The sequence below is a fragment of the Pseudophryne corroboree genome, chromosome 12 (assembly GCF_028390025.1).
Source record: "Pseudophryne corroboree isolate aPseCor3 chromosome 12, aPseCor3.hap2, whole genome shotgun sequence".
Lineage (NCBI taxonomy): Eukaryota > Metazoa > Chordata > Amphibia > Anura > Myobatrachidae > Pseudophryne > Pseudophryne corroboree.
In genome coordinates this window covers 62,043,853-62,188,031 of record NC_086455.1, presented here as the reverse complement: position 1 = coordinate 62,188,031, position 144,179 = coordinate 62,043,853, and the positions used below count along the sequence as shown (strand labels likewise).

General features: G+C 48.0%; 1 protein-coding gene across 3 annotated transcripts; it reads right to left on the bottom strand.

The window, feature by feature from the left end:
• Positions 1-74,536: 74,536 nt before the first annotated feature.
• GOLGA5 (golgin A5) lies at positions 74,537-135,632 on the bottom strand. 3 transcript variants are annotated; one of them, XM_063947567.1, is made up of 13 exons: positions 135,353-135,632; positions 133,918-134,481; positions 121,797-122,018; positions 109,029-109,248; positions 108,725-108,848; positions 107,261-107,464; positions 106,215-106,385; positions 102,678-102,806; positions 99,458-99,556; positions 98,478-98,703; positions 95,367-95,472; positions 78,403-78,466; positions 74,537-75,460 (listed from the first exon to the last, which is right to left on the bottom strand). In XM_063947567.1, exons 2-13 carry the CDS (start codon positions 134,429-134,431, stop codon positions 75,380-75,382), a joined length of 2,160 nt encoding a protein of 719 aa, XP_063803637.1. In that variant the 5' UTR covers positions 134,432-134,481; positions 135,353-135,632; the 3' UTR covers positions 74,537-75,379. The 3 variants fall into 3 exon arrangements, with proteins under 3 accessions (XP_063803637.1, XP_063803635.1, XP_063803636.1); XM_063947565.1 differs by having other exon boundaries at positions 135,365-135,632; XM_063947566.1 differs by having other exon boundaries at positions 133,918-134,478; positions 135,365-135,632.
• Between the last annotated feature and the right edge of the window lie 8,547 nt (positions 135,633-144,179).

Sequence of the window (144,179 nt, the reverse complement as noted above, 5' to 3'; positions counted from 1 at the left end):
AGAGGGGAAGCCAGCATTTATTTCACAGTGCTGACCGGAAACGCTTCTTGCTCCACCCCTCCTTTACTGTACGCTGCACTGGGTCCTGTCACTCAAAGCGGCTCCTGACTCACACCTACCACTGGTCTACAGTTGCGCTGCCGTCTCTGGTAAAAAAAAACCCAGCCAGCACAGCTCTGCTATCCTGCAATCACCTCAGGACACTCACTAAGCCCGGCTGTCTGGTCCTCCTAAAGCTTACATCGCTCAGAAAGTATCCAGGATTGCGCGCTCCAGCCAGTGCCGGCCTTAACCAATGTGATGCCTTAGGCAAGATTTTGGCTGGTGCCCCCTTGTACAGACACTAGTTCCGCCTCTCACCCTGTACCCCTTTCCCAGCACCATCACCCCTCACCCATAGCACTCCTCATTTTGGTGCTTCTACCCCCTATAAATAGGAACAGTGTACAAATTCAGTGCTCATACCAAAATGGTGCATGTTCTTGCTGGGAAGGGGCATGGCCACACAATAATACCCCCAGTTGAAATTACGTCACACAGTACTGCAACTTTATTCACATTATATCATGCAATAGTGTCTTTTATTCACGTTACATCACACAGTAGTACCACATTACTCCTCACAGTAGTGCCTCTTATTCACATTACACCACACCATATTGCTCTTTATTCACATTAGACCACATAGTAGTGCTCTTTCTATACGTTTCACCCATCAAGTACTGTAGTACACCTTATACACATAATGCCGCACATTAGTAATGCATTTCGTATGCAGTTAGAACCGCAGTCACACACAGAATATAGGCATGCTGCATATAATTTTAATCAGAAGAAGCTGCTTGTGCCCCATGTAATTCCAAATTCCCTAGGCATTTGCCTAGTTTGCCTATGCCTAAGGCCGGCTCTGGCTTCAGCAGTCGCTAGCCACAGATGCTAGGTTTGATGTGCTGCACATCAAACAGCGTCCATCGCTAGCATCCTTGTTTATGCTAATAAAGGACAGAACATGGTAGTTCCGTTCTTCATTAACATCATGCCTGTGTGTACTGGCAATCCCCTCTGATGGGCATTCGTTCTGATGTTGGAACGAATGCCTGTCGCTTCAGTGTGTATCCAGCTTAAGTCACGCCCCTTTACTCTGCCTCACACAGTGCAACCGGGAACTGGGAGAGATGGCGCTTGTACCCCAGCCTCTGACTGGGTGCGTGACAGCTGCTGCTGGGTCAGCCTCATCCACACACACACACACACACTAGAGATGAGCGGGTTCGGTTCCTCGGAATCCGAACCCGCCCGAACTTCAGCTTTTTTTACACGGATCCGAGCGACTCGGATCTTCCCGCCTTGCTAGGTTAACCCGAGCGCGCCCGAACGTCATCATGACGCTGTCGGATTCTCGCGAGGCTCGGATTCTATCGCGAGACTCGGATTCTATATAAGGAGCCGCGCGTCGCCGCCATTTTACACGTGCATTGAGATTGATAGTGAGAGGACGTGGCTGGCGTCCTCTCCGTTTAGAGAAGAAATAGATAGGAGAGTGAGAGTGAGACAGTGACACTTCATTTACTGGAGCTTAGGAGGAGTACTCAGACAGAGAGTGCAGAATTTTGCTGATAGTATGAGTTAGTTATACTAGTGACAGAGTGAGACAGTGACACTTCATTTACTGGAGCTTAGGAGGAGTACTCAGACGGAGAGTGCAGAATTTTGCTGATAGTATTAGTTAGTTATACTAGTGACTGACCAGTGACCACCAGTGCAGTTTTATATTATTTAATATAATCCGTTCTCTGCCTGAAAAAACGATACACAGTGACTCAGTCACATACCATATCTGTGCTCAGCCCAGTGTGCTGCTGCATCATCTATGTATAATATCTGACTGTGCTCACACAGCTTAATTGTGGGGGAGACTGGGGAGCAGTTAGGTTATAGCAGGAGCCAGGAGTACATATTAAAATTAAACAGTGCACACTTTTTTTCTGCAGGAGTGCCACTGCCAGTGTGACTGACCAGTGACCTGACCACCAGTATATAGTATACTATATTGTATTGTGAATGTCTGCCTGTAAAAGTTAAACACACGTCGTGTGACTTGTGTGGTGTTTTTTTATTCTATAAAATAAAAAACTAATTCTGCTGACAGACAGTGTCCAGCAGGTCCGTCATTATATAATATATACCTGTCCGGCTGCAGTAGTGATATATATATATATTTTTTATATCATTATTTATCATCCAGTCGCAGCAGACACAGTACGGTAGTTCACGGCTGTAGCTACCTCTGTGTCGGCACTCGGCAGTCCATCCATAATTGTATACCACCTACCCGTGGTTTTTTTTTTCTTTCTTCTTTATACATACTACATCTCATTATCATCCAGTCTATATTAGCAGCAGACACAGTACAGTACGGTAGTCCACGGCTGTAGCTACCTCTGTGTCGGCACTCGGCAGTCCATCCATAATTGTATACCACCTACCCGTGTTTTTTTTTTTATTTCTTCTTTATACATACTACATCTCATTATCAACCAGTCTATATTAGCAGCAGACACAGTACGGTAGTCCATGGCTGTAGCTACCTCTGTGTCGGCACTCGGCAGTCCGTCCATAATTGTATACCACCTACCCGTGGTTTTTTTTTTCTTTCTTCTTTATACATACTACATCTCATTATCATCCAGTCTATATTAGCAGCAGACACAGTACAGTACGGTAGTCCACGGCTGTAGCTACCTCTGTGTCGGCACTCGGCAGTCCGTCCATAATTGTATACCACCTACCCGTGGTTTTTTTTTTCTTTCTTCTTTATACATACTACATCTCATTATCAACCAGTCTATATTAGCAGCAGACACAGTACGGTAGTCCACGGCTGTAGCTACCTCTGTGTCGGCACTCGGCAGTCCGTCCATAATTGTATACCACCTACCCGTGGTTTTTTTTTTCTTTCTTCTTTATACATACTACATCTCATTATCATCCAGTCTATATTAGCAGCAGACACAGTACAGTACGGTAGTCCATGGCTGTAGCTACCTCTGTGTCGGCACTCGGCAGTCCGTCCATAATTGTATACCACCTACCCGTGGTTTTTTTTTTCTTTCTTCTTTATACATACTACATCTCATTATCAACCAGTCTATATTAGCAGCAGACACAGTACGGTAGTCCACGGCTGTAGCTACCTCTGTGTCGGCACTCGGCAGTCCATCCATAATTGTATACCACCTACCCGTGGTTTTTTTTTCTTTCTTCTTTATACATACTACATCTCATTATCATCCAGTCTATATTAGCAGCAGACACAGTACAGTACGGTAGTCCACGGCTGTAGCTACCTCTGTGTCGGCACTCGGCAGTCCGTCCATAATTGTATACCACCTACCCGTGGTTTTTTTTTTCTTTCTTCTTTATACATACTACATCTCATTATCATCCAGTCTATATTAGCAGCAGACACAGTACAGTACGGTAGTCCACGGCTGTAGCTACCTCTGTGTCGGCACTCGGCAGTCCATCCATAATTGTATACCACCTACCCGTGGTTTTTTTTTTCTTCTTTATACATACTACATCTCATTATCATCCAGTCTATATTAGCAGCAGACACAGTACAGTACAATAGTCCACGGCTGTAGCTACCTCTGTGTCGGCACTCGGCAGTCCGTCCATAATTGTATACCACCTACCCATGGTTTTTTTTTCTTTCTTCTTTATACATACTACATCTCATTATCATCCAGTCTATATTAGCAGCAGACACAGTACAGTACGGTAGTCCACGGCTGTAGCTACCTCTGTGTCGGCACTCGGCAGTCCATCCATAATTGTATACTAGTATCCATCCATCTCCATTGTTTACCTGAGGTGCCTTTTAGTTGTGCCTATTAAAATATGGAGAACAAAAATGTTGAGGTTCCAAAATTAGGGAAAGATCAAGATCCACTTCCACCTCGTGCTGAAGCTGCTGCCACTAGTCATGGCCGAGACGATGAAATGCCAGCAACGTCGTCTGCCAAGGCCGATGCCCAATGTCATAGTACAGAGCATGTCAAATCCAAAACACCAAATATCAGTAAAAAAAGGACTCCAAAACCTAAAATAAAATTGTCGGAGGAGAAGCGTAAACTTGCCAATATGCCATTTACCACACGGAGTGGCAAGGAACGGCTGAGGCCCTGGCCTATGTTCATGGCTAGTGGTTCAGCTTCACATGAGGATGGAAGCACTCAGCCTCTCGCTAGAAAACTGAAAAGACTCAAGCTGGCAAAAGCACCGCAAAGAACTGTGCGTTCTTCGAAATCCCAAATCCACAAGGAGAGTCCAATTGTGTCGGTTGCGATGCCTGACCTTCCCAACACTGGACGTGAAGAGCATGCGCCTTCCACCATTTGCACGCCCCCTGCAAGTGCTGGAAGGAGCACCCGCAGTCCAGTTCCTGATAGTCAGATTGAAGATGAAGATGTTGAAGTACACCAGGATGAGGAGGATATGGGTGTTGCTGGCGCTGGGGAGGAAATTGACCAGGAGGATTCTGATGGTGAGGTGGTTTGTTTAAGTCAGGCACCCGGGGAGACACCTGTTGTCCGTGGGAGGAATATGGCCGTTGACATGCCTGGTGAAAATACCAAAAAAATCAGCTCTTCAGTGTGGAGGTATTTCAACAGAAAAGCGGACAACAGGTGTCAAGCCGTGTGTTGCCTTTGTCAAGCTGTAATAAGTAGGGGTAAGGACGTTAACCACCTCGGAACATCCTCCCTTATACGTCACCTGCAGCGCATTCATAATAAGTCAGTGACAAGTTCAAAAACTTTGGGCGACAGCGGAAGCAGTCCACTGACCAGTAAATCCCTTCCTCTTGTAACCAAGCTCACGCAAACCACCCCACCAACTCCCTCAGTGTCAATTTCCTCCTTCCCCAGGAATGCCAATAGTCCTGCAGGCCATGTCACTGGCAATTCTGACGAGTCCTCTCCTGCCTGGGATTCCTCCGATGCATCCTTGCGTGTAACGCCTACTGCTGCTGGCGCTGCTGTTGTTGCTGCTGGGAGTCGATGGTCATCCCAGAGGGGAAGTCGTAAGCCCACTTGTACTACTTCCAGTAAGCAATTGACTGTCCAACAGTCCTTTGCGAGGAAGATGAAATATCACAGCAGTCATCCTGCTGCAAAGCGGATAACTGAGGCCTTGACAACTATGTTGGTGTTAGACGTGCGTCCGGTATCCGCCGTTAGTTCACAGGGAACTAGACAATTTATTGAGGCAGTGTGCCCCTGTTACCAAATACCATCTAGGTTCCACTTCTCTAGGCAGGCGATACCGAGAATGTACACGGACGTCAGAAAAAGACTCACCAGTGTCCTAAAAAATGCAGTTGTACCCAATGTCCACTTAACCACGGACATGTGGACAAGTGGAGCAGGGCAGGGTCAGGACTATATGACTGTGACAGCCCACTGGGTAGATGTATGGACTCCCGCCGCAAGAACAGCAGCGGCGGCACCAGTAGCAGCATCTCGCAAACGCCAACTCTTTCCTAGGCAGGCTACGCTTTGTATCACCGCTTTCCAGAATACGCACACAGCTGAAAACCTCTTACGGCAACTGAGGAAGATCATCGCGGAATGGCTTACCCCAATTGGACTCTCCTGTGGATTTGTGGCATCGGACAACGCCAGCAATATTGTGTGTGCATTAAATATGGGCAAATTCCAGCACGTCCCATGTTTTGCACATACCTTGAATTTGGTGGTGCAGAATTTTTTAAAAAACGACAGGGGCGTGCAAGAGATGCTGTCGGTGGCCAGAAGAATTGCGGGACACTTTCGGCGTACAGGCACCACGTACAGAAGACTGGAGCACCACCAAAAACTACTGAACCTGCCCTGCCATCATCTGAAGCAAGAAGTGGTAACGAGGTGGAATTCAACCCTCTATATGCTTCAGAGGTTGGAGGAGCAGCAAAAGGCCATTCAAGCCTATACAATTGAGCACGATATAGGAGGTGGAATGCACCTGTCTCAAGCGCAGTGGAGAATGATTTCAACGTTGTGCAAGGTTCTGATGCCCTTTGAACTTGCCACACGTGAAGTCAGTTCAGACACTGCCAGCCTGAGTCAGGTCATTCCCCTCATCAGGCTTTTGCAGAAGAAGCTGGAGACATTGAAGGAGGAGCTAACACGGAGCGATTCCGCTAGGCATGTGGGACTTGTGGATGGAGCCCTTAATTCGCTTAACAAGGATTCACGGGTGGTCAATCTGTTGAAATCAGAGCACTACATTTTGGCCACCGTGCTCGATCCTAGATTTAAAGCCTACCTTGGATCTCTCTTTCCGGCAGACACAAGTCTGCTGGGGTTGAAAGACCTGCTGGTGAGAAAATTGTCAAGTCAAGCGGAACGCGACCTGTCAACATCTCCTCCTTCACATTCTCCCGCAACTGGGGGTGCGAGGAAAAGGCTCAGAATTCCGAGCCCACCCGCTGGCGGTGATGCAGGGCAGTCTGGAGCGACTGCTGATGCTGACATCTGGTCCGGACTGAAGGACCTGACAACGATTACGGACATGTCGTCTACTGTCACTGCATATGATTCTCTCCCCATTGAAAGAATGGTGGAGGATTATATGAGTGACCGCATCCAAGTAGGCACGTCACACAGTCCGTACTTATACTGGCAGGAAAAAGAGGCAATTTGGAGGCCCTTGCACAAACTGGCTTTATTCTACCTAAGTTGCCCTCCCACAAGTGTGTACTCCGAAAGAGTGTTTAGTGCCGCCGCTCACCTTGTCAGCAATCGGCGTACGAGGTTACATCCAGAAAATGTGGAGAAGATGATGTTCATTAAAATGAATTATAATCAATTCCTCCGTGGAGACATTGACCAGCAGCAATTGCCTCCACAAAGTACACAGGGAGCTGAGATGGTGGATTCCAGTGGGGACGAATTGATAATCTGTGAGGAGGGGGATGTACACGGTGATATATCGGAGGATGATGATGAGGTGGACATCTTGCCTCTGTAGAGCCAGTTTGTGCAAGGAGAGATTAATTGCTTCTTTTTTGGTGGGGGTCCAAACCAACCCGTCATTTCAGTCACAGTCGTGTGGCAGACCCTGTCACTGAAATGATGGGTTGGTTAAAGTGTGCATGTCCTGTTTATACAACATAAGGGTGGGTGGGAGGGCCCAAGGACAATTCCATCTTGCACCTCTTTTTTCTTTAATTTTTCTTTGCGTCATGTGCTGTTTGGGGAGGGTTTTTTGGAAGGGCCATCCTGCGTGACACTGCAGTGCCACTCCTAGATGGGCCCGGTGTTTGTGTCGGCCACTAGGGTCGCTTATCTTACTCACACAGTCAGCTACCTCATTGCGCCTCTTTTTTTCTTTGCGTCATGTGCTGTTTGGGGAGGGTTTTTTGGAAGGGCCATCCTGCGTGACACTGCAGTGCCACTCCTAGATGGGCCCGGTGTTTGTGTCGGCCACTAGGGTCACTTATCTTACTCACACAGTCAGCTACCTCATTGCGCCTCTTTTTTTCTTTGCGTCATGTGCTGTTTGGGGAGGGTTTTTTGGAAGGGCCATCCTGCGTGACACTGCAGTGCCACTCCTAGATGGGCCCGGTGTTTGTGTCAGCCACTAGGGTCGCTTATCTTACTCACACAGTCAGCTACCTCATTGCGCCTCTTTTTTTATTTGCGTCATGTGCTGTTTGGGGAGTGTTTTTTGGAAGGGCCATCCTGCGTGACACTGCAGTGCCACTCCTAGATGGGCCCGGTGTTTGTGTCGGCCACTAGGGTCGCTTATCTTACTCACACAGTCAGCTACCTCATTGCGCCTCTTTTTTTCTTTGCGTCATGTGCTGTTTGGGGAGGGTTTTTTGGAAGGGCCATCCTGCGTGACACTGCAGTGCCACTCCTAGATGGGCCCGGTGTTTGTGTCGGCCACTAAGGTCGCTTATCTTACTCACACAGTCAGCTACCTCATTGCGCCTCTTTTTTTCTTTGCGTCATGTGCTGTTTGGGGAGTGTTTTTTGGAAGGGCCATCCTGCGTGACACTGCAGTGCCACTCCTAGATGGGCCCGGTGTTTGTGTCGGCCACTAGGGTCGCTTATCTTACTCACACAGTCAGCTACCTCATTGCGCCTCTTTTTTTCTTTGCGTCATGTGCTGTTTGGGGAGGGTTTTTTGGAAGGGCCATCCTGCGTGACACTGCAGTGCCACTCCTAGATGGGCCCGGTGTTTGTGTCGGCCACTAGGGTCGCTTATCTTACTCACACAGTCAGCTACCTCATTGCGCCTTTTTTTTTCTTTGCGTCATGTGCTGTTTGGGGAGGGTTTTTTGGAAGGGCCATCCTGCGTGACACTGCAGTGCCACTCCTAGATGGGCCCGGTGTTTGTGTCGGCCACTAGGGTCGCTTATCTTACTCACACAGTCAGCTACCTCATTGCGCCTCTTTTTTTCTTTGCGTCATGTGCTGTTTGGGGAGGGTTTTTTGGAAGGGCCATCCTGCGTGACACTGCAGTGCCACTCCTAGATGGGCCCGGTGTTTGTGTCGGCCACTAGGGTCGCTTATCTTACTCACACAGTCAGCTACCTCATTGCGCCTCTTTTTTTCTTTGCGTCATGTGCTGTTTGGGGAGGGTTTTTTGGAAGGGCCATCCTGCGTGACACTGCAGTGCCACTCCTAGATGGGCCCGGTGTTTGTGTCGGCCACTAGGGTCGCTTATCTTACTCACACAGCGACCTCGGTGCAAATTTTAGGACTAAAAATAATATTGTGAGGTGTGAGGTATTCAGAATAGACTGAAAATGAGTGTAAATTATGGTTTTTGAGGTTAATAATACTTTGGGATCAAAATGACCCCCAAATTCTATGATTTAAGCTGTTTTTTAGGGTTTTTTGAAAAAAACACCCGAATCCAAAACACACCCGAATACGACAAAAAAAATTCGGTGAGGTTTTGCCAAAACGCGGTCGAACCCAAAACACGGCCGCGGAACCGAACCCAAAACCAAAACCCGAAAAATTTCCGGCGCTCATCTCTAACACACACACACACACACACACACACACACACACGCACACACACACACACACACACACACACACAGTCACTAACAGTCAGTGAGTCCTTCTATTTATATCCTCTCTCTGGGTCTCCGGATGTCTCCCGCCAAAGTCGTGTGCCGACACCAGCATCCCGATAGTGATAGGTAAGACTGTTCCCCCATCTCCCTCCCCCCTAACCCTCCCTTTCCGCAGTTTAACCCTACCGCCTAAGGGATCTATTTACTAAGCCTTGGATGGAGATAAATCCGACGGTGATAAAGTACCAGCCAATCGGCTCCTAACTGCCATGCCACAGGCTGGGTTTGAAAAATGACAGTTAGGAGCCGATTGTCTGGTACTTTATCTCCCACGGCTTTATCTCCATCCAAGGCTTAGTAAATAGACCCCTTAGTACCTGATCCTAACCTCCCATATGGTGGTGCTTAAACCTAACTCCCCCTTCCCCCCATGGTGCCTAAACAAACTCCCTACCCCCTCGGTGGTACCTAACCCCCCTCCCCGCAGCCTACCCTAACTCCCCCTCCCCCACACACACCGCAGCCTAACCTTAACATCCCCCTGGGTAACACATAGACCTAAAGTCCCCCCTAGCCACCTGCTATACTTACGGCCAGGATGCCAGCTGTTGGGATTCCGTTGTCGTTCTCCTGGCCCTGTTGGGATTCTGGTGCTGGCATTCTGACAGCTGTTGGGATTCTGGCATCGTGATTCAGACTGCCATTATCTCGACAGCCAGCATCTTGACTGCATCCCTTATATAAAAGCATAGTATAAAATTATAACAGACAAAAATAAATAGATTTAGGGGGACATGTACTAAGCAGTGATAAAAGTGGAGAAGTGAGCCAGTGGAGAAGTTGCCCATGGCAACCAATCAGCTGCTCTGTATACTTTTATAGTATGTAAATTAAATGTTACGTCAATGCTGATTGGTTGCCATGGGCAACTTCTCCACTGGCTCACTTCTCCACTTTTATCACTGCTTAGTGCATTCTCCCCCTTAGTTTGGAGCCATTAAACAGTTATGCCTGTAAGAGAACTTTTCACAGTCCCAATGAAGTTTATACAACTTTGAGAACATATGGTTACATATGGATTACAAATGTGCAGAATATACTGTAATCATCTTCATCGTAGCAAATCATTATTTTGGTAGGAGGATATTTAGAAATCAAAAACGCTGTGTTGCATATTTAGTGAAATAATTTGTCCAGTATTTTTCCTACGACAACAGTTTGTCCCGTGACCCAAGACCGAGAGTGTTTGCATGATATACTGTAATTCACTCTATCTTTAAGATGACATATGTTAATTTTTCCTTATTGTTTTGATTCAAGCTGCGGTTAATAACTTACAGTCTGCTAAGTGCCATACAATGAACATGGCAAGCAGAGCGACCTGGATAAGGCTTTCGACTGTGCATAGCATTAAAACCCTCTGCCCCCTTCTTCCTCTGCCATCACATGAGCACACAGGAGTATGGTAACTGATTGTCTCACAGTAAAGGTAATACACTCTCCAGATAACAAGCACAAAGAAAGAGATAATGTTTAGCAATGGCAGCTACATTACCCTCCCACAATGATCAATTTTTGGAAACTGAAAACAGAGTCACAGGAGAACTTTCTAGAAAAATGAGCCTTGGCGTCATGGTAAAGAGGTAAAAAAATTCATTTAAAAAAAGAAGTCTGTGGGGGATTGCACCTTTAACATGCAGTTCCTCTTTCCTGCCTGGGGTGTCGCTGTCTGCTCGGATTGCACCTTTAACACGCAGTTTCTCTTTCCTGCCTGGGGTGTTGCTGTCTGCTCTGGTGCTTCTAGCACCCTCTGGTTTGTGTCTCAGGCACTGATGATGAATGCAAGTCTAAAAGAGTAATTAACCCTTTCAATTATAAACACTTCAGTTCTTTCAGGTATATTTTTCAGCTCTGTAACACACAACCATTAAATTATTTTACCATCCCAGTGTCTTAACTGTTTTTCAGCAGAACATTTAATGTTTGTAACGGGATGGCAGCTTTCCTTGGATGTAGCCAAAAGCCGCTCCCTCAGTGCATCTGCTCAGCTTGTCAGCAACTCACTGTAACAGGATGGGATGATTCATTAAATACAATTCTATCCTCATTATGATGTCTTCTTTATGGCAATCATTATATTAGTTTACAGACCGTTAAATTAGGGTATTGGTTTATTGAAGACAATATACCCTGGGCAGGAACTCATAAGATATTGATTTTATGAGGTTTTTTTTACATGACCACAGCCAATAAGCCATAGTAAGTTGAGTCTTTTATTATATTTTAACTATTCATCTTCCTTTTCTAGAATACCTGTTTTCTACTATTAGACAGTTTTTATAGATAACTAGCCTGAAAGGTCAATCCTGCAGTCTGGCCAACAAGATGAGAGACAATGTCATCATTCTATTTAGCTCTGTACGTCGAACTAGTCTGACAATCTACATTAAGATCCTCTTTAGTGTTCAGTTACATCCCCCCTTGGCCTGAAAGTCCAACTCGCTTACAGTTTCCAGTGTGGCCAGAAGATGGCCTCATGCACATGGACAGTGGTCATCGGCTGTCCGCCTGTTCCATCATAGCAGATAAATAATCCTGATGATCTCCAAAGGGATTTTATTGGGCATCATGGTGGTTTTAGGTCTACACATGATGTATTGTCGGGTAAACTGTCCAATATTGGCATCCAATGGCATAGTTACTGTAGGCACAGTCAGCGCAGTTGCATGTGTTATATCTAGCTATGCCCCTGTACCTGCTCATTGTAATGCATAGTAGCATAACATTAACTAAGGCACTGATCTGGTTTATAAATGAACTAGGGAACCACTATGGAGCAAAACCTTAACTAGGGCACTACTATAGTTCAGAAAATGAACTAGGGCTCTATTATGGGGCATATAATTAACCTCTGCTGCAGATAGGTGTCTCTCTAGAAGCATTAGGATACGGACAGCAGCAATCGGGTCTGAATTAGGCCCATGGACGACTGCTGCACTGCTTTGAGTGTAGTACCCATCATGCACAGTTTCCCTTAAAACCCTTTTCTCTCTTCTTATGAGACACAACCACATTAATTGAATGATGACTGCATACATGGTCATGTTGTATATGTAAGACCAATCCACACTGATTTGTGGCCAATGTGGTCTAACACCATATGTTTGACAGTTGCAGTTGTAGAAAGTGTGGGCACCTTAAAGCTACACTATCACCTAGTAAATGATGGTAGAGCAGGACCACATTCTCATAGTTGGAGCACCAAAGGGGCCTCTCTCCCCATGGCTCCTCCATTACTGTACAGTCCTGACTGAAAGCCTGGGGGAAGGAATCACAAGCCACAATCAAGAGATTGCAGCTTGTGTCTATTGGGCCTCTGACTCACAAACCAACCCAACCAGTTTGTGAAAGTGCAGCTTTAATCTGGTAATTCTTTCATATGTGACCAACTTTCCAACCATTGTAACCATCAGATCATACAATTGCTTATCAGGAGCACTAAAAGTGAAGGGTAGTGCAGGGTAACTGAATGCCTATTGTATATCCCGTACATTTCTCTGGAGGGAATATGATAATTAGTAGAGCGCTGGCCTGGGTGTTCTTTCTCTGCCTCCAATGAATACGGAGTTTTGCACTATACACATTTCCTATTCGGTTCACTTATCCAATCCAATCTCAGACAGCAGTGGTGCCTTCTGGGCACTGGGCGATGGCACTGCTTACAGGATGAAACCAGGGCACTAACTAAGGGTGTAAGCACTGCTTACACCCTTAGTTACTATCCAGGTTTCATCCTGTCAGACTCCATGAAGTTGTGGCAAACTGATTTCTTAGAGGGTGTGGCATGACTTGTGAGAATGTCAACATAGTCATACTGTTGACATGTAGCATGTTGACTGTGACATGTCTACCCAGATGACATGATGAACTGTTGACAAACCATCCATGGTGGTCTAGTGGTCTCTTAGCTCTTCCCAGCAGCAGCGGCGGCTCAAGCATCTTCTTCTGGGTCCTGATGGTGCTGTGACAGTGACTTACAGCCCAAACCTGTGATGCTGCTGGTTCCAATGAGTATTTCCCCCCCCCCTATCTATAACCATAATCCCTATAATATTGCCTAACTCTAGCCGTCAGGGTATCTGGATGATAGGTTAACAATGTCTAGATCAACAGTCAATAGGACGACACCATATGGTCGACATGCATTAAATCAACAGATACTAAAGGTCGACATGGCAATGGCCGACACACAAATGGTCAACACAAGTTTTTTGAGGGTTTTTTACGTGTTTTCCCAACTCTTGTTTGATTTACCATCCACGTGGACTATAGGTGAGCACAGCAGTAGAGAAGTGAGCCCCTTTTCTTAAAGTGTGAAAGGGTACACGTATCTACTGACTGTGATCACATACTGTATGACTAAACAAAACCTTACCCACTGTCAACCTTTTACCTGTTGACTTAATGCATGTCGACCATATGGGGTCATCCTAATGCATGTCTACCTTGACACTTTAGATCTTCTATACCACACCTAACCGTCGGCATCCTCAGAATGTAGAGATTTCACATGGCGACATTTCAGATGTTGCCATGTGAACCTGTTGACAGCTTGAGGATGTTAACCTGGTGCCAGTTTCAACCAGGTCAGCATTCTGATGTCAACATTACGAATGCAGACATGGTCGTCCTTCTTACCGGATACCCTCTTATCAATATTAGCCAACTTTAGCTATAAAACATGAAACTTGCTTGAAACTGTTCCAGCGGTAGTTTCCATGAAAAAGTTACATATATGACCATATTAATTCACAAACTGATCTTTTCAATGGCACAGTGAAATCCTGCGCGTACGCTGAACACGGGAATATATTTTATAATAGTGAAATATCTAGTACAGTCTTATATACCTGGAATCATTATTTGTCCTCAGAGTCCCATTTTTAGCTACAAAGCTAAATGGAGGTGCCTTTAATAAAAGCTGACGGCTCTAAGGTTTAGCTTTGGGCCCTGACAGAGGAGAATAAACCATGATTGTTTAATGCAATAGAACCCACAGTGCAGGCTGGGTTCCTGCCAAATATCCTAGTGCAGGGAATTAATAGACGTAGCAGAATCACCTAAGTCTTTCCACAAAGGATAAATGCATTTTGCTTACAGACGTTGCATGTAGATACTCGTGACACATACATAATAATCTCTTAATACACTATTTAGATGAGCATAGAACCCAATGTAGGGACTAATTCAGAACTGATTGCTGCAACGGCAGCGATCGCACCCTGAAGGCCATTATGTTGTGAGCACATGCAGCGGCTGCACTGTCCGTGCGCACACATTGAGATGATTGACAGGCAGAGACGGTTGCGGGACGGGAGGGGGCGTGCCAGTGGCGTTTAGTAGTTCTAGCACAGGGCTGACATCTAGGATATATGCTTTAGACTTGTCCTGGCAGCAATCCTATGGAACCTGTAATCCAATTTTACATTTACACCTATGTATATCCGTTAATGTGAGCGCTCAGTAGCTCAGTAAAACAATCTGTATTAGCAGAATTTTTAGTTTTTATTCCCTACCTAATCCACTTTAGTATATAGTATAGTCCTTGATAACTTCTTAGCGGGGAAAGAGTGGGAACTCTGGTGTAGTGGGGAACACCCGGGACGCACAGTAGGGTGGGTTGAAAACGGGGGCAAAAAGGAATATTTTTACACATCCATTGTGAGGTGTGAAAATAAAATTGTGGGACCACTTGGGAAGATATATACCCCCTCCCAACACACACACACACACACACACACACACACACACACACACACACACACACACACACACACACACACACACACACACACACACACACACGTGTATACATACATATACACACACACACATAATATATACACACTGAAATACATAGCACTTCTGTTGTTGTACTGTGTACTGACAGTCTTTGCATTGGTTGATTAGCTGAATTTATCATTATAAGCCTTTAAGTTTAAACAGTCTTCAAGGATGGTTTTTAATTAAAAGGATGTTGTAAAACATTCAGCTTTGGACATCGTTAAGTGGCAACGTTGATAATCCAGACAGCAACAGTTGTAAACTTTGTAGTCAATTTCCTGCAAAATAATTTCTCCAGAAAGATAACCAGAGGCTGCAGCCTCCGGACTTATTAAGAACACAAACATGCACACTATATACTTTTAACACTCAATTAGTCATAAGTTCTGATGTACAGGATGAAAAAAATAATAATTCAGAGATAAACAGGGCTATGAAAGGACCTACGTGCCTCAGTCTGTTATCGCAGACAAAGCAGCTGGGCCATGAATAGGCTTCCTCATGTTCTAATCACCGACAAACATAGGGATCTAATAAAGGATGCACAACGGTGGCCTGTTTACAGCCAGCCACGTGAGAGAGCAGAACGAGGGACTAAATAGTTCATTATTTGCAGATACATGCATTATAAATGGGACCTCCATTATCCTGTTCCCCTAAGCATAACATTTACCTACAATATTTGAACTTAGAGATCTATTTTCCGGTAAACTCTGATACATTCATCTTTAAAGGACCACTAAACCTGAAATACAAGTTGGTTCATTCATATAACCTAAATGTTCTGATTCTCAGACCCTGTACAGGAGAATATGCTGTTGGGCAGGACGGTTTGTTTAAGATTATAAAAAAAGGGAACATTGATAAATGTAATATTATATACAGTATTTCAAGAGGTGACCTGTAATATTGCAGGTAAGAAGATTTTAGGGAGATTAATTTTTACTATGCACACCACCTGGGCCGGACTGGGACTAAAAACAGGCCCTGGCATTTAAAGCACACGGTCCCACCTCTGCAACGTGTCTGGCTCTTGAAGTCATCCTTTTGGCTGCTCAAGCGGCTCCCATCCTCCCAGTATGCCCATCTTGATGTCATGACCTCGTGTTGTCCCTAACATCTAGAGATGAGCGGGTTCGGTTCTCTGAGAACCGAAACCTACCGAACATCACGTCCCGAGCCCGGATCCAAGTCCGGCTAGGGTTTTCCCGCCAGACCCGGAAACCAGAACGAGGCAAACCGTCATCATCCCGCTGTCGGATTCTCGTGGGTTTTGGATTCCATTTAAGGAGCTGTGCGTCGCCGCCATTTTCACTCCAGTCCTGGAGAGTGTAGCGAGAGGACGTGTCTCCTCAGTGTCTGTGCGGGAAAGTGGTGTGGCACGTGGGGTGGCGACCTGCTCTTATGTGTAATTCCAGTGCTGTCTTGTGCTGCATCAGTCCAGTCACAGTGGTGGTGTCCTGTGCTGCCATAAGTCCAGTGCTGCTGCTGTATAAGTCCAGTGCAGTGGTGCTGTGTTGCGCTGCATCAGTCCAGTGGTGGTGTCCTGTGCTGCCATAAGTCCAGTGGTGGTCTCCTGTGCTGCCCTAAGTCCAGTGCTGCTGCCATATAAGTCATGGGGTACTGCCGTATAAGTCCAGTCCAGTGGTGCAGCCATATAAGTTCAGGGGTACTGCCGTATAAGTTCAGGGGTACTGCTGTATAAGTCCAGGGGTACTGCCACATAAGTCCAGTCCAGGGGTACTGCTGTATAAGTCCAGGGGTACTGCTGTATAAGTCCAGTCCAGTGGTGCAGCCGTATAAGTCCAAGGGCACTGCCGTATAAGTGCAGGGGTACTACCATATAAGTCCAGTCCAGTGGTGCAGCCGTATAAGTTCAGGGGTACTGCCGTATAAGTCCAGGGAAACTGCCGTATAAGTCCAGTCCAGTGGTGCAGCCATATAAGGTCAGGGGTACTGCTGTATAAGTCCAGTCCAGGGGTACTGCCGTATAAGTCCAGTCCAGGGGTGCAGCCGTATAAGTCCAGGGGTACTGCTGTATAAATCCAGGGGTACTGCCGTATAAGTCCAGTCCAGTCAGGTGGTGCAGCCGTATAAGTTCAGGGGTACTGCCGTATAAGGCCACCAATATTGTGCGTGCATTACATCTGGGCAAATTCCAGCACGTCCCATGTATTGCAAATACAATTAATTTGGTGGTGCAGAATTTTTTTTAAAAATTACAGGGGCATGCAGGAGATGCCGTCGATGGCCTGAAAGATTGCGGTCCACTTTCGACATTCAGCCACTGTGTGCCACTCCTAGATGGGCCAGGTGTTTGTGCCGCACACTTGTGTAGCTTAGCAAAGTCATCCAACTACCTCATCGCACCTCTTTTTCTTCTTTGCATGATGAGTTGTTTGGGGCCTAATTTTTAAAAGTGCCATCCTGTCTGCCACTGCAGTGCCACTCCTAGATAGGCCAAGTGTTTTTGCCACACACTTGTGTCGCTTAGCTTAGTCATCCAGCTACCTCATTGCACCTCTTTTTCTTCTTTGCATTATGTGCTGTTTGGGGCCTAGTTTTTAAAAGTGCCATCCTGTCTGCCACTGCAGTGCCGCTCCTAGATGAGCCAGGTGTTTGTGCCGCACACTTGTGTCGCTTAGCAAAGTCATCAAGCTACCTTGGTGCAACCTTTTGTCCTAAAAACAATATTGTGAGGCATGAGGTGTTCAGAATAGACTGGAAATGAGTGGAAATGAATGCTATTGAGGTAAATAATAGTAGGATCAAAATTACCCCCAAATTCTGTTATTTTAGCTGTTTTTGTGTTTTTTTCAAAAATCATCCAGATCCAAAACCAAAACCCGAAAGGGTGGTTTTGGCAAAACCAATCCAGATCCAAAACACGAGCGAGGATCCAGATCCAAAACCAAAACACGAAAAGTGCCCGCCGCACATCTCTGCTAACATCCACACCTTAAGCAGGAGAGCGCAAGAAGGTGGAGCTGCTCAGGCCAGGCCTCTGAACAGCACACCATCTGACTGATAATCTGGGGTGGATTTAAACTTTTTAATTAGTTGGGGTGTTTTTATGATTAATATGGACTCCTGCCCTTTGTATTCTTGACCTCCCCGTAAGTCTTAGTCTATACTGTTATAAAACCAATATTATTAAAAGAAAATCCAAGATTGTACATCATTACCTGTATTAAAATACAGATTCAAACTGAAGGGATTTAAACTCCAAACCACATATGTCATAGTCAGACATTTAATAGAACTACCTGTAATTGTGTAGTATTTACCTGCACCATGGTAATTACTAGGGATGTGCTCCGGCCAGTGGTGTAAGTAGAAAAAAATTCTTAGTGGTACTGTGTGCGCGCGCTAAAAAAAATGAGATGTGGCCATTGAAAATGGTGGCGTGATACACATATGCCTCCAGTAGTGCAGTGCCAGATACACATATGCCCCCACAGTGCCAGATTTGCCCTCACAGTGCCAAATACAATTTTGCCCCCACAGTGCCAGATACACATATACCCACACGGTGCCAGATATGCCCCCACAGTGCCAGATATGCCCCCACAGTGCCAGTACACATGGGATCCGGTCTGAAGATCAACAGTGTCTAGGTCGGCAATGTTTAGGTCGACCACTATGGGTCGACAGTCACTAGGTCGACAGGGTCAGAAGGTCGACATGTTCTAGGTCGACAGGTCAAAAGGTCAACATGAGTTTTTAAAAAATGTTTCTTTTTTTACTTTTTCATACTTAACGATCCACGTCGACTTCAATTGGAATGGTAATCTGTGCCAAGCGAAGCGGAGTGAGGAACCTTGCCCGAAGCATGGCGAGCGAAGCGAGCCATGCGTGGGGACACGGTGCACTAATTAGGGTTCCCGGTCACTCTACGAAGAAAACTACACAAAAAAAACCCAGAAAAATTCATGTCGACCTTTTGACCTGTCGACCTAGAACATGTCGACCTTCTGACCCTGTCGACCTTCTGACCCTGTCGACCTAGTGACTGTGGACCTATAGTGGTCGACCTAAACATTGTCGACCTAGACATTGTCGATCTAATGATCCACACCCGTACACATATGCCCCATGGTGCCAGATATGCCCCCACAGTGCCAGATATACATATGCACCAACAGTGACAGATACACATATACCCCCATGGTGCCAGATATGCCCCACAGTGCCAGATACACATATGCCCCCATAGTGCCAGATATGCCCCCACTGTGCCAGATACAGATATGCCCCCACAGTGCCAGATACAAATATGTCCCCATGGTGCCATATATGCCCCCCACTGTGCAAGATACACATATGCCCCCCACTGTGCCAGATACACATATGCCCCCCGCTGTGCCAGATACACATATGCCCCCCACAGTGCCAGATACAAATATGCTCTCACAGTGTCAGATACACATATGCCCCCACAATGCCAGATACAAACCTGCCCCCACAGTGCCAGATGCACATATGCCCCCACAGTGCCAGATACACATATGCCCCCAGTAGTGTAGTGCCAGATACACATATGCCCTCAGCAGTGCAACTCACCGCTGCTGCTGTCTGTGGACGGCTCTGCAGTGTCACTGTGTCTGGGGAGAGGAGAGCGCAGCGCTTGCCTCTCCTTCCCACAGTCCAGTCTCCTGCAGCAGCAGTGTGTATCTAAAATCAGGCAATGGTTCGTGAGCCAATCAGAGCTCGCAGTTTGGAAGCTACGGCTCCTGATTGGCTGCCGGTCCGCAAGCTCTGAATGGCTCACAAACCGGCGCCTGATTGTGACACACGTCGCCGCTGCTGCCACCGGAGGGAGACCAGACTGACTAGGCAAGAGAGGGGCAGGAGAGGCACATGCTGCGCACTCATCCCCTCGGACACAGTGGCTACTAGGTGGTCTGCCCGGTTGTACTGCGTACTGGCTGCCAATTTCTTACTGGTACGCAGGCCCAAATCTTGGGTTTTGGGTTCTTGTTTTGGATCTATATCTCCTTCGTGTTTTGGATTTGTATTTGTTTTCCCAAAACCTCACTTGCTAAGTTTGGATCTGTATTTCTTTTTTAAAAAAATCATAAAAACAGCTAAGATCACAGAATGTGGGCCTGCTTTTCTTCCTGATTGGCTGGTACTTTATCTCCACGCACTTTATCTCCATCCAAGGCTTAATAAATAGATCCCTAATTCTCTTACTTCCTGATATGTTAGGAAGATGAAATGTAACATAGGTATTCTGCAGGAAGGAAATAGGAAAACTACTTAATTCTAATTCTTATAAACCTCCCCTAAGGGGATGAAAAGGGGGTTGACATAATTACATCATTACCTTTTGCTAGGCTTGCCCACGTGACAACACCCAAACGGACAATCGGATCAAAATTTAGATTGCACCTCCAATGTGTAGAATTTAATAAACTACAAAAATGGTCCTGTCACTGTTCACAGTATCTAGTACGGGTGCTACTCGGGTAACGCCAACAGCCAAGCAGGGGTTAAAGTGAGCCGGAACGGGCCGGAACTGCGTTCCGTCAGTTCCACCAGGAGACGGAACGCAGTTCCGCCTCCCCCGGCTCACCTAACCCGATGTCCCGGGCGGCGCTGCAGGGAGATGCCGGGCGCCCGCTGAGATCGCGTTACCAGCGGGCGCCCGTCTCCCTCTCCGCAGCGGCAGCCGTAGGCAGGAGCTCAGTACTGAGCTCCGGCTTCCGGCTCTGTCAGTGCGCGCTATGGGAGAGACGTCATGACGTCTCTCTCATAGTGCAGAGGAGCGGGCGGCGAGAGAGGACTGCGGCGGGAGCGGGGCTAGGTAAGTATAGTTCTTCCCCCCTCCCTCTCTCCCTCTCCCTCCCTCCCTCCTATATGTGTACCACAGGCGTTTCTACTGGGGGCCTTTACTACTGGGGCAAACTACTGGGGGGCTCTAGTACTGGGGGCAAACTACTGGGGGGCTTTACTGCTGGGGCAAACTACAATGGGCAAACTACTGGGGGGCTCTAGTACTGGGGGCAAACTACAGAGGGGCAAACTACTGGGGGGCTCTAGTACTGGGGGCAAACTACTGGGGGCCTTTACTACTGGGGCAAACTACAGAGGGGCAAACTACTGGGGGGCTCTAGTACTGGGGGCAAACTACTGGGGGGCTTTACTGCTTGGGCAAACTACAAGGGGCAAACTACTGGGGGCATTACTACAAGGGGGCAAGCTACAAAGGGGCAAACTACTGGCAGCATTACTACTGGGGGCTAAACTACAAGGGGGCATAATTACAGGAGCTAAACTACTGGGGGTATAACTACAAGGGGGCAAACTACTGGGGACATTACTAACTTTGGCAAACTACATGGGGGCTAAACTACAGGGGCTAAACAACTGGGGGCACAACTGCAGGGGGCATTACCACTGGGGGCTAAACTACATGGGGCAAACTACATGAGGGCAAAACTACTGGGGGCATTACCACTCAGAGGCTAAACTAGAGGGGGGGGAGTAAATTGCTGGGGTCATAACTGCAGGGGCATTACCAGTATGGGCATGACTACTGGGGCTAAACTACAGGGGCTAAACGACTAGGGGCAATACTACACAGGGGCATTACCATTAAGGGCATTACTGATGGGGTGCACAGCTAATGAGGGCATTGTAAAGGGGGCACTTCATAAGGGGCACTACTGTTGGGGGCATTGCATAAGGGGCACTACTACTGTGGGCATTGTATAAGGGATGCTGCTGCTGGGGGCAGCTGCGTTCCCGGTCCGCCCTCCGTCGCTCCGCCCCTACCATCGCCGCCGCACTGGAAGCCCAGGTTCCAGACTCCCAGCTGCAGCGGATCTGGGACCAGGCCGGCTTTATTATCCCTGCCGCTGCATCGAGCTTCTGTGACCGCGGCACTACTAGTTCAAATCTGTCGCTGATTGGCTGCCGGTCCGCAGCAGTTTTGAAATATTAGCGCCGTGGTCACAGGAGCTCGATGCGGCGGCAGGGATAATAAAGCCAGCCTGGTTCCAGATCCACTGCAGCCGCCCTCAGCCTCTTCTGCCGCCCCGCCCTCGGACCTCTGCGCACCCACAGCCTCCTCCTCCGCACTATCTCCGAGGCCCACAGCCTCCACGTCACGCCTACCACAGCCTACTCATCCACAGCACCGCAGACCACCGCCGCTGCTAAACAGGTAATCTAACCTGCTGCCTTTCTCTCTCCCTAGTCCCTACTGTATTCCCCTGCTGTCACTTTCCATATCCCTGCTGTCACTTTCCATGTCCCTGCTGTCACTCTCCCTGTCACTCTGTCACTCTATAATGTGAATTTCGGCTCATTCTCTGTGCTATAATGTGAATTTTGGCTCATTCTGTGTGCTATAATGTGAATTTTGGCTCATACCGTGTGCTATAATGTGAATTTCGGCTCATACTGTGTGGTGTAATGTGAATTTCGGCTCATACTGTGTGGTGTAATGTGAATTTCGGCTCATACCGTGTGGTGTAATGTGAATTTGGCTCATACTGTGTGGTGTAATGTGAATTTGGCTCATACTGTGTGGTGTAATATGAATGTGGTTCATACTGTGTGGTATAAATGTGAATTTCGGCTCATACTGTGAGCTATAATGTGAAAGGGGTCCTACTATTGTGGTGCATAATGTGTATAAGGGGTATATGGTGTGGTAAACTACACTGAAGGGCACGCCCCCTTTTGCGTGGCCACGCCCCCTTGTCAGGAGTGTGCGCGCCTTCGGCGCGCACATAATTGCACCCTTCACTTTTCCATACCCCCACTTCAAAATTTCCACTTGGGTACTACTACTGTGGGCATTATTACTATTGTGTGACCACGCCCCTTTCTTTTTGAGACCACAACCCCTTTTTGCTGCGCGCGCCTTTATTTCATGGGCGCTGTGGGGAGGGGGGTGAGTTCCACCACCTCTCTAGGACCACTTTAAGCACTGCAGCCAAGGATTAATATTTACTTACATTACAACTCATCTCTTCAGACAAGCCTACCAAATTCCTCACCCACACACCACCTTCAATGCTTCCCTATCCAGTTACATCCCCTCTGTACAGTCCACAACCTCACATTTTGTCTTCTAACATTGCTCAGTGATCATATCATACAATCCACTAAGAAGCTAGCAATCTGGGGAACCATTATGTAACAGGTAGCATCTATCCTTGTGTATCAATGCCTATTTCCCTATAGATTGTAAGCTTGCGAGCAGGGCCCCCTTACCTCTATGTCTGTCTGTCTTTGCCCAGTTTTGTTCTATAACTGTTGTCCTAATTGTAAAGCGCAACGGAATATGCTGCGCTATATAAGAAACTGCTAATAATAATAATAATAATTACGACGCCTCAAATTTACAGCTCTGTAGCTAGCTTTACCATATATTTAACACTCATTTATATTTACAACCGTGAAAATTAGAAACTCCTGTGCGCAGAATGGGTAGAACAGCTAGTGTTGTATATATTAAACAGGACAAGCACAGTTTAACAAACCAATCATTTCAGCGGGTTCACTACGATATGCCGGCGGTCGGGCTCCCGGCGACCAGCATACCGGCGCAGGGAGCCCGACCGCCGGCTTACCGAGAGTGTGGCGAGCGCAAATGAGCCCCTTGCGGGCTCGCTGCATTCGCCACGCTACGGGCACGCTGGCGCGCTACGGGCACGGTGGCGCGCTACGCGTGCCACACTATTTTATTCTCCCTCCAGGGGGGTCGTGGACCCACACGAGGGAGAATAAGTGTCGGTATGCCGGCTGTCGGGATCCCGGCGCTGGTATACTGTGCGCCGGGATCCTGTCAGTCGGCATACAGAAGACCCATTTCAGCAATAGGGACCGTCACTTGTGACTTTAATGATTAGTTTGTTTTGGCCCCCACAAAACAATTTTTTCGAAGAACTACCTCCGATAATAATGACTCTGAGGATGTTGATGAAGAGGTGTTTCATACATTATAATCTTGTGCGATAAATTTCATGTCTTCGCCACAAATGATGTAACATGGAGGAGGTGCCTAGATGGCTAACGTTCCTATCTCTACTAACTTTGGCCTCACAAATGGAGTAGATGCTTTCACAAACATTGCCAGGATTGGGGTAAAAATAATCCCACACCCAAGAGTTGGCTTTTTTGATCTTATCAGACATCTCAATGGTTTTCTTTTTATCACGGTCAACAACTGCAACCACCGGTGGCTGACTTACACAAACAACATCATCAACATCCTCAGTGACAGATAGTAGTAATACACACATATCCCCCTCATCCTGTTTCACTTCCACACATGAATCCTCAATTTTTATTATATCCTCCTCATCATCACCATCTTTACTTGTACTGTTCCCCACATGTGCAGACGGTTCAGAAATGGTCGAAAGAGGTGAAAGAGGCTTCTCTATGAGGACAGTGGGCCTAATTCAGACCTGATCTCTAGCAGGCGATTTTTGCACTGCTGCTATCAGATACTCGCCACCTACAGGGGGAGTGTATTTTAGCTGTGCAAGGGTGCAAATGCATGTGTATTAGAGCTGTACAAGCAGATCTTGTGCAGTCTCGACACAGCCCAGGACTGACTTAGCTGCTGCGATCACTTCAGCATGTCCGGGACCGGAATTGACGTCAGGAACCCTCCCTGCAAACGCAGGGACATGCCTGCGTTTTTCCAACCACTCCTTGAAAATGGTCAGTTGCCACCCACAAACGCCCTCTTCCTGTCAATCACCTTGCGAAGGCCCATGCGAATGCATTCTTTGCACAAAGCCATCACTGAGCGGCGATCCGCTTTGTAACCGTGCAACGCGCCAGCGCATTGCGGTGCATACGCATGCGCAGTTTAGACCTAATCACAGGCTGTACAAAAATGCAGCCTAGTGATCAGGTCTGAATTAGCCCAAGTGTGAGAAATGTCAGACTCATACATAGCTGACGTGGACACCCCTAAACTTTCCATAAGAATGTCTGATGGTTCTGATTTGTCTTACTGACTCTACAGCTTTCTTTTTTATCTTTTTTTCTTTACCACTGTAAAATTAAATGATTTTACATGCCCTGACTTAATCCCTCTATGCTCCTGGGCATCTGCCTTAGTAGATGACGCTGACGAACTTGTATCGTCATGACTGGTGGCAGAACCTGCACTACTAGTATGTGCTTCCTGCTCTCCTCTCAGTTGTTCATCCTATATATCTATCCACAAACACGAATGAAGTGGGGTACAGAACACGCCACAATTTGAACAAAAAAATGTACCACCTTCAGTGTCGCACAATACAAGCATGTGTCATAAATAGTAATCAAACACTGCGGTTTCATTTCACCAACAGTGTTGCACAATACGTGTATGAGTAAGAAATGGTGATTGAACATGCAGTTGACCTTCACCAACGTGTATGAGTAAAAAAATAAAATATATTACTGTGGTACCACCTTCACCCACAGCATCATGCAATACGTGTGTGCGTCAGAAATAGTAATCGAACACTGCGGTTTACCTTCACCAACAGTGTCACACAATACATGTATGAGTAGGAAATAAAATATATTAATGTGGTACCACCTTCACCCACAGCGTCACATAATACGTGTGTGCGTCAGAAATCGTGATTGACCACTGCGGTTGATCTTCGCCAGCAGTGTCGCACAAAATGTGTATGAGTAGGAAATAAAATATATTACTGTGGTACCACCTTCACCCACAGTGTCACACAATATGTGTGTGCTTCAGAAATAGTAATCGAACACTGTGATTGACCTTCACCAACAGTGACGCACAATACATGTATGAGTAGGAGATAAAATATATTACTGTGGTACCACCTTCACCCACAGCGTCACACAATATGTGTGTGCGTTAGAAATATAGTAGTAATCGAACACTGCGGTTGACCTTTACCAACAGTGTTGCGCAATATGTATATGAGTACAAATAATATACTGCGGTCTGACCGGCACTGTCACAGTACTTGAAAATAAAATAACATTCCATAGTAAACTGGGGTACAGCACAAAAAAAAAAATCTATATAATTATTTTTGGGGGCTTTTTGTTTTTAGCTTTTATTATTTTCATTTTACACTGGGGCGGTGCCCCTGCAAGGACGCACAAATGGACTGATACAGCAAAGCATCCCTTTCAGATATAGCAGACAGAGCACCCTTTTCAGATGCAGCAGACAGAGCACCTACCCCACGCCAGGCAACACAGTACTGAGACAGACACGTACACCCAGTACACTCTCCACAGCCGGAGTGAAGATGGTGCCGATCACCGGGGGCCTTTATAGAATTCCAAACCCACAAGAATCCAACAGCGGGAAGATGGCATTTGGCCTTGATTTGGGATCCAAGTAAGGCAGGAAATCCCAAGCCTGACTCGGAGATGGACTTGGATTCCAAAGTTCAGGTGGGTCAGGTTCTCGGAGAACTGGACCAGCTCCTCTCTAGTAATTATAACCTTCACTTGCTTCATCCCTCTTTACTCCTTTACTCCAAGCAAGGGATTTGAACACCAAACCTCCTATAACATATTTAGACATAACTTGTGAGCTATTAATTACAGTGTAATGTATGTGCACATAGGGCCTAATTCAGAGATGGATGCAGCCGCACGGTCACGCGCCACGTCCATCTTGTCTGCATGACCTTACACATTCGCATCGAGGAAGTATGCGGCCGCAGTGTGATAATCAGCGCCCGTCTGAGGGGCGGCTTTGCGGCATTTGGGGGCAGGGCGTACTGAATGGGAGCATGTTGGGAGTGTTTTTTGGGGCAGCTGCGTGACGTCACACGCAGCTGCTCTGGAAAAAAATATGTCCGCCAACCACCTCACAGCACAGCTAGGCTGCCCTGTCAGGGGTCAACCTTAGATCCAGGGGGACACATCGGAGAGCGGCCTCACACATGCTGGGCGGTCTTACCCTGTGTTGGGCGGCCCCCAGCATCAGTGCCAGATTAAGGTCCACATGGGCCTGGAGCTGAAATTTATGAAGGGCCTATTTTTTTGTACGGGTGAGGGTATCAGGAAGCAGCGATAGGGGATAGGGGTGAGGGTATCGGGATATAGGTACAGGGTATAGGGGTGATGGTACCTGGATGCAAGGACAGGGTGAAGTGGTACAATAAATGTATGGACAAAACAAAGCTCCTACAGATCACCCTGATAAATTCCATATTTTACCTGTACAATGCTAGGGGGGCTGAAACACTTCTGATAATAGGGCTCTTACCCACAAAATGCAATTGCAGGGGCCCACTGAAGGAACATAACCAACCTTGGGTAGTTGTTGCCATCAATTGGAGGAGAGTGGTCATCCCATATCATAATATCAATAATCTGTGCCCCTTTTATTCGATTATCAATCCATGGTGGTCATTCCGAGTTGTTCGCTCGGTAAATTTTTTTCGCATTGCAGCGATTTTCTGCTTAGTGCGCATGCGCAATGTCCGCACTGCGACTGCGCCAAGTAAATTTGCTATGCAGTTAAGTATTTTACTCACGTTTTTTTCTTCGTTCTGGTGATCGGAATGTGATTGACAGGAAGTGGGTGTTTCTGGGCGGAAACAGGCCGTTTTATGGGTGTGTGGGAAAAAACGCTACCGTTTCTGGGGAAAACGCGGGAGTGGCTGGAGAAACGGGGGAGTGTCTGGGCGAACGCTGGGTGTGTTTGTGACGTCAAACCAGGAACGACAAGCACTGAACTGATCGCAGATGCCGAGTAAGTCTCGAGCTACTCAGAAACTGCACAGAGATGTCTTTTCGCAATATTGCGAATCTTTCGTTCGCAATTTTAAGAAGCTAAGATTCACTCCCAGTAGGCGGCGGCTTAGCGTGTGCAATGCTGCTAAAAGCAGCTAGCGAGCGAACAACTCGGAATGAGGGACCATGCCCTTTTCCTAAAATATCATTAATCTGCGCCCCTTTATAAAATATCAATAATCGTGACCTTTTGATTATAGTAGGTGCCCCACTTGATTATAGTAGGTGCCCCACTTGATAGCAGCAATAATACACATAGTTTACACAAAAATCCAATTGCAGGTGAATTTCTTGACCCCACAAATAGCCCACATTTAGACTGACGCCTAAGGTAGATATTTTATAAAGATAGTAAACATATACATTGCATACATAAACATACCTATGTCACAACTGAGGGTTTTAGCTGACAGGAGGAAGCCTCAGTTGTAGGGGCTGAGAGGAACTTAAACCGGGGAGGTTTAATCAGACTCCTGGACATGTAAGTGTTAAAAGGAAACCCGAAGGTGTGACCATGACAACCAGGTAAAAGTAAATTAAAAGTTTATTGACAAACTCCGTGTAACAACAGACAGCAAATGATGACAGTGGCAATAAATAATATTCCTGGAACACTTTGACCATGGAAGGTGTAACAGAGCACTGGTAGGTTAAGAACAGTTGTTAAAGTCCTTGATGGAAAAACCTTACCAGGCCTGGCTGTAGTAGTGCAGATAACCAAGGAACATGCCAGTAGATGGAATAGATGAAGCTGGTAACTTGAATCAGCTGTTGTGTTTGCTGGATAGAACCAGCCAGGTGGTTTCACGTTAAGGACAATACGTGTTTGGAATTCCCTGCCCGAGGGAGTTGTAATGGCGGAATCTGTCAACACCTTTAAGAATGGGTTAGATAAATTCCTATTGGATAAGGATATCCAGGGGTATGGTGCATAGTCATGCATTATAGTTACTATAAATAGGGATAAAATGCAATGGCTGACAGCAGCATCAGTCAGAAATTTTAGTCAAATCATCATGCATAGGACACCACAAATAGGTTGAACTCGATGGACAATTGTCTTTTTTCAACCTCAGATACTATGTTACTATGTATGTATGTATGTATGTAAGACACGGAGTGGATGCTGAGTGGGATCAGCCAGGTGATAAAGTCACTGAGTGAATGCTGGATGTAACCAGTCAGGTGATGATACACGGAGTGGAAACTGTAGGATGCTAGGGAGCGTGGAAACAGAGGAGTAGAAGGATGGTTACCGGTGGTAGTGGATACTGCTGGAAGCAGATGAAATAGCTGGAAGCTGGAAACTGGAACAGCCACGGAAGACTGCAGAGTCAGGCTGCACCGCAGGATGGTAGGCAGGTGCGGGTCTCTTGGTGGATGCTGGAGACAGGAACTGGAACCTGGAGAAACAACCACAGAGCAGAGAGACTGGAACAAGGTATGACAAACAAAGCACTGATCATTTGCTAGCCCAGGCACAGGATACTTATACCTGCAGCAATGCAGGTATTGGCTGGGCAATTATGCAGATTTCCAGGCAGTGGATTGGAGGAACTGAAGCATGTGATTGGATCCAACATGGCTGCGCCCATGTTAGAACTTGGAGGGAAAACTGGTTTGGGAATCCATGTGGAAACATAACTGTAATGGCGGCGCCGGCCGCAGAGGACAGGAGACGCCAGACTGACAATGCACGCTGAGACTCGTGGATGACAGCGGAGGCCACGGCAGGCATGGAACACCACACTGACAACCTGCACCTACAACACAGGACCGGCGACGGAGGCCGCGGAGGACGGGAGACGCCATGCAGGTTTCAAACATGGCGCCGCTGTGACAGCATCTCAGCGTGACAGGAGGGATATGCAGTATGTGGACACAGATGAGATCTGGCCTTGGAACGCTGAGCCAGCCTCAGGAGACATCTGAAAGGCAAGTAATGGCGTCCAGATACCCGGATCGTGACAACCTAGACATAGCGTACATATACAGTATATATAACATAGTATATGTGCATATATATATATATATATATATATATATACACATATACATATAGAATTGAGTGCGCAATTCAAACAATTCTATATACTTGGATCTAGTATCTTTATTGGAGCACCCCGCTGTTGGACCCCCTGTTGTATGGAGTGCGGACATTACATTATATATATATATATATATATATATATATATATATATATATACACATACACATATATACATACACACACACACAGCATCCTTCCACAGATATAGATTGCCTTAACAGCAAATTAATGGCAAGGCAAGCTGGGATGTCTAGTTCCACGGTAGCTGGAGTGCTGAACAATTGCCTACCCGATGTACAGTGTACACATACACCTATATAGTATGCATTTGTATGCAGTGTACATACACATACAGTAACTATACATAGAATGCATATACTGTACATACTTACATAGTATATACCAACAATACAAATACATATACTGATGTGTCCTAGTACGTCCTTGGTGTGGAAGGCAGCGAGTCACAGTGCTGCCGCAATGCGATAATGTAATCTCCAGCAGGTCTGCCATTGACTGCTAGCAGCAGCATCCATTGGATAATTTACAGCTACACCCGCTGAAGGACCTTCGCTGGCACCTCCCTCCTCCCCGATATACTGTAGGTAGTACCGCAACATTTAGCCTGTGAGCAACAATGTACGCGGATACATCTGTATATAGTACAGTATGCATACATACACATAGTATGCATGCATTAGCGTATAATATATATATATATATATATATATATATAGGCTTCCAAAAAGAGACAGCGGCACTCAGGGATTTTATAAATAACAAAAAGTGTATTCAAAATCGTTTACAAGAAGCCGACGTTTCGGGGCTCACATGCCCCTTTGTCAAGGTGTGTAACAGTGACTGAGTGTGCAAACTTACCTTATATCCCAGTGAAGCCCGCCAGTGCACGGTGTGCGGCCGGAGACGCGACGGAGCCGCTGTACTTCCGGTCGCGGCATAGTGACGTCAATGTAGGTGCGTCCGTTGCGATAGCAACTGGGACGCCAATATCCAATGTAAACAGCGGTGACGTGACGTTAGTAGCATCAGTGCCGAACGTGTCAGTGAATGAGAAAATGACAGAAACCTCAGCACCATGAAAGCCCTCCACCACTACAAGGCACGATGTGACATATGTAAAGGGGGACCATGGTGACACTTGGTGGGTGGATAAACTTGACATAAAAGGATGCTGGTCACTCTGTTGATGGTAGATATACGGGATCTGGGAGCCTGGTCTAGGGGCTACTGACATGTCAGTCAGTCAACATGCCTGGGCTGTAACTGCTGCTTGCACCAGACTGGCGCTTGCAGTTATGGTACCCACACGTGATCGAGCACTGAGGCGGTTGGAGTGGCAATAGTATGGAACTCTAGGTAGGAGATCCAATGCTATAAAATCAGCTCTAAAACTCAAAAATAGAAAATGAAAAAATAGAAAACGAAAACTAAAGAATAGAGTAAGTATGCCCAGCATCCATTATGCCAAGAAGAGGCCCGAAGGGCACACCCTCTGGTGAACATGAGAACGTGCTATATAGCATGTCATCCATAAGTGGCTGTGAAGAGGTACTGGGCTATCAGGGAGGGACCGGGCAAACAGACAGTTCGTCACTGGCTTATAGGAAAATGTTCCAGGAAAACTTCTCATTCAGTCCCCCTGGGCTGATGGTTCCCAATTCGTAGATCCATTTGGACTCAATGTGCAGCAATCTTCGGTCCCTGTCTCCTCCTCGGATGCTACGTGGCACGTGGTCTATGATCTGGTGCTTGAAGTCGTTCAAGGAATGGCCCATAAGTGCGAAGTGCCTAGCCACGGGTTGTTCAGAGGGTTTACCCATCAGTGCTTGTTTAATCGCGGACCTGTGGAGGGCCATCCTCTCTCTAAAAGTTCTGATGGACTTGCCTACGTATATGAGGTGACATGGGCAGGTGAGTGTGTACACGATATGTGTGGTCGTGCATGTCACCACGTGTCTGATCCGATAGATCCTCTCCTTGTGGGGATGTCTGAAGGTTGACCCTATGATCATGTTATTGCATGTGGTGCATTTAAGGCACCTATAGCAGCCTGGAGCCTTAGTGAGGAAGGTCGAGGGTCTTTGTGCCTCATTTTGGAATCCAGTGATGTCCGAGTGCACAATGATGTCCCTAATGCTTTTGCCTCTAGAGAAGCATAACATGGGGCGTTTTTCCTTGAACACTGGAAGTTTCTTATCCGAGGCCACTATGGGCCACAGGGCTCTGGCCGCTCTCTGGATCACCGGGCTAGCAGTGCTAAACGTGTTAACGAATGGTATGACCGCTTTGTTTTTGCGCGCTGTGGGTGTCAATAGGGTCTCCCTTGGTATGTCCATGATTTCTTTTTTCTGTAATTGTAATTTGTGGTAATCATACCCCCTTTGGGTAAATTTGTTGACCATGGTTTCTAGTTCTTGATCTAAACTGGATCGGTCGCTGATGATCCTGGAAGCCCTTATCATCTGCGATCTGGGGAGTCCATCTTTGAGGGGTCTCGGATGGTGGCTATTAGCCCTCAACAGGACATTCTTATCCGTTGGTTTGGAAAACAAGCTAGTAAGATGTGTGAGGCTCTCAAGCAAGATCATCCGCTTGTACCCCTTTTCTTTGTGGTACCTAAGATCCACAAGAATGCCACGTCCCCGCCGGGTAGACCGGTCATTGCTGCAAGGGACTCCATCTTTCAACCCATCTCGATATTTCTAGATGGGATCTTACAACCGTTGATTGTTAAACATCACAACTACATTAAAGATACCACCAGCTTCTTGGAGCGGATTAACAGCATCGGGCAGGTTCCCTTAGGGACATTAATGTGCGTGATCGACGTTAAGAGTCTATACACAAGCATCCCGCATCAGGAAGGTCTGCAAGTTATGCAAGATTATCTCACGAAGGAGAAGATGGACACCCTTGACATTGGGCTCTTTATGCAACTCCTCACGCTGACACTGAGAAGGAACTTCTTCATGTTCAATGGCAGATTCTTCCGGCAGAGGACGGGGTGCGCGATGGGGAGCAATGTCTCCCCATCGTTCGCCAACGTCTTCATGTTCCAAGAGGAACAAGCGGTGTTCTTTGACAACCAAGCCATAGCACAGCACATCTTAATGTTCGTCAGATACATAGACGACTTGTTCTTGCTCTGGACTGGGGACACGGTACTATTTGAACAACTAATGGAGGAAGCTAACAATAGACCCTCCACAATCAAGTACACCTACACCACCAGTAGAGAGTCCGTTAATTACTTAGACGTCAAGATAACTGTCAAGGATGGCACATTAATTACTAGCTTGTTTTCCAAACCAACGGATAAGAATGTCCTGTTGAGGGCTAATAGCCACCATCCGAGACCCCTCAAAGATGGACTCCCCAGATCGCAGATGATAAGGGCTTCCAGGATCATCAGCGACCGATCTAGTTTAGATCAAGAACTAGAAACCATGGTCAACAAATTTACCCAAAGGGGGTATGATTACCACAAATTACAATTACAGAAAAAAGAAATCATGGACATACCAAGGGAGACCCTATTGACACCCACAGCGCGCAAAAACAAAGCGGTCATACCATTCGTTAACACGTTTAGCACTGCTAGCCCGGTGATCCAGAGAGCGGCCAGAGCCCTGTGGCCCATAGTGGCCTCGGATAAGAAACTTCCAGTGTTCAAGGAAAAACGCCCCCATGTTATGCTTCTCTAGAGGCAAAAGCATTAGGGACATCATTGTGCACTCGGACATCACTGGATTCCAAAATGAGGCACAAAGACCCTCGACCTTCCTCACTAAGGCTCCAGGCTGCTATAGGTGCCTTAAATGCACCACATGCAATAACATGATCATAGGGTCAACCTTCAGACATCCCCACAAGGAGAGGATCTATCGGATCAGACACGTGGTGACATGCACGACCACACATATCGTGTACACACTCACCTGCCCATGTCACCTCATATACGTAGGCAAGTCCATCAGAACTTTTAGAGAGAGGATGGCCCTCCACAGGTCCGCGATTAAACAAGCACTGATGGGTAAACCCTCTGAACAACCCGTGGCTAGGCACTTCGCACTTATGGGCCATTCCTTGAACGACTTCAAGCACCAGATCATAGACCACGTGCCACGTAGCATCCGAGGAGGAGACAGGGACCGAAGATTGCTGCACATTGAGTCCAAATGGATCTACGAATTGGGAACCATCAGCCCAGGGGGACTGAATGAGAAGTTTTCCTGGAACATTTTCCTATAAGCCAGTGACGAACTGTCCGTTTGCCCGGTCCCTCCCTGATAGCCCAGTACCTCTTCACAGCCACTTATGGATGACATGCTATATAGCACGTTCTCATGTTCACCAGAGGGTGTGCCCTTCGGGCCTCTTCTTGGCATAATGGATGCTGGGCATACTTACTCTATTCTTTAGTTTTCGTTTTCTATTTTTTCATTTTCTATTTTTGAGTTTTAGAGCTGATTTTATAGCATTGGATCTCCTACCTAGAGTTCCATACTATTGCCACTCCAACCGCCTCAGTGCTCGATCACGTGTGGGTACCATAACTGCAAGCGCCAGTCTGGTGCAAGCAGCAGTTACAGCCCAGGCATGTTGACTGACTGACATGTCAGTAGCCCCTAGACCAGGCTCCCAGATCCCGTATATCTACCATCAACAGAGTGACCAGCATCCTTTTTTATGTCAAGTTTATCCACCCACCAAGTGTCACCATGGTCCCCCTTTACATATGTCACATCGTGCCTTGTAGTGGTGGAGGGCTTTCATGGTGCTGAGGTTTCTGTCATTTTCTCATTCACTGACACGTTCGGCACTGATGCTACTAACGTCACGTCACCGCTGTTTACATTGGATATTGGCGTCCCAGTTGCTATCGCAACGGACGCACCTACATTGATGTCACTATGCCGCGACCGGAAGTACAGCGGCTCCGTCGCGTCTCCGGCCGCACACCGTGCACTGGCGGGCTTCACTGGGATATAAGGTAAGTTTGCACACTCAGTCACTGTTACACACCTTGACAAAGGGGCATGTGAGCCCCGAAACGTCGGCTTCTTGTAAACGATTTTGAATACACTTTTTGTTATTTATAAAATCCCCGAGTGCCGCTGTCTCTTTTTGGAAGCTTGCATCATCACCACAGAAGGCACCGAGGTTGGAGATGTCTGACAGGAGAGTGCCAGTCCAATTTGGGAAGTATATATATATATATATATATATATATATATATAATTTATTTATTTATACGGGACGTAGTCGGCATCCCGATCCTTAAGGCCCATACACAATGGGTGATTTTGAGCTGAGAGCAGGTCACTTTTGGTGTTTTGAGCTGCTTTCAGCTCAAAACCGCCCAGTGAGTATGCCCCGGCGATGAGCGCTAATGCAAGCTCCCGCTTCATCGCCGCCGGTATCACCAGCAGATGAACAGCGGCATGCTATGGAAAGCCGTTCACCCCCGCTGACATCGCTGGGCAGGGGGGAAAATAGCTCAGTGTGTATGCACCTTTAGAATGCAGACGGTCAGAAGACCAGCGCTAGAATCCTGACAGTCAACATTTCGAATATAAGTATGCAGGGAGGGTTAGGGTTAGGTTTTGTGGTTTCGGACACGGTTTTGTTTAGGCACTATGGGGAGGGTTAGGCTGTGGGGTGGGAGCTTAGAGTTAGGCTGTGGGAAGTTAGGGTTAGGGTGGGGAGAGGGTTAGCAGACTTACCAACCTGGTGTCAGGACTCTTAGCGTAGAAATGCCAATTTCGGTCTTGTGACCTCTGGCATTCTAAGTGCCGGGATCCCTTACCCTACCCATGAGTACCCCTTTAACACCTGTGTAGGACGGGTCGCAGCCGTGTTGCCTGACACGGCTGCGACCCGTGCTACAGCCCCCTTCAGACAGCGCTCACCAACCCGGCAACTGCCGGGTTGGTGACGCGGCTAGTGACACGGCAGGGGCGGCGCTGGGAGATCTCATGATCTCCCAGCGCCGCCCTCCCATACACTGTGAATGGGAGCCGTGTCGCCTCGACACGGCTCCCGTTCACACTACACAGCTTTCTGTGTTGAACACGTGTTCAACCCGGCAAGCTACCCGGGTAGGATTCCCGGAACACTTGATCCGGGAATTTGCCGTGGGACCCTTTTCCACTAGGATAAAACACGGGTAAATGCGCGGCCCCGCACATTTACCCGTGTTTTAAAAAGCTAGTGGAAAAATAAGATTTTAAACCTAACGGTAAATCTTTTTCTCGTAGTCCGTAGAGGATGCTGGGACTCCGTAAGGACCATGGGGATGGACGGGCTCCACAGGAGACATGGGCACTTTAAGAAAGACTTTGACTCTGGGTGTGCACTGGACCCTCCCTCTATGCCCCTCCTCCAGACCTTAGTTAGAGAAACTGTGCCCAGAAGAGATGGACAGTACGGGGAAAGGATTTTAGTTAATCCAAGGGCAAGATTCACACCAGCCACACCAATCATACCGTATAACTTGTGTTAAACTAACCAGTTAACAGTATGAAAAACAACATAGTTTCGGTCCAAAACCGATTTAACTATAACATAACCCTTATTTAAGCAATAACTATATACAAGTCTTGCAGAAGTAGTCCGCACTTGGGACGGACGCCCAGCATCCTCTACGGACTACGAGAAAAAGATTTACCGGTAGGTTTCAAATCTTATTTTCTCTAATGTCCTTGAGGATGCTGGGACTCCGTAAGGACCATGGGGATTATACCAAAGCTCCCAAACGGGCGGGAGAGTGCGGATGTCTCTGCAGCACCGATTGAGCAAACAGGAGGTCCTCCTCAGCCAGGGTATCAAACTTATAGAACTTTGCAAAGGTGTTTGACCCCGACCAAGTAGCAGCTCGGCACAGCTGTAGTGCCGAGACCCCTCAGGCAGCCGCCCAAGAAGAACCCACCTTCCTAGTGGAATGGGCCGTAACCGATCTTGGTAACGGCAATCCAGCCGTAGAATGCGCCTGCTGAATCGTGTTACAGATCCAGCGAGCCATAGTCTGCTTTGAAGCAGGAGCTCCAACCTTGTTGGCTGCATACAGGACAAATAGTGCGTCTGTTTTTCTGACTATAGCCATTCTGCCCACGTAAATTTTCAAAGCCCTGACCACATCCAGGGACTCGGAATCCTCCAAGTCACGTGTAGCCACAGGCACAACAATAGGTTGATTCATATGAAAGGATGAAACCACTTTAGGTAGGAATTGAGGACGAGGACGCAATTCCGCCCGATCCACATGAAAAACCAGATAGGGGCTTTTATGTGATAAAGCCGCCAATTCCGAGACTCGCCTAGCCGAAGCCAAGGCTAGCAACATGACCACCTTCCAAGTGAGATATTTTAACTCCACCGTTTTGAGTGGTTCAAACCAATGTGACTTAAGGAAACTTAACACCACGTTAAGGTCCCAAGGCGCCACCGGAGGTACAAAAAAAGCTGAATATGCAGTACTCCCTTTACAAAAGTCTGTACTTCAGGTAGAGAGGCCAATTTTGAAAGAAAATGGATAAGGCCGAAATCTGAACTTTTATGGAGCCTAATTTTAGGCCCAAATTCACTCCAGTTTGCAGGAAGTGAAGGAGACGACCCAGATGGAATTCTCCGTAGGAGCATTCCTGGCCTCACACCAAGAAACATATTTTCTCCATATTCGGTGATAATGTTTTGATGTCACGTCCTTCCTTGCCTTTATTAGCGTAGGAATGACCTCCTCCGGAATACCTTTTTCCGCTAGGATTCGGCGTTCAACCGTCATGCCGTCAAACGCAGCCGCGGTAAGTCTTGGAACAGACAGGGCCCCTGCTGCAGCAGGTCCTGTCTTAGAGGAAGAGGCCACGGATCTTCTGTGAGCAATTCCTGTAGATCCGGATACCAAGTCCTTCGTGGCCAATCTGGAACAATGAGGATTGTTCTCACTCTTCTCTGTCTTATTATTCTCAACACCTTGGGTATGAGAGGAAGAGGAGGAAACACATAGACCGACCGAAACACCCACGGTGTCACCAGGTCGTCCACAGCTATCGCCTGAGGATCTCTTGACCTGGCGCAATACCTTTTTAACTTTGTGTTGAGATGGGACGCCATCATGTCTATTTGGGGCAGTCCCCACCGACCTGCGATCTGCGCGAAGACTTCCTGATGAAGTCCCCACTCTCCCGGATGCAGGTCGTGTCTGCTGAGGAAGTCTGCTTGCCAGTTGTCCACTCCCGGAATGAACACTGCTGACAGTGTGCTTACATGATGTTCCGCCCAGCGAAGAATCCTGGTGGCTTCCGCCATTGCCACCCTGCTCCTTGTGCCGCCTTGGCGGTTTACATGAGCTACTGCGGTGACATTGTCCGACTGAATCAGAACTGGTTTGTCGCGAAGTAATGCCTCCGCTTGACATAGGGCGTTGTATATGGCCCTCAACTGCAGGATGTTGATGTGGAGACAAGTCTCTAGACTCGACCAAAGACCTTGGAACTTTCTTCCCTGTGTGACTGCTCCCCAACCTCGGAGACTTGCGTCTGTGGTCACCAGGATCCAGTCCTGGATGCCGAACCTGCGACCCTCTAGGAGGTGAGCACTCTGCAGCCACCACAGGAGAGACACCCTGGCTCTGGGGGACAGGGTGATCCTCTGATGCATTTGTAGATGTGACCCGGACCACTTGTCCAGTAGGTCCCATCGGATGGTCCTCGCATGGAACCTGCCGAAGGGAATGGCTTTGTACGATGCCACCATTTTCCCCAGGACTCGAGTGCAGTGATGCACTGACACTAGTTTTGGCTTCAATAGGTTCCTGACCAGAGTCATGAGCTCCTGAGCTTTTTCCATTGGAAGAAAAACCTTCTTCTGGTCTGTGTCCAAAATCAAGCCCAAGAAGTTCAGACGCATCGTAGGGACCAACTGTGACTTCGGGATATTGAGAATCCAGCCGTGTTGCTGTAACACCTTCAAAGACAGAGACACGCTGTCCAGTAACTTCTCCCGAGATCTCGCTTTTATGAGGAGATCGTCCAAGTATGGGATAATTGTGACCCCTTGCTTGCGCAGGAGCACCATCATTTCCGCCATTACCTTGGTGAAAATCCTCGGGGCCATTGAAAGCCCAAATGGCAATGTCTGAAATTGGTAATGACAATCCTGTACAGCAAATCTCAGGAACGCCTGATGAGGAGGAAATATTGGAACATGAAGGTATGCATCCTTTATGTCCAGGGAAACCATAAAATCCCCCCTTTCAGGCTGGCGATGACCGCCCTGAGTGATTCCATCTTGAACTTGAACTTTTTCAAGTATAAGTTCAGGGATTTTAAATTCAAAATGGGTCTGACCGAACCGTCCGGTATCGGAACCACAAACAGGGTTGAGTAATAACCCTTTCCTTGCTGCAGTAGAGGAACCTTGACCATTACCCGTTGAAGATACAATTTTTGTATTGCATTCAACACTAACTCCCTCTCTGAGGAAGCCGCAGGTAGAGCCGATTTGAAAAACCGGCAAGGAGGCACCTCTTCGAATTCCAGCTTGTATCCCTGAGAAACAATTTCTATTGCCCAGGGATCCACCTGTGAATGAACCCAGATGTGGCTGAAAAGTCGAAGACGTGCCCTCACTTGAGCGGACTCCCCCAAGGAAGCCCCAGCGTCATGCGGTAGATTTTGCAGAGGCAGGGGAGGACTTCTGTTCCTGGGAACTAGCTGTGTGCAGCTTTTTTCCTCTGCCCTTACCTCTGGCAAGAAAGGACGATCCTCGTACTCTTTTGCTTTTATTCGAACTAAAGGACTGCATTTGATAATGAGGTGCTTTCTTAGGCTGTGAGGGAACATAAGGCAACATTTTTTATTTACCTGCCGTAGCTGTGGAGACGAGGTCCGAGAGGCCTTCTCCAAATAACTCCTCACCTTTGTAAGGCAAAGACTCCATATGCCTCTTTGAGTCGGCATCACCCGTCCACTGTCGGGTCCATAAGACTTGCCTAGCAGAAACAGACATAGCGTTTATTCTGGAACTTAGCAAACAAATGTCTATTTGAGCATCCCTCATATATAACGCAGCATCTTTTATATGCCCTAGGGTCATTAAAATGGTATCCTTATCTATTGTCTCAATTTCCGTAGATAAGGAGTCTGTCCATGCTGCGACAGCACTACAAACCCAGGCCGACGCCATTGCCGGTCTAAGAAATGTACCTGAATGTGTGTAAATGGACTTCATGGTAACCTCCTGTCTGCGATCAGCAGCATCCTTGAGGGTACCCGTATCTTGTGATGGCAGCGCTATCTTTTTTGATAAACGTGTTAAAGCCTTGTCCACCTTAGGAGAAGACTCCCATCGTATCCTATCCATCTGCGGGAAAGGATACGCCATTAGAATCCTTTTGGGAATCTGCAGCCTCTTGTCTGGAGATTCCCAAGCCTTTTCGCACAGCTCGCTCAGCTCATACGAGGATGGAAAAGTGACTTCAGGCTTTTTCTCTTTATACATGTGAACCCTCTTGTCAGGGACAGGGGGTTCCTTCGTGATATGCAAAACATCTTTTATTGCAATAATCATATATCGAATGCCCTTAGCCACTTTTGGCTGTAATTTTGCCTCCTCATAGTCGACACTGGAGTCTGAATCCGTGTCGGTATTTGTGTCCATTATTTGGGACAATGTGCGCTTCTGAGACCCGGAAGGTCCCGGTGACACAGGGACAGGCATGGTCTGACTACCTGACTGTTCCCTAGCCTCAGCCTTGTCTAATCTCTTGTGTAATAAATTTACACTAGCACTCAAGACATTCCACATCTCCATCCAGTCCGGTGTCGGTGCTGCCGACTGAGATCTGACATTCAAACACTCCCCCTCCTCCTTAGGTGAGCCTTCCACTTCATACATGTCGACACACGCGCACCGACACACTCCACACACACAGGGAAGCTCTTATCTGAAGACAGTTCCCCACCAGGCCCTTTGGAGAGACAGCGAGAGAGTATGCCAGCACACACCCCAGCGCTATATAACCCAGGCAAAACACAGAATGTTTCCCCAGTAGCGTTGAAATAACTTGTTTTTCGCCAATTATGTGCCCCTCCCCCCTCTTGAAAAACCCACTGTCACCTCAGTAAGCAGGGGAGCTTCCTCTCAGCGCTGTGCTGTGGAGAAAAATGGCGCTGGTGAGTGCTGAGGGAGAAGCCCCGCCCCCTCAGCGGCGGGCTTCTGTCCCGCTCAAATTATTAAAAAACATGGCGGGGGCTCTTTATATACATGTACAGTGCCCAGTTGTACATGTATATATGTGTTTATGCCATAATAGAGTTTTATATTGCTGCCCAGGAAGCCCCCCCTGCGCCCTGCACCCTTACAGTGACCGGAGTGTGTGAGGTGTATGGGAGCAATCGCGCACAGCTGCAGTGCTGTGCGTTACCTCAGTGAAGATCACAAAGTCTTCTGCCGCCTTTGAAGCCTTCTTTCTTCTCATACTCACCCGGCTTCTATCTTCTGGCTCTGCGAGGAGGACGGCGGCGCTGCTCTGGGACGAACTCCAGGGTGAGACCTGTGTTCCGACTCCCTCTGGAGCTAATGGTGTCCAGTAGCCTAAGAAGCAGGACCTAGCTTCAGAGAGTAGGGCTGTTTCTCTCCCCTCAGTCCCTCGATGCAGGGAGTCTGTTGCCAGCAGAGCTCCCTGAAAATAAAAAACCTAATTAAAATAAGATTTTACTCACCGGTAAATCTATTTCTCGTAGTCCGTAGTGGATGCTGGGACTCCGTAAGGACCATGGGGATTAGCGGCTCCGCAGGAGACTGGGCACAACTAAAGAAAGCTTTAGGACTACCTGGTGTGCACTGGCTCCTCCCACTAAGACCCTCCTCCAGACCTCAGTTAGGATACTGTGCCCGGAAGAGCTGACACAATAAGGAAGGATTTTGAATCCCGGGTAAGACTCATACCAGCCACACCAATCACACCGTATAACTCGTGATACTATACCCAGTTAACAGTATGATAACAACTGAGCCTCTCAACAGATGGCTCAACAATAACCCTTTAGTTAGGCAATAACTATATACAAGTATTGCAGACAATCCGCACTTGGGATGGGCGCCCAGCATCCACTACGGACTACGAGAAATAGATTTACCGGTGAGTAAAATCTTATTTTCTCTAACGTCCTAAGTGGATGCTGGGACTCCGTAAGGACCATGGGGATTATACCAAAGCTCCCAAACGGGCGGGAGAGTGCGGATAACTCTGCAGCACCGAATGAGCAAACTCTAGGTCCTCCTCAGCCAGGGTATCAAACTTGTAGACTCTTGCAAGAGTGTTTTAACCCGACCAAGTAACAGCTCGGCAAATTTGTAAAGCCGAGACCCCTCGGGCAGCCGCCCAAGAAGAGCCCACTTTCCTCGTGGAATGGGCTTTCACAGATTTAGGGTGCGGCATTCCAGCCGCAGAATGTGCAAGTTGAATCGTGCTACAGATCCAGCGAGCAATAGTCTGCTTAGAAGCAGGAGCACCCAGCTTGTTGGGTGCATACAGGATAAATAGCGAGTCAGTTTTCCTGACTCCAGCCGTCCTGGAAACATATACTTTTCAGGGCCCTGACTACGTCCAGAAAACTTGGAATCCTCCAAGTCCCAAGTAGCCGCAGGCACCACAATAGGTTGGTTCACATGAAAAACTGATACCACCTTAGGAAGGAATTGGGAACGAGTCCTCAATTCCGCCTTATCCATATAGAATACAGATAAGGGCATTTGTATGACAAAGCCGCCAATTCTGATACACGCCTGGCCGACGCCACGGCCCACAGCATGACCACTTTCCACGTGAGGTATTGTAGCTCCACGGATTTAAGTGGCTCAACTCAATGCGACTTCAGGAAATCCAACACTACGTTGAGATCCCACGGTGCCACTGGAGGCACAAACGGGGGTTGACTATGCAGCACTCCCGTAACAAAAGTCTGAACTTCAGGCAGTGAAGCCAGTTCTATTTTGGAAGAAAATCGATAGAGCCGAAATCTGGACCTTAATGGAACCCAATTTTAGGCCCATAGTCACCTCTGACTTGTAGGAAGTGCAGAAAAAGACCTAGCTGAAATTCCTCCTTTGGGGCCTTACTGGCCTCACAGCACGCAACATATTTCCGCCATATGCGGTGATAATGGTTTGCGTTCACTTCTTTCCTAGCTTTAAATAGCGTAGGGATAACTTCCTCCGGAATGCCCTTTTCCTTCAGGATCCGGCGTTCAACTGCCATGCCGTCAAACGCAGCCGCGGTACGTCTTGGAACAGACAGGCCCCCTGCTGCAGCAGGTCCTGTCTGTCTGAGATCATTTCTTGGAGTTCTGGGTACCAAGCTCTTCTTGGCCACCCGGAACAATGAGTATAGTTCTTACTCCTCTCCTTCTTATTATTCTCATTACCCTGGGTATGAGAGGCAGAGAAGGAACACATACACCGACTGGTACACCCACGGTGTTACCAGAGCGTCCACAGCTATCGCCTGAGGGTCCCTTGACCTGGCGCAATATCTTTGTAGCTTTTTGTTGAGGTGGGACGCCATCCTGTCCACCTGTGGCCTTTCCCCACGGTGTACAATCATTTGGAAGACTTCTGGATGAAGTCCCCACTCTCTCGGGTGGAGGTCGTGTCTGCTGAGAAAGTCTGCTTCTCAGTCGTCCACTCCGGGAATGAACACTGCTGACAGTGCTAACACATGATTTTCCGCCCATCGGAGAATCCTTGTGGCTTCTGCCATCGCCATCCTGCTTCTTGTGCCGCCCTGTCGGTTTACATGAGCGACCGCCGTGATGTTGTCTGACTGGATCAGCACCGGCCGGTGTTGAAGCAGGGGTCTAGCCTGACTTAGGGCATTGTAAATGGCCCAAAGTTCCAGAACATTTATGTGTAGGGAAGTCTCCTGACTTTTCCATAGGCCTTGGAAGTTTCTTCCCTGTGTGACTGCCCCCCAGCCTTGAAGGCTGGCATCCGTGGTCACCAGGACCCAGTCCTGTATGCCGAATCTGCGGCCCCCTAGAAGATGTGCTGTCACCACCACAGCGACACCCTGGCCCTTGGAGACAGGGTTATCCGCTGATGCATCTGAGAATGCGACCCGGACCACTTGTTCAACAGATCCCACTGGAAGATCCTTGCATGGGACTTGGCGAATGGAAATTCTTCGTAAGAAGCTACCAGCTTTCCCAAGGCTCGCGTGCATAGATGCACCGATACCTGTATTTGTATTAGGAGGTCTCCGTCTAGAGACGCCAACTCCTTGGACTTCTCCGGGAGAAACCCTTTTTATCCTGTTCTGTGTCCAGAACCATACCCAGGAACAGTAGACGCGTCGTAGGAACCAGTTGTGACTTTGGAATATTCAGAATCCAGCCGTGCTGTTGTAGCACTTCCCGAGATAGTGCTACTCCGACGAACAACTGCTCCCTGGACCTCGCCTTTATAAGGAGATCGTCCAAGTACGGGATAAGTACTTCGGCCGTTACCTTGTTAAATACCCTCGGTGCCGGGGACAGACCAACGGCAACGTCTGGAATTGGTAATGACAATCCTGTACCACAATTTTGAGGTACACCTGGTGACGAGGGTAAATAGGGACATGCAGGTAAGTATCCTTGATGTCCAGTGATACCCTGAAATTTTCCAGGCTTGCAATAATCGCCCTGAGCGATTCCATTTTGAACTTGAACCTTCGTATATAAGTGTTCAAGGATTTCAATTTTAGAATGGGTCTCATCGAACCGTCTGGTTTCGGTACCACAACATTTTGGAATAGTAACCCCGGCCTTGTTGAAAGAGGGGTACCTTGATTTCACCTGCTGGAAGTACAGCTTGTGAATTGCCGCCAGTACTACCTTTCTCCGAGGGCAGCAGGCAAGGCTGATGTGAGGCAACGGCGAGGGGGAGTCGTCTCGTACTCCAGCCTGTATCCCTGTGATACTACTTGCAGAACCTAGGGATCCACCTGTGGGCAAGCCCAATGATCCCTGCAGTTCCCGAGACGCGCCCCCACCGCACCTGTCTCCACCTGTGGAGCCCCAGCGTCATGCGGTGGACTCAGAGGAAGCGAGGGAAGATATTTGATCCTGGAACTGGCTGACTGGTGCAGCTTTTTCCTTCTTCCCTTGTCTCTGTGCAGAAAGGAAGCGACTTTGACCTGCTTGCTTTTCTGAAGCCGAAAGGACTGTACCTGAATATACGGTGCTTTCTTTTAGGCTTTTGTGAGGAAACCTGAGGTAAAAAATTTTCTTCCCAGCTGTTGCTGTGGATACGAGGTCCCAGAGACCATCCCCAAACAATTCCTCACCCTTATAAGGCAGAATCTCCATGTGCCTTTTAAATGCAGCATCACCTGTCCACTGCCGGGTTTCTACTAGAGATGAGCGGGTTCGGTTTCTTTGAATCCGAACCCGCACGAACTTCACTTTTTTTTTCACGGGTCCGAGCGACTCGGATCTTCCCGCCTTGCTCGGTTAACCCGAGCGCGCCCGAACGTCATCATGACGCTGTCGGATTCTCGCGAGACTCGGATTCTATATAAGGAGCCGCGCGTCGCCGCCATTTTCACACGTGCATTGAGATTGATAGGGAGAGGACGTGGCTGGCGTCCTCTCCATTAGAATAGATTAGAAGAGAGAGAGAGAGAGAGAGATTGTGCAGACAGAGTTTACCACAGTGACCAGTGCAGTTGTTGTTAAGTTAACTTTTATTTAATATATCCGTTCTCTGCTATATCCGTTCTCTGCCTGAAAAAAACGATACACAGCAGTCACACAGTGTGACTCAGTCTGTGTGCACTCAGCTCAGCCCAGTGTGCTGCACATCAATGTATAAAAGCTTATAATAATTGTGGGGGAGACTGGGGAGCACTGCAGGTTGTTATAGCAGGAGCCAGGAGTACATAATATATTATATTAATTTAAAATTAAACAGTGCACACTTTTGCTGCAGGAGTGCCACTGCCAGTGTGACTAGTGGTGACCAGTGCCTGACCACCAGTATAGTAGTATATTGTTGTATACTATCTCTTTATCAACCAGTCTATATTAGCAGCAGACACAGTACAGTGCGGTAGTTCACGGCTGTGGCTACCTCTGTGTCGGCAGTCGGCACTCGGCAGGCAGTCCGTCCATCCATAATTGTATAATTATATACCACCTAACCGTGGTATTTTTTTTTCTTTCTTTATACCGTCGTCATAGTCATACTAGTTGTTACGAGTATACTACTATCTCTTTATCAACCAGTGTACAGTGCGGTAGTTCACGGCTGTGGCTACCTCTGTGTCGGAACTCGGCAGGCAGTCCGTCCATCCATAATTGTATTATTATAATATATACCACCTAACCGTGGTTTTTTTTTCATTCTTTATACCGTCATAGTGTCATACTAGTTGTTACGAGTATACTACTATCTCTTTATCAACCAGTGTACAGTGCGGTAGTTCACGGCTGTGGCTACCTCTGTGTCGGCAGTCGGCAGGCAGTCCGTCCATCCATAATTGTATTATAATATATACCACCTAACCGTGGTTTTTTTTTCATTCTTTATACCGTCATAGTCAGTCATACTAGTTGTTACGAGTATACTACTATCTCTTTATCAACCAGTGTACAGTGCGGTAGTTCACGGCTGTGGCTACCTCTGTGTCGGAACTCGGCAGGCAGTCCGTCCATCCATAATTGTATTATTATAATATATACCACCTAACCGTGGTTTTTTTTTCATTCTTTATACCGTCATAGTGTCATACTAGTTGTTACGAGTATACTACTATCTCTTTATCAACCAGTGTACAGTGCGGTAGTTCACGGCTGTGGCTACCTCTGTGTCGGCAGTCGGCAGGCAGTCCGTCCATCCATAATTGTATTATAATATATACCACCTAACCGTGGTTTTTTTTTCATTCTTTATACCGTCATAGTCAGTCATACTAGTTGTTACGAGTATACTACTATCTCTTTATCAACCAGTGTACAGTGCGGTAGTTCACGGCTGTGGCTACCTCTGTGTCGGAACTCGGCAGGCAGTCCGTCCATCCATAATTGTATTACAATATATACCACCTAACCGTGGTTTTTTTTTCATTCTTTATACCGTCATAGTCAGTCATACTAGTTGTTACGAGTATACTACTATCTCTTTATCAACCAGTGTACAGTGCGGTAGTTCACGGCTGTACTCTGTAGAGCCAGTTTGTGCAAGGAGAGATTAATTGCTTCTTTTTTGGTGGGGGTCCAAACCAACCCGTCATATCAGTCACAGTCGTGTGGCAGACCCTGTCACTGAAATGATGGGTTGGTTAAAGTGTGCATGTCCTGTTTTGTTTATACAACATAAGGGTGGGTGGGAGGGCCCAAGGATAATTCCATCTTGCACCTCTTTTTTCTTTTCTTTTTCTTTGCATCATGTGCTGATTGGGGAGGGTTTTTTGGAAGGGACATCCTGCGTGACACTGCAGTGCCACTCCTAGATGGGCCCGGTGTTTGTGTCGGCCACTAGGGTCGCTAATCTTACTCACACAGCTACCTCATTGCGCCTCTTTTTTTCTTTGCGTCATGTGCTGTTTGGGGAGGGTTTTTTGGAAGGGACATCCTGCGTGACACTGCAGTGCCACTCCTAGATGGGCCCGGTGTTTGTGTCGGCCACTAGGGTCGCTAATCTTACTCACACAGTCAGCTACCTCATTGCGCCTCTTTTTTTCTTTGCGTCATGTGCTGTTTGGGGAGGGTTTTTTGGAAGGGCCATCCTGCGTGACACTGCAGTGCCACTCCTAGATGGGCCCGGTGTTTGTGTCGGCCACTAGGGTCGCTAATCTTACTCACACAGCTACCTCATTGCGCCTCTTTTTTTCTTTGCGTCATGTGCTGTTTGGGGAGGGTTTTTTGGAAGGGCCATCCTGCGTGACACTGCAGTGCCACTCCTAGATGGGCCCGGTGTTTGTGTCGGCCACTAGGGTCGCTAATCTTACTCACACAGCTACCTCATTGCGCCTCTTTTTTTCTTTGCGTCATGTGCTGTTTGGGGAGGGTTTTTTGGAAGGGACATCCTGCGTGACACTGCAGTGCCACTCCTAGATGGGCCCGGTGTTTGTGTCGGCCACTAGGGTCGCTTATCTTACTCACACAGCGACCTCGGTGCAAATTTTAGGACTAAAAATAATATTGTGAGGTGTGAGGTATTCAGAATAGACTGAAAATGAGTGTAAATTATGGTTTTTGAGGTTAATAATACTTTGGGATCAAAATGACCCCCAAATTCTATGATTTAAGCTGTTTTTTAGTGTTTTTGGAAAAAAACACCCGAATCCAAAACACACCCGAATCCGACAAAAATAATTCGGTGAGGTTTTGCCAAAACGCGTTCGAACCCAAAACACGGCCGCGGAACCGAACCCAAAACCAAAACACAAAACCCGAAAAATTTCAGGCGCTCATCTCTAGTTTCTACTACCCTCCTGGCAGAATGGACATTGCATTAATTCTGGATGCCAGCCGGCAAATATCCCTCTGTGCATCCATTATATATAAGACAACGTCTTAAATATGCTTAATGTTAGCAAATATTATTATCCCTGTCTTAGCGTATTAATATTATCTGACAGGGTGTCAGACCACGCTGCAGCAGCACTATTTATGCTGAGGCAATTGCAGGTTTCAGTATATAACCTGAGTGTGTAAATACAGACTTCAGGATCGCCTCCTGCTTTTTATCAGCAGGTTCCTTCAAGGTGGCCGTATCCTAAGACGGCAGTGCCACCTTTTGACAAACGTGTGAGCGCCTTATCCACCCTAAGGGATATCTCCCAACGTGACCTATCCTCTGGCGGGAAAGGGTACGCCATCATTAACTTTTTAGAAATAACCAGTTTCTTATCGGGGGAGACCACGCTGCTTTACACACTTCATTCATTCATCTGATGGGGGAACCAAACAGTGGCTGTTTTTTCTCCCCAAAAATAAAACCCCTTTTATGTGGTACTTGGGTTTATGTCAGAAAATGCGTAACACATTTTTCATTGCCGAGATCATGTAACGGATGTTCCTAGTGGATTGTGTATATGTCTCAACCTCGTCGACACTGGAGTCAGACTCCGTGTCGACATCTGTATCTGCCATCTGAGGTAACGGGCGTTGTTTTGAGCCCCTGATGGCCTTTGAGACGCCTGGGCAGACGCGGGCTGAGAAGCCGGCTGTCCCACAGCTGTTACGTCATCCAGCCTTTTATGTAAGGAGTTGACACTGTCGGTTAATACCTTCCACCTATCCATCCACTCTGGTGTCGGCCCCACAGGGGGCGACATCCCATTTATCGGCCTCTGCTCCGCCTCCACGTAACCTTCCTCATCCAACATGTCGACACAGCCGTACCGACACACCGCACACACACAGGGAATGCTCTGACTGAGGACAGGACCCCACAAAGTCCTTTGGGGAGACCGAGAGAGAGTATGCCAGCACACACCAGAGCGCTATATAATGCAGGGATTAACACTATAACTGAGTGATTTTTCCCCAAATAGCTGCTTGTATACATATATTGCGCCTAAATTTAGTGCCCCCCCTCTCTTTTTAACCCTTTGAGCCTGAAAACTACAGGGGAGAGCCTGGGGAGCTGTCTTCCAGCTGCACTGTGAAGAGAAAATGGCGCCAGTGTGCTGAGGGAGAAGCCCCGCCCCCTTTTCGGCGGACTTTCTCCCGCTTTTTCTGTGATACTGGCAGGGGTAATTTTACATCTATATAGCCTCTGGGACTATATATGATGTATATTTTGCCAGCCAAGGTGTTATTTATTGCCCTCAGGGCGCCCCCCCCCCAGCGCCCTGCACCCATCAGTGACCGAAGTGTGAGGTGTACATGAGGAGCAATGGCGCACAGCTGCAGTGCTGTGCGCTACCTTGGTGAACACCGAAGTCTTCTGCCGCCGATTTTCCGGACCTTCTTCGTGCTTCTGGCTCTGTAAGGGGGGCGGCGGCGCGGCTCCGGGAACGAACACCAAGGTCGGGTCCTGCGGTCGATCCCTCTGAAGCTAATGGTGTCCAGTAGCCTAAGAAGCCCAAACTACCACCTGTTAGGTAGGTTCGCTTCTTCTCCCCTTAGTCCCTCGCTGCAGTGAGTCTGTTGCCAGCAGATCTCACTGAAAATAAAAAACCTAAATATACTTTCTTTCTAGGAGCTCAGGAGAGCCCCTAGTGTGCATCCAGCTCAGCCGGGCACAGAAATCTAACTGAGGTCTGGAGGAGGGTCTTAGTGGGAGGAGCCAGTGCACACCAGGTAGTCCTAAAGCTTTCTTTAGTTGTGCCCAGTCTCCTGCGGAGCCGCTAATCCCCATGGTCCTTACGGAGTCCCAGCATCCACTTTGGACGTTAGAGAAAATACTTTCTTAGCAGGAAACTCAGGAGAGCTCCCTGCTGTGCACCCATCTCCTCTGGGCACAGTATCAAACTGAGGTCTGGAGGAGGGGCATAGAGGGAGGGGCCAGTGCACACCCACAGTCAAAGTCTTTCTTAAAGTGCCCATGTCTCCTGTGGAGCCCGTCTATCCCCATGGTCCTTACGGAGTCCCAGCATCCTCTAGGACGTTAGAGAAAGGGGTATTATTCATATAGCACACACATAGGGATGCAGTTATGTGACGGTCACAATACCGACGCCAGGATACTGAACTCTGAATAGCCTGTATATCGGCATGTCAACCAATACGGACTATTCCCACTTGTGAGTGTACACGACACCCATAGAGTGGGAATAGAACCTGTGGCGAGCACAGTGAGCCCGCAGGGGGCATCATTGCGACCGCATGCCATGTAACAGCCGGGATCCCGGCGACAGTATGGTGACCGGCAGTCACCGAACCGCCGGTCATCCAAACGCAACCCCACACATACATGGAATACACATAAATATACATACATATACAGTGTACATACTGTGTACATAGTATATATACCTATACATACAGCAGAAAAGGCAGCTGGCAGGGAGGGGGGTAAACGAGGGTCTGCTACACCCAGAGGATAGAGATATGGTAGATGCTAGAATCAAGTGGGCTAAGGGACCTTTTCCGTAAGGGGGAGGAGTTACGACGCAAGGGGGGAGGAGCTAGGCCAGCGGGATAGTTCCTCTACTATCCACGCCACCAACTATTACCTTTAGTAATTAGGCGGTGAGCGAAGCGGAGCGGAGCGAGCCACCGTGCCCGAAGCGTGGCGAGCGAAGCGAGCCCGCGAGGGTACTTTTCGGGTACCCTGTTCGCCCGTAGCTCCTCCCCCTGGTGATGTAGCTCCTCCCCTCAATACGTCACAAGGTCCCTTCAGCCCCTCCGATATAGAACCAACCATAGAGATATAGACCACCTAATTACTAAAGGTAATAGTTGGTGGCGTGGATAGTAAAGAAAATATCCTGCTGGACCAGCCCCTCCCCCTTGCGTCGTAACTCCTCCCCCTTACGGGAAAGGTCCCTTAGCCCACTTGATTCTAGCATCTACCTTGGGACATCGGCTGGCTGGTCTGGGGTCCTGTGGGCCTATTTTCAATGGGGGGCTTGGAGCTGCAGCTCTATCCGCCCCATTGTTAATCCGGCCCTGCCCGGCATGTGCAGAGATGAACGCAGATCTGGCTGTGTATGCAGCCATCTGCGTTCATCTCTGAATAACCCCCATAGTCAATAACTTTCATTTAAATCTCACTTATATTTAAAAACACAAATTGCACAGCCAGCCTTCAAACTTACAACCTCAGGTATTACAGTAAGACACTTTACATGAGTATTTGCTCCTGTGTAGTAAGTCTTGTATTTCTGGTCAATATTCAAAAATGTAATTTGATTGGGTTCTTCTATATTGCGGACAAGCAACTTGGAAATGTGAGATTAGCAATTGATCCTGGTAGACAATGACAAACGGCTTTAGCCACTTGATTATTGGAGACTGTTTAAAAGGGAGTCCAGTCTAGACCAGTCATCCCTCTGATGAAACTGCCATGTCACTGAGAAATGTGACCTGTTTCCTTCTGACCAGGCCCGGCGACAAACAGTGGCAGTTGCTCGATCATTACTAAACATGCGTTTGCAAACATGTGTGACCAATTCTCTGAATTTCTATTACCAGATAGGTTCAGGTATGGTTACAGGTAATTTTTAGTGTGCCTGGGGGATACCAGTGGGGGGAAAAGTACCTCCCCCCTCTCTGTCTGCTGTTTGTCTGTGACCCCTCCCCCTTTCTAGCGCCTGATATATAATTATCTCCAGTAATGATCGAACAAGTGCCACTGTTTGTCTCCTCCATATAACTGCACAGTAACAGATAGATAGATAGATAGATAGATAGATAGATAGATAGATAGATAGATAGATAGATAGATAGATAGATAGATAGATTTTAAAGCTCCCCTATGCCAAGTTAAGGAGGGGTTGAGGGGGGCCCAGAGATGTCAGTGTACTGGGTCCCAATAATTCTGTTGCTGGCCCAGACCCCTAAACTAACCCTAATGCCTTCCCCCTAAAGCCAAGACTGATGACAAGGTGATGACCTCAAAACGTTGAAGCAGGAATAAACTGTATTGTCATTTGAGCTGCAGTGCCTTGCTGTATGAAGGTGGCCACACATCATCCACACCTGTTACATACATATATAGATATAGTGTACGAGAGATGCGGCACTCCAATGACTCAGTCCAAACTATGTTTATACAGCATGGTTTGGACTGAAGCATTGGAGCGCCACACCTCTCGTACACTGCATCCATCTCTTTGTGAGGGCACCCAGTGTTGAGCAGTTTGTAAGTGGCTGTGCTCCCTGTTTGTTTTTACTATATATATATATATATATATATACAGGGGCGGATTGGGAACAAAAAGCTGCCCTGGAAAAATTTGTACTAGTGGCCCCACATGGGCAGCACCAGAGGTGTAAGGTTTAGCCATGGGCCATGGCAGCAGCTCCCTCCCCCCAAGACTTTCCAGATAGTGGGCATGTCCAGCATCAAGGGGAAGTTAAAGGGAAATAAAATTAAATGTTATAAGCACATTATATGATACACCTTCAGGATTTAGGAAACTATATCATTCTTTAGAAAGATATATTTTCTTGCTTATTACACCAACCGTATCCCAATCACTATTCACTCAATCTTATATGTCAGCCAAGCAGTCAGACAGAGCAGACACAAGATCATCTGCAATCACAGGCTAAGTGGCAAAGTCATTTTCATATATGCAAATTATTTTGCATCTTCATTATGTCTAAAAAAGGACCATGTGTCCTCAAACAAAACAGGCCCCACGGGTGCGTCGGCCCACCGGGAATCTTCCCTGTTAACCCTATGGCCAATCCGCCTCTGTGTATATAATATATATATATATATATATATATATATATATATTAAAGACACTCTCTGCCAAGTCAAGAGAGGTGGTTGCGGGGTCCCAGAGATATCGGTGTACCGGGCCCCAAGATTTCTGTTGCCGGCCCTGCTTCTGACTGACCCCTCATATTATCTCTGTATGCACAAATGATGATTTCTAGGCCATACACACGGGTAGGGATCCAATACTTTTAGCATTTCTCTTGTCCCCACCTTCCCCCCAGTATGAGAGAAAAGTCAGTAGGTAGGAACACATAAAAAGCCTCTGCGCACAGCAGTCATATAGTCCCCATGAGATGAAAGGAGATGGAAACTCCAGCTGATTGATGTGAATCGCCCTCTCACTGTGCTGCCTATACTGTGACAACTACACATCCCAGCATTCTCTACTACAGTTTAGCTATTTGGCCATGCTAAAACTGTAGCAGGGCATCAGAGCCGGCCTTATCTATAGGCAGGCTAGGCATTTGCTTAGAACATCCAAGCATGTCTGGGGGCATCCAAGCATGTCCCTGCAGTATTTCATGCTGGGAGGGACAGTCTGCAAACTATCTGTTACTTTCGAAATGTATTCAATCAGTACTTGTATACACTGCTGTTTACATTTGTCAAATAGAATGCAGACAGTCCCTTGAACTCCCTCCGACATGCTTGAATGCCCCTGACTTGTGAGACCTCAGACAGCAGAAGCCCAGTAACTGCAATTCCTGGACCTGTGACATATTCACTGACTATATAAGGTTATTACTGGATGGCTCCTTATGATACCACATGTATATTTTGGAAGACTGCTCCACATAAATCTGACATCACCTATACTGCATGTGCACATGGGAGAGGGGGACCCTGCTATCCTGTGTCCCTTATCCCTGTGCAAACCCCAGGTGTCTGCAGGGATATAACATGGGCAGTGTTCTCCCCACACTTTCAGTCCATGCAGTAAAATTCCCCAGCATTGTAACGTGGTCAGTAAGTTGCCCTCTGCTATTTTTATATGAAACGTTAGTGTAGTGTGACTTTCAGACGCATCAGACTGGAGAGCGGAGCATATTGCTCCCACAGTATAAAATAAAGGGCATGCAGTTGCCAACAGTAACAGACACCAGCAAACACACTGAACAGTGAAGAGAATGGACAGTTGCTATTTGTTTAATACTGGTCTTTTTGTATAACCAGCAAGTATGGCAGTATCTGGACTTTGCTGCCATCTGTGTCCAACCAGCAAGCGAAAATAAAGGATGAGGCTTGCAAAGGACGGCATACCCTGTGAGGTCACATCCCTTGTATAGGTGGGTGCCCCTTTAACAGGTGCAAGTGCAAGCACTCACCCATCCTGCCACCCAGTGCTTAAAGTGGTCCTAGAGAGGTGGTGGAACTCCCCCCCACTCCCCTCAGCATTCATGCAGTAAAGGTATTGGGCGAGCCGTAGGCGCGCAGCCCAAAAAGGGGGTGTGGTCTCAAAAAGAAAGGGGCGTGGTCGCACAATAGTAATAATGCCCACAGTAGTAGCACCCCTAATACACATAATGCCCACAGCAGTAGCGCCCCTTATACAATGCCCATAGTAGTAGTGCTCCTTATGCAATGTCCACTGTACTGGTAGTGCCCCTTATATAGAGCCCATAGTAGTGGTGCCCCTTATCCAATGCCCCCAGTAGTAGTGCCCCTTATGTCCTGAGGAGTGATGTTCCTTATGAAGTGCACCCTTTACATTGCCCTCATTAATAGTGCCCCCATTAGTAATGCCCTTAATGGTAATGCCCCTGTGTAGTATTGCCCCCAGTAGTAATGTCGCCGGTAGTAATGCCCCCAGTCATTTAGCCCCCTGTAGTTTAGCTATGCCCCCAGTAATGCCCTTGGAGTTATGATCCCAGTAGTTTACCCCCCCCCCTTAGTTTAGCCTCCCAGTGGTAATGCCCCCAGTAGTTTAGCCCCTGTAGTTTAGTCCTCATGTAATTTTCCCCATGTAGTTTAGCCCCAGTGGTAATGCCCCCTGTAGTTTAGCCCCTGCAGTTATGCCCCCAGTAGTTTAGCCCCCTTGTAGTTTAGCCCCCAGTAGTAATGCCCCCACTAGTTTAGCCCCTGTAGTTATGCCCCCCTGTAGTAATGCCCCGCTGTAGTTTAACCTCTGTAGTTATGCCCGCCTGTAATAATACCCCACTGTAGTAATGCCCCCAGCAGTAATGTGCCCCAGTAGTATTACCCCCTGTAGTAATGCCCCCAGTAGTAATGTCCCCCTGTAGTAATGCCCCCAGTAGTTTAACCCCTGTAGTTATGCCCCCCTGTAGTAATGCTCCCAGTAATAATGCCCCCAGCAGTTTTGTCCCCTGTAGTAATGCCCCCTGTAGTAATACCCCCCTGTAGTAATGCCCCTAGTAATAATGACCCTTGTAGTAATAATGCGCCCTGTAGTAATGCCCCCAGCAGTTTAACCCCTGTAGTTATGCCCCCAGCAGTAATGTGCCCCAGTAGTAATGTGCCCCTGTAGTTTGCCCTCAGTAGCTTGCCCCCAGTAAATACACACACATAAAAAAACAAAAAAAACACCATACTCCCCGAGCCCCACTCCCGCGTCCGACCGCTGTAGTGCGGTGTCCGCTCCTCAGCACTATGAGAGAGACGTCATGACGTCTCTCCCTTAGCGCACACTCACTGAGCTCCTGCCGGCGGCACACAGCGGGTTAGGTGAGCCGGAGGAGCCGGAACTGCGTTCCGTCTCCAAGTGGAACTGACGGACCGCAGTTCCGCCCCGTTCAGGCTCACTTTAACCCCTGCTGCCACCCCATCTCACAAAACACAGTCACGGATCTAGGGAGCTGCATGGGTGCACACACTGCAAGCACACCAGCAAGCAAAAGTAAGTTTTATAAAAAAAAAAAAAAGCTACTAGATTACTAATGTGGGGCATATGTGTAAGGTGCATTACTGTGTGGAATTATGTGTATTATGGGCATTACTAATATGGGACATATGTGTAAGGTGCATTACTGTGTGGAATTATGTGTATTATGGGCATAACTGTGGGGCATTATGCAGGGTTGAACTGGCCCACAGGGGCACAGGGTAACCCCCTGGTGGGCCTCACTGCATGAGTGTTGCTGGATCAGATGCAGAACTAGCGGCGGTGCTAGTTGGCACCTGCCAAAATTTTGCCTAGGGCATCAAATTGGCTAGGGCCGGCTCTGCAGGGCATGCTGGGATGTGTAGTTCAACAACAGCTGGAGTGCAAAAGGTTCCCCATCGCTGTTCTAAAAAGATCGAAGCTTAATAGAAGTTTGTTTACATGCAGAACCTTCTTACATTAAATCGCACAAAATCTTTCCTGCTTGAGGATATGCAGAAACCACACATAGACCATGTGACATTTACTGAACCACTGGATAATTTAAGGACATCCAGAAAACCTGCATTGCTAGTATTACCTGATGATAGGATGCAGAATTTTGTAGAAAACAATTACATTATGTTTCCCTTTAAAATGTGCAAGTCACCTCTATGCATTGGGGGAACCCCTGCTAAGTGCTGCACCAGTATGTAAGAGATGCAGCCTTTAGTTCACTAACATGCATGAGGCACAGAGAACCTCATTCCATAGCGAGGTCACTGGTATCTATATAGGTCTTGGATATAGAAAGACACAACAGCCTTGCTAACTGGAATTAAAGCCTGCAGTTTTCTCTCAGGTAATTTTCATAGAAAGCAGTGAACAAAATGCATACACCTGTAGTTTACATATATGTCAGGCCGAACTGGGCAACACACTTAATGGGCGCCGCTAGTTCTCGCGGCCATATTGGAGCCTGGAGCCGTCCCTACAGCAGCAGCAGCAGCGACGCGTCCGCCTCCTAACAGCCACTGCATCACAGCCCCCTCCCTGCTAACCGACGCTGGCCCGTGAGACAATCAGAGCTCGCGTTCCGGCAGCTCAGGCTCCTGATTGGCTGCCGGACCGCGAGCTTTGATTGGCTCATGGACCTGTCCCTAATTGCAGCTAGACACTGCTGCGGCCACCGGAGACTGAGGGACAGGAGAGGCGCACAATGCGCTCTCCTCCCCGCCCTCAAGTAAAGAGCAGCAGAAGCAGCCTCAGCCTCCCTGCCCTCATAAACAGGCAGCAGCACGGTGAGCAGTACTTGGGGGGGTGTCACATCTGGCACTGCATTGGGGACATGTGTATCTGGCATTGGGGGCATATCTGGCACTGTGTGGGGACATGTGTATCTGGCATTGGGGGCATATCTGGCACTGCATTGGGGACATGTGTATCTGGCATTGGGGGCATATCTGGCACTGCATTGAGGACATGTGTATCTGGCATTGGGGGCATATCCGGCACTGCATTGAGGACATGTGTATCTGGCATTGGAGGCATATCTGGCACTGCATTGGGGGCATATCTGGCACTGCATTGGGGACATGTGTATCTGGCATTGGGGGCATATCTGGCACTGTGTGGGGACATGTGTATCTGGCATTGGGGGCATATCTGGCACTGCATTGGGGACATGTGTATCTGGCATTGGGGGCATATCTGGCACTGCATTGAGGACATGTGTATCTGGCATTGGGGGCATATCTGGCACTGCATTGGGAACATATCTGGCACTGCATTGAGGACGTGTATCTGGCATTGGGGGCATATCTGGCACTGCATTGGGGACATGTGTATCTGGCATTGGGGGCATATCTGGCACTGCATTGGGGGCATATCTGGCACTGCATTGAGGACATGTGTATCTGGCATTGGGGGCATATCTGGCACTGCATTGGGGGCATATCTGGCACTGCATTGAGGACATGTGTATTTGGCATTGGGGGCATATCTGTCACTGCATTGGGGGGCATATCTGGCACTGCATTCAGGACATGTGTATCTGGCATTGGGGGCGTATCTGGCACTGTGTGGGGACATGTGTATCTGGCATTGGGGGCATATCTGGCACTGCATTGGGGGCATATCTGGCACTGCATTGGGGGCATATCTGGCACTGCATTGAGGACATGTGTATCTGGCATTGGAGGCATATCTGGCACTGTGTGGGGACATGTGTATCTGGCATTAGGGGCATATCTGGCACTGCATTGGGGGTATATCTGGCACTGCATTGGGGACATGTGTATCTGGCATTGGGGGCATATCTGGCAATGTGTGGGGACATGTGTATCTGGCATTGGGGGCATATCTGGCACTGCATTGGGGACATGTGTATCTGGCATTGGGGGCATATCTGGCACTGCATTGAGGACATGTGTATCTGGCATTGGGGGCATATCTGGCACTGCATTGAGGACATGTGTATCTGGCATTGGGGGCATATCCGGCACTGCATTGAGGACATGTGTATCTGGCATTGGAGGCATATCTGGCACTGCATTGGGGGCATATCTGGCACTGCATTGGGGACATGTGTATCTGGCATTGGGGGCATATCTGGCACTGTGTGGGGACATGTGTATCTGGCATTGGGGGCATATCTGGCACTGCATTGGGGACATGTGTATCTGGCATTGGGGGCATATCTGGCACTGCATTGAGGACATGTGTATCTGGCATTGGGGGCATATCTGGCACTGCATTGGGAACATATCTGGCACTGCATTGAGGACGTGTATCTGGCATTGGGGGCATATCTGGCACTGCATTGGGGACATGTGTATCTGGCATTGGGGGCATATCTGGCACTGCATTGGGGGCATATCTGGCACTGCATTGAGGACATGTGTATCTGGCATTGGGGGCATATCTGGCACTGCATTGGGGGCATATCTGGCACTGCATTGAGGACATGTGTATTTGGCATTGGGGGCATATCTGTCACTGCATTGGGGGGCATATCTGGCACTGCATTCAGGACATGTGTATCTGGCATTGGGGGCGTATCTGGCACTGTGTGGGGACATGTGTATCTGGCATTAGGGGCATATCTGGCACTGCATTGGGGGCATATCTGGCACTGCATTGGGGGCATATCTGGCACTGCATTGAGGACATGTGTATCTGGCATTGGAGGCATATCTGGCACTGTGTGGGGACATGTGTATCTGGCATTGGGGGCATATCTGGCACTGCATTGGGGGTATATCTGGCACTGCATTGGGGACATGTGTATCTGGCATTGGGGGCATATCTGGCACTGTGTGGGGACATGTGTATCTGGCATTGGGGGCATATCTGGCACTGCATTGGGGACATGTGTATCTGGCATTGGGGGCATATCTGGCACTGCATTGAGGACATGTGTATCTGGCATTGGGAGCATATCTGGCACTGCATTGAGGACATGTGTATCTGGCATTGGGGGCATATCTGGCACTGCATTGGGGACATGTGTATCTGGCATTGGGGGCATATCTGGCACTGCATTGGGGGCATATCTGACACTGCATTGAGGACATGTGTATCTGGCATTGGGGGCATATCTGGCACTGCATTGGGGGCATATCTGGCACTGCATTGAGGACATGTGTATCTGGCATTGGGGGCATATCTAGCACTGCATTGGGAGCATATCTGGCACTGCATTGAGGACATGTGTATCTGGCATTGGGGGCATATCTGGCACTGCATTCAGGACATGTGTATCTGGCATTGGGGGCATATCTGGCACTGCATTGGAGGCATATCTGGCACTGCATTGAGGACATGTTTATCTGGCATTGGGGGCATATCTGGCACTGCATTGGGGGCATATCTGGCACTGCATTGAGGACATGTGTATTTGGCATTGGGGGCATATCTGTCACTGCATTGGGGGCATATCTGGCACTGCATTCAGGACATGTGTATCTGGCATTGGGGGCATATCTGGCACTGTGTGGGGACATGTGTATCTGGCATTGGGGGCATATCTGGCACTGCATTGGGGGCATATCTGGCACTGCATTCAGGACATGTGTATCTGGCATTCGGGGCATATCTGGCACTGTGTGGGGACATGTGTATCTGGCATTGGGGGCATATCTGGCACTGCATTGGGGGCATATCTGGCACTGCATTGAGGACATGTGTATCTGGCATTGGAGGCATATCTGGCACTGTGTGGGGACATGTATATCTGGCATTGGGGGCATATCTGGCACTGCATTGGGGGTATATCTGGCACTGCATTGGGGACATGTGTATCTGGCATTGGGGGCATATCTGGCACTGTGTGGGGACATGTGTATCTGGCATTGGGGGCATATCTGGCACTGCATTGAGGACACGTGTATCTGGCATTGGGGGCATATCTGGCACTGCATTGAGGACATGTGTATCTGGCATTGGGGGCATATCTGGCACTGCATTGGGGACATGTGTATCTGGCATTGGGGGCATATCTGGCACTGCATTGGGGGCATATCTGACACTGCATTGAGGACATGTGTATCTGGCATTGGGGGCATATCTGGCACTGCATTGGGGGCATATCTGGCACTGCATTGGGGACATGTGTATCTGGCATTGGGGGCATATCTGGCACTGCATTGGGGGCATATCTGACACTGCATTGAGGACATGTGTATCTGGCATTGGGGGCATATCTGGCACTGCATTGGGGGCATATCTGGCACTGCATTGAGGACATGTGTATCTGGCATTGGGGGCATATCTGGCACTGCATTGGGGGCATATCTGGCACTGCATTGAGGACATGTGTATCTGGCATTGGGGGCATATCTGGCACTGCATTCAGGACATGTGTATCTGGCATTTGGGGCATATCTGGCACTGCATTGAGGACATGTGTATCTGGCATTGGGGGCATATCTGGCACTGTGTGGGGGGCATATCTGGCACTGCATTCAGGACATGTGTATCTGGCATTGGGGGCATATATGGCACTGTGTGGGGACATGTGTATCTGGCATTGGGGGCATATCTGGAACTGCATTGGGGGCATATCTGGCACTGCATTGAGGACATGTGTATCTGGCATTGGGGGCAAATCTGGCACTGCATTGGGGGCATATCTGGCACTGCATTGGGGACATGTGTATCTGGCATTGGGGGCATATCTGGCACTGCATTGGGGGCATATCTGGCACTGCATTGAGGACATGTGTATCTGGCATTGGGGGCATATCTGGCACTGCATTGGGGGCATATCTGGTACTTTATCTCTCTCCATTTTATCATTCTCCAGTGGCTTAGTACATTGTAGTGTGAGCCAGTGCCGTAACTACGTGTGTGCTTGGCACACAGCGCAGTCGCCCTAAGGGCGCAACTGCCCGCATCCCCGTCCCAAGGGGGGGATTACCGCCACTGTGAATGCTGGGATGCGCTCCCCTCATCCCAGCATTCACAGCAGCGGCGGCCAGCCAATGTGGAAGGAGAGGGACAGCTGCAGCACCGCCGCCACCAATTACAGTGCGCTGCTGCAGCTCCCGAGTCCCCCTCTCTTCTCCTCCTTCCCTGCCCGGGATCTGCCAGCAGCTGCATCAAGGAGGAGCCTGACTGCCTGAGCCAGCAGAGAGACAGTAAGTAGCTATCATCTATTCTATCTATCTGTCTATTTATGTAGGGCTGTAACTAGCTGGCACACAACGCATATGGCTGCTTTAATGTGTAAAAGGTGGACGCTGTCTGCCGTAATGTGTAAAAAGGGTACTCTGTCTGCCGTAATGTGTAAAAAAGGGACTCTACCTTTCGTAATGTGTAAAAAGGGGGACTCTGTCTGCAGTAATGTGTAAAAAGGGAATCTGTCTGCTGTAATGTGTAAAAGGGGCTCTACTTGGTGTAGTGGCGTTACTGTGCAGCGTAATTTGAATAATGGAGACTACTGTGCACCGTAATATGAATTGGTATTATTTTGTGGTCACACCCCTGCCCCATGAAGCCACGCCCCTATTTTACATAAGGGGGAGGGGGGGGCGCCGAAGCCATTTCTTGAACACAGCGCTAAAATGTCTAGGCACGGCACTGGCGTGAGATCACTGATATGAGCCCTCACACAGATCACAATCTTTAGATGGCAGTGGGAGGAAGGGGGCGGGGCCACAATGATGCGATTCACATCGTTGCTCCCCCCCCTTCTTCGGCTGAGGGAGGTTGTGTACAGCTGCGGGGTGTGCCGCCAGGTGTCAGCTGGCCATTAGTTTGCCCGCTCTTCTGGGGGACATGAGTGTCACCCAATTTTCGTGAGCCTCCCATCTATTCCAGGAGAGTAGGCAAGTAAGACAGAGTGTATTGTTAATCGGTCAAAGATTTATGTTCTTAAACTGTTTCTGACACAAACAAGTGTAAAATGATCAACTTAGGGGGCCATTTATCAAGCCTTAGAGAGTGATAAATAGCATGATGATAAAGTGCCAGCCAATCAGTTCCTAACTGTCATGTCACATGCTGCGTTTGAAAATGACACTTAGGAGCTGATTGGCTGGTACTTTATCACCGTGCTATTTATCACTCTACAAGGGTGGATAAATGTGGGTATTATTGTGTAAGCAGCTGATTTTTGGAGAATACATGAACTTACCTAGGCCGAGTGTCATTGCAAGTGCGCTATGCGAGGAAAGGCCAGACACTACCACCTGAGCCAGCCATGTGTGCACACCGGAGCCCTTCACTCATCAGCTGCCTTATGAGCGTGCCTAATTAATAATGCTCCAACAAAGCAGGGTGATTACCACCTCAACCATACCAGCTGCAGAGGCACCAACCCAATCTGTAGGTGATTTTCCAGTGCTTTCTTTTATTCATGTAGTGATTATTATGTCACACCTGGAATCTACTCCAGACCTTTTACCTGCTTAATTGATGATGAAATAATGAGGGAATAGCCCACTCCTGTCCATGAAATAGCTTTTGAGTCAAGTTAAAATGTGTGAGGCACATATAGAAACTGTTGTAATTCCTACACCGTTCCCCTGATTTGGATGTAAATACCCTCAAATTAAAGCGGAAAGTCTGCAGTTAAAGCACATCTTGTTTGTTTCATTTCAAATCCATTGTGGTGGTGTATAGAGCCCAAAATATGAGAATTGTGTCGATGTCCCAATATTTATGGACCTGACTGTACAGCCTCCCCCCCTTCTACAACCCCCTGGTACAGTACAAGATAGCTGGAGTTGATCCAGAGGGACAGCTCTCCCCGTCAGCGTTTCTGCAGGCAGGAAAATGGCGCTGAACGCTGCTGGGTCCGCTCTGAGGAGAATCTCCGCCCCCTTTCATGGTGCTGCTTCCTGCTCTGCTGAAGATTATACTGGCCTGAGGAAATGTGCTGCCAGCGATCCTGGCACCCTGCCAGGTATGCTGGACAGTGTAGTATGTAGGCGCTCGCTCAGGGCGCTCCTCACAGCGCCGCACCATGTACCGCTGAGCCCCAGAGCGCAGTTAGTACTGTGCTCCCTACCCTGTTGCTGCCATCTTCACACCACCTCCCCGCTTGCCAGGGGGGGGCGCTGACTAACTCGCCACTGATCTTCTGGCTCTGTAAGTGGGTGGCGGCATGCTGCTGGGGTGGGCGATCACCTGTGGCGGCGAACGTTCGTTCACCTCAGGAGCTCAGTGTCCTGGCAGCAGAGGTAGTGGGTCAGACCCCGCAGGGCAGCCACTACTCCCCCCCCTTAGTCCCTTGAAGCAGGGAGGCTGTTGCCAGCAGCCTCCCTGTGCCTAAACGCTAAAAAAAAAAAAACTCCTATGGAGCTCACCTAGCTGTGACCGCCTCCTCCGGGCACATTTTCTAAGATGAGTCTGCTAGGAGGGGCATAGAGGGAGGAGCCAGCCCACACTCTCAAAGTGCCAATGGCTCCTAGTGGACCCGTCTATACCCCATGGTACTAATGTGGACCCCAGCATCCTCTAGGATGTAAGAGAAACTGTAGAACAGAGCTGGCCAAACCAGTCCTCGAGATCTACCAACAGTTCACATTTTCCAGACCACCTAGCTGGAACACAGGTGTAGTCATTACTAATTAAGATGTGCTGCATTCATTCCTAACTGACAATTCCACAGATCTCCAGGAGGCCTAGAAAATATGAACTGTTGGTAGATCTCGAGGACCAGTTTGGCCAGCCCTGCTGTAGAATATCAGGCTGTTTATGCACGGGTGCTCAGTGATACAGCTCGGAATGGGTTAACCTACGTTAACATTCCTATTCCCAGCCAATTATATGAAGACATGGATAGGCCACCTAATCTATGGAATACTAAATGAACGAGACGTGTACTCTATAGTAGTGATGATGATAATATATAACATTTTCAAAATTTGAAGTTTTTGGATATCTCGGTGTATGACATACACTTTCTCTTCCTACCAGCTGCTCCAGACATAGCAGGCGCTAGCACACCCGCATCAATCAGTAATTGACATACACGAGAAGGGTGTGGGCGCCACCTCCGGACCTACATAACTGTAAAGCGCTATAAGTAGCGCCTCATACGGACATGAGTTGTGAGCTGTTCCCCTTTTGTGAGCAAGCCCTCCCATCCCCCATGGCGAAACGTACGTCAAAGGAGCCCAAGGCGTTCCTGCTGCTTGCACACTGTAGGACATTCGCTACACAGGTTCTTCATGGTGGTCTGTATGGAATAATTATTGTGAATTGAACATGATGTTTATTACAGGCTTTACTATTTCAAGACAGGACTGTCAGCATTAAACTAGACATTCAGGTCACATGCATCTGTATGTACCATTTTGAGGGTGAGAAGCATATTGAGCGCCAGTTCATGGCATAGCATTACACATACAGTGTTTAATCATCTAGATCAGAAGCTGCTCAAGTCGCAACATATATGTGGTTCCTTATTATTTTGTCATACAACCTTCTTGAGTGGCCGGGATATTTGTGCCCAGATGCTATAGGCCATTAGCATAAGGGATATATTTTGTGGTGATGCAGGTGTAAATATAGGTGTCTAATCATTTAGATCAGAAGTTGCTTAAACTGCAACAAGTGTGAGGTTTCCTCATTATTATTTTTATACAACCCTCCAGAGTGGCCGGGCAATTCGTGCCCAGATGTTACAGGCCATCAGCAGAAGGGATTTATTCTGTGGTGGTACATGTGCAAATATTGACATATAATACACAGCACTGATTGGCAACCTCACATAGCTGCTGGTTGTAACTAGTTGTAGGGCTAAAAAGATACAATTTGCAGTGTTACATGTGTAATAGGGAGGCTTGATACATTTCATTTACAGGCAACATTGCATTCTAATCTACCCAGCTAATCACACATGCATCTCGGAAGGCTTATGCAATGCTTTCTCTCTTGTTGTTTTTAAAATGCATATAGCAGCAATTATCAAACCTCATGCTGTCCATGACACATACCCAGTATCCTGCATACATACTTATCTTTATTTCCATATTTGGGTTTCCAAGGTGCCAGTAGTTCTCTCATCGGCTGCGCTGCACTTTAGCCATTAGCCGAAAGTAGAAACGAAGTCACTTTCCAAAACCCGAATAGTCTCCTGTTCTTCTGTAGGCTGAAGTGAGTAGGGATCTCTCACCCCATATTCAATGTTGAGGCAAATACGGGGCAGCAGAAAACTATGTAATAGCCTTGCCAGTCTATCCTGTTTCCATACATACAGATGACTTTATACCAATGCATGAGTAACTGGCTGAGGCCATTGTGAACATATTGAACCTGTGTACACTTTTAACTATGTTCTGTTATAATGTGTTATGAGTCAATATTTCCACTTTTAGAAATACTTGGAGGATTTTGGTACTCCATATTTTATAATGCATTCAATCATTCAAAAGTTTTAATTAATATTTGTTCCTATCCTTGAAATCCACAATGGAGATTGGAGGTATATTCGAGTGCCCCATTTTAAGAGAGTCCTTTGGGACGCACCTTAGCATCCACTTTGCCCCTACAACCTACATTTTACACGCTCAGGGAGCACCCAAGTGTCTTTATCCCATTTGATCTTTGTATATTTTAGATACAGGAAATACATAGTCCTAATTAATCAATTATTATTATGCCACTTAGTGTAATGTACCCAAACCTAATCGGTCTTCAAACCCTTCTTTTTGCACTAAATGGATTCCCAGTATCCTCTAGGAAGTATGAGAAAGTTGGTTAAGTGTATAGAACACTGGTGCGGTTGGATATATAAGCTGAAAGCTGGTCTATTATATGACCAGCTTATACTAAGAGGAAGGATGACGTGCTGATATAATATTTTATAGCAGTTCTCTATTACCAATGTACACATATATACAAAAAATACTTAAAGCACACAACCATACACTTACATTAACATGGACCACAGCATAATGCTTTTCTATTGTGTTTATTTGAAAAGAAATAATAATTTAAAAAAACTGTAAAAAAAAACTGTGTTGTTACACAGCTAAGCGGTGCTCTGTTTGTCCGGGGTACTTTTCAGTCTGCACGGGTTCTGGTGGTTAGCATTTATTTAATTGTTAATGCACTGGGATATAAACCTGTTTTGCTGCACTTTTATTATCATTTATGTATATAGGGCCAGCAATTTAGGCAGCACCATTGGAGAAGTCTAATTTCCTAACATACAAGTGCTCGATCTCTCTCTCACACTCACACACACACACAGGTGCTGGGTACACACTGCGCGATATGTGTTAGTGCGTATGAAATAATAAGATTTTACTTACCGGTAAATCTATTTCTCGTAGTCCGTAGTGGATGCTAGGGACTCCGTAAGGACCATGGGGAATAGACGGGCTCCCCAGGAGACAGGGCACTTTAAGAAAGAATTAGGAATACTTGTGTGCACTGGCTCCTCCCTCTATGTCCCTCCACCAGACCTCAGTTAAGGAAACTGTGCCCGGAAGAGCTGACAGTACAAGGAAAGGATTTTGGAATCCAGGGTAAGACTCATACCAGCCATACCAATCACACCGTATAACTCGTTATAAACTTACCCAGTTAACAGTATGAACAACAACATAGCATCAGAGAAACCTGATGCAACCATAACATAACCCTTATTTAAGCAATAACTATATACAAGTATTGCAGAAGAAGTCCGCACTTGGGACGGGCGCCCAGCATCCACTACGGACTACGAGAAATAAGATTTTACTTACCGGTAAATCTATTTTCTCTAACGTCCTAGTGGATGCTGGGGACTCCGTAAGGACCATGGGGATTATACCAAAGCACCCAAACGGGCGGGAGAGTGCGGATGACTCTGCAGCACCGAATGAGCAAACACAAGGTCCTCCTCAGCCAGGGTATCAAACTTGTAGAATTTTGCAAAAGTGTTTGAACCCGACCAAGTAGCTGCTCGGCAAAGCTGTAATGCCGAGACCCCTCAGGCAGCCGCCCAAGAAGAGCCCACCTTCCTTGTGGAATGGGCTTTAACCGATTTTGGATGCGGCAATCCAGCCGCAGAATGAGCCTGCTGAATCGTGTTACAGATCCAGCGAGCAATGGTTTGCTTTGAAGCAGGAGCACCCAGCTTGTTGGATGCATACAGGATAAACAGCGAGTCAGTTTTCCTGACTCCAGCCCTTCTGGCTACATAAATCTTCAAAGCCATGACTACATCTAGTAACTTGGAATCCTCCAAGTCACGAGTAGCCGCAGGCACCACAATAGGTTGGTTCAAATGAAAAGACGACACCACCTTCGGCAGAAATTGCGGACGAGTCCGTAATTCTGCCCTGTCCATATGGAAAACCAGATAGGGTCTTTTACATGACAAAGCCGCCAATTCTGACACACGCCTAGCCGAAGCTAAGGCCAATAGCATGACCACCTTCCACGTGAGATATTTTAACTCCACGGTCTTAAGTGGCTCAAACCAGTGAGATTTCAGGAAACTCAACACCACGTTAAGATCCCAAGGAGCCACTGGTGGCACAAAAGGGGGCTGAATATGCAGCACTCCCTTTACAAATGTCTGAACTTCAGGAAGAGAAGCCAGTTCCTTTTGAAAGAAAATGGATAGGGCCGAAATCTGGACCTTAATGGACCCTAATTTTAAGCCCATAGTCACTCCCGACTGTAGGAAGTGAAGGAAACGGCCCAGCTGGAATTCCTCTGTAGGAGCCTTCCTGGCCTCACACCAAGCAACATATTTTCGCCATATACGGTGATAATGGTTTGCTGTCACGTCCTTCCTAGCCTTTATCAGCGTAGGAATAACCTCATCCGGAATGCCTTTCTCCGCTAGGGTCGGCGTTCAACCGCCATGCCGTCAAACGCAGCCGCGGTAAGTCTTGGAACAGACAGGGCCCCTGTTGCAACAGATCCTGTCTGAGAGGAAGAGGGCATGGGTCCTCTGTGAGCATTTCTTGCAGTTCCGGATACCAAGTCCTTCTTGGGCAATCCGGAACAATGAGTATTGTTCTCACTCCTCTTTTTCTTACGATTCTCAGCACCTTGGGTATGAGAGGAAGAGGAGGAAACACATAAACCGACTGGAACACCCACGGTGTCACTAGTGCGTCCACAGTTATCGCCTGAGGGTCTCTTGACCTGGCGCAATACCTTTGTAGCTTTTTGTTAAAGCGGGACGCCATCATGTCCACCTGTGGCAGTTCCCATCGATTTGTAATCTGTGTGAAGACTTCTTGATGATTCTCCCGGGTGGAGGTCATGCCTGCTGAGGAAGTCTGCTTCCCAGTTGTCCACTCCCGGAATGAACACTGCTGACAGTGCTTGCACGTGATTCTCCGCCCAGCGAAGAATTCTGGTGGCTTCTGCCATCGCCACCCTGCTTCTTGTGCCGCCCTGGCGGTTTACATGAGCCACTTCGGTGATGTTGTCAGTTTGAATCAGCACCGGTTGGTTGCGAAGCAGAGGTTCCGCTTGACTCAGGGCGTTGTATATGGCCCTTAGTTCCAGGATATTGATGTGTAGACAAGTCTCCTGACCTGACCACAGCCCCTGGAAGTTTCTTCCCTGAGTGACTGCCCCCCACCCTCGGAGGCTTGCATCCGTGGTCACCAGGACCCAGTCCTGTATGCCGAACCTGCGGCCCTCGAGAAGGTGAGCACTCTGCAGCCATCACAGAAGAGACACCCTGGCCCTGGGGGATAGGGTGATCAGCCGATGCATCTGAAGATGTGATTCGGACCACTTGTCCAACAGATCCCACTGAAAGGAACCTGCCGAAGGGATTGGCTTCGTATGACGCCACCATCTTTCCCAGGACTCACGTGCATTGATGCACCGACACCTGTTTTGGTTTTAAGAGGTCTCTGACAAGAGTCACGAGCTCCTGGGCCTTCTCCTCCGGGAGAAACACCTTCTTCTGGTCTGTGTCCAGAATCATGCCCAGGAAGGGCAGACTTGTCGTAGGAATCAGCTGCGACTTTGGAATATTCAGAATCCAGCCGTGCTGTTGTAACACCTCCCAAGAGAGTGCTACGCTGATCACCAACTGCTCTGTGGACCTCGCCTTTATGAGGAGATCGTCCAAGTATGGGATAATTGTAACTCCTTGCTTTCGCAGAAGCACCATAATTTCTGCCATTACCTTGGTAAATATTCTCGGTGCCGTGGACAGACCAAATGGCAATGTCTGGAATTGGTAATGACAGTCCTGTACCACAAATCTGAGGTACTCCTGATGAGGTGGATAAATGGGGACATGCAGGTAAGCATCCTTTATGTCCAGAGACACCATAAAATCCCCCTCTTCCAGGCTTGCAATGACCGCCCTGAGCGATTCCATCTTGAACTTGAACATTTTCAGGTAAATGTTCAGGGATTTTAAGTTCAATATGGGTCTGACCGAACAGTCTGGTTTCGGAACCACAAACATTGTGGAATAGTAACCCCTTCCCTGTTGAGGGAGGGGAACCTTTACCACCACCTGCTGGAGATATAATTTGTGAATTGCCGCTAACACTACTTCCCTTTCTATGGGGTAAGCTGGCAGGGCCGATTTGAGGTAACGGTGAGGGGGCATCACTTCGAATTCCAGCTTGTATCCCTGAGACACGATCTGTATAGCCCAGGGATCCACCCGTGAGCGAACCCACTGGTGGCTGAAATTTCGGAGACGCGCCCCCACCGCTCCTGGCTCCACCTGTGGAGCCCCAGCGTCATGCGGTGGATTTAGTGGAAGCCGGGGAGGACTTCTGTTCCTGGGAACTAGCTGTATTGTGCAGCTTCTTTCCTCTACCCCTGCCTCTGGCAAGAAAGGACGCACCTCGGACTTTCTTACCTCTTTGTGATCGAAAGGACTGCATTTGGTAATACGGTGCTTTCTTAGGTTGTGAGGGAATATATGGCAAAAAATTTGACTTCCCAGCCGTAGCTGTGGAAACTAGGTCAGAGAGACCGTCCCCAAACAATTCCTCACCCTTATAAGGTAAAACCTCCATGTGCCTTTTTGAGTCGGCATCACCTGTCCATTGCCGAGTCCACAGGACCCTTCTGGCAGAAATTGACATTGCATTTATGTCACAACTGAGGGTTTAGGCTGACGGGAGGAAGCCTCAGTTGTAGGGGCTGGAATGAAGTTAAACTTAGATGGTTTAATCAGACCCCTGGACATGTAAGTGTGGAAGGAAACCCGAAGGTGTGACCATGACAAGCAGGTTAAAAGTCAAATGAAAGTTTATTAAACAGACTCCGTATAATCACAACAGCGTTCAAAGTCAGTACTAGCAGTGGCAGATAATACAGTTCCTGGATCACTAAACCATAAAAGGTATAACAGGGCACTGGTAGGTTGCAGAACGGATATTATAGTCCTTGGGTAGAATAACCTTACCAGGCCAGGCTGTAGTAGTGGAGACAACCGAGGAACACGCCAGTAGGTGTATGAGATGATGCTGGTAACTGGAATGCACTGAAGGAGTCACTGGACGGAACCAGCCAGATGGTGGAGACACGGAGTTAAAACTGAAAGATGCTAGGGTGCGTGGAAACAGATGAAATGGAGAGTGGTTACCGGTGGTAGTGGATACTGCTGATAAGTAGAAATCCGCTGGGAGAACACCGGCTCTTTAAGGAGGCTGAATTCTGTTGGAAGCAGGTTGCTGGAAACAGATGGGTTAATAGCGGAAAGCTTGGAAGCTGGAAGCAAACGAAGTAATAGCTGAAAGCTGGATCAGTCACAGAGGATTGCAGAGTCAGGCTGCACCGCAGGATGGAAAGCAGGTGCGGGTCTCTTTGTGGATGCTGGAGACAGGAGCTGGAACCTGGAGAAACAAACCACAGGAGAGAGAGACTGGAACAAGGTATGACATTCAAAGCACTGACATCTATCTGGCCGAGACACAGGATACTTATACCTGCTGCTATGCAGGCATTGGCTGGGCAATTATGCAGATTCCAGAGACGGTGGATTGGAGGAATTGGAGCATGTGATCAAATCCAACATGGCTGCGCCCATGCTGGAACCTGGAGGGAAAACTGGTTTGAAATGAAATGTGCAAACATAATGATAATGGCGGCGCCGGCCGCGGAGGACAGGAGACGCCAGATGACAGTTATATGCTGAGACACTTGGAGGGCAGCAGAGGCCACGGCAGGCATGATACATGATTCTGAGAACCTGCAGCAATAACACAGTAACGGCGGCGGAGGCCGCGGAGGCCGGGAGACGCCATGTTGGATTCAAACATGGCGCCGCTGTGGTAGTGTCTCAGAATGACAGGAGGGATGTGCAGAGTGTTGACACAGATGAGATCCGGATTTGGAACGCTGGGCCAGTCTCAGAAGACACCTAAACGGCAGGTAATGGCGTCCAGATACCCGGATCGTGACAATTTATTCTAGAGCCCAGTAGGCAAATGTCTCTCTGGGCATCCCTCATATATAGGACAGCGTCTTTTATATGCCCCAGGGTCAGTAATATAGTATCCTTGTCCAAGGTATCAAGTTCCTCAGACAGAGTATCTGTCCATGCTGCTACAGCACTACACATCCAGGCCGACGCAATTGCCGGCCTTAGTAGGGTACCTGAATGTGTATAAACGGACTTCAGGATACCTTCCTGCTTTCTATCCGCAGGATCTTTTAGGGAGGCCGTATCCTGTGACGGTAGGGCTACCTTCTTAGATAAGCGTGTCAAAGCTTTGTCTACCCTAGGGGAGGATTCCCAGCGTAACCTGTCCGTTGGCGGGAAAGGATACGCCATAAGTAACCATTTGGAAATCTGCATTTTCCTATCAGGAGAATCCCAAGCTTTTTCACATAACTCATTTAACTCATGTGAAGGGGGAAAGGTCACCTCTTGCCTTTTTCCCCAAACATATAAACCCTCTTGTCAGGGACAGGGTTTTCCTCTGAAATGTGCAATACATCCTTCATTGCTATAATCATGTAGCGGATGGCTTTAGCCATTTTAGGCTGTAACTTTGCATCATCGCCATCGACACTGGAGTCAGAATCCGTGTCGATATCCGTGTCAACAATTTGGGATAGTGGGCGCTTCTGAGACCCTGACGGCCTCTGCGCTGTAGGATCAGGCATGGATTGGGACCCTGACTGTCCCAAGGCTTCAGCTTTATCCAACCTTTTATGCAAGGAGTTTACATTATCATTTAACACCTTTCACATATCCATCCAATCAGGTGTCGGCGCCGTCGGCGGAGACACCACATTCAGCTGCACCTGCTCTGCTTCCACATAGCCTTCCTCGTCAAACATGTCGACACAAGCGTACCGACACACCACACACACAGGGGATGCTCTGAGGACAGAACCCCCACAAGGCCTTTTGGAGAGACAGAGAGAGAGTATGCCAGCACACACCCCAGCGCTATATGACCCAGGAATTACACAGTAACTTAGTGTTTACCCAGTAGCTGCTGTATATACTGATATTGCGCTAAATTTATGTGCCCCCCCCCTCTCTTTTTACCCTCTTTCTACCGTGAATCTGCAGGGGAGAGCCTGGGGAGCTTCCTCTCAGCGGAGCTGTGGAGAGAAAATGGCGCTGGTGAGTGCTGAGGAAGAAGCCCTGCCCCCTCAGCGGCGGGCTTCTGTCCCGCGATTTTGTGTAAAATAATGGCGGGGGCTCATGCATATATACAGTGCCCAACTGTATATATGCTCTTTTATGCCAAAAGGTACTTAATTGCTGCCCAGGGCGCCCCCCCCTGCGCCCTGCACCCTACAGTGACCGGAGTGTGCGGGTGTAATGTGGGAGCAATGGCGCACAGCTGCAGTGCTGTGCGCTACCTCATATGAAGACTGGAGTCTTCTGCCGCCGCTTTCGAAGTCTTCTTGCTTCTCACGCCGGCTTCTGGCTCTGCGAGGGGGACGGCGGCGCGGCTCCGGGATCGGACGACCAAGGGTGAGTTCCTGTGTTCGATCCCTCTGGAGCTAATGGTGTCCAGTAGCCTAAGAAGCATGACCTATCCGCAGTTAGTAGGTCTGCTTCTCTCCCCTCAGTCCCACGTAGCAGAGAGTCTGTTGCCAGCAGATCTCTCTGAAAATAAAAAATCCTAACAAAATACTTTCTTATTAGCAAGCTCAGGAGAGCTCACTAAAGTGCACCCAGCTCGTCCGGGCACAGATTCTAACTGAGGTCTGGAGGAGGGACATAGAGGGAGGAGCCAGTGCACACCAGTATTCCTAATTCTTTCTTAAAGTGCCCTGTCTCCTGCGGAGCCCGTCTAATTCCCCATGGTCCTTATGGAGTCCCCAGCATCCACTAGGACGTTAGAGAAATGTGAAATTCAAACCTGATGATATCACTAGCGACACCATGTATGCTAATGAAGGACGGAACAGTGATCGTTCATTAACATCGCTCAATGTGTACTGAAGTTTTGATATGTCGGCCCATCATATTGGCTGTGTACACATCGCTCCACTGTGTACCCAGCTTAGGGCTTATTTTGTCAGAATCCAAGTAACCTACCAATACAGTATGTTTTTATTGTGTGGGAGGAAACTTGCGCAAACCCACAGAGAACATACAAATGCTACTCAGATAGGGTGCACAGATTGGGAATTGAACTCATGACCTCAGTACTGTTAGACCAGGCATGTCCAAACTGCAGCCCTCCAGCTGTTGAAAAACTACACACTCCAGCATGCCCCGACACAGCTTTAGCATTCTCTGACAGCAAAACTGTGTCAGGGCATGCTGGGATATGTAGTTTCACAACAGCTGGAGGGCCGCAGTTTGGACATGCCTGTGTAAGAAAATACTACTAACCACCGTGCTGCTGCATTATATCCAATTATTTCAAGTGAGCAGTTTTGTGTGTCTTATGTTAGGATATCAAAATGGCCTACACTGTCTGAAAATATCACATTACAAAAAGCATTGCATCAGAAGGGTACGGACAAGTTATCTGAAGGTGGCAAATCTATGTAAATTACCATACTAGTCTTTTTCATGAATGACTTGACCAAAATCTTCAGCTCCCCCTAGTGGTACATTTCTCCCTTCATTTTTATAAGAACACATCACAAAAAAAAAGGAAATTTATGGGGGTGGGAAAGAAAAAGACACCATAGCTGATATTTTATTAATATTTAAATGTATTTACTAAAAGATTGCACTAGTCATTTGACAGCCCCACGGTTATATTTAAACAGATTAAAGAAAAAAAAACTATTTACATTTAAAATATTACAAGTGCAAAGGATTTTGAACAGATAAGAAGAACATATTCTTTTTGGGGGGTATTTAGCATGGACAGATAAACACTAACCAATCAGCTCCTGTCATTTTTCAAACACAGCCTGTAAAGTGAGATTTAGAAGCAGATTGGTTAATTCTTAAAATCTATCCTCTTTATCCCTCTCCATGCTTTGATAAATACCCCCCTTTGTCTTTTACTTTACATTTAGTGTCCGGGACTGTAGGCAAAATATAGCACATTCATTCAAGTTTCACCTGGGTGCTGCAGATTGGTCTAATCCCTGAAGCGCTATGAAGCCTAAAGGTCCTAGGCAGGGTTGTAGCAGCAGAGGGGTTGCAACGTGAATAATGCAGAGTATAAAATCAGGTAAGTGATTAGTTTGCCAGGAAACACACAAATAAAACTCTGCAAACTTTCTCCTGGCAGCGAAGCATGGGAAATAGAACTGCCCAAAGTACAACGTACGTCTGGATGCCCGAGGGATTCTCTGAATTTATAAGATCCTCCGCAGTGACCCCAGATATATTTCTTTAATGACCGTTAATCCAATAAACTATTATTCTAGAGATTTTGAAGCCTGTTTTACTATTGAATTAAATTTGTCAAGAATCAGTTACCTAGATTACAAAGGCAATATAGATCTCTACTGATATTATACAGATCCGTCTCCAAGAGTCTATGCAATGCAGCAATTCTGCTAACAAAACGAGATCTTTGGCCGCTATTTCCCAGAAGGATGGTCATGGTGCATTTCTGGTGTGTACGTAAGAAGAACGATCATTACCCACAGGTGTAGGAGCGCCTGAAACAAAAACACAAACAGATGTAAGGTTGTATTTATATCACTTACACAAGATAATTGTATTTTATCAATGTAGACTAGACAAGACAATAGCACACCTTGAGTAGGCCGAAGCCGCAGTCTGTATTAGTACTGTCACTGGACTACAAGAATAAGCCCTAGGGGTGATTTACTAAGGAGCGTGTTTTCAAAGTCACCTATCATTGGCGACTATGGGGGTAATTCTGAGTTGATCGCAGCAAGATTTTTGTTAGCAGTTGGGCAAAACCACGTGCACTGCAGGGGGGGCAGATATAACATGTGCAGAGAGTTAGATTTGGGTGGGTTATTTTGTTTCTGTGCAGGGTAAATACTGGCTGCTTTATTTTTACACTGCAATTTAGATTGCCGATTGAACACACCACACCCAAATCTAACTCTCTCTACACATGTTATATCTGTCCCCCCTGCAGTGCACATGGGTTTGCCCAACTGCTAACAAAAATCCTGCTGCGATCAACTCAGAATTACCCCCTTTATCCAATAGTTTTAATTTTTCCTGTGCAAATCAGCTTTAAGGGCCTATTTCAGACCGGATCGTAGATGTGCGAAAAAAACGTACATCTACGATCAAAATCTTTGACATGCAATTTACAGAAGTCCCACCTGGAACAGGGCTGCATGTGACAGGGGCAGTGACATGATGTGAGGGGAATGGGGGCTGCAAGAAGCCATAGACTGGAAGTTATAGAGTGTAAGGAGTAGGGGCCCCAGCAGTATAACAGGAGATGGGTGATGTATAAGTGAGGACAGGGATGCATGTGACAGGGGCAGTGACATGATATGAGGGGAATGGCGGCTGCAAGAAGCCACAGACTGGAAGTTATAGAGTGTAAGGAGTAGGGGCCCCAGCAGTACAGAGTATATCAGGAGAGGAGTGGTGTGTTGGTGATGACAGGGCTGCATGTGACAGGGGCAGTGACATGATGTGAGGGGAATGGCGGCTGCAAGAAGCCACAGACTCGAAGTTATAGAGTATAAAGAGTAGGGGCCCCAGCAGTACAGAGTATATCAGGAGAGGAGTGGTGTGTTGGTGAGGACAGGGATGCATGTGACAGGGGCAGTGACATGATGTGAGGGGAATGGCGGCTGCAAGAAGCCACAGACTGGAAGTTATAGAGTGTAAGGAGTAGGGGCCCCAGCAGTACAGAGTATATCAGGAGAGGAGTGGTGTGTTGGTGAGGACAGGGATGCATGTGACAGGGGCAGTGACATGATGTGAGGGGAATGGCGGCTGCAAGAAGCCACAGACTGGAAGTTATAGAGTGTAAGGAGTAGGGGCCCCAGCAGTACAGAGTATATCAGGAGAGGAGTGGTGTGTTGGTGAGGACAGGGATGCATGCGACAGGGGCAGTGACATGATGTGAGGGGAATGGCGGCTGCAAGAAGCCACAGACTGGAAGTTATAGAGTGTAAGGAGTAGGGGCCCCAGCAGTACAGAGTATATCAGGAGAGGAGTGGTGTGTTGGTGATGACAGGGCTGCATGTGACAGGGGCAGTGACATGATGTGAGGGGAATGGCGGCTGCAAGAAGCCACAGACTCGAAGTTATAGAGTATAAAGAGTAGGGGCCCCAGCAGTACAGAGTATATCAGGAGAGGAGTGGTGTGTTGGTGAGGACAGGGATGCATGTGACAGGGGCAGTGACATGATGTGAGGGGAATGGCGGCTGCAAGAAGCCACAGACTGGAAGTTATAGAGTGTAAGGAGTAGGGGCCCCAGCAGTACAGAGTATATCAGGAGAGGAGTGGTGTGTTGGTGAGGACAGGGATGCATGTGACAGGGGCAGTGACATGATGTGAGGGGAATGGCGGCTGCAAGAAGCCACAGACTGGAAGTTATAGAGTGTAAGGAGTAGGGGCCCCAGCAGTACAGAGTATATCAGGAGAGGAGTGGTGTGTTGGTGAGGACAGGGATGCATGCGACAGGGGCAGTGACATGATGTGAGGGGAATGGCGGCTGCAAGAAGCCACAGACTGGAAGTTATAGAGTGTAAGGAGTAGGGGCCCCAGCAGTACAGAGTATATCAGGAGAGGAGTGGTGTGTTGGTGAGGACAGGGATGCATGTGACAGGGGCAGTGACATGATGTGAGGGGAATGGCGGCTGCAAGAAGCCACAGACTGGAAGTTATAGAGTGTAAGGAGTAGGGGCCCCAGCAGTACAGAGTATATCAGGAGAGGAGTGGTGTGTTGGCGAGGACAGGGCTGCATGTGACAGGGAGAGCGACATTGGGGCTAATTCAGAGCTGATTGCTGCTGTGTGTCTTTCGCACAGCGGGCGATCAGCTCTGAACTGCGCATGCGCCACAGTGCGCATGTGCATGCAAGAGATGCTATCAGCATCTCAGCCCAGCAATCGCCTCTGCCTGATTCACAGGCAAAGACGTTCGCTCCCGGGAGGGGGCGAGACGGCGGCGTTTGGGGGCGCAATCCGGGCAACGCAGACGTGCACGGACTGTGTGGGGGGTGGGCCGTGGCGGCTGCGTAACATCACATGCAGCCGCTGCGACAGGTAGCTCCCTGCCAGCGCTCAGGAGCTGCGCAGGTAGAAAGCTACTCGTCAGGTACAAAAGCATCGCTGCTGTGCGATGCTTTTGTACTTGTGCGGGGTGGGGGGGAGGAGGGCTCTGCCATGTGGGTCATCACCCCGCATGTCAGTGTAAATGACTGTAGATCTGCTAAATTTAGCACATCTACGATCAACTCTGAATTACGGCCATTATGTGAGAAGGGGAATAGAGTGGCAGTAGGAAGCAGATAAAGGAAAGAGCAGGGACCCCAACAATACAGCATAGTGATAATAGGCTGCTGTCACACTGAAGCAGGAGGATTATGGGAAACAGAAGCTGGGTGTAGGATGCAATAGTGCCACACACGCCGCTCACACCATGCGCTATACTCACCATATAAATAATTATGAACACCCGAGCAATGGGATATCTTCTCAGGAATACACCTAGACGGATACTGAAATACATAATGCATGTGTTATTTTAGGTTACAAAATGCAGGTGACACATTATGAAGTGTATAAAACATAACACTGTAGTCCCACAGACAGCGTGATGCCTGCCAATGACCGTGTACTGTAACTATAGCATCATAGCATAACTATTCCTGTGTGATTCACTGAACACATTAAAAAATAAACCAAAATGTAATTTATATAAAAGTCTGTCTTTTACTACATTGCGTCATACCCCCATTTATCACAGATACCCCGTTCACACTGCACCAAAAACCCGATATCGCTGTGCAGAGAACGGGTCACTGCTGAATTCCTGGGTCGTCCGACCCTGTAATTCAACCCGGGAATAAAGAAGGGTTATTTCCGGGTTATTACCGGGTCAGGCGCAGTGTGAACGGGTTACCCGGTTCGATGCGACCCATCACCCGTTCACAGCATAGGGAGAGGCGGTGCTGGAGATGATCTTATCTCCAGCGCGGCCTCCGCCCCGGATGGCAATCCCGTTCACATTGATCAGGTCCAATGCCGAGTCACACCCGGGAAGGACCTGTTTTCAACTCCCGGGTGTGATCCGGCAATGGCAATGTGAACGGGGTATCAGACAAGGGCCACAGCTATATACTGGCATCACAACTAATAGCATGTTATATGCCTGGAGCACAATCCGGTGTCAGCTGTTCCATATAGGTACAGGTAGGGAGCACAGGCAAACGGTGTTCAGCAGTGACACCACCCGACCTGAATTCTATTCTCCTCCTGGAAAATCTAACGTTAAGCAAAAGTCTTGGAAAAACAAATCTACATCCCAGTGGTGGACTATTAAATAGCCCAAGTGCAGGATGTGTGCGGGCCCACTCCTCTCAGTGCTGCAGACCACAGCTTTGTCAGAGTCTACTGCGAATGTGCAGGTTCCTGGGAACATGGCGCCTGTGGCCTATTCCTAGGCACTTATCAACTGCGCATGTGGTAGCCATTTTCTTGCCGATTTCTGTCTGCAGCTCCGGCTGCCGCGTGACTACTGAGGAGTAAGTATAATTACATGGGTGCAGGGTGTTTGTGGTTGCACCGCGCACCCTGCACCCATTATAGAAACGCCAATGCTGCATCCAGAGTACGGCATGATTTTAGGATGCAGCGATGATGCTGTTGTTTCTGCAGTGTAGATAGATATGGCTTCTAGTCTCCATGTAAGAACAATCTGCAAAAATTCATACAAGAGGGTGATTGCTCCACCGTGCCAACTCGCAGTATCTTGCCCTGACTATAGTGTTTGGGAAGCCAGGAAGAGACACTGAATTTTTTATTTCTCCAGCTTGAGAAGGTATTGAAGCGCCTTGAAACCCAGAAATGCTTTGGATAGAAACCGGCACACAGAATTTGGAGCTATTACCTGGAGAAAAAGAAAAAGTCTCTGGACGGGTGGTCACTATTTTCTCACAGCCTTCCAGCAATTAGGTGAGGGCTCTTTGCTAAGTAAATCTTATTATAAGAAACACTAAAATAAATAAAATGGTCTTGAATTAAACATTTTGAATGATTTTAGATTTAATTTTTGCTCACTGCTGTGAGATGCTTAATATACCACACACTAGTGGCTCCCAATTCATAATGTGCCACACTGCAGTGCCCACTATTCATACCACACAGCAGTACACCCAATTCATAATGTGCCACATCGCAGCACCCCCAATTCATAATGTGTCACACAGCTGCACCCCCAGTTCATAATGTGCCACACTGCAGTGCCCCAAATTCATAATGTGCCACATAGCAGCACCCCCAATTCATAATGTGCCACACTGCAGTGCCCACTATTCATACCACACAGCAGTACACCCAATTCATAATGTGCCACATCGCAGCACCCCCAATTCATAATGTGCCACACTGCAGTGCCCACTATTCATACCACACAGCAGTACACCCAATTCATAATGTGCCACATCGCAGCACCCCCAATTCATAATGTGCCACACTGCAGTGCCCACTATTCATACCACACAGCAGTACACCCAATTCATAATGTGCCACATCGCAGCACCCCCAATTCATAATGTGCCACACTGCAGTGCCCACTATTCATACCACACAGCAGTACACCCAATTCATAATGTGCCACATCGCAGCACCCCCAATTCATAATGTGCCACACAGCTGCACCCCAATTCATAATGTGCCACACAGCAGCGCCCCCAATTCATGTGTCACACAGCAGCGGCCCCAATTCATGTGTCACACAGCAGCGCCCCTAATTTGTGCCACACAGCAGTGCCCCAATTCATACCACACAGCAGCACCCCCCATTCATACCACACAGCAGCGCCCCCAATCCATAATGTGCCACACAACAGCGCCCCAATTCATAAGGTGCCACACAGCAGTACCCGCAATTCATACCACACAGCAGTGCCCCTAATTCATAATATGCCACACAACAGTGCCCCCAATTCATAATGTGCCACACAGCAGCACCACCAATTCATACCACACAGCAGTGCCTCAATTCATAATGTGCTACACAGCAGTGCCCCCAATTTATAATGTGCCACACAGCAGCGCCCCAATTCATAATGTGCTACAGAGCAGTGCCCACAATTTATGTCACACAGCAGTGCCCACAATTCATGTGCCACACAGCAGAGCCCCCAATTCATAATGTGCTACACAGCAGCACCCACAATTTATAATATGCCACACACAGTGCCCACAATTTATAATCTGCCACACAGCTATGCCCACAATTCATAATATACCACACTGCAGTACCCCCAATTCATAATGTGTCACACAGCAGCGCCCCCAGATCATACCATACAGCGGTGCCCCAATTTATGTCACACAGCAGTCCCCACAATTCATAATGTGCAACACAGCAGTGTCCCCAATTCATAATATGCCACACAGCCATGCCCCCAATTCATAATACAGGTTGAGTATCCCATATCCACATATTCCGAAATACGGAATATTCCGAAATACAGACTTTTTTGAGTGAGAGTGATATAGTGAAACCTTTGTTTTTGATGATTAAATGTACACAAACTTTGTTTAATACACAAAGTTATTACAAATATTGTATTAAATGACCTTCAGGCTGTGTGTATAAGGTGTATATGAAACATACATAAATTGTGTGAATGTACACACACTTTGTTTAATGTACAAAGTTATAAAAAATATTGGCTAAAATGACCTTCAGGCTGTGTGTATAAGGTGTATATGAAACATAAATGCATTCTGTGCTTAGACTTAGGTCCCATCGCCATGATATCTCATTATGGTATGCAATTATTCCAAAATACGGAAAAATCCCATATCCAAAATACCTCTGGTCCCAAGCATTTTGGATAAGGGATACTCAACCTGTATACTACACAGCAGTGTCCCCAATTCATAATATACAATACAGAAGTGCGCACAATTTATAATAATTTTATACAAAATAATCGTGCATAGGAGACCACAAATAGGTTGAACCCGATGGACAATTGTCTTTTTTCAACCTTAGATACTATGTTACTATGTATAAAGTAATGTCTCAAGTTACCACTTCTGGACTCCGGACAAGTGTCTGTAGCTCTATGGGAGTGGGATTGTAGCAGGGGGTGGACCATGTTTAGCTGTTCCTGATCTGAATCCTGCTTTTAAGCTTTGAATGCTGCTACAATGGTGTCAGTTTGTACTGCATGTAGTCCTCTAGTGGGAAAACTGCAACAGAGTCAATCGCAAATTTTGTCCATTACGGTTCAGGCGGAGGAGTCAAGTTAGCGAGAGATGTCAGCTCCGGGACTAGCTTGCAAGCTCATAGGTTGCAGAAGCCTTCTCTGGAGGATGTTTTGACTTACAGACATCAAATAAATATACTCTGAAAGGGAAAATGTTGACACCAAACCAAAGTAGCTAAGGGATGCAGTTATGTTCCTGATGAACAGGATCCTGTCGATCCCATAGCTAAAATACTTCTACAATCATGATTCATAAACCGGGCTGAAAGACTGAGCTGACCACTCTTACCACATCACCCACACTCCCTCTTGTCACGGATCATACAGAGACCAGACCTGCTCTATTTGGCATTCTGAGCTATCGAGCCTATGCTACACTATTGCAGACCATTCTCAAGACTATGCCTGCAGATGCTACATCACTTGTTTGAAAACGTTGAACGCAATGGACATTTTGACTCTTTTCAACCTCATCAACTATGTTACTGTGTAATTAGGAAGCCAATCTCTTTAAACGTTAGTGTGCTTATTTTTCCTTTTCTTTCTGTCATATAAACATGAGAATACTGTCACGGCTGGGGTTCTAGATAACTCCGAAGGGTGTCTTGATGCTTGATCACTCGAGAAGCTTGCGGGTTGGAATTGGGATGGCATTATCTTGATGTAAATCTTTATCACTAATAACATGAGAAATTTTAGCAGAACCTCATAAGCAGTTTTGAATCTGGATGGCTTACCGTCAGAGACTGGGCAGAAGCCGAGTTAGCGCAAATATCAGGACAAGAACCAGTCTGGAACCGGTATTGCACACTAGCCAGGCTGGACCAGCAACTCGAAAAGGAACCGGCCTGGAAACGGTATTGCAAACAGGCCAGGCTTGGACTGGCAACTCGGGTTTGTACCGGTATTGCACACTAGCCAGGCTGGACCAGTAATTCAGACAAGAACCAGGCTGGAATCGGCATTGCGCACTAGCAGGGCTGGGCTGGCAACTCGGACAGGTACCAGGCTGAAACCGGTAATGCACGTTTGCTGGCCTGGACCCAGCTGTTTGGAACAGAAACCAGACTGGAACTGGTAATGCACCTTTGTTGGTGAGGAATGTAATCCTGGGGAAGCTGACAACTAGAAGTCAGGAGCCTTTAGCTTGGTTGAAGTATAACGTAGCTCAGGCTATTTGAGACTGAGCCTTTAGAGTTATTTATACCATGTGCCGGCCCAGCATTGGAGAATGCAGTCAGCTTAGCAGCAGTTAGATTCCCATTGGTGGATCAGTAGTCGGCTGATCTAACTGAACATGACGGTGTCCCGTGGCCGGCTGCCCGCCGCCGGAGCTCAGAGTCCCAACACTGTGCACCTGCTGGGACACCCAGTGAAGGACGCGCCATCTGGAGACACCACAGGATCCCTGGCAAGACACAGCAGTGCAGCTTCGTGGTGAGTACCCGCACTCTGCAGCACGGACCAGGCCAGACTTTTTTTTAAAGTATGATAATGAGCAAAACGTAAGAAAAACCACCACCTAGCTCAGCTGTAAGTGTCGCTCCCCTCTGCCAAGAAGAAGTAAAGAACTAAGATTTGTTTAAGGCCCCACAGCCGGATGCCTGCCCACAGCAGGGTAACAAACTATGATACACTGATAGTGTGTAACTGTCCTATTGCTATGGGGCAAAACAGGAGTTATTATTGATGTCTGTAGGAGGGTGAAGTTGCTGCTGTTTCTAATCATTAAAAGTAGACCATTTGTAAGTTCTCATTTCAGACACAAATCCAGAGGGCCAAATGTAAATACCTACGAGTATCGTTTAATGCAGAGATTTCATCAATTTAGCAGCAAAATTCATAAATATTAAATAAACTGTGTTTATATGTCATCCTTTGGTTCAATTATGTGGTGAGGGAAAGTATTCACTTCTGTTTGTACACATGTTCATAATTGCAAGCACTGGATTTGCTTATCACACTGACCATGAATAATTTGAATTAGTCCTGGACCACCAACCCTGGGCACCCCTGCAAGCCCCCCAAGGCACCCCAGTTTAGGAATCACTGCCTTAGAGAGAGAGTTTGGGGAAAAGTAGATCTCATGGATCTCCAGACTAAAGGCTTTTGATCTCTCATAAGCGGGAAACATAAGGAAAAGTGGCAAAAGTTGCAGAACCCACTGCCCCAGATTATCTCAGAGACCGCACATAACTGATGACAGCATGTTCCCGTAGTGAGGCTGTCTCAGAAACCAGAAATAGTTTACATGAACACCTTACTTGTATACCTGTACAAAAATAGGATTTTAATTACCTACCGGTAAATCCTTTTCTCGTAGTCCGTAGAGGATACTGGGAATCCATTTAGTACCATGGGGTATAGACGGGTCTAGTAGGAGCCTTGGGCACTTTAAGAATTTGATAGTGTGCGCTGGCTCCTCCCTCTATGCCCCTCCTACCAGACTCAGTCTAGGAAACTGTGCCCGAGGAGACGGACATACTTTGAGAGAAGGATAGATAAGGAAAGTGGTGAGATTACGAACCAACACACACACACACACACACACACACACACACACACACACACACACACACACACACACACACACACGAGGAAAGCCATGCTAACCAAACTTGAAACATGAACAGCAACAGCTGAACAAATCAGAATACTTAACCAAGTAACAGTACAGGAAAAAACGAAGCACTGGGCGCGCGCCCAGTATCCTCTACGGACTACGAGAAAAGGATTTACCGGTAGGTAATTAAAATCCTATTTTCTCTTACGTCCTAGAGGACACTGGGAATCCATTTAGTACCATGGGGAAGTATCAAAGCTCCCAAATCGGGTGAGAGAATGCTGAGGTTCCTGTAGAACTGACTGGCCTCTGAGGACCTTCAGTTTTGCAAAACTTTGCAAACATTTACGAACCTGACCAAGTAGCTGCTCGGCAGAAATGTAAAGCCGAGACACCCAGGGCAGCCACCCAAGAAGAACCCACCGACCTAGTCGAGTGGGCTTGTACAGATTTTGGAACCGGCAATCCTGCCGTGGAATAAGCATGCTGGATAGTGAGCCTGATCCAGTGTACGATATACTGCTTTGAAGCAGGACACTCAATTTTATTGGGATCATAGAGAACGAACAGCGAGTCGGATTTTCTGTGACGAGCTGTGACATACACCTTCAAAGCCCTCACAACATCCAAAGACTTTGAAGTAGCAGAGGTGTCCGTCACAACCGGAACCACAATAGGTTGGTGTAAAAAGTGGACACCACCTTAGGAAGAAATTGCTGACGAGTTCTGAGTTCAGCTCTGTCCTCTTGGAAAATTAAGTAGGGACTCTTGTAAGACAACGCCCCTAGCTCCGACACACGTCTTGCTGAGGCCAAGGCCAACAGTGTGACGGTCTTCCACGTAAGGTACTTTACGTCAACCTCCTGTAACAGTTCAAACCAGTCCTATTGGAAGAACTGCAGCACCAAATTGAGATCCCAAGGTGCCGTGGGAGGCACAAAGGGAGGCTGGATGTGCAGAACACCTTTCAAGAACGTCTGGACCTCAGGGAGACAAGCCAACTATTTCTGAAAGAAAATAGACAAAGCCGAAATCTGGACTTTAAATAGAGCCTAGGCGTAGGCCCACATCCACTCCCGACTGCAGAAAAAGCAGGAAACGTCCCAGATGAAATTCCACAGTGGAATATTGTCTGCTCTCACACCAAGAGACATATTTCTTCCATATACAGTGGTAATGTTTAGACGTTACCCCCTTCCTGGCTTGGATCATAGTCGGAATGACCTTGTCAGGAATATCTCTCCTAGCTAGAATCAGCTGTTCAACTTCCATATCGTTAAACATAGCCGCAATAAGTCTTGATAGACGAACGGGCACTGTTGCAGAAGATCCTCGCGAAGAGGTAGAGGCCACGTATCTTCTATCAACATCTCGAGCAGATCCGCATACCAAGCCCTTTGAGGCCAGTCTGGAGCAATGAGGATTGCTTGACCCTTTTCCCTTTTTATTCTTTTTAGAATTCTTGGAATCAGAGGAAGTGGAGGAAACAGGTACACCAGTTGGTAGACCCACTGAGTTGTCAGAGCGTCTACCGCCATTGCTTGTGGGTCTCTCGACCTGGAACAATAACGCTTGAGCTTCCTGTTGAGTCGAGAGGCCATCATGTCGATCTGTGGATATCCTCATAAATGCGTCAACCACCAGAACACCTCCGGGTGGAAGCCCCACTTTCCCAGGTGCAGGTCATGTCTGCTGAGGAAGTATACTCCCAGAATGAAGACCGCTGACAAAGCCACGCCGTTACATTGTCCGACTGGACCTGAATGGCCTGATTCCGAAGTAGAGATGAGGCCTGCAGAAGGGCATTGTAGATTGCCCCGAGTTCCAAGATGTTTATTGGAAGGACGACTTCCCGATTTGGCCATCTTCCTTGAAACTGCACCCCCTGGGTGACTGCTCCCCAATCTCTAAGGCTTGCATCTGCGGTTAGCAGAATCCAATTCTGAATCCTGACCCTCGATGAGGTGAGAAGTCTGTAGCCACCACATAAGGGAGAGTCTGGCTTTTGGCGACAGACAGATCCTCTGGTGCATGTGAAGATGCAATCCAGACCAGTTGTCCAACAGATCCAGCTGGAAGGGCCTCGCATGAAACCTTCCGTACTGAAGCGCCTCGTAAGAGGCCACCATTTTCCCCAGAAGGCGAATGCACAGATGCACCGAGATCCGGGTTGGCTTCAGGACAGCCCGAACCATCGAGTGGATTTCCATAGCCTTCTCCAAGGGAAGAACACCCTCTGAGACTCTGCATCCAGAATCATTCTGAACTTGCCAAAATGTCACCTGGAACCGACGCAGAGGAGAGCCTCTGCGTCGGTTCCAGGTGACATTTTGGCAAGTTCAGAATCTACCAGTGATACAGAAGTAGTTTGGTTGAGAGGCCAATGCTGTCCAACAACTGCTCCCTTGACGGTGCCTTTATCAGAAGATCGTCGAGGTACGGAATTATGTTTACTCCTTGTTTGCGGAGTAGAAACATCATCTCTGCCATCACCTTGGTGAACACTCTTGGTGCCATGGACAGATCGGAATGTTAAGGTACGCATCCTTGATATCTAGAGACACTAGGAATTCTCCCTCCTCCAGACCTGAGATCACCGCTCTCAGAGACTCCATCTTGGGTTCAACGACTTGAGGTTCAAAATTGGTCTTACCGAACCGTCTGGTTTCAATACTACAAACAAGTTGGAATAATATCCCTTGTTTTGCAGATGAGGTGGAGCCTGTACCAGTTTTTGAATGGCGACCTGTAAGGGTATACTTGCTTCCTGTGAAACTGGTAAGCCTGATTTGAAGAATCTGTGATGTGGGAGCTCCTGAAACTCCCGTCTGTAGCCCTGGGAAATAAGATATATGACCCAGGGATCCTGGCATGATGTTGTCCAGATGTGACTGAAAAATTTTAGTCGGGCTCCCACCTGCCAGTCCTCCAGGTATCGCGGCCCACCGTCATGCTGAAGGCTTTGAGGAAGCAGAGCTTGCGCTCTGCTCCTGTGAACTGGCAGTTGCTGGTTTTCGTAGTTTACCTCTAGCGCCTCTGGTGGCTGTAGAAGAACCTCTGGTTTTGCCCTTAAACTTGGCAGTCCGAAAGGACTGTAGATTAGGTCCTGAGTAGAACTTCTCTGATAACTTCTATGAGAGCCTCTATTCCCTGTGACAGAGTAGCCTCCCCCACCTACCCCTACTCCATGTCTGACCCCTCATCATCAGAGTCAGAATGAAGGATATGGGCCAAAGGACGTTTTTGCGGACAAATGGTAGGGGACTGAGACGCTGGCTTGGGTACGGAGTCTCTGTCCATAAACTCAGTCATCGATTTTCTTAAGTATTGCGTGACAATTTAGTAGAAATATTGGAAATCATTCCCCTAGTGGAGGGGTGGGGAACCTTTTTTTCTACCAAGGGCCATTTGGATATTTATAAAATAATTCGGGGGCTATACAAAAATTATCAACTTAAAAATTAGCCTGCCCCAGTCAGTCGTTATGCCCCAGTAGATATGCTCCCAGTCACTTGTTATGCCCCATTAGATATGCGCACAGTCAGTTGTAATGCCCCATTAGATATGCGCCCAGTCAGTTGTTATGCCCCCTTAGATATGCCCCCTAGTAGCATCGCTTATACACACGCACACACACATTAAAAGAATAAAAAAAAAAAACCACAATACTCACTACCCCCCGATCCTGCTTCTGGACGGTTGCCCTCTGTCTGGCCGCCCGCTCCTCAGAACTATGGGAGAGCCGTCATGACATCTCTCCCATGGCACCGCTCAGCCGCACAATGCCAAAACCAGAAGCTGGAGCTCAGGAGTGAGCTCCTGCTGAGGGGAAGAAGACGGGCACCCACTAGTAACAAAATCTCAGCAGGCGCCCGGCATCTCCCTCGGTTAGGTGAGCCTGGCCGAGCCAGATCAAGTGGCTCTGCGGGCCTTATACAGCCCGCGGGCCTGGGGTTCCCCACCCCTGCCCTAATGGAATCCAGCTAAGCTGGCTCTGCCCAGCTAGCCTGGGAAGGTACACTGCACTGAGTACACTGTAGTGAACCCCCTGGAGAAGAGGAACACTATGTCTTACATGAAACACACTCTTTGTCTGATATACTGTGACAGTGACAGCACACACAGGAAAAGGTTAAATGCACAATTTACCCACAAAGAGCCCTTCAAGGGAGACACAAATATAGCCTGAAACCAGCAAACAGCACCCTTACTGCTAATGCCAAGCTTAGCCGGGTCGCAGACTAAGTACCCAGATTGGGGACTTAGTACATTAGTAAGTGCTCCCCCCTGCTATGACCCCCTGGTACCGCTGAGGTAATCTGGAGTCTCTCCGGAGGAGCTGCGTGTCCCTGTCAGTCAGCGTCTGTGTCCACTGCAGAGGGAAAATGGCCCTGATGAGCTGCTGGATCCACTCATAGTGAAGCCCCGCCCCTTCAATGGCGCGCAGTCTTCCCGCCTTTTTATACTGGCTGAGGTAATTTTAGTGCTTAAAATGGAGTCAGTCGCCTTTTAAGTCTGTAATGCTAGCCTGGGTACTGTGTACACCTGTAGTGTACTTAGACTCAGTTCGCTTCCTCAGAAGCGGTGCATCCGCACTGTGTTCAGAGTCTGGAGACCCCACCGTCCCCGTAGAAGCCGTGCGTCTCCATACCCTCATCCCACAAAAATGACTGGCAACCCGCTAACCCCGGGACGCTGGCTTAGTACTCACCACTCTTCTATCTTGTGGCTCTGTTAGGGGTGACGGCGTGCTGTGGGAATGCATGCTCGCCGTGGTGGGGCTTGCAAATGGTTCCCTTAGGAGCTCAGTGTCCTGTCAGCGTGGAACGGGACCATTTACCCCCCCCCCACCCAAGTCCCACGAAGCAGGCAGGCTGGTGCCATCCAGTCCTGCCTGAAACTAACAAACAGATAATAAGAATTTACTTACCGATAATTCTATTTCTCGGAGTCCGTAGTGGATGCTGGGGTTCCTGAAAGGACCATGGGGAATAGCGGCTCCGCAGGAGACAGGGCACAAAAGTAAAGCTTTCCGATCAGGTGGTGTGCACTGGCTCCTCCCCCTATGACCCTCCTCCAAGCCAGTTAGGTACTGTGCCCGGACGAGCGTACACAATAAGGGAGGAATTTTGAATCCCGGGTAAGACTCATACCAGCCACACCAATCACACCGTACAACTTGTGATCTAAACCCAGTTAACAGTATGATAACAGCGGAGCCTCTGAAAAGATGGCTCACAACAATAATAACCCGATTTTTGTAACTATGTACAAGTATTGCAGATAATCCGCACTTGGGATGGGCGCCCAGCATCCACTACGGACTCCGAGAAATAGAATTATCGGTAAGTAAATTCTTATTTTCTCTATCGTCCTAGTGGATGCTGGGGTTCCTGAAAGGACCATGGGGATTATACCAAAGCTCCCAAACGGGCGGGAGAGTGCGGATGACTCTGCAGCACCGAATGAGAGAACTCCAGGTCCTCCTTAGCCAGGGTATCAAATTTGTAGAATTTAGCAAACGTGTTTGCCCCTGACCAAGTAGCTGCTCGGCAAAGTTGTAAAGCCGAGACCCCTCGGGCAGCCGCCCAAGATGAGCCCACCTTCCTTGTGGAATGGGCATTTACATATTTTGGCTGTGGCAGGCCTGCCACAGAATGTGCAAGCTGAATTGTATTACACATCCAACTAGCAATAGTCTGCTTAGAAGCAAGAGCACCCAGTTTGTTGGGTGCATACAGGATAACAGCAAGTCAGTTTTCCTGACTCCAGCCGTCCTGGAACATATTTTCAGGGCCCTGACAACATCTAGCAACTTGGAGTCCTCCAAGTCCCTAGTAGGTGCAAGGCACCACAATAAGCTGGTTCAGGTGAAACACTGACACCACCTTAGGGAGAGAACTGGGGACGAGTCCGCAGCTCTGCCCTGTCCGAATGGACAAACAGATATGGGCTTTTTGAGAAAAAACCACCAATTTGACACTCGCCTGGTCCAGGCCAGGGCCAAGAGCATGGTCACTTTTCATGTGAGATGCTTCAAATCCACAGATTTGACTGGTTTTAAACCAATGTGATTTGAGGAATCCCAGAACTACGTTGAGATCCCACAGTGCCACTGGAGGCACAAAAGGGGGTTGTATATGCAATACTCCCTTGACAAACTTCTGGACTTCAGGAACTGAAGCCAATTCTTTCTGGAAGAAAATCGACAGGGCCGAATTTGAACCTTAATGGACCCCAATTTGAGGCCCATAGACACTCCTGTTTGCAGGAAATGCAGGAAACGACCGAGTTGAAATTTCTTTGTGGGGCCTTCCTGGCCTCACACCACGCAACATATTTTCGCCACATGTGGTGATAATGTTGTGCGGTCACCTCCTTTCTAGCTTTGACCAGGGTAGGAATGACCTCTTCCGGAATGCCTTTTTCCCTTAGGATCCGGCTTTCCACCGCCATGCCGACAAACGCAGCTGCGGTAAGTCTTGGAACAGACATGGTACTTGCTGAAGCAAGTCCCTTCTTAGCGGCAGAGGCCATAAGACCTCTGTAAGCATCTCTTGAAGTTCCGGGTACCAAGTCCTTCTTGGCCAATCCGGAGCCATGAGTATAGTTCTTACTCCTCTACGTCTTATAATTCTCAGCACCTTAGGTATGAGAAGCAGAGGAGGGAACACATACACCGACTGGTACACCCACGGTGTTACCAGAACGTCCACAGCTATTGCCTGAGGGTCTCTTGACCTGGCGCAATACCTGTCCCGTTTTTTGTTCAGACGGGACGCCATCGTGTCCACCTTTGGTATTTCCCAACGGTTTACAATCATGTGGAAAAAACTTCCCGATGAAGTTTCCACTCTCCCGGGTGGAGGTCGTGCCTGCTGAGGAAGTCTGCTTCCCAGTTTCCATTCCCGGGATGAAACACTGCTGACAGTGCTATCACATGAATTTCCGCCCAGCGAAAAGTCCTTGCAGTTTTTGCCATTGCCCTCCTGCTTCTTGTGTCGCCCTGTCTGTTTACGTGGGCGACTGCCGTGATGTTTTTCCCACTGGATCAATACCGGCTGACCTTGAAGCAGAGGTCTTGCTAAGCTTAGAGCATTATAAATTTACCCTTATCTCCAGTATATTTATGTGGAGAAAAGTCTCCAGACTTGATCACACTCCCTGGAAATTTTTTCCTTGTGTGACTGCTCCCCAGCCTCTCGGGCTGGGCTCCGTGGTCACCAGCATCCAATCCTGAATGCCGAATCTGCGGCCCTCTAGAAGATGAGCACTCTATAACCACCACAGGAGAGACACCCTTGTCCTTGGATATAGGGTTATCCGCTGATGCATCTGAAGATGCGATCCGGACCATTTGTCCAGCAGATCCCACTGAAAAGTTCTTGCGTGAAATCTGCCGAATGGAATTGCTTCGTAGGAAGCCACCATTTTTACCAGGACCCTTGTGCAATGATGCACTGTTTTTAGGAGGTTCCTGACTAGCTCGGATAACTCCCTGGCTTTCTCTTCCGGGAGAAACACCTTTTTCTGGACTGTGTCCAGAATCATCCCTAGGCACAGCAGACGTGTCGTCGGGATCAGCTGCGATTTTGGAATATTTAGAATCCACCCGTGCTGTTGTAGCAGTATCCTAGATAGTGCTACTCCGACCTCCAACTGTTCCCTGGACTATGCCCTTATCAGGAGATCGTCCAAGTAAGGGATAATTAAGACGCCTTTTCTTCGAAGAAGAATCATCATTTCGGCCATTACCTTGGTAAAGACCCGGGGTGCCGTGGACAATCCAAACGGCAGCGTCTGAAACTGATAGTGACAGTTCTGCACCACGAACCTGAGGTACCCTTAGTGAGAAGGGCAAATTTGGGACATAGAGGTAAGGATCCCTGATGTCCCGGGACACTATATAGTCCCCTTCTTCCTGGTTCGTTATCACTGCTCTGAGCGACTCCATCTTGATTTGAACCCTTGTAAGTGTTCAAAAAAATTTTTTTTTTTTTTTTTTTTTTAGAATAAGTCTCACCTAGCCTTCTGGCTTCAGTACCACAATATAGTGTGGAATAATACCCCTTTTCTTGTAGTAGGAGGGGTAATTTAATTATCACCTGCTGGGAATACAGCTTGTGAATTTTTTCCCATACTGCCTCCTTGTCGGAGGGAGACCTTGGTAAAGCAGACTTCAGGAGCCTGCGAAGGGGAAACTTCTCGACATTCCAATCTGTACCCCTGGGATACTACTTGTAGGATCCAGGGGTCCTGTACGGTCTCAGCGCCATGCTGAGAACTTGTCAGAAGCGGTGGAACGCTTCTGTTCCTGGGAATGGGCTGCCTGCTGCAGTCTTCTTCCCTTTCCTCTATCCCTGGGCAGATATGATCTTATAGGGACGAAAGGACTGAGGCTGAAAAGACGGTGTCTTTTTCTGCAGAGATGTGACTTAGGGTAAAAACGGTGGATTTTCCAGCAGTTGCCGTGGCCACCAGGTCCGATGGACCGACCCCAAATAACTCCTCTTCCTTTATACGGCAATACACCTTTGTGCCGTTTGGAATCTGCATCACCTGACCACTGTCGTGTCCATAACATCTTCTGGCAGTTATGGACATCGCATTTACTCTTGATGCCAGAGTGCAAATATCCCTCTGTGCATCTCGCATATATAGAAATGCATCCTTTAAATGCTCTATAGTCAATAAAATACTGTCCCTGTCAAGGGTATCAATATTTTTAGTCAGGGAATCAGACCAAGCCACCCCAGCTCTGCACATCCAGGCTGAGGCGATCGCTGGTCGCAGTATAACACCAGTATGTGTGTATATACTTTTTATGATATTTTCCAACCTCCTGTCAGCTGGACCTTGAGGACGGCCCTCTCTATAGACGGTACCGCCACTTGTTTTGATAAGCGTGACATCACCATTACAGGCAATTGCTCCGCCTCCTCACCAACATCGTCCTCCTACATGTCGACACACACGTACCGACACACAGCACACACACAGGGAATGCTCTGATAGAGGACAGGACCCACTAGCCCTTTGGAGAGACAGAGGGAGAGTTTGCCAGCACACACCAAAAACGCTATAATTATATAGGGACAACCTTATATAAGTGTTTTCCCTTATAGCATCTTTTTTATATATTTCTAACGCCAAATTAGTGCCCCCCCCTCTCTGTTTTAACCCTGTTTCTGTAGTGCAGTGCAGGGGAGAGCCTGGGAGCCTTCCCTCCAGCCTTTCTGTGAGGGAAAATGGCGCTGTGTGCTGAGGAGATAGGCCCCGCCCCTTTTTCGGCGGCCTCGTCTCCCGCTCTTAACGGATTCTGGCAGGGGTTAAATATCTCCATATAGCCTCCGGAGGCTATATGTGAGGTATTTTTAGCCAAAATAGGTATTCATTTGCCTCCCAGGGCGCCCCCCTCCCAGCGCCCTGCACCCTCAGTGACTGCCGTGTGAAGTGTGCTGAGAGGAAAATGGCGCACAGCTGCAGTGCTGTGCGCTACCTTTGGAAGACTGAGGAGTCTTCTGCCGCCGATTCTGGACCTCTTCTTACTTCAGCATCTGCAAGGGGGCCGGCGGCAAGGCTCCGGTGACCATCCAGGCTGTACCTGTGATCGTCCCTCTGGAGCTGATGTCCAGTAGCCAAGAAGCCAATCCATCCTGCACGCAGGTGAGTTCACTTCTTCTCCCCTAAGTCCCTCGTTGCAGTGATCCTGTTGCCAGCAGGACTCACTGTAAAATAAAAAAACCTAAGCTAAACTTTTCTAAGCAGCTCTTTAGGAGAGCCACCTAGATTGCACCCTTCTCGGCCGGGCACAAAAATCTAACTGGCTTGGAGGAGGGTCATAGGGGGAGGAGCCAGTGCACACCACCTGATCGGAAAGCTTTACTTTTGTGCCCTGTCTCCTGCGGAGCCGCTATTCCCCATGGTCCTTTCAGGAACCCCAGCATCCACTAGGACGATAGAGAAAAAATAGATGCAGAAAACTCTTCAGGAGCTTCCAGCGATGTGACCGGTACCTCCGGACACATTTTCTAAACTGAGTCTGGTAGGAGGGGCATAGAGGGAGGAGCCAGCGCACACTATCAAATTCTTAAAGTGCCCAAGGCTCCTAGTGGACCCATCTATACCCCATGGTACTAAATGGATTCCCAGTATCCTCTAGGATGTAATAGAAAGAATGTCAAATATATTGCTCAGTGTTACCAACACTCTGCAGTGCATTCCTGCAAAGCTAGTCTGCCACTCACTCGCTGACTGTTTAGTCACAAAAACACACTTCCTAATCCTGCCCATACGCCTAAAGATTCACTTTTATACAATGAGCTACTGTGTCAGTCTAGCAAAGATGAGGTTAAGAGCCAGGAGGAAGAAGGGAGGGAGGGCCGGAGAAAACTCTCACTTGCTGACCGACGTCTGACATACAGCATTCTCACTTCCAGACAGTCCCCTCCTGCCAGCGGGAGAGCCTGCTAGAAGGGTGAACATCAAACTTTGACCTTTTGAAAAGATCGATCTCTTCGACATTTATTTATCTTGAAATGGAAGCGAGGGATAATTAAAACATATTATTCATTACATACAGTCAATGAAAGATGTAAATCTGATAATTACCTGAATTGGTCGATAGTTGTTGCAGCTTTCCTGACCCTTCCATACATGCCAGCAACATTTGTGTCTGTGTCGCTAAACAGCACCGGAACACTCCTCATACGTGCACCTAAGCAACACAGGGGGAGAGAAGATCCTGATAAGCCGCCAGTAATGCACTATACAGCAAGTATCTGACAGTTAAAAAAAAAATATCAGACATGCTAATAGTTATAATACTATTATTGGAAATAGTTAATATGGATAGTAACAGTACTGCACACTGTACAATACTGCGCAGTGGTGCTGTGTACACTGTACAATACTGCGCAGCAGGCCTATACACACTGTACAATACTGCGCAGTGGTGCTGTGTACACTGTACAATACTGCGCAGCAGGCCTATACACACTGTACAATACTGTACAATGGTGCTTAACATACTATACACTACAGCACGGCGAGCCGTGCACACTGTACACTACAGCACAGTAGGGTGTACACACTGTACAATACTGTGAAACTGGGCCTAAAACACTGTACACTACTGCTCAGCTGGGCACTAGACACTGTGCAATACTGTGCAGCAGGGCTGTACACACTGTACAATACTGCGCAATGCAACAGGGCCTTTCACACTGTACAATACTGCACAGCAGGGCATTACACACTGTACAATACTGCGCAGCGGGCCATGCACACTGTACAATACTGCACAGCAGGGCATTACACACTGTACAATACTGCGCAGCGGGCCATGCACACTGTACAATACTGCGCAGCGGGCCATGCACACTGTACAATACTGCACAATGCAACAGGGCCTTACACGCTGTACAATACGCACAACGCAACATGGCTTTACACACTGTACACTACTACGCAGAGGGCCGTGCACACTGTAAAATACTGGGCAGCGGGGATATACACACACTGTATAATAATGGGCAGCAGGTCCTAACACATGGTACAATCCTGCCAGTGGGGCATGCACACTGTACAATACTGCGCAGCGGGCCGTGCACACTGTACAATACTGCACTTCGGGGCTATACACACTGCACAATACTAGGCAGGGCTATACACACTGTACAATACTGGGCAGCGGAGATATACACACTGCATAATAATGGGCAGCAGGTCCTAACACATGGTACAATACTGCGAAGTGGGGCATGCACACTGTACAATACTGCGCAGTGAAGCTGTGCACACTGGGGTTAATTCCAAGTTGATCGCAGCAGGAACATTTTTAGCAGTTGGGCAAAACCATGTGCACTGCAGTGGGGCAGATATAACATTTGCAGAGAGAGTTAGATTTGGGTGGGTTATTTTGTTTCTGTGCAGGGTAAATACTGGCTGCTTTATTTTTACACTGCAATTTAGATTGCAGATTGAACTCACCACACCCAAATCTAACTCTCTCTGCACATGTTATATCTGCCTCCCCTGCAGTGCACATGGTTTTGCCCAACTGCTAAAAAAATTCCTGCTGCGATCAACTTGGAATTACCCCCACTGTACAATACTGCACAGAGGTGCTATGCACACTGTAGAGTTCTGCGCAGCGGAGCTGTGTACAGTACTGTGCAGCAGAGCTGTGAACACTATACAATACTGCGCAGCGGTGCTGTGCACACTGGGCCTAATTCATATTTGTAAGCAAAACACAGAAAGCAAGTAACTTTGTGTCAGGAACAAACCCTACTGTACAAGGGGAGCAAATGTATTATATTTTTTTGTGCACGGTAAATGCAGTCTACTTTTGCATGTAGCCCACAAACGTTAGACAGACTTATTTTTACACTGCAATTTAGATTTCAGTTTGAACATTCCCAACCCACATCTAACTCTCTCTGCACGTTACACCTGCCCCAGTTGGTTTGCCCAGTTGCTTGCTTTACTTACAAACATGAATCAGGCCCATTGTGCAATACAGTGCAGTAGGCCTTATACACTGGACAATATTGCGCAACGGGGCTATACACACTGTACAATAATGCAGGGTCGAATAGACACCCTACATTCCTGCATAACGATGCAGACCGCATTCTACATTCCTGCGCAACATGCAGGACACATTCTACCTTCCTGCGCAGTGAGGTACTGCATAGCCTATAATCCTGAGCAGCAGGCAGGACACATTCTGCAATCCTACACAATGCAGCATTACATAGCCTACAATCCTGAGCAGCAGGCAGGACACATTCTGCAATCCTACACAATGCAGCATTACATAGCCTACAACCCTGAGCAGCAGGCAGGACACATTCTACAATCCTGCACAGTGAGGTAATGCATAGCCTACAATCCTGAGCAGCAGACAAGACACATTCTGCAATCCTACACAATGCAGTATTACATAGCCTACAACCCTGAGCAGCAGGCAGGACACATTCTAAAATCCTGCACAGCAGGGCAGTGCATAGCCTACAATCCTGAGCAGCAGGCAGGACACATTCTAGAATTGTGAGCAGCGTGCAGAACACAGTCTACAATCTCATCCAGCATGCAGGACATGGCCTACAATCCCGTGCTGCTGGACGTTACACATTGGGGGTGATTCAGACCTGATCCTAGCTGTGTTAAATTTAGCACAGCTACAATCATCCACACTGACATGCGGGGGGACGCCCAGCACAGGGCTAGTCCGCCCCGTATGTCAGGCCCGCTCCCACAAGTACAAAAGCATCGCACAGCGGCGATGCTTTTGTACTTGGACAGTAACTCCCAGCCAGCGCAGCTCCTGCGTACTGGCCGGGAGTCACTAGTCGTTGTGATGGTCGCAGCGGCTGCGTGTGACGTCATGCAGCCGGTGCGGCCAATCGCCCGCAAGGTCCGGCCTTGCCTGCGTTGGCCGGACTGCGCCCACAAAACGGCGGCCAAACGTGCCGCCCCCTCCCGCCCAGCGAACGCCTCTGCCTGTCAATTAGGTAGAGGCGATCGCTGGGCAACGACAGCTGTCGGCTGTCTGGCATGCGCCGGCACACTGTGGTGCCGGCGCATGTGCTCTTCTGACCTGATCGCTGTGCTGCAATGAACGGCAGCGTGCGATCAGGTCAGAATGACCCCCATTGTACAATGCTATGACATGGGGTGGGTGGTTGAGGCCAGTTTGGTTGCGCTTAAATTTACCTTCCCCACTGTCCACAGCAGACATGTTGATGGAGGAACCGCTCACGCTGGCTCCTTGCATGCTCTTCACCTGATTCTCCAGCCTCTCGAGCTGATAGACCAGAGAGTTCTTCTCCGTGCTCAAACTCTCCAGCATGGTCTGTTTCTGTATCAGGGTCTCGGTCAGCTGGTGTAGCCGATTCTCCAGCTCACTTTGGCTGCTGCTACTCAGTGCCTTGTTGGTGAGCTGAATGAAGAAAGACAAACGCCACATTTATTTACAAGTAATGGGCTTGATTCAGATGTGGACGCAATGCCGTTATTTGCAGAGTTCAGTGATTATTGGCCAACTGCACATGTACCAAGGTACATTAGCAATGTCACTCCCAGTGAGGGTTTCTTTCCAAAGTGACTGACAGTCAGAGACCATTTGGGGGTGGGGGGGGGATAACGGAGAGCAGTGCCACAAACGGGGCATGTCTTAGCCTACATCTGCGAACTCACATGCAGAAAAAATGGTGCCAGCATCTCCGTACCTGCAGGTGTTCTGCATGACTGTAGGATTACGGAGGTGGTCGATTATCAAAGGATCTGCCGGGGGGCGTCTCAGTACATTTCAAGGCAGCTTTGGCGTATGCATATTGTGCAAGGTGTACTACAATGCTACACACAAGCGGAAATGCACACAACACTCATTTAAGAGCAAAGTTTTTCAGCAATGGTTCTGTTTTATGATCAGTACAAATGACACCAAATAATATGTTTAAGGATTGCACTATTTGTAAGAAAATAAAAAGGGAGAGCTGTCAGATAGGCGAGAATCGGAGAAACCACAAGAAACAAAGGAACATTCCCCATCTGCACACCTTATCTGAATCTCCACATGCGGTGCTGAGTGAAATCACATTACGTAACGAGGTTACTTGGATGGTAGCACCTCTCATTACAAGCAGCCAAGGTGTGCAGTCTAGAGCCCCTCCCCCTCTACTCTGAGTAATTACCTGATTCCTGAGTTTTTGAATTTCGTCCTCGCGGTCTCTGATCCTTCCTTGCAGAGTAGTTTTTGTCTTGTATAGATCTTCCTGAGTATATTGCAATTCCTAATAAAAACACACAGTAAACCATAAAAATAATAGGAAGAATCCACTGCCCTGGTCGCCCCGCACATGCCACCATCCCGGCCAGCCCGCACCTCAGTGCGCCAGCATACTGACAGCACCACACCTCAGTGCACCACCATCCCGACCACCCACCCCGCACTTCAGTGCGCCACCGTCCCGGCCACCCCATACCTCAGTGCGCCCCCGCCACCCCGCACCACAGTGCGCCACTGTCCTGGCCACCACGCACCTCAGTGCGCCACTGTCCCGGCCACCACGCACCTCAGTGCGCCACCGTCCCGGCCATCACGCACCTCAGTGCGCCACCGTCCCGGCCACCCCATACCTCAGTGCGCCACTGCCACCCCGCACCACAGTGCGCCACTGTCCTGGCCACCACGCACCTCAGTGCGCCACTGTTCCGGCCGACCCGCACCTCTGTGCACCACCGTCTTGATCGCCCCGCACCTTAGTGCGCCACCACCTCTGCCATCTGCACCTCAGTGCACCACTGTCCCTGCCACTCCGAAGCTCAGTGAACCACCGCCTATGCCACCCCGCAGCTCTGTGCACCACCGTCCCTGCCATGCAACACCTCAATGCGCCACCATCCCTGCAACCCACACCTCAGTGCGCAGTCACTGCAACCTGCAACTCAGTGCGCCACCGACCCTGCAACCCGCACCACTGTCCCTGCACCTCAGTGCGTCACCGACCCTGCAACCCGGCACCACTGTCCCTGCACCTCAGTGCGTCACTGTCCCTGCACCTCAGTGCTGTCAAAGTCGAAAAATATCATGATGCACATGCCTTGTACTAACCCCTCATGCACATGCCCGCTGCGCGTGCACACGCTCTACCGTGCGTGCACATATCCGCAATTTGCGTAAAGATCGCTCCGGCGATCACGCGCATGGTATGCGCATTTACGGTAGAGTTTGTAAGCGTCTAGTGTGCGACTCGATCGTAGCATATTTAACCCATATAGTGTGTTTTGTAGTTAATATTCCCCTAGACAATGTCAGCGAGTATGTTTAGTTTAAACTGTTCCTGGACAGAGAAATTCCTCTTTACATGATAGGAAGGGTCAGACAAAGGTTGAAAGGTGGTGTCTAGTATCCAGCTGTAGGGTATTTTAAGGGTAACATTCCGATGCTAGTTAGGAAAGGATCGCTCGCTCCTGCGTATAGTTATGTACAAATGTAGTTTATGAACATTAACAGTATTTGCTGTAAATTACACATGCGACGGGAATCCTGAGGATACCTCCCACCAGAGCAGTTGGAGAAAGACACAGCCCACCTGTTCAAATCCACCTATGACCTTTGCTATAATGTGGAGACACATTCCTGTGTCCAATGAACAATGGCCCTCATTCCGAGTTGATCGGTCGCAAGGCGAATTTAGCAGAGTTACACACGCTAAGCCGCCGCCTACTGGGAGTGAATCTTAGCTTCTTAAAATTGCGACCGATGTATTCGCAATATTGCGATTACTAACTACTTAGCAGTTTCAGAGTAGCTTCAGACTTACTCTGCCTGTGCGATCAGTTCAGTGCTTGTCGTTCCTGGTTGACGTCACAAACACACCCAGCGTTCGCCCAGGCACTCCCACCGTTTCTCCGGCCACTCCTGCGTTTTTTCCGGAAACGGTAGCGTTTTCAGCCACACGCCCCTGAAACGCCGTGTTTCCGCCCAGTAACACCCATTTCCTGTCAATCACATTACGATCGCCGGAGCGATGAAAAAGCCGTGAGTAAAATTACTTTCTACATAGCAAAGTTACTTGGCGCAGTCGCAGTGCGAACATTGCGCATGCGTACTAAGCGGATTTTCATTGCGATGCGATGAAAAATACCGAGCGAACAACTCGGAATGAGGGCCAATGAGATTACAAGGTACCATTGTATTGTGAATGTATGTTGTGCTATATAAAGACCACCATTGCCTGGCCAGCCTCACTCTCTCTGAAGGCTTTCTCCCTGAATGCGGAGGACTGGATCCAGGTTGCGCCTGCGAATCATCCCCACGTATGTAGTATTCTCTGTAGCCATTTTGTTATCCATTTTGTTCGCTCTTGTTTGCAATTGTTCGCCATTGTTCACATTATGTTCTGTTATTCTGTTTAGATTTCTATGTTAGTTTGTAGTGTATAACTTGTATTGTGTTTCCCTTTTTCTCTAAACCATCCACGGCGGTGTTAGAGCTGCTGTGGTTTTTAAATCCAAACCAGTCTTGTGTTTTCACTGTTTACTGCAAAGGGCTTTTCTTAGCGTCTCAATCGCTCAAACAGCATACACATTGTTAAGGTTTTTAAACGTTACATCATTACAGTACCTGGTTATTAAGGTTTAGAGTATAAGTATATTCTCACTGTGTTTTATTAGCAAGGTAAAGGTTATCAACTGTGTGTGCGCCCGCTGTGTGTAATCCGTACACTCAGCGCAGCGTGTGTACGCCAAGTGCGTACCACGTGCGGGACTCTGTACGCAAATAGCGTACAAAGTGCGTAGCACGTGCACGTGGTCTAGCGGCCATAGCGGCTCCACGGAAATAGTGTATAGCTTTATGTTTAAAGATAATAATTGACATTATCAGTGCGTCACTGCCCCGGAACCTCAGTGCGTCACTGTCCCTGCACCTCAGTGTGTCACTGCCCCGGAACCTCAGTGCGTCACTGCCCCGGAACCTCAGTGCGTCACTGTCCCTGCACCTCAGTGCGTCACTGTCCCTGCACCTCAGTGCGTCACTGTCCCTGCAGCCTACAAGTCAGTACCCAGCCATCCAGCCTACAGCCATGGTTTTGGAGCCAGGAACGGATTTTCCCCAGTAGTTTCACACACTACTCTGTCCCAGTACTTGCACACATACAATATTACTAAATGATGAAGAGTAGAATACTTATTACGCAGGACTTGTGATGTTCATTAATGGCTACACTTGTTTCTGGGTCCTATATTGATATGAAACCTTCTATAAATCTGCACATTTTGGCTTCCATACACTAGGAAGTAGCAACTAATGAGAGCTTATGGTAAAGAAATTAGCTGCATTAAATATACTGTTTGCTCATCACTTGTCTCTCTGGAGTAATGAATATGGTAAACCTTTATGACCATTACCTGTTTCTGGCGCTCCATCTCTGCCTCAAGCTCCTGCTTCCCTCTTCTTTGCTCCGATATCTGCTCCTGAAGGTCCTGGAGCTGCTCCCTGGCCGACTCTGCTTCATTCACCTGCTGACTCTCCACATCCTGAAAGAGGACGAAACATATGATTCTATAGTTAGACTTATCATCAGCTAAGGGGAAGTATTAGAGCAACAGCAACTAAAAATATGATATGGAGACTTAAGAGGTCTCAGTCTGTGCCCCCTCCTCTATCATGGTGAAATGGTACCCATGACACTCATACATAACGGAGGGCAGAGGTGCTCCCGCTAAGAACATGTCTCCTACCTTCTAACCAGATACTTGAATTGTTACATTCCTCCGCTTCTTGCCTATGTGTACAATTCTCATGGCGACCTCTAACCTTTGTGTCTACTTTGTCTTGCCTTCATATTTTTACACTGTATTTCATGCCTTATGCCATAAATGTCTGTGTGTGTCCTGTCATCTGTCCCCCACCCCATTTAGCTTTGTACCCCAACCCCCCCTTTTTTATCTTCTGTTTATATTTTTTCATTTTCACCCTAGAGAAAAACAAAAATGACCCCACCAATCTCAGACATACAAGGTAAGACCCATTATACATGGTTTAGACTAGAAAACAAAAGAACAGTAATCCAACACAAAACAAACAATGGCATTTTTAGTAGTGACATAAACCACCCTTAAGAACAAATAGTCCATTTGTGGGATAGACTAATATTAATGAGGATGCACCTAAACAACTTACTATAGACTAACAATGTCACTGGCTCCAGTGTCTGTTACAGGTACACTTTTCCACTATTTTTTTTTTTGAAGCAGCTCAAAATATAAAAGTACGCCTGTAATTAATGATGAAAATATACACACGGTGTCATTACCTTTCAGCAATAGGAGAAACATTAGTGACATAAGGGGGAGTAGCTGAGCCAGAGTGATGCAATACTACATTAAGGAACAACAGGGAAACAGTTCCACAGGCCTGGATAATGGAGATCTAATCTCCTATATACTATCCCTGTGACTCTGTGCCTGGCCCTCTAACGCTGGGTGGAGTCACAGACCTGGGGGGAGTTAACAGCTCCTGCCCTGCGCCAGCACACCACTTAGCAGTACGTGCACCGGGAGCAGCATCCACAGAATCCGGCCACCATCCCCAGAGAGAACCCACCAGTGGACGGACGCAGCACAGTGCCCGGTAACCATGGACCCCTCCCTAGGTTTAACCCCAAAGACAGCCACCCACACCCCAAATTACACCCCCATCCCTCACCCCCGACACCCACCCTCCACAAAACCCCTGCACCAATCCCCACAAGCACACACTCGACACCCTCACCCCACAGCACACAACGCACCCTCCGCACAAGCCCAGAACCACCTGCTACATGCAACCGCGCCAGGGTCACGCTGGCCGGTACCCGCCGTCCGCACCACGGACGAACACACTCCACATCCGCACAGTACATCACCAATCCCCCTTCCCCACAAGCCCACCACAACCTGCTACATGCAGCCGCGCCAGGGACACGCAGCCCAGGACCCGCCGTCCACACCACGGACGAACACACTCCACATCCGCACAGTACACCACCAATCCCCCCTTCCCACAAGCCCACCACCACCTGCTACATGCAGCCACGCCAGCGACCCAATGCCCGGGACCCGCCGTGCCAGATATACATTGCCCCCCACCCTGTGCTAGATATACATTGCCCCCACAGTCCCATATATACATTGCCCCCACAGTCCCATATATACATTGCCCCCACAGTCCCAGATATACAATGCCCACACTGTGCCAGATATACAATGCCCCCCTGTGCTAAATATACATTGCCCCCCAGGGCCAGGTATACAATGCCCGTTGTGCCAGATATACATTCCCCCCCGCTGTGCCAGATATACACTGCCCCCCCCTGTGCCAGATACACAATACCTCCACAGTGCCAAAGATACAATGGCCCGCTGCGCCAGATATACATTCCCCCCCCCCCCCCCGCTGTGCCAGATAGACAATGGCCCCCTGTGCTAGCTATACAATGCCTCCACAGTGCCATATACATTGCCACACTGCGCGCTTATTGCCCCCACCCACTCCCCACCCCTTACCACTGGCTCAGTTTCTTCTATGTGAGGGGAGGAGAGCGCAGCTCAGCGCCTCCCCTGCACCTCAATTCTCTGATGCCCGCTCTCACTCTCCAGCAGCGGTGGCAGGGTCTTTCTGAATTGAGGCACCGGCTCCTTAGCCAATCTGACCTTGCGGGCCCACAGCCAATCAGGAGCCACGGCTGCCGGCCCGCAAGCTCTCATTGCCTAGGAAACCGGTGCCTTATTCAGATTGATCCCGCCCCCGCCGATGGAGAGTGAGACCAGCCATCAAAAATAAATGAGCGCCAAGAGAGGTGCTGCGCTCTCCTTCCCTCACAATACCCTACACCCCATTCAACATCACATTCCCTTTTGTCATGCTAAATTTCCCCACGAACAATACTCCCATTCCACCAAAACAAACTATACAACTACTGTTGTACACCTTAACGTTTCTGGAGGGATTACGGGGGCATAGCCCTTACGACGGCGTGAAGAGCGCCCGTAGAGCGTGATGAATCACCTAGTTGCACAATATAGCCTTAATATTAATCATATGAGGAAGACCTAAAACATTAAAACAGGGAGAGACTCAGGAGAGAACATAATAGATTATGACGGGTCCTGTTGGAAGATTCTTCTCATGTTTCAAATATACACCTGGGTGTCCGTCTCTTTCTACAGGCATGACACAAGTCACTAACATTTTTTTTAAATGACTTCCAAACCACTTTATCCTCACTTACCTGAATTCTGGCGGTCCTATCCCCTTTCCCTGTTAACCTCGTCTACTTCTGCTCATCAATCATTTTCTAGCTACCAAACTTTATAGTACAAGTGCCAATAGTTATTATGCTGGGAATATAAATGGTAAATGCATCAGCAGCCTGTAGTCCTGGAGAAATAAATACTGGTGCTCTACAGCCAGAAGCAGAGAAATGTTAAAGAAAGTGTTGAAAAGGGTAATTATCCTGTAAAGCACTATATGGATCTGTTTAGATGAATGTGTTCCTAGTGAATGGACGTAATCAAGTAATCTATTCCTCAAAAATGACAATGGCTTAGTCCAGAGGTTCCCAAACGCGGTCCTCAAGGCACCCCAACGGTGCCGGTTTTAAATGTATCCATGCTTGGCCACAGGTGACTTAATTAGCAGCTTAGTCAATTTGATTTAACCATCTGTGCTGAGCCATGGATATACTTAAAACCTGGACTGTTGGGGTGCCTTGAGGACCGCGTTTGGGAACCTCTGGCTTAGTCTATGATTTTATTTAACGCAATACCATACTGCTGAATCTGTCTCCCCACTCTGCAATTGCATACCAAAGCCATCAGAATGGGTGTGGAACAAAGAGCAAGTATAATATAAATGTACTTATTGAACAGAGAAGTGAAACATGAACTACACTCTGATCCCACCTGTAACTCTGCTTTCAGCTGCTGCATCTGAGCTAGGAGTTTCTGGATCTCTTCCCTCTGCAGGTCCCGCTCATGTCTCATCTCCTCCAACTCCATGCTGTTGGCTGCGTGACTGTCCAGCCCCTCGATGCCAGACCCTTCTTTCAAGCTGCTGATCAGTTTTTCTTTGGACTGGGGAGAAACGCAGCAAATGTCACATTAGGGGTCATCTTCCAAAGGTAACTCATTCTACTGTGCTCCATTACCAGGCCAGGTTTCAGGTTATCACAAAGGTGCCAATCAGGGAAATTCAATTTTTTGTCAATGCTCGGCTAAGAGAATTATGGTACTCAGTATCACACACAGGTCTGTTTCGAGGGCCGAGTGAGCCATGCAATCACACGGGACGCCGCGGCCAGTGTCTGCAGCCGTATTCTATGTGGGCTAGCCGTCTGCATAGACTACTGATGACAATGTCCCACCCAAATTGGCCACAACCTTAGAGGAGACATATGCAGACAGCATCTGTTAGGGGAGACCGCACATTCATTTTGTGTCTGTTATGCATCAACAAAATCTTACTGAAAAAAATCTAGTTATATATTATGGAATGGGTATGTGGTATCACCAGTCACTATGTGGACAGTGTTATGTCGATCCCAGAATGCCGGCGCCAGCATGACGATAGGGTTAACGTATACTGTACTTAGAACATGTAAACTGGATCAGCATTGCAACCGGTAAGGCAGCATGTGTAAGGTTTTACTGACAATCTAGTTAACAAGCTGTATGTAACAGGATAACCTTGCTGACATGTCGAAGCCTACATTCCAGGATCGAGGTAGTCACCATCGACAAAGTGACTAGATACTGAATGAGAGAGAGGTTCCCGGTGTATTTAAGCCGGGATGTTTTGCTATTAAAATCAATGTCCTTTTAAATTTCAGGCTCAAACATGGCTTTCACAAACTCCTCCCGAGTAAGTAAGACCCCTGGAGAAACGGTTACGTGAGGCTGGAGAAACATCTGTGCCAAGCAGGGGACGTCCTTCTCTCCTCTGTTCTCACCTGTAGGATGCGCGTTGCTTTCTGTTTATAATCCACCATTTCCTGTTTCACAGACTCTGCAGCGGCTCTAGCAGCCTTCAGCTGTTGCTGCAGTTCATCACTCCTCCGCTTCTCCTCCATCTGCTTCTTCTCTGTGGTAACAATGGACTCTGCCAGGGTCTGACGTTCTGCTTCCACCTTACTCAGGCGGGCTGCAAATTCATTCTGGGGACAAATTCATTGGGAGATAATAAATACTGTATTATTTATGGAGAGAGGAAAAGCCTCAGGTATCACTTGTACATTTAAGGACCATTTAAAGGGGTTGTTTAAATATGGCCTAATGTGGCCAAACTGACGGGGACCCTTCTCATTACCAAATGTTGTATCATCATGCAGCTCACAGCACAAGTAGACTTCAATAGTGGGTGTTAAAGATAGAAGGAATTGTTCAAATTGAACAACCTCTTTAGATACACAAAAAGGGTATATAGTACCATTTCAATCTAAATTACACTGGCAAACAATTAAAAGCTTTTAAGGCTGTACAGCTGACCACACACATAAATCATGCCAGCAAGCTAAGCAAGGGAATCGCCGCAAATGGGATGATCAAAATGGGTGAGATCCAACCACTCATGAGAAGAGCTGGAACCCACTCTGACATCACCAGGGATTGTTATTGTATCTAAAAGATGATTGCTTATTACATTTACCAACATGCACGATAAACCAACTAATTGGCGCAGTCACATGGGACCGTACTATCCTGTTTTGTTCTCTGGCGTTTAAAAATGAAATCAATTTTGCACATGTGCAAAACATATGTTCTCCTGCTTGTCCAACTTCCAGCAGTGATGTAGCAGTCTCTGACCTCTGACATTACTGCCATTTTCTCTCAGAAAGCAGTGCGAGTGAAACTTCAGTTACCACCTGAGCACTATTAGGCTGACCTCTGAACTCTGCAGAGACCAGATGGGGGAATGATGGTCACTCCTCCCTGAGGCCCACTCTGCAAAAGGGTGAGGTGATAAGTACACCTATAACAGGGGGATGGAGGGTTAAACTGAAATAGGATTTATTGAAACTGGGAAGGTGGTGCATGGAGGGGGTGATCTAGTTATGAGGAGTTGAATGCCATTGGTGGAAGCTTATTCTTCAATGTGGACCTAAGGACACGGGGGAAGGGGTATGCCACTGGGGATCTATAACCACTAGGTTGGTTATAGACTTCTGCCATTGGGGGTGGTTAATGATACAATGGGGACTACATGGGGAAACTACAGGAGGGGTTTGAGGGTGCTAGACACTACCTAGGAATATTTTTTTCACTAAAATATTTAAATGACTTAAATAACAAAAAAAAGGAAAACAATGGGTCGCCACAGACACCGACTAATGATAATCATCCTTTAATCTGTCGGATTAACACAGCTCAATAACCTGCGTGAAACGGGAAGAAAGGTATATGCTAGAAGAACATACCTGCATCTGTTTGTAGCTGTCCTGTTCCCTTTGTAAAGTAGCCTCTGCCTCCCGGAGCCTCTCCTGCGTGGTCTGCAAAGCCTGGCTGTGGAGACTGCTCCCTTCAGAGTGGTCCTGAAGAATCCTGGGGATCACAATAGGGCAGCAACACTTACATTATAACACTATCTCCAAAAGGCTAGTCCAAGACTATACCAAAGCTGGACATGGGCCATCAGTTCACCGGTCCAGGAGTTGCATGAAAGACCTGTCCACTACAGACATCCTATGACACTGATTTGATTCCCCCATAACAGTATCACACCTTGATTTCTCACTTTGTAGCTTCTCAAGAGTTGTTGTGCGACTGCTCAGTAACTGGTCAGCTTCCTGCAGCCGGACTTTGAGAACTGCCAGCTGAGAGTCCTTTGCAGCCGCTGCCTCCGTCAGATCATCCACCTGAGCGCGAAGCTCTCTCACCGTCCTGTCACTCTTCGAATTGTCCCCGTTCCACTTCACTATCCGCGTCTGTGCTTCGTTCAACTCTGTAATGGCAAGCAGTATTGTCCCATAGTTCAGCACTGGACTCTGTATAACAGGCTAAGGAGTCTATGGGGGGAGGGGGGGGGGGGGGGGAGAGAGAGAGAGAGAGAGAGAGAGAGAGAGAGAGAGAGAGAGAGAGAGAGAGAGAGAGAGAGAGAGACAGAGACAGAGAGAGAGACAGAGAGAGAGAGAGAGAGAGAGAATTTACACCCCCCCCCCCCCCTATATATTCTACTACATGATCAAAAGAAAGCACTATACAGAAAATTCAAGAACAATAAGAGGATTTTGGTACTTACCGATAAATCCATTTCTCTGAATCCTCTAGGGGACACTGGAGTCCTATACAGTAGGGGTGTGAAGCCTTGAACCGGAGGTGTGGCACAATCTAAAATTAGCATTGTCTCCACAGCCGGTTCCTCCCCCTTCACATCCCTCCTCCCTCAGTTTGAAAAATTTGACTGAGAGAATAGGACATGATACTATAGCACATGCCGAGGAACCGAACCGTACAACATATCAAACAGCGTCCAAGAACTCTTAACCGAATAACTAACGCTGTTTACACGAACTGTTTAAAACAAGAACTTTGAACACAGCAGGTTGACAGCACCGAGGCGGGCGTCCAGTGTCCCCTAGAGGATTTAGAGAAATGGATTTATCGGTAAGTACCAAAATCCTCTTTTCTCTTTCATCCACTAGGGGACACTGGAGTCCTATACAGTAGGGGACGTCCCAAAGCTTTCCCCCAGGGAGGGAGTGCTGTCGGTGGCCTGCAAAACTAAATGTCCGAACTTAGATTCTCCGGACGCAAAAGTATCAAAGTTGTAAAATTTCGCGAACGTGTGGGCTGAAGACCACGTCGCCGCCCTACAAAGTTGAGTAGTGGAAGCACCCCTGGCAGCCGCCCACGAGGCACCCACTGATCGGGTAGTATGAGCACCCGTCTGAACCGGAACCTGTTTGCCACAGGAAATATAAGCTTGCCGAATGGCAAGTCTAATCCATCTAGCCAAAGACTGCTTAGACGCTGGCCAACCCTTCTTTGGCCTATCGTAAAGAACAAACAAATGGTCCGACTTTCTGAAGGACAACGTAACCTGTACATATACCCGTAAAGCTCGGACAACATCCAGTGACACATCCTCATCTGTGATACCCTGGAAGGATGGGACCACTATTGGCTGGTTTACGTGAAACCCCGAAACCACCTTCGGGAGGAAATCTGCTCTTGTACGGAGTTCCGCCCTATCCTCATGAAAAACTAAGAAAGGACTCTTACAGGATAAGGCTCCCAACTCAGAAACCCGCCTAGCCGAAGCCAAGGCAAGTAATAACGTGACCTTCCACGAGAGATATTTCAGGTCTGTGCTTGTCAACGGCTCAAAAGTCGGTGACTTCAAATATTCTAACACCAAATTTAAGTCCCATGGTGCCGTGGGAGGGCGAAAAGGGGGTTGAATCCTCAGAACCCCCTGTAAAAAGGTTTGAATCTCTGGCAAGGATGCTAGCCGCTGTTGAAAAAGGATGGAGAGAGCCGAAATCTGAACCTTCAAAGAGCCCAGTCTGAGTCCTCCCTCTAGACCGGCCTGAAGGAAAAGTAGAAGTCGAGATAAATGGAAATTCGTTGAATTCCATCCCCGCTCCTGACACCAAGCCATGTACCGTCTCCAAATCCTGTAGTAGTGCCTGGCTGTGACCGGCTTCCTAGCAGCAATCATTGTAGGAACGGCCGTTCGTGGAAACCCTCTGTTCCTTAAGATCCGGGTCTCAATAGCCACGCCGTCAAACGCAGCCTGTTCAGGTCGGGGTGTAGGAACGGTCCCTGAGATAGCAGGTCCTCTCTCTGAGGTAATCTCCAAGGATCTTCCGCAAGTAACCCCCGCAGGTCGGAGTACCAACTCCTGCGGGGCCAATCTGGTGCGATTAGAATGGCCCACACTCGTTCCCGTTTTACCCTTTTTAGAACCCTGGGTATGAGTGGGAATGGGGGAAATATGTAAACCCTCCTGTAACACCAAGGAAGTGTTAATGCGTCCACTCCTTCTGCTGCTGGATCTCGCGTCCTTGACACATATCTGGGTAGTTGATGGTTTTGTCGAGACGCCATTAGGTCTACCTGAGGCAGACCCCATCTTCTCACAATCATGTTGAAAATCCGTGGATGAAGGCACCACTCTCCCGGATGCATGTCCTGGCGACTGAGATAATCTGCTTCCCAGTTCTCCACACCTGGAATGAACACTGCCGAGAGAATGATGTCTCGTCTTTCTGCCCACAACAAGATCTTTGTGGCTTCTCTTAACGCCATCCTGCTCTTTGTTCCACCTTGACGGTTTATGTAAGCCGTCGTTGTGACATTGTCTGACTGAATTCTGATGTGTTGTTTCAGGACTAGGTCTTCTGCTAAGAGAAGTGCATTGTAAACTGCTCTTAGTTCGAGGATATTTATGGGTAGTTTGCTCTCCTGTAGCGTCCACCGACCCTGAAACTGATGGTCCTCTAGGACGGCTCCCCAACCTCTGAGACTGGCATCCGTTGTCAGGATCCTCCAATCCCAAATGCCGCATTTCTTGCCGGCTGTAAGGTTCTTGTGTAATGACCACCATATCAAGGAGACCCGTACTTGTGGCTGAAGTCGGATTCTCCGATGGAGAAGCCAGTGCGAGCCTGCTCCCTGAGCAATGAGGTTTATTTGGAATGGTCGGGAATGAAGTCTGCCAAAGAGGAGAGCTTCGAATGACGCCACCATTTTTCCGAGAAGTTGTACACAGAGGTGCAGAGACACGGTTTGCGTCCTCAGTACCTGAGCCACTAATCGCTGTAAGTCCTGGACCTTGTTCTCTGGTAGGAACACACGTAATAGGACCGTGTCCAAGATGAGACCGAGGAATTGAATCCGTTGAGTCGGTATGAGGTTGGACTTTTGGAAATTGACAATCCATCCATGTTGAATTAGAAATTGATGGGATGTCTGGACATCCTTGAGCAGTCGATTCTGAGATGGAGCCTTGATCAGTAAATCGTCCAGATAAGGTATAATCGGGACCCCCAACAGTCTCAGTCCTGCAACCATGATCGCCATGATCTTTGTGAAAATTCTTGGGGCTGATGCTAGACCGAACGGCAAGGCCCTGAATTGGTAGTGATCCGCCACCAGTGCGAACCTTAAGTAAGCCTGGTGAGGAGTCCAAATTGGAATATGCAGATATGCATCCTTTATGTCCATGGACACCATGAACTCGCCCTGTTCTAGGCCTGCAATGACCGATTGGATTGATTCCATCTTGAATTTGTACACCCTTAAGAACTGGTTGAAAACTTTTAAAATAAGAATTTACTTACCGATAATTCTATTTCTCGGAGTCCGTAGTGGATGCTGGGGTTCCTGAAAGGACCATGGGGAATAGCGGCTCCGCAGGAGACAGGGCACAAAAGTAAAGCTTTTCAGATCAGGTGGTGTGCACTGGCTCCTCCCCCTATGACCCTCCTCCAGTTAGGTACTGTGCCCGGACGAGCGTACACAATAAGGGAGGAATTTTGAATCCCGGGTAAGACTCATACCAGCCACACCAATCACACCGTACAACTTGTGATCTAAACCCAGTTAACAGTATGATAACAAAAGGAGCCTCTGAAAGACGGCTTCCTACAACAATAACCCGATTTTTGTAACAATAACTATGTACAAGTATTGCAGAATAATCCGCACTTGGGATGGGCGCCCAGCATCCACTACGGACTCCGAGAAATAGAATTATCGGTAAGTAAATTCTTATTTTCTCTATCGTCCTAGTGGATGCTGGGGTTCCTGAAAGGACCATGGGGATTATACCAAAGCTCCCAAACGGGCGGGAGAGTGCGGATGACTCTGCAGCACCGAATGAGAGAACTCCAGGTCCTCTTTTTGGCAGGGTATCAAATTTGTAGAATTTTACAAACGTGTTCTCCCCCGACCACGTAGCTGCTCGGCAGAGTTGTAATGCCGAGACCCCTCGGGCAGCCGCCCAAGATGAGCCCACCTTCCTTGTGGAATGGGCATTTACATATTTTTTGCTGTGGCAAGCCTGCCACAGAATGTGCAAGCTGAATTGTACTACAAATCCAACGAGCAATAGTCTGCTTAGAAGCAGGAGCACCCAGCTTGTTGGGTGCATACAGGATAAACAGCAAGTCAGATTTCCCGACTCCAGCCGACCTGGAAACTATATTTTCAGGGCCCTGACAACATCCAGCAACTTGGAGTCCTCCAAGTCCCTAGTAGCCGCAGGTACCACAATAAGCTGGTTCAGGTGAAACGCTGACACCACCTTAGGGAGAAACTGGGGACGAGTCCACAGCTTTGCTCTGTCCGAATGGACAATCAGATATGGCTTTGTGAGATAAAGCCGCCAATTCTGACACTCGCCTGGCCGAGGCCAGGACCAACAGCATGGTCGCTTTCCATGTGAGATATATCAAATCCACAGATTTGAGTTGTTTAAACCAATGTGATTTTAGGAATCCCAAACTACGTTGAGATCGCCCAGTGCCACTGGAGACATCAAAAGGGGGTTGTATATGCAGTACTCCCTTAACAACTTCTGGACTTCAGGAACTGAAGCCAATTTCTTTCTGGAAGAAAATCGACCGGTCGAAATTTGAACCTTAATGGACCCCAATTTGAGACCCATATACACTCCTGTTTGCAGGAAATGTAGGAATTAACGTAGTTGAAATTCTTCCGTGGAGCCTTCCTGGCCTCACACCATGGAACACATTTTCACCTAAGCAGTGATAATGTTGTGCGGTCACCTCCTTCCTGGCTCTGACCAGAGTAGGGATGACCTCTTCCGGAATGCCTTTTTCCCTTAGGATCCGGCGTTCACCCGTCAACGCGGCTGCGGTAAGTCATGGAACAGACATGATTCTTGCTGAATCAAGATCCTTTCTAGTATCTCTTGAAGTTCCGGGTACCAAGTTCTTCTTGGCCAAACCGGAGCCACGAGTATAGTTCTTACTCCTCTCCTTCCTATCATTCTCCATACACTGGGTATGAAAGGCAGAGGAGGGAACACATACACCGACTGGTACACCCACGGTGTTACCAGAGCGTCCCAGCTATTGCCTGAGGGTCTCTAGACCTGGCGCTTCATGTGGGACGCCATCATAACCACCTTTGGTCTTTCCCAACGGTTTACAAACATGTGGAAACTTCCAGATGAAGTTCCCACTTTTCCGGGTGGAATTCATTCATGCTGAGGAAATCTTCCTAGTTGTCCACTCCCGGAATGAACACTGCTGACAGTGTTATCACATGATTTTTCGCCCAGCGAAGAATCCTTGCTGTCATTGCCCTCCTGCTTCTTGTGCCGCCCCGTCTGTTTACGTGGGCGACTGCCATGATGATGTCCTACTGGATCAGCACCGGTTGACTTTGAAGCAGAGGTCTTCCTAGGCTCAGAGCATCGTAAATTGCCCTTAGCTCCAGTATATTCATGTGGAGAGAAATCTCCAGACTTGACCACACTTCCTTGGAAATTTCTTCCCTGTGTGACTGTTCCCCAGCCTCTCAGACTGGCATCCGTGGTCACCAGAACACAGTCCTGAATGCTGAATGTGCTGCCCTCTAGAAGATGAGCACTCTGCAGCCCCCACAGAAGAGACACCCTTGTCCTTGGAGACAGGGTTATCCGCTGATGCATCTGAAGATGCGATCCGGACCATTCGTCCCGCAAATCCCCCTGAAAAGTTTTTGCGTGAGATCTGCCGAATGGAATCGCTTCGTAAGAAGCCACCATTTTTCCCAGGACTCCTGTGCATTGATGCACTGATACTTGGCCTGGTTTTAGGAGGTTTCTGACTAGGTCGGATAACTCCCTGGCTTTCCCCTCCAGGAGAAATACCTCTTTCTGGACTATGCCCAGAATCATTCCTAGGAACAGCAGACGTATCATCGGAAAACAGCTGCGATTTTTGGAATATTTAGAATCCACTCGTGCTGTCGTAGAACTACTTTAGATAGTTCTTTTCCGACCTCCAACTGTTCTCTGGAAACTTGCCCCTTTCAGGATATCGTCCAAGTAAGGGATAATTAAGATGCCTTTCTTCTTTTAAGAATCATCTTTTCGGCCATTACCTTGGTAAAGGCCCGGGGTGCCGTGGATAATTCAACGGCAGCGTCTGAAACTGATATTGACAGTTCTGTATCACGAACCAGAGGTACCCTTGTTGAGAAGGGCAAATTTGGACATGGAGGTAATCCTTGATGTCCAGGGACACCATATAGTCCCCTTTTTTCCGGTTCTCTATCACTGCTCTGAGTGACTCCATCTTGATTTGAACCTTTTTATGTAAGTGTTCAAAGATTTCAGATTTAGACTATGTCTCACCAAGCCGTCTGGCTTCAGTACCACAATATAGTGTGGAAGACTAATACCCTTTTCCTTGTTGTAGGAGGGGTACTTTGATTATCACCTGCTGGAAATACAGCTTGTGAATTTTTTCCCAATACTGCCTCCCTGTCGGAGGGAGCCGTTGGTAAAGCAGGCTTCAGGAACCTGCGAGGAAAAAATGTCTCGACTCTCCAATCTGTACCCCTGGGATAATACTTGTACGATCTAGGGGTCAACTTGCGAGTGATCCCACTGCGCGCTGAGACTCTTGAGACTACCCCCCCACCTCACCTGAGTCCGCTTGCACGGCCCCAGCGTCACGCTGAGGACTTGGCAGACGCGGTGGAGGGCTTCTTTTCCTGGGAAGGGGCTGCCTGCTGCAGTCTACTTCCCTTTCCTCTATGTCTGGGCAGATATGACTGGCCTTTTGCCCGCTTGCCCACATGGGAAACGGAAGGATTGAGGCTGAAAAGACAGTGTCTTTTTCTGCTGAGATGTAACTTGGGGTAAAAAGGTTGGATTTCCCAGCTGTAGCCGTGGCCCCCAGGTCCGATGGACCGACCCCAAATAACTCCTTCCCTTTATACGGCAATACTCCATGTGCCGTATGGGATCTGTATCACCTGACCACTGTCGTGTCCATGACATCTTCTGGGAGATATGGACAACGCACTTATCTTGATGCCAGAGTGCAAATATCCCTCTGTGCATCTCGCATACATATATATAGAATGCATCCTATTAAATGCTCTATATCAATAAAATATTTTTAGTCAGGGAATTCGACCAAGCCAACCCAGCACTGCATCTCCAGGCTGATGGCGATCGCTGGTCGCAGTATAACCACCGTATGTGTGTATATACTTTTTAGGATATTTTTCCAGCTGCCTATCAGCTGGCTCCTTGAGGGCGGCCGTATCTTGATAAGCGTGTGAGCGCCTTATCCACCCTAAGGGGTGTTTTCCTAACTTCTGGCGGGAAAGGGTATAACGCCAATATTTGCTATCGGGGTAAACCCACGCATCATCACACACTTCATTTTATTTTATCTGATTCAGGAAAAACTACAGGTAGTTTTTTCACTCCCACATAATACCCTTTTTTGTGGTACTTGTAGTATCAGAAATATGTAACACCTCCCTCATTGCCCTTAACGTGTGGCCCTAATGAGGAATACGTTTGTTTATTCACCGTCGACACTGGATTCAGTGTCCGTGTCTGTGTCTGTGTCGACCGACTGAGGTAAATGGGCGTTTTTTTTTTTTGTTTTTTTTTTAAAAACCCCTGACGGTGTTTCTGAGACGCCTGGACCGGTACTAATTGTTTGTCGGCCGTCTCATGTCGTCAACCGACCTTGCAGCGTGTTGACATTTTCACGTAATTCCCTAAATAAGCCATCCATTCCGGTGTCGACTCCCTAGAGAGTGACATCACCATTACAGGCAATTTCTCCGCCTCCTCCAACATCGTCCTCATACATGTCGACACACACGTACCGACACAGCACACACACCTGGAATGCTCTGACAGAGGACAGGACCCCACTAGCCCTTTGGAGAGACAGAGGGAGAGTTTGCCAGCACACACCAAAAAACGCTATAATTACATAGGGACAACCTTATATAAGTGTTTCTCCCTAATAGCATCTTTATATATATATTTATATCGCCAATTAGTGCCCCCCTCTCTGTTTAAACCCTGTTTCTGTAGTGCAGTGCAGGGGAGAGCCTGGGAGCCTTCTCTCCAGCCTTTCTGTGAGAGAAAAAATGGCGCTGTGTGCTGAGGAGATAGGCCCCGCCCCTTTTCCGGCGGGCTCGTCTCCCGCTCTTTAGTGAAGTTTGGCAGGGGTTAAATATCTCCATATAGCCTCTGGGGGCTATATGTGAGGTATTTTTAGCCAGTATATAGGTTTACATTTGCCTCCCAGGGCGCCCCCCCCCAGCGCCCTGCACCCTCAGTGACAGCGTGTGAAGTGTGCTGAGAGGAAAATGGCGCACAGCTGCAGTGCTGTGCGCTACCTTTAGAAGACTGTCAGAGTCTTCAGCCGCCGATTCTGGACCTCTTCTAACTTCAGCATCTGCAAGGGGGCCGGCGGCGCGGCTCCGGTGACCATCCAGGCTGTACCTGTGATCGTCCCTCTGGAGCTGATGTCCAGTAGCCAAGAAGCCAATCCATCCTGCACGCAGGTGAGTTCACTTCTTCTCCCCTCAGTCCCTCGTTGCAGTGATCCTGTTGCCAGCAGGACTCACTGTAAAATAAAAAACCTAAGCTAAACTTTCTCTAAGCAGCTCTTTAGGAGAGCCACCTAGAATTGCACCCTTCTCGGCCGGGCACAAAAATCTAACTGGAGGAGGGTCATAGGGGGAGGAGCCAGTGCACACCACCTGATCTGAAAAGCTTTACTTTTGTGCCCTGTCTCCTGCGGAGCCGCTATTCCCCATGGTCCTTTCAGGAACCCCAGCATCCACTAGGACGATAGAGAAATTGAGTATTGGTCTGACCGTCCCGTCTGGCTTTGGCACGACAAAAAGATTGGAATAGAACCCCGTTCCTCTCTGAGAAGCTGGAACCGGAATGATGACCTCTGCTTGTAGCAATTTGAGAATTGCTGCCCGTAGTGCTCTTGCTTTTTGAGGGCACCGAGGCAATCCTGTTGTAAAAAACTGACTGTGAGGCCTCTGTTGAAATTCCAGCTTGTATCCCTGAGAGATTAAGTTGTTCACCCAAAGCTCTGGCGAGGTTTTGGCCCAGATGTCCCGAAAACCTTCCAGTCGGCCGCCCACCAAGGGGGACCCCAGGTGAGCTGGGAGGCCGTCATGCCACGGTCTTGTCAGCAGGTTTATCGTGCTTTCTGTTTGCTGCTTGTGAGCGGCCTCTACCTCTGCCCCCACGCGCTTGTGTACCGAAACCCCTTCCTCTGGCTCGAAAGGACTGAGATCTAAATGAAGTAAATGCCGGTCCCGAATAACCTCTCCTAGTCTGTGGAGCGGTTCTCGTATAAGGAGTAGGCAGAAAAGTGGACTTCCCCGCTGTAGCCTGCAAAATCCACTTGTCTAATTCTGGTCCGAACAGCATTTCACCCCCAAAGGGGATGGATTCTACCGCCTTTTTGGTCTCGGAGTCTCCCTGCCATTCTCTGAGCCATAAAATCCATCTAGCCGATATGGCGGATGCAGATATGCACGATGCTATTCTGCTAATATCTTTAGAAGCTTGACATAAGTACGAAGCAGATTCCCGAATGTGTTCCGCCAGTTGGGTAATCTCTTCCAAACTGTTTTCCTCCTCAATAGCTTGTACAATACGGCCGGACCATGCACCCATGGCCTTGTTGACCCAAGCATAGACTATCGCAGGTCTCTGCGCTGCAACAGCTGCGACAAAAATTGACTTTAACGCAGTGTCAACTTTACGGTCTGACGCGTCCTTTAAAGTAGTGACGTTAGGGATTGGTAAAATTGTCTTTTTTGACAACCTTCCTAGTGAGGCATCCACTACCGGCGGAGTCTCCCACTTGTCCATTACACCCTTAGGTAGGGGATAAGTTACCTGAAACCGTTTCGGAAATTGAAACTGTTTGTCAGGTTGTTTCCAAGCCTCCTCTATCTGAGATTGGAGGGATTTAGGAATAGGAAACACTGCTGAACGCGGCTTCTGGGATTCGAACAAATCGAAATCTTCCGGCTCCCGTATTTCCTCGTCCTTAAAGCTCAGGATCTCTTTTACAGCGTCAATTAAGGAGTCTAGACCTGAGATTGCCGAGTCCTCTTCTGGAAAGTCGGCGTCTAGGTTAGGTTCAATTAACTCACCTTCCTCCGTATCAAGAAGAAAACCCTCTTCCTCTTCTGATTCTGGTATCATAGGGAGAGTTCTCGGCCGGGATCAATTGCTTTTCACAACCAGCACCGTAAGCGTGAGGACCTGTCAGGAGCACAAGGAGTGAGACGTCACCCCGGATAACTACTATCCAGGTCTGAAGACACGCCGAGTTGCTGCTTGCTTAGCGTGGCCACGCTGGACTGATAAGTACTTAATTATATCAAAAGCTGTCTGCAGTTGTTATATTGGAGCAAGGGGATTCCTGCATTAATACGCTTGCTATTAACAAACTCCATGCTTTGAACTCTAATCAAAATCTTTATCAGCTGAAAGAGTTTCATGCTTTTAATTTTCTCTGCTCTCCATCATGGCATGATAATGGCTACTATCATTTAGTGCACTAATTAAGCTTAATAATCCCGGAGTGGCTACATTATATATTAAATATACTATACATGTTTTAAGTGATAATAGAATAACACCGGCCGTGTGATCTATGTTTGTTGTGTATTTGTTAAATAAATGTTACATGTTTTAAATATACATTGATTTGGACAGCGCTTCATTATTGTGTATAGTTCTTTTAACAGCCTTGCGCACACTTGTGTCTGCGTGTGCGGGCGGCGTTAACCTGATTAGAAATTCCTCCATCGTCTTTGAGAATCCCGCAGCCCATTCTGATTGCTGCTTGCGCGATTCTGCCATCTCCATGGAGATTCTGTTAGCAAGGTTGTCTTCCCATGCCTTAGCCAGAGCACTGCTCCCCTGTGGCGCGTCCTTGTCTAAGCAGGAGTCGCACACCCCGGAGCTGCCAACCCGTGTGCTCTTCTTGTTACATTTCGTACAAACATAACAGGTCTTAGAGGTCTTGGTTGCCTTAGACATGTTGTTTTGAAAAACCCTGTACCAGGGTAACCCGCCGTGCTTTCACCCTTTAAACTAGGAAGAGAAAGACTGGGAGATGATGGAAGCGAAGGTATTGGATCCGGCTGGAATTACCTGTCCTTTTCGTATATAAAAAGGAGCAGGTAAGTAACGGTATCTTTACTTTAATTAAATTAAAAAAAAAAAAAAAAAACACCAGCCGAATCGTAATCCTCACACCCCAACTGTAATCAGCTACAATGTTGGAGTTGGTATACACTTGCTTCCGTGAATTTTCTGCGGGATCTTTGACACAGAAGTCCCCTGAAAATATAAATTGTAAAGTAATATTACTTTTCAGGAGATCCTCATATACTGTAAATATATTTTACACCAGCAGAGGGAGCTGTTGTCTAACGATCACTCTGCTATATGTTACTATGCACTATGCAGGCAGTGCAGCAGGGGGAGCTAGTTCTGTAATAAGCAGTCTTTTCCTTACTTTACTGGGGGGGAGGGGGGAAGACCCATCCCTTATCCCATTCTGGAGCCATAATCATTAACTATGGCCCCCACTAAATGTCTGCCACACATATGCTTAATGTCTGTTCCCACGTATGATTTTACTTTTTTTTATACTGGCTTGTACTTTAAACGTACTTGCTGCTTTGGCTCCCCTCCCGCTGGCTGGCGCGCGCCGAGTCTCGACGCTCGGCGAACAGACTTTTCCCCCCTACTAGCCGGCGCGCTCCGGACCCGCTGGCCGGCGTGCGCCTTGACAGCCCCGTAGTGGCGCCTGTGCTCCGCTTCGGCTGTTTGTCCTTGTGCAGCGCGCCTCTCTGCCGTCGCTCCCTGCTCACTGGGAGGACGGGCTGAGTCCCGCGCCGCACTCTGCTCCCGCGCCCGCCGCTGTAGCTGCAAGAGGGGGTCTATTTCTATTCTCAGGAGCCAGCAGTAGGAAAGACTTTCAAGGGAAAGATAGAAAATAAATAAATAAATAAATAAAATAAATAAAGTACATGAAGTACCCTAGTCTAAACTACGTCTTCCTTCAACCAGTACTCACTGTTAGGAAGACTTGGAGGATCTCCTGTGGAGAGAGGCAGGTCCCTTCAATAGGGATCTTTGTCTCTCCAATAGATATGTGTGTCTTTGTCTGCCTTTTAGTAGGTGGACGCAGCACACTCTTGTTTAAATCAGGAGCTCAGTGCTACCACGTGCTTCACCTCAAGCACAATTTTTTAAACTGAGGGAGGAGGGATGTGAAGGGGGAGGAACCGGCTGTGGAGACAATGCTAATTTTAGATTGTGCCACACCTCCGGTTCAAGGCTTCACACCCCTACTGTATAGGACTCCAGTGTCCCCTAGTGGATGAAAGAGAAATGACATTTACTAAAGGTACAGGTGAAAACCGTTCTAAGTTCAACCAACAAATAGCAAAATACCTCCGATCACTAAAATCCATTTCGCAGTACGAAGGGTTTGACATTACCTTCCTGTGCCTCCTTGGACCTTTGGATCAATGTCGCCATTTCCTGGTTAAGAGACTGCACCTCACTTCTCAGAAGCTGGTTCTCCAAGCGGAGATTGGACAGTTCATGGGACTTTTGATCTCCATTAATGGGCCCAGGACTGGAGGCTGCTTCCGGTTGTTTACTGTCCTGCGTTTTAGCTTCCGGCGCACGCTGTACAGACGGAGAGTCGGTCAGATCTCCTATAAAGAGATGGGAGCATAAATATAGTATTGAGAAAATAAAGACAAAAGGTGTATTTTTTATCCAGTATGAAAAACCCTCCTAACAGTGGCTATGCATTCATTCATATTCATCCTTACTGAAATCTGTGCTTTTCCCTACCAGGGCATGATGAACAATCACGTAGTCCTCACCAGGTGCTAAAGCGTTATAATGAAACCTCTGCAATTACCAATAAGGCCAGATTTTGGCAAGAATGTGTCCTCAATGGAAGAGAGTGAAGCGGAGTTGTTTGCCTTACTGCACCACAAATGCACAGTATCACCACCAGTACCTCGCACTATCATGGACACTTGTGGACAGATGATGATGGATGTGGGTTGTAATCACAGGGTCAAAATGCAACTCCTCTTTGTAGAATAGAGTAGTGGAATACAGGACAACAGTGGTACAATAGGATAATTCCCAAAGCACCCCAGCAAAGCTACAACTGTGGGACCGATACAGAATTTAAAGCAAACTAGGACCCATTTGCCCTTGGAACAAAGTACGTTGCAATGCAAGGGGTACAAGTGTATTTGGTTTTTTGCATGCAGAGGAAATACTGATTTATTTTACATATAGTGTACTGGACAGCTTTGCTTTTACACTGAAATACAGAATTTAGCTAAAGACTCGCCCCGTATCAACTCTAAATCTCTCATTTTACGTTTGCCCCACCTGCAACATGATTTAGTCATGGTGCAAACTGGTCACTTTTTTATTTGCTCTGAACTGCGAATCAGGCCCTGTACATCTAAAAAAAGAAAAAAAAGAAAATAATCAGGGAATGGGCGAGTCAAGATCCAGACCGCAGTTCCACGTAGATGCTGTTGTGTGACCTCAAGTATCAATGAACTGAAGCAGTGGTGTAATGAGTGGGTCACAGTGACTCCAGTATGCTGCAAAAGCTGGATCTACACACTAACGGATCAGATCGCTTCTTTATGTTGGCTTATTCTTAACAGAATAATTAAGGACTAATGAGTTGTACACACGGAGCGATTTTTGCCTATTTTGCTCCGTGTGTATGCCCCATAGCGATAGCGATGCGCGGCCGCGCAAGTCGCTATCGCCACCTCAGATCATTCATGCATGCAGTATAAATCTAGTCAGATCGCCTAACATGCACTGATTGCTCAGCACAGATTGCTGTGTGTATTCCAGTGTATAGGGATGTGTGCTAACTAGATTGCTTAGCACACAGGCACAAGTCGCCCCGTGTGTATGGGGCAAAAGTAACATCAGTAGTTGCTCAGTTAAAGCACATTTTTTGTTTCATTTCAAATCCATTGTGGTGGTGCATAGAGCCCAAAATATGAGCATTGTGTCGATGTCCCAATATTTATGGACCTGACTGTATATATAAAATCGGATGTATGTATGTATGTATGTATATTCCAGCATAACTCTGGAGTGCTTGGAGCAATTTACACCAAACTTGGTAAACATAGGTCTTATAATCTGGCAAAAAATACTGTGGGGGTAAGACACCCCTAGCACCCCTAGGGGTGGGGGTGGGAAGGGGGGTGACTTTTAAAAATCCATAGTTTTCTGTATAACTCTGGAATGCCTGGAGCAATTTACACAGAGGCACCCACGTGGAGGGGCAGAGGCATACTTTAGTGTCAAAGCTAAGCAAGAAGACCTAGGGCCCTCTGACATAGAGTGAGCCTGCAACCTTAACATATTTAACATACAGCGGGCGGAGCTTGGTCTGTTGCCCCTGCATGTACAGCACTGAACAGGGCAGCAGCAGAGGCGGGACGTGGCAGAAGAGGCAGAATATTCTCCTCAGCACCAGCATTTTGACAGCATCATTCCGCGGAAGCCCAGAGGTGCGGCCTGACAAAGAGTGGCATTATTCTTTACATTCCGTACTGAAGCATGGGTATTCAGCTCGTAACATATAAATGGCATCACATCGAATGTCTGTTCTCTATACACGGCTCAATGTTGAAAAAAAATAGGATTTTAGTACCTAGCGGTGAATCCTTTTCTCCTAGTCCGTAGAGGATGCTGGGGACTCCAAAAGGACCATGGGGTATAGACGGGATCCGCAGGAGCTTGGGCACACTGAATAGACTGACTGGGTGTGAACTGGCTCCTCCCTCTATGCCCCTCCTCCAGACCTCAGTTATAGGAACTGTGCCCAGGAGAGACGGACATTTCGAGGAAAGGATTTTTGTTTAAACTAAGTGCGAGAAAACTTACCAGCCCACACCACAAACACACCGTACAACCGGAGTATCAGGAAACCAGATAATAGTATGAATTAACAACAGCAACAAGCTGAATACAACTAATACACAACCTGCGTGTAAACAAATTTAACCAGCAATAATACACTGCAAGTAACAGTCCGCACTGGGATGGGCGCCCAGCATCCTCTACGGACTAGGAGAAAAGGATTTACCATAGGTAGTAAAATCCTATTTTCTCTTACGTCCTAGAGGATGCTGGGGACTCCAAAAGGACCATGGGGTCTATACCAAAGCTCCAGAAGGGGCGGGAGAGTGCGGACGACTTTGCAGCACCGATTGAGCAAACATGAGGTCCTCATCAGCCAGGGTATCAAACTTGTAGAACTTAGCAAAGGTGTTTGAACCCGACCACGTAGCTGCTCGGCAAAGCTGAAGTGCCGAGACCCCTCGGGCAGCCGCCCACTTTTCTTGTAGAATGGGCCTTTACTGACTTCGGCAACGGTAGCCCAGCCGAAGAATGAGCTTGCTGAATCGTACTACAAATCCAGCGTGCAATAGTCTGCTTAGAAGCAGGATTTCCAATCTTGTTGGAAGCATACAGGACAAACAGAGCCTCTGTTTTCCTGGCAAGAGCCGTTGTGGCGACGTAAATTATCAAAGCTCTTACAACATCAAGAGACTTTGGAACTGCCACAGCATCCGTAGCCACAGGTACCACAATAGGTTGGTTAATGTGAAACGAAGAAACCACCTTCGGCAGAAATTGATGACGAGTCCTCAATTCTGCTCTATCCGAATGGAAGATCAAATATGGACTCTTGTGAGATAAGGCCGCCAACTCTGACACTCGCCTGGCAGACGCCAGAGCCAAAAGCATGACTACCTTCCAAGTGAGAAACTTTAACTCAACCTTACGCAAAGGTTCAAACCAGGGAGACATAAGAAACTGCAAGACCACTTCAAGATCCCATGGCGCCACAGGCGGCACAAATGGAGGATGGATATGCATCACTCCCTTCACAAAAGTCTGAACCTCTGGAAGGACGGCCAATTCCTTTTGAAAGAAAATAGATAAAGCCAAAATCTGCCCTTTGATGGAACCCAATTTCAGGCCTGCATCGACGCCTGCCTGCAAAAAATGGAGAAACCGACCCAAGTGAAATTCCTCCGCAGGAGCAGTCTTGGTCTCACACCACGAAACATACTTTCTCCAAATACGGTGATAATGTTTCGCCGTAACCTCCTTCCTAGCCTTAAGGAGAGTGAGGATGACCTCCCCAGGAATACCTTTTCGAGCTAAGATTTGGCGCTCAACTTCCATGCCGTCAAATGCAGCCGCGGTAAGTCCGGAAACACGCATGGTCCCTGCAATAACAGGTCCTCTCTTAGAGGAAGCGGCCAAGGATCTTCCACTAGTAATTCCTGAAGATCCGGATACCAGGCCCTGCGTGGCCAATCTGGAACGACGAGAATCGCCTGAACCTTTGCTCGTCGTATGATTCCTAGCACCTTTGGAATGAGAGGAAGCGGAGGGAACACATACACCGACTGAAACACCCACGGAGTCACCTGTCCACTGCACTGGCTTGGGGGCCCCTTGACCTGGAACAATACCTCGGAAGCTTCTTGTTGAGGCGAGACGCCATCATGTCTATCAGAGGAATTCCCCAACGCTTCGTCACTTCTGCAAATACCTCTTGGTGAAGAGCCCACTCTCCCGGATGGAGATCGTGTCTGCTGAGGAAGTCTGCTTCCCAGTTGTCTACTCCCGGGAGGAAGACTGCTGACAGAGCGCTCACGTGCTGTTCCGCCCAGCGAAGGATTCTTGTGGCCTCCACCATAGCCGCACTGCTCCTTGTTCCGCCTTGACGGTTTCCATGCGCCACCGCTGTTATGTTGTCCGACTGGATCAGGACAGGTCGACCCTAAAGAAGGCTCTTTGCTTGTAGCAGGCCGTTGTAAATGGCTCTTAACTCAAGAACATTTATGTGGAGACAAGATTCCTGGTTTGACCATTTCCCCTGGAAATTTCTTCCTTGGGTAACTGCGCCCCAGCCTCGGAGACTTGCATCTGTTGTCAGTAGGACCCAGTCCTGGATTCCGAATTGGCGCCCTCCTAGAAGGTGAGAGCTTTGTAGCCACCACAGGAGAGAAATCCTGGCACTGGAAGATAGACTTATTTTCCAGTGCATGTGCAGGTGAGACCCGGACCATTTGCTCAGCAGATCCCACTGAAACACCCGGGCATGAAACCTGCCAAACGGAATGGCTTCGTACGCCGCAACCATTTTCCCCAGAACCCGAGTACATAGATGAATCGACACACTTGTCGGCCTCAGAAGCTCCCTGACCATTGTCTGTAGTTCCAGAGCTTTGTCTTCCGGAAGAAACACTTTCTGTAACTCCGTGTCTAGAATCATGCCCAGAAAGGGCAGCCGAGTGGTCGGAATCAACTGAGACTTTGGCAAATTTAGAACCCAACCGTGTTGTCGCAGAACAGACAGAGACAAATCCACATTTCTTAACAATTGTTCATTGGACCTCGCCTTTATCAGGAGATCGTTCAAGTACGGGATAATTGTAACCCCTTGTTTGCGAAGGAGAACCATCATTTCCGCCATGACTTTGGTGAAAATCCTCGGGGCCGTGGAAAGCCCAAAAGGCAACGTCTGGAATTGGTAATGACAATCCTGTACCGCAAACCTGAGGAAAGCTTGATGCGGAGGATATATCGGGACGTGTAAGTAGGCATCCTTTATGTCGACTGACACCATAACACCCCCTCCCCCCTTCTAGGCTGGAGATCACAGCTCGAAGAGATTCCGTCTTGAACTTGAAAACTTTCAAGTATGGATTGAGGAATTTTAGGTTCAGAATCGGTCTGACCGAACCGTCCGGCTTCGGTACAACAAAGAGGCTCGAGTAGAACCCCTCCCCCCGTTGGGACGGGGGAACGAGAACAATGACCCTCTGTTGACACAACTTTTGTATTGCTGCCATCACCACCTCCCTGTCCGGAAGAGACACTGGCAAGGCCGAAATGAAAAAGCGGTGAGACACTATTTCTAGGACCCAAGGATCCAGGCCTGATTGGACCCAGACCGGACTGAAGATCCGCAGACGGCCCCCCACCGGTCCGGACTCCCACAGGGGAGCCCCAGCGTCATGCGGTGGACTTGGTAGAGGCGGGGGAGGACTTTTGGTCCTGGGCACCTGATACTGCAGGCGACTTTCTTCCCCTTCCTCTACCCTTTGAAGCGAGGTAGGACGAGCCTTTTCCTCGCTTGTATTTATTTGGATGAAAGGACTGCATCTGCTGATGGGGTGCCTTTTTCTGTTGTATGGGAACATAAGGAAGAAAAGATGACTTACCCGCAGTCGCGGTAGACACCAGGTCAGCCAGGCTGTCACCAAACAAGACACTACTTTTGAAGGGGAGAGCTTCCATAGCCTTCTTGGAGTCGGCATCAGCATTCCATTGCTGGATCCACAGCGCCCTCCTGGCCGAGATCGCCATGGCATTGGCTCTTGATCCCAAGAGACCAACATCCCTCGCTGCATCCTTCAGGTAATCTGCAGTGTCCTTGATATAACCAAGAGTCAAAAGAATATTATCTTTATCAAGGGTATCCATATCAGAAGCTAAATTATCAGCCCATTTTGCAATAGCACTACTCACCCATACCGACCCCACAGCAGGTCTGAGTAATGCATCCGTATTAGCGAAAATGGCCTTCAAAGACGTCTCCAGCTTGCGATCCGCCGGATCCTTGAGAGTTGCCGTGTCAGGGGACGGAAGCGCCACCTTCTTAGACAAACGGGATAGAGCCTTGTCGACATTCGGAGACGACTCCCATTTTTCCCTGTCATCAGAGGGGAAAGGATACGCCATGAAAATTCTCTTGGGAATCTGCCACCTCTTGTCCGGCGACTCCCAAGCCTTTTCACAAAGAGCATTCATTTCATGAGAGGGGGGAAACTTCACCTCAGGCCTTTTCCCTTTAAACAAACAAATCCTTGTTTCCTGCACCGCAGGTTCGTCAGAGATACGTAAAACATCTTTACTAGCCACAATCATGTACTGAATACTCTTAAACTAGCCTTGGGTGTAAAGTAGCCTCATTGAAGTCGACATCGGAATCAGAATCCGTGTCGGTATCCGTATCTACCATCTGGGTAAACGAACGCTTTTGTGACCCTGACAGGGCCTGTACCTGAGTCAAAGCATCCTCCATGGATTTCCTCCACACTTGTGTCTGAGACTCCGATTTATCCAATCTCTTAGACAATGAGGCCACATTTGCATTAAGTGCACTTAACATCGTAACCAAATCAGGTGTCGGCTGTGCCGACAGAGCCATCTCCAGTCCCGTATCTGCGCCCCCAGCAACCTCCTCCGGGGAGTAACACTCAGCCTCAGACATGCCGACACGTAGTACCAACACACCCACACTGCCTCAGCTAGGGGACAGACCCACAGGGAAGCCCGGAGAGAAAAAACACAGAGGGAGTATGCCAGCTCACACCCCAGCGCCCATATATCACACCAAAACAATATATGTGGAATAGCGCTACTCGATATTAAAATATAAGCACCAAATATCTGTGCCCCCCCCCTATTTTGCTCCCTTTTACTTGAATGGAGCTTGGAGGTCCCGGGCCAGCGTCTCATGCAGCGGCTGTAGAGGAGAGAAAATGGCGCTGGTGACCTGTGCGGCTAAGCCCCGCCCATTCCCGGCGCGCTTCTGTCCCGCAAAAATTCAAACTGCTATGCTGGCGGGGGTACGGAAAACGGTGCCCGGGCACCGAAAATGCCCGTCTGCCAGCCCTTTAAGACCCCAGTAACATGCTGCCCAGGGCGCTCCCCCCCCCCAGCGCCCTGCACCCGCAAGTGCCGTTGGTAAAGTGTGTGGGAGCATGGAGCACAGCGCTAGCGCTGCGCTGCTACCTCGGTACTGAAGTCTTCTGCCGTCTGATGTCTTCGGATCTTCACATACTCACCCGGCTTCTTTCTTCTGGCTTCTGTGAAGGGGGTGACGGCGTGGCTCCGGGAACAAGCAGCTAGGCGAACCAAGTGATCGAACCCTCTGGAGCTAATGGTGTCCAGTAGCCTAAGAAGCAGAGCCCTAAACTAAGTAGAAGTAGGTCTGACTTCTCTCCCCTCAGTCCCTCGATGCAGGGAGCCTGTAGCCAGCAGGTCTCCCTGAAAATAAAAAACCTAACAAAAGTATTTTCTAGAGAAACTCAGTAGAGCTCCCCTAGTGTGTGTCCAGTCAGTCCTGGGCACAAAGTCTAACTGAGGTCTGGAGGAGGGGCATAGAGGGAGGAGCCAGTTCACACCCAGTCAAAGTCTTTTCAGTGTGCCCAAGCTCCTGCGGATCCCGTCTATACCCCATGGTCCTTTTGGAGTCCCCAGCATCATCTAGGACGTAAGAGAAAATCCAATGAGCCAAACCTAATGAGACCTATGTCCAAGTAATTACAATAAATCAAACCCTCATCAGGACAAAATGTCATGGAGCTCCAGCTCTGGGTGTATTATTGCAGGTGGTACACTTGTTATTGCTCAGGTTTTGTAATTAGAGAATTTTGGAGTGCTCTCCTGGAGGAACGGTGGGAGAACACTTTCTTTTAACTAATCAAACATCCTCTACTTTAAATAAAAATCTACTGTCGGGTAACACGTCACTTTTAATGTTAGACATGCCAGAAGGGCAAAAGACAGCATCCAGCCCTGTATCACTAGAAAGGAGTGAAATATGTTTCTCCGAATCTTTATACCCTGTGTCTATTGGCATTTTCTTACACAAATAATGAATCCTTAAGTAGTTTACTGCATTGCATATGATGCGGTCTCTACACCAGTATACATGGTAAAGATTTTCTTGGCATAATCACCATCCAACAATGCATTATCTACCGCTGCATATGTATATTTATCAGAACAACCATTATTATCAAAGGAATCACCAACTAATTGTCATCTAAACTGGTTTAAAACCCCCTCCTCTGGAAACCAGGGAAAGTGCTGCTATGACCATTCACTGGAGACCTCTGCTGGCCAACCTGCGTAATCAACTATGAATACAGAGGGGTGGAACCAAGGATTAGAAATGATAACCTTACACTGAGTGGATTTCAATCCAAGTACCAGCAATTAAGTCGAACCCTCCATCCTATTGCACTCAGAAATTATTACAAATCCTGTATAACAGACATCACGGTATGCTCTCCATTGGGGCTCAGTTCTTAACATCTTCTGGGCTCCCAAATTTACCTGAAGATGCTCAGGACCAAATCCAGTGTCTTCCCCACAAAGGCTGAACCCAAGTTCCTTGGTTGGGCACACAACTATGCTTGCAAATCTTTAGGTGTGCTGCCACTAATCAAGGACATGGGGGGGTAATTCAGACCTGATCGCTGCTGAGCGTTTTCGTACAGCAGGCGATCAGATCTGAACTGCGCATGCGTATCCACCACAATGTGCCAGCGTGTCGCACAACAGCACCGGGCATCGGTGCCTAACGACGAAATGGTGCGAAAACAATTGCACGGGCGATCGCAAGGTGATTGACAGGAAGTGGTAGTTTGTGGGTGTCAACTGACCGTATTGCAGGAGTGTCCGGAAAAACGCAGACAGGCTCAGGCGTTTGGAGGGAGGGTGCCTGACGTCAGCTCCGGCCCCGATCACCAGGAATCCATCGTAGCAGCTGATAACTCAGTGATGTTTGTGCAGCTCTGCTAAAGAAACGAACGCACACTTGCACAGGCTTTACCCCCTCCCTCTGTAGGCGGCGACTATCTGATCACAGGGCTGCAAAAAACGCATCCTAGCAATCAGGTCTGAATTACCCCCATGGTTACAGCCTAATCCCCCTTCCTCGATTCTTCAGCACACTTACCGCCTTGGTGATAGCATCAGAGAAGCATCATCATCTTTCCCACCATTGCTGCATGACCCACTATCTTCCAAATGTCCGCAAACCATTCCAAGCCTGATCTGAACTGCCACAGCAAGTGGAGGCCAGGGATCTGGCCTCATGATGCCGACTTCCCCTTCCAGCCAGGGCTGAGGCGACTTTCTATCACCCACATCCTGAGCTGAAGAACATTACTGGTTCATCCTCTCATGCTGGCCTCTCTTTGTGAACTGGGAGTGAGAGAGGTGTAACAGTAGTTCAAAGGATCCGGCTGATATTGGGCAGTTCCTAACGATATTGTATAGTGTACTTCCACGCGTCGTATGCTGTTGGGAGGGCCATGCTGCCGAATGTAGCATTGTCCCACTCCTCCTCCCGCCGCTCATCGCAGCCGATGTCAGAGTCCCATCGCAGGCAATGACATCATGCAGACATCACACTGATGTGCACATAGCCTGAGTTCTCCTCTCACCTCCCTCCCCACTCTGATGGTACACCTCTAGCACCCGAGATCTGCCTTCCCTCTACCACCTGAGGGACTTTCATTTTGCAGTGAGACCAGCTCTGACTTCTACTAGCAGTCTGAAGAGCAAAGCTTGGAGGGAGATAAAGTACCAGCCAATCAGCTCCTAACTGCCATGTTACAGGCTGTGTTCGAAAAATAAGAAAGTACCAACCAGTCAGCTCTAAACTTTCTCTCTCTCCAAGCTTTGATAAATCTCCCTCTTGGTGTGGTGAGCACCTCCTATCACTAAAACAAAGACGTGTCAGTCTCTGTTCAATACAGCACCGATGTACTCGAAAACACTTATCACGACTGTGGCCCTAACCACCCTTCATGTCTGACCTGCTATAATACGCTCCAACCCTAGGGAACCACTGCCTGCACCTCCGCAACCATAGACATCACTGGAACCCAATGTGGCCCGTGAAGTTTTGTTGCTACACATGGCCTTCCCTCTGCTATGCCTTGCAACAAAGATGGCCACTCCAACACCTTGGCCAACCCTCCTACTGGCTCATATTCCCTTCCCTTTAAAATGTAAGCTCTCATAGGCAAGATGATCTACCCAACATCTCGTGTTCCTCATGTATCCCTGTCTTATGCTGAATTAGATCTGTATGTGTATTGCTCAGGCTGTATCTTTCATCTTATTCTGCATAACTTATGTTCATGTCTATCATCAGGATACGGGCATTAGGTCGACATGCATTAGGTTGACATGGAAAATGGTCGACATGCGTTTTTCATTTATTTATTTTTCATTTTTTCAACTTCTTCATACTTTATGATCCACGTGGACTACGATTGGGAATAGTAACCTGTGCCGAGCGCAGCAGAGCGAGGCACCTTGCCCGAAGCATGGCGAGCCATGCGAGGGGACACGGTGCACTAATTGGGGTTCCCCGTCACTTCATGATGAAAACGACACAAAAAAAAGGTAAAAAAGAACGTGTGTCTACCTTTTTCCGTGTCGACCCTATGACCCATACTCCTGTCATCCCTGTCTTAAGTTAAACTGTTCTGTCTGCTATGCGATTTGGTTGAAACTGTATCCAATATTCTGCTTACTTGTAATGGTCTTTTATGTCACTTGTACTTATGCAATGGTTAACCACTGTGTATTGTATTGTATTTATGCCGTTACATCTTTATGTTTACCACCTATACTGCGCTACAGAAAACCTGTGGCACCTTTTAAGTAAAGATAATTATAATAATCACAAGTAACTAAAAGCAGGGGTAGCCTCCTGAATTAGAGAAATGTAGGGATGCAAGAGACGGACTGCCACTGGGGTAATAGTGCTTGGATGGGATATTTAAAAGCAATTAAAATTTCAACCTATAGTTAAAATGTCATTTTTATTTTTTTTGTACAATTCTGGATGTATATTCTAAACCAGTGGTTCTCAAACTCGGTCCTCAGGACACCACACGGTTCATGTTTTGCAGGTCACCTGTAGATTTTTCAAATGTGACAGTTGGCGATACACAGTGCACCTGCTGGGTGACATGGAAAACGTGAACCGTGTGGGGTCCTGAGGACTGAGTTTGAGAACCACTGTTCTAAACAATTATGCTATTATATTCAAATAAGAAAAGGTTAAGGATATGCTAGATTAGTAGGGATATTCAATGCATGTCGGATCCTGCCCGACGGAGAGGATCCGACAGTGCAGTATTCAATTTGCAGGCAAATCCGACTGATTTTGCCCGTTTTCGACAATGCCAGTCCAACTTTTTTTAAAGTCGTACTGACATTGTCGAAAAGAGGGCCAAAAACCTATCTGATTTGGCTGCAAATAAGACACGTGGATCCGTGGCTAATCCGCAGATACACGTGTTTTCCGACCAGTTGGAAAAACGGCAGCCCTAATGAATAGGTTGAATCCTGATTCGACCAAAAAAAGTCGGAAACTGCTGTCTTTCCGACTAGACGGCAAGTCCGACTATCATTGAATAGACCCATTTATCTACATTTAGGGGGGGAACTCAATTAGCCGCAGTGAATTACGGCAGCTAATTGATCCCTGGAGGCAATTTTAATTATTCCCAGTAGTCAGCATTATCTGGAATTTTGTTTCACGAAGGTAGGTGAAACACGATAAAGAAAACACTTTTTTTATTTTTTTGCACCAAACAATACCACAATTAATTTAATCCCCCCGATAAACTGAACCAATTGTCCTACAGTATGTCTTAAAATGGTGGCATTTTATTTAAAAATAAATAAAAAAGGTTTATTTTTTTTTACCTTGGATCTGAGGGGAAATATTTTCAGTTGTTTTGATACTTTGTGAGCTTGTTCTCCCAGAGTGACTGACAGGGGACGTCTCTCTGATATTCTCTTTTTTAGGCTCCAGAACCCCATTGTGCACCTTTTCTGAGCTATTGAGAAAATCAAACAGCAGTTCATCATCTGGCTCGGATTTCTTGCGTCTAACAAACTGGTTGGTTGTCCTGTGTGATGAGAGATTAGCAGACGTGCTGTGAGACAATTCTGTATTCATCCTCTTGCTGCTCTTCACGTTGGCTGTCCCAGCTAAGAGCGTGGCCTTTTGGTGTTTTATATTGTCCGCCGCAGAGGAGATGAAGCTGGGCTTTGCATAGCTCTGGAAATTCTCTTTTTGCTTGTCCGAGTTATTGTCAGATTCGCTACCCAACATACCTTCATCCTCTTTACTCTTACTTAAAGCAGTTGCTGCTCCTTGGTCCACTAGATTCAAGAGGTCCTCTGCTTTACCAGCCAAGTCAACAAACCAAGACATTGTGAGAGATAATCAGCTGTCAAGCTTCACAGATGCACAGTCATGACCTGCTGCAAAACATACAGATGTTTATTATATGTATTGCACCATACAGGGGCACAGGCAAATCAAACTATTGAGTATAAGGAGATTGCAGGGTGCTCTGATGAATTTTGTAGTACTATATAATGAAATGATATATATATATAGCTACAAGGAGCTATTGAGAAGCAACTGACGTCATGATATCATTTTAACCTTGTATCAACACTATTGGGAGGAAGGTACCAGGATTTCTATATGGATGACAGACACTGAGGTTACCAACCAGGTAAGAAGGCCACCAGGGTGGGGGGCTGAGTTGAAAGTGAGGTTACCATCTAGGATGGAATCATAAGTGGGGGCTGGGTAATAGGTTACTACCAAGTGGATTGGGTCACCAGGGAATACTGGGTGATCCCGGGATCACCACCCACGAGATAGGGTCACCAGACGGACTGGGTGATCTGGAGCTTACTACCCAGGAGATAGGGCCACAAGGTTAGGGGACTGGGTGATACTGAGGTCACCACCCAGGAGATCGGGTCACCAGGGAGAACTGGGTGATGCAGAGGTTACTACCTCGGAGAGAGGGTCACAAAGGGAAGGGGGGGGGGGGGCTGGGTGATATTGGGGATGCTACTTAGGAGATAAGGTCACTACCCTGGGTCTAGGCTTACCATACTATCCCTTTAAACCGGGACACCTATGAATTACACAGGTTCTATGGCTGGCTGACTTCAAGCCCGCATTTCACCTGGTTTTAATCAGCCACAGAACCTGTGTTATCCATGAGTGTCCCAGTTTAAACGGAAGGTATGGTAAGCCTAGATATAGCAAATGGTAGCGTCTAGTCTCAGAGGCTGGGTGATGGGAGGGATACAGAATCTTGGAGGTAAGTACCCAGGCTCCTACCCTATCTGCCCTGCGTGACGGGCGGGTGACAGCGGTTCTCTCACAGTCCCTGCTACGGTCTTGTGTCCATCCCCCACCGGACTCCGGAGACGTGGACCCGGAACTGCAGACTGACACACGGCAGGTCCCCAAACAGGGTGTCCTTGGCGCTGCCTGTCTGGCCTTCGCTCACACCACCGAGAACAAACAAGCCCAGGAAAGAGCGCCACTGGTTGCCCAGCCGCTGCTTACTGTACTTATCATAGAGACTGGGAAAAAGAAAGAGCGCCGCTGCCTGCCGGTGTGGTGGGCTCGGCTTCAGAGTCCAAGCTACAATCCTAGTCCTACCATAGTGATTGGTCAGATCACTGCAATGGCAGACACACAGTCATCTGTATTATTACTTTAATATGGATATTTTATGTCAGTGGAGGAATAAGACAATGTTCTTAAAAGCTTTGATGGAACAAATAAACAATTTTACACCATATTAAAAAGTACCTGTGCTGTAGAGAGGTGTTGTCCTCAAATAAAGTAGCTTTTATTTTAGTGATCTTAAAAAATAAAACAAATTTTGTTTTCAATATAAAAAGTCTTTCTCTGTTCAGAGGATATTTTCTAACTATGTTCCGGCATCAGAAAGTGCTTGGTGTCTCATAAAATACATACTATATATGCATATATGGGAAGCAGTTACTTTCCCGGCTGTCGGAATCCCGGCGGTCAGGATACCGATGCTGGAATCCCATGCCCTCCAACATTTTACACATAAAAATCGGTACAAATTAGGAAAAGGCCCTTTCCTATACTTTCAATGGAAGTTTGGAGAGTCAAAAATCAGTACAGACCATAATAAAGGTACTGTACCTGCCAAAAAGGTGCAGCTGGAGGGTATGGAATCCCGAAAGTCAAGGGAAACCTGGTGGGCGAAATCCCGACTGTAGCCTGGAATCCCTGTGGTCGGGGGGTGGTCCACGGCACCCCTAGAGGGGGAATTAATTACCGGGCCAGAAGCGTAGAGTTCGCAATGAGCACCACGAGGGGACACGCTGCACTCTTGGTCGGGGCCCCACCTGTCGGGATTACGGTGCCGGTTTTATGACCACCAGGATCCAGACCGTCGGGATCCCATACTGATACCGCATATATATATATATATATATATATATATATATATTTCTCTAACGTCCTAAGTGGATGCTGGGGACTCCGTAAGGACCATGGGGAATAGCGGCTCCGCAGGAGACTGGGCACATCTAAAGAAAGCTTTAGGACTATCTGGTGTGCACTGGCTCCTCCCCCTATGACCCTCCTCCAAGCCTCAGTTAGATCTCTGTGCCCGAACGAGAAGGGTGCACACTAGGGGCTCTCCTGAGCTTCTTAGTGAAAGTTTTAGATTAGGTTTTTTATTTTCAGTGAGACCTGCTGGCAACAGGCTCACTGCATCGAGGGACTAAGGGGAGAAGAAGCGAACTCACCTGCGTGCAGAGTGGATTGGGCTTCTTAGGCTACTGGACATTAGCTCCAGAGGGACGATCACAGGCCCAGCTTGGATGGGTCCCAGAGCCGCGCCGCCGGCCCCCTTACAGAGCCAGAAGGCAGAAGAGGTCCGGAAAATCGTCGGCAGAAGACGTCCTGTCTTCAACAAGGTAGCGCACAGCACTGCAGCTGTGCGCCATTGCTCTCAGCACACTTCACACTCCGGTCACTGAGGGTGCAGGGCGCTGGGGGGGGGCGCCCTGAGACGCAATAAAAACACCTTGGATGGCAAAAAAATGCATCACATATAGCTCCTGGGCTATATGGATGCATTTAACCCCTGCCAGAATCCATAAAAAAGCAGGAGAAAAGTCCGCGAAAAAGGGGCGGAGCCTATCTCAGCACACTGGCGCCATTTTCCCTCACAGCTCCGTTGGAGGGAAGCTCCCTGTCTCTCCCCTGCAGTCACTACACTACAGAAAGGGTTAAAAAAAGAGAGGGGGGCACTAATTAGGCGCAGTATTAACTATACAGCAGCTATAAGGGGAAAAACACTTATATAAGGTTATCCCTGTATATATATAGCGCTCTGGTGTGTGCTGGCAAACTCTCCCTCTGTCTCCCCAAAGGGCTAGTGGGGTCCTGTCCTCTATCAGAGCATTCCCTGTGTGTGTGCTGTATGTCGGTACTTTTGTGTCGACATGTATGAGGAGAAAAATGATGTGGAGACGGAGCAGATTGCCTGTAATAGTGATGTCACCCCCTAGGGGGTCGACACCTGAGTGGATGAACTGTTGGAAGGAATTACGTGACAGTGTCAGCTCTGTATAAAAGACAGTGGTTGACATGAGACAGCCGGCTACTCAGCTTGTGCCTGTCCAGACGTCTCATAGGCCGTCAGGGGCTCTAAAGCGCCCGTTACCTCAGATGGCAGATATAGACGCCGACACGGATACTGACTCCAGTGTCGACGGTGAAGAGACGAATGTGACTTCCAGTAGGGCCACACGTTACATGATTGAGGCAATGAAAAATGTTTTACACATTTCTGATAATACGAGTACCACCAAAAAAGGGGTATTATGTTCGGTGAGGAAAAACTACCTGTAGTTTTCCTGAATCTGAGAAATTAAATGAGGTGTGTGATGATGCGTGGGTTTCCCCCGATAACAATGGATAATTTCTAAAATGTTATTGGCATTATATCCTTTCCCGCCAGAGGTTAGGGTGCGTTGGGAAACACCCCCTAGGGGGGATAAAGCGCTCACACGCTTGTAAGGGCTCTACCTTCGCCTGAGATGGCCGCCCTTAAGGATCCTGCTGATAGAAAGCAGGAGGGTATCCTAAAAGGTATTTACACACATACTGGTGTTATACTGCGACCAGCAATCGCCTCAGCCTGGATGTGCAGTGCTGGGTTGGCGTGGTCGGATTCCCTGACTGAAAATATTGATACCCTAGATAGGGACAGTATATTTTTGCCTATAGAGCATTTAAAAGATGCATTTTTATATATGCGTGATGCACAGCGGAATATTTGCCGACTGGCATCAAGTCTAAGCGCGTTGTCCATTTCTACCAGTAGAGGGTTATGGACACGTCAGTGGTCAGGTGATGCGTATTCCAAACGGCATTTGGAAGTATTGCTTTATTAAGGGAGGAGTTATTTGGGGTCGGTCTTTCAGACCTGGTGGCCACGGCAACAGCTGGGAATTCCACGTTTGTACCCCAGGTCGCCTCTCAACATGAGAAGACGCCGTATTATCAGGCGCAGTCTTTTCGTGGACAAGCGGGCAAAAGGTTCCTCATTTCTGCCCCGTGACAGAGGGAGAGGAAAAAGGCTGCAGAAATCAGCCAGTTCCCAGGAACAGAAACCCTCTCCCGCCTCTGCCAAGCCCTCAGTATACGCTGGGGCTTTACAAGCAGAATCAGGCACGGTGGGGGGCCCGTCTCAATGAATTTCAGCGCGCAGTGGGCTCACTCGCAATTAGACCCCTGGATCCTTCAGGTGATATCTCAGGGGTACAAATTAGAATTCGAGACGTCTCCCCCTCGCCGTTTCCTAAAGTCGGCTTTACCGATGTCTCCTTCTGACAGGGAGACAGTTTTGGAAGCCATTCACAAGCTGTATTCCCAGCAGGTGATAATCAAGATACCCCTCCTGCAACAGGGAACGGGGTATTATTCCACACTGTTGTGGTACCGAAGCCGGACGGCTCGGTGAGACCGATTCTAAATCTAAAATCTTTGAACACTTACGTACAGAGGTTCAAATTCAAGATTGAGTCACTCAGAGCAGTGATTGCGAACCTGGAAGAAGGGGACTACATGATGTCTCGGGACATCAAGGATGCTTACCTTCATGTCAAAATTTACCCTTCTCACCAAGGGTACCTCAGGTTTATGGTACAGAACTGTCACTATCAGTTCAGACGCTGCCGTATGGATGGTACACAGCACCCCGGGTCTTTACCAAGGTAATGGCCGAAATGATGATATTCCTTCAAAGGAAGTGAATTTTAGTTATCCCTTCCTTGGACAATTCCCTGATAAGGGTAAGATCCAGGGAACAGTTGGAGGTCGGTGTAGCACTATCTCAGGTAGTGTTGCGGCAGCACGATTGGATTCTCAATATTCCAAAATCGCACCTGGTTCCGACGACGTGTCTTCTGTTCCTAGGGATGATCCTGGACACAGTCCAGAATAAGGTGTTTCTCCTGGAGGAGAAAGCCAGGGAGTTATCCGAGCTAGTCAGGAACCTCCTAAAACCGAGCCAAGTCTCAGTGCATCAATGCACAAGGGTTCTGGGTAAAATGGTGGCTTCCTACGAAGCAATCCCATTCGGCAGATTCCACGCAAGAACTTTCCAGTGGGACCTGCTGGACAAATGGTCCGGATCGCATCTTCAGATGCATCAGCGGATAACCCTGTCACCAAGGACAAGGGTGTCCCTCCTGTGGTGGTTGCAGAGTGCTCATCTTCTAGAGGGCCGCAGATTAGGCATTCAGGACTGGGTCCTGGTGACCACGGATGCCAGCCTGCGAGGCTGGGGAGCAGTCACACAGGGAAGGAATATCCAGGGCTTATGGTCAAGCCTGGAGACATCACTTCACATAAATATCCTGAAGCTAAGGGACATTTACAATGCTCTAAGCTTAGCAAGACCTCTGCTTCAAGGTCAGCCGGTGTTGATCCAGTCGGACAACATCACGGCAGTCACCCACGTAAACAGACAGGGTGGCACAAGAAGCAGGAGGGCAATGGCAGAAGCTGCAAGGATTCTTCGCTGGGCGGAAAATCATGTGATAGCACTGTCAGCAGTATTCATTCCGGGAGTGGACAACTGGGAAGCAGACTTCCTCAGCACGACCTCCACCCGGGAGAGTGGGGACTTCACCCAGAAGTCTTCCACATGATTAAAAACTCGACAGGTATTGCGCCAGGTCCAGGGACCCTCAGGCAATAAGCTGTAGACACCCTGACTGGTACACCCACGGTGTTACCAGAGCATGTGTTCCCTCCTCTGCCTCTCATACCCAAGGTACTGAGATTGATAAGATGGAGAGGAGTAAGCACTATATTCGTGGTTCCGGATTGGCCAAGAAGGACTTGGTAACCGGAACTTCAAGAGATGCTCACGGAGGATCCGTGGCCTCTACCTCTAAGAAGGGACCTGCTCCAGCAAGGACCCTGTCTGTTCCAAGACTTACCGCGGCTGCGTTTGACGGCATGGCGGTTGAACGCCGGATCCTGAAGGAAAAAAGGCATTCCGGATGAAGTCATCCCTATCCTGATCAAAGCCAGGAAGGATGTAACCGCAAAAACATTATCACCGCAATTGGCGAAAATATGTTGCGTGGTGCGAGGCCAGTAAGGCCCGACGGAGGAAATTCAACTGGGTCGATTCCTACATTTCCTGCAAATAGGAGTGTCTATGGGCCTGAAATTGGGGTCCATTAAGGTTCAAATTTCGGCCCTGTCAATTTTCTTCCAAAAAGAACTAGCTTCAGTCCCTGAAGTTCAGACGTTTGTAAAAGGGGTACTGCATATACAGCCTCCTTTTGTGCCTCCAGTGGCACTTTGGGATCTCAATGTAGTTTTGGGTTCCAAAAGTCACATTGGTTTGAACCACTTAAATCTGTGGAGTTAAAATATCTCACATGGAAAGTGGTCATGCTGTTGGCCCTGGCCTGGGCCAGGCGCGTGCCAGAATTGGCGGCTTTATCCTGAAAAAGCCCTTATCTGATTTTCCATTCGGACAGGGCGGAATTGAGGACTCGTCCTCAGTTTCTCCCCAAGGTGGTTTCAGCGTCTCACCTGAACCAACCTATTGGTGGTGCCTGCGGCTACTAGGGACTTGGAGGCCTCCAAGTTGCTAGACGTTGTCAGTGCCCTGAAAATATATGTTTCCAGGACGGCTGGAGTCAGGAAATCTGACTCGCTGTTTATCCTGTGTGCACCCAACAAGCTGGGTGCTCCTGCTTCTAAGCAGACTATTGCTCGTTGGATTTGTAGTACAATTCAGCTTGCACATTCTGTGGCAGGCCTGCCACAGCCAAAAATCTGTAAATGCCCACTCCACAAGGAAGGTGGGCTCATCTTGGGCGGCTGCCCGAGGGGTCTCGGCTTTACAACTTTGCCGAGCAGCTACTTGGTCAGGAGCAAATACGTTTGTAAAATTCTACAAAATTGATATCCTGGCTGAGGAGGACCTGGAGTTCTCTCATTTGGTGCTGCAGAGTCATCCGCACTCTCCCGCCCGTTTGGGAGCTTTGGTATAATCCCCATGGTCCTTACGGAGTCCCCAGCATCCACTTAGGACGTTAGAGAAAATAAGAATTTACTTACCGATAATTCTATTTCTCATAGTCCGTAGTGGATGCTGGGCGCCCATCCCAAGTGCGGATTGTCTGCAATACTTGTACATAGTTATTGTTACAAAAATCGGGTTATTATTGTTGTGAGCCATCTTTCAGAGGCTCCTCTGTTATCATGCTGTTAACTGGGTTCAGATCACAGGTTATACGGTGTGATTGGTGTGGCTGGTATGAGTCTTACCCGGGATTCAAAATCCTTCCTTATTGTGTACGCTCGTCCGGGCACAGTATCCTAACTGAGGCTTGGAGGAGGGTCATAGGGGGAGGAGCCAGTGCACACCAGATAGTCCTAAAGCTTTCTTTAGATGTGCCCAGTCTCCTGCGGAGCCGCTATTCCCCATGGTCCTTACGGAGTCCCCAGCATCCACTACGGACTATGAGAAATAGAATTATCGGTAAGTAAATTCTTATTATATCTATATCTTGATATGAATCACATATAAACTATGCTTTAGGTTGGACAGGCCTGCTTTATTCTGTCCTGATCGATATCCTAGGACTAGAGATGAGAAAAGTTCTCAAAACCATTCAGCTCATTATTCACTTTGGCCCTCATTCCGAGTTGTTCGCTCGCAAGGCGAATGTAGCAGAGTTACACACGCTGGCCCTCATTCCGAGTTGTTCGCTCGTTCTTTTTCATCGCATCGCAGTGAAAATCCGCTTAGTACGCATGCGCAAAGTTCGCACTGCGACTGCGCCAAGTAACTTTACTATGAAGAAAGTATTTTTACTCACGGCTTTTTCTTCGCTCCGGCGATCGTAATGTGATTGACAGGAAATGGGTGTTACTGGGCGGAAACACGGCGTTTCAGGGGCGTGTGGCTGAAAACGCTACCGTTTCCGGAAAAAACGCAGGAGTGGCCGGGGAAACGGTGGGAGTGCCTGGGCGAACGCTGGGTGTGTTTGTGACGTCAACCAGGAACGACAAGCACTGAAATGATCGCACAGGCAGAGTAAGTCTGGAGCTACTCTGAAACTGCTAAGTAGTTAGTAATCGCAATATTGCGAATACATCGGTCGCAATTTTAAGAAGCTAAGATTCACTCCCAGTAGGCGGCGGCTTAGCGTGTGTAACTCTGCTAAATTCGCCTTGCGACCGATCAACTCGGAATGAGGGCCGCTAAGCCGCCGCCTACTGGGAGTGAATCTTAGCTTCTTAAAATTGCGACCGACGTACGCGCAATATTGCGATTACAAACGAGTTAGCAGTTTCAGAGTAGCTCCAGACTTACTCTGCCTGTGCGATCATTTCAGTGCTTGTCGTTCCTGGTTGACGTCACAAACACACCCAGCGTTCGCCCAGGCACTCCCACCGTTTCCCCGTCCACTCCTGCGTTTTTTCCGGAAACGGTAGCGTTTTCAGCCACACGCCCCTGAAACGCCGTGTATCCGCCCAGTAACACCCATTTCCTGTCAATCACATTACGATCGCCGGAGCGAAGAAAAAGCCGTGAGTAAAAATACTTTCTTCATAGTAAAGTTACTTGGCGCAGTCGCAGTGCGAACATTGCGCATGCGTACTAAGCGGATTTTCACTGCGATGCGATGAAAAATACCGAGCGAACAACTCGGAATGAGGGCCTTTGTTCGACATTTGGGTGCTATATTTTGCAATATTCACTGGCAGAACTTGGCTTTAGTGTTCCCAAGCCCTCCAACCACACCGCACAGCACCACAAACTAACCATTATCATTCCAGGTTTACTCATAGACTAGAAATAACCAAATTCACAATGAAACTGCCTAATGACCAGGATAAAGTGAAACTCAAAGGTTCTGTGTCCAATACATTGCACCTCTGTGATACAACCTCTTCCCACAGCTAGATTCGCTGTTTATGCATGATCCTGTTAGTACATGGGGTGTTTTAAACTCTTAGTATACTCTGCAGTGAAACAGAGTCTATATATATGTTATTTGTTAAGTCTATTTCTCTAACGTCCTAGTGGATGCTGGGGACTCCGAAAGGACCATGGGGAATAGCGGCTCCGCAGGAGACTGGGCACAAAAGTAAAAAGCTTTAGGACTACCTGGTGTGCACTGGCTCCTCCCCCCATGACCCTCCTCCAAGCCTCAGTTAGATTTTTGTGCCCGAACGAGATGGGTGCAGGCTAAGGGGCTCTCCTGAGCTGCTTAGTGTAAAAGTTTAAAGTAGGTTTTTTATTTTCAGTGAGACCTGCTGGCAACAGGCTCACTGCACCGAGGGACTAAGGGGAGAAGAAGCGAACTCACCTGCGTGCAGAGTGGATTGGGCTTCTTAGGCTACTGGACATTAGCTCCAGAGGGACGATCACAGGCCCAGCCATGGATGGGTCCCAGAGCCGCGCCGCCGGCCCCCTTACAGAGCCAGAAGACTGAAGAGGTCCGGAAAATCGGCGGCAGAAGACGTCCTGTCTTCAATAAGGTAGCGCACAGCACTGCAGCTGTGCGCCATTGCTCTCAGCACACTTCACACTCCGGTCACTGAGGGTGCAGGGCGC

Bases quoted from the DNA above. Each gene is read 5' to 3' on its own strand.
- GOLGA5 (XM_063947567.1), bottom strand. From the start codon at position 134,431: ATGTCTTGGTTTGTTGACTTGGCTGGTAAAGCAGAGGACCTCTTGAAT. The intron at 109,249-121,796 runs GTAATGTCAAAC...TTGCCATTACAG, and splicing joins GTCCAAGGAGGCACAGGAAG to AGTTGAACGAAGCACAGACG. The intron at 102,807-106,214 runs GTGGGATCAGAG...GTCCTCTTTCAG, and splicing joins AGCTGAAAGCAGAGTTACAG to GATGTGGAGAGTCAGCAGGT.